Consider the following 142485-nt stretch of genomic DNA (forward strand, 5'->3'; position numbering starts at 1 on the left):
TGGAGTGGAGTGTAACGTATCTGAGTCAAGGATCGGTGCAACTTTGATGCAAGAAGGGCAACCCATAGCCTACATAAGCAAGGCCCACTCGCGAAGGTCGCGCCAATTGTCGACATACAAGCAAGAGATGTTAGCCATGGTCCACACTATTAGCAAGTGGCACCCATACCTGATCGGAAGGCCATTCATAGTGCGCACCGATCAAAGAAGTCTACCCTACTTACTCAGGCAAAGGACCCACACTCCAGCACAACAAAAGTGGCTCTCCAAGTTGCATTGGTATGACCATGACTTGGTTTACAAAAAGGGTTCGAAGAACAGCACAGCACAGCCGATGCACTCTCGCGCCAACCTGATGCCGCCAAGCTAGACCTTATTGATTCCAACCCTCCATGTTGGACCGGATCAGGGATGCGACCTTGAAGGACCCAAGCCTAGTGGAACTTGCAGCTCAGGTGACTCAAGACCCATCAAGTCAGATTGAGTACAGCACGAGAGACGGGCTAGTGCTTAAGGGGCACCGGATACTAATCCCAACTAATGCATACTTGTGAACCTCCTTTGATTAGCCACTTCTAGGACTCACCCTTCGCGGGCCATGAGGGCATCTTTTGGACCCACAAGAGATTATGCCTCAATTGTTGGTGGACCGGCATGAAGAAATATATGTGCAACTACATTCGCACATGTGAAGTCTGCCAACGAGCCAAAGCAGATTTGACTCAACCAACTGACCTTCTCTAACCCCTTCCCGTGCCCGAGCAAATCTGGAAGATATTTCTATGGACTTCATTGAAGGCCAGCTGACTGTCCAAGGGCGATAGGTTATCATGGTGATGGTCGACTGCCTCTCTAAGTATGCGCACTTCTCAGCGCTTGCTGACCCCTACACCGCACAGAAGGCGAGAATACTTTCTCAATGCTTGAATGCTTAACAAAGAAGCCCAACCCCTCTATATATAGTGGTCGGTTACAACAAGTCCCACTAAGACTAGCCCTAAATGCTGACACGACTCCAATTAGGATTTGCCTTAAAGTCTTACATGACTTAATTGGACTTACCTTAAATGCGTAAAACTTAACTAGACTTGTCTTAAAGACTGTCATAACTTATTTGGACTTGCCTTAATAGCTCACATGACTAGACTTGACCTTGAGGGTCATTCAAACCAAATGTCCCCGTGAATTGATGCGATTAGACCCGGATCACATCAGCCATACCAAGTGATTGAACGAGCAGGCGAGGTGGCTTATCGATTTGATCTTCCAGATGACTTGTGGGTGCACCCATTGTTCCATGTTTCAGCTTTGTGAGCCTGAGTTGCAGCGGAGATAATTGTTGCGACCAACATACCCGATCCAGGCACACATGACCGCGAGCCCATTCCACTTTGGTTCTAGCCAAGAGAAGGGTTCAGGTAGATGGAAGATTGATCACACAAGTACAAGTGGAGTGGTCCAACGGATCAACAGGAGATCCGACTTAGAAGTCTGAGTTCGACTTGAACAACGCTTCCCAGACTTCTCACCTTAAGGACAAGGTGGTCGAAAGTGTGGTGGAGCGATATGATCAATTCACAGGGATATTGGGCTCGATTGATCAAGTCCATTTATCCTTTAGTTATTTCACGATGTAAGCCTTTTAGGCAGGTCTAGTTTAGTCATGTAAGCCATTAAGGCAAGTCCAAATAAGTCATGACAGGCCTTAACTAATGTAACCGACCTCTATATAACAGAGGTTAGGCTCCTTTGTTAAACATCCAAGCATTGAAAAAGTATTCTAGCCTTGAGTTTATCTTAGGAGTAAGAGTAAGATAACCTAGGAGTAAAAGTAAATTAATCCCCCTTCATCACTGCTATCGGCCCATCATCTTCCTCACCATCACCACTGCCATCATCCCTCCTTCCACCCTCTTCCATCTACCATCATTCACCCTGATCAAAGCCTACACTCCCTTCTTGTGGATCATCTCTAGTGGTTCGTACCTTGACCTGCTCCTCCTTCATGGTCGGCGTAGAAAAGGCCTCCAACAATGTCCTAGGCATCATGGCATTGATCTCCGCTTGTATGTCAGACTTGACCGTCCACTAATGAAGGTGCTATGGAGGGGCTAAGTCTGACCAACCCGGTACATGATTACAAATTCCCTCAAACTCTATTTGATAAACTTGGACCGTGGTTCATTTTAGTCAAGATTGCTTGGAAGTCTAGAAAAGGAATATTCCGTTTGATACGCCAAGTTAACTTAGACAGTACTAGAAAAGGAACATCCTGTTATAATATACAAAATAATTGATAAATACCTAAATTACCCCCTATCTTCTTCATCCTCTCTTTTTCTTCCGAGAGAAGAAGGAGGAGGAGGAGGAGGAGGAGGAGGAGGAGGAGGAGGAGGGGGGAAGATGAGGAAAGGCAACAATAACAATGAGTACGACAACGGGGATGGTGGAGGAGATAGGTGGGGAAGATGGTAGAGATATATAGAAAATAAGAGAGAATGGCAAGAGTATTTTAGTAACTTGGTCGACGTTAATTAATCAAAATAATGTTAGGATGTTAAATGTGAATTATAAGAAAAAAGAGGGGTTGGGTTGTAAAATCCTCAAAGAAAGAGTGTGAATCACCAAATAGGTAAAATGTAGGGTGTGATTTGTAAAAAATCTCTAGAAATATTAATCAAAATGTGGTGCCTCCTTTATATTAAGCTCGAAATTGTATGATCTTGTATACTTCTTAAGCAAAACATCAAGTTGACACCAACTTTAACTTATAAACTTACTTTTTGGGGTTAAATTTATGAAATCAGCAGTAACAACATGCACCAAGATAGAATGGAAGTGAAGTAATGTGGAAAAAAGAATAAAAGAAGGAAAGAAAAATAAAAAAAAATAAAAATGTACTCATCCCAAAAACAAACAAACATGCAATATGAAGATAAATACGTAGAAAGTGATAGTTGTTACCTTGATGCGAAGAAAGCACTACAAAATTCTAAGTACCTATAAAATAAGTTAGTAACTACAAAAAAAAAAAGGAAACATATATACATTTGTACAATTTTGTTTTCTTAATCAATCATGGTTTATAGGCTCAGCCAAATCATGCTCCTCCTCAACTTCAACCTCTGACATATTCTCAAAAAATGGTTTGAGGCGCTGCCCATTCACTTTAAAGACAGAACCATAGATTTGTGAGTTCTACTGTACTGTGAAGGAAAACCGTTTTAACAATATATGGGTTAGTCCACTGAGTTCTCAAACTTACTTGGAAATAGATGCAATCCAGAATTATATAAAAGGACATTTTTAGAAGGGTGCAAATGTTCCTCTAATAATGTATTTATCATAGAAAATTTTCATATGATCCTTAGCACAAGAAGTATCATAGACATTATTCCTCAGTTCATCCAATACATTAAGCTGAAGCTTACGGTGTGAGCCAGCTTTATCAAGATCAATATTGAAGTCTTCAATAGCCTAACAAACTTTGTGCTCTAACTCGATAAGTGGCAAGGTTTACCATAAACAAGCCGAAAAGGTGACATTCCAATGGATGGTTTGAATGCAGTGTGATATGCCCATAGAGCATCATTGAGATGCAAAGACCAGTCCTTGTGATTTAGATAATTGTCTTCTGTAAAATATTTTTAATTTTCCTATTTGCTATCCTAGCTTGGCCATCTGTTTGAGGATGATAGGGGGTTGCAACCTTATGCCCACTTTTACTTGTGAAATAAGATTAAACTTATACTAGAATAAGCTTCCTTATTTTGATATAGCAACTTTTATTACACATCACCTCAGCCTATCATCATGCCGCCACCAAGCCCTAGACCAGCAGGATCAGTCCATCTAAATCGGCCGTAGGTTGGACTACAGCAAAGAGGTCATCTAACGGGGAACCTCTAGCCGGTTTCGACCACTGGCGTGATGAAGATGACGTTCCACCGCTGGCCGGAGATGACCACCGTTGGAGGGACTATCAACCAATCTTGGTGCACCCTCCTCCACTCCAACATGGTGGTGGACATGATCCAGATTGAGATAATAGGGTTTGAGCAAGGATCTTGCACTAATAGACTGTCCACGTTCAAGGGTGGGGATCCGATCGATTGGATCTACCAAGTGGATCAGCTTTACCTTTACCAAGGAACTCCGAGAGAATAAAAGGTGTTGTTAGTAAGTGTAATGCCCCTGCCCGGCATAGGCATGTACATGTCCACGCACACACACGACACGCGCGACGCACGCGACAAGTTGGGCGGAGCCCGTCATGCACAGATACACTCCTATGCACATATAATTATGACATCATCAAATAAAACTTGCTAACATATCCATACTCACATAATGTATCACCAAATAAATCATATTATTAACGAAATAAACCTGTTAACATATGAATATCCAAGTCCATAATAATATACACTAGACCACTACATAATATGGTAGGACTCACATAGACCACGATAAACCATCAAGATACAACTAAAACAACTAATACAAGAGTACACTATGATTCGACCTGTATTATACAAATCATCAAACGTTAACTCATCGATAAGGTCCATGGGGTTCTAGATAAAGGGGGTTTGGGATCTGAAAATATTTAAGTAGCATGAAATTTGTCGTTTATCTAATTAGAATTAATTCAAGTAAAATATAAAGGTTTATTAGGTCTAGAATCACTTCTTTTTATTTTTGATTACATAACTAGATCTATATTATAGATACGATTCAAATACTATAATTATACTATTATTATAAAATACTAATTATAATATAAGGAGAAGAGGTCTGTTTCTTTTTATATAAGAATATTTCTGAATATATAATTATAAAATAAAATAAAAGGCTAAATAACTGTAAGTATAGACAAGGTCTATTTGTAATTAATTTTATAATTCATATGCTATCTTGATTAATTAGGGACTATGTAGTCATGTAGTCTATACTCAATAAAATAATAAAATAATACATAAATAACTAAATAAGTCTAGTATTTTATTTGTTGCAGAATAATAATATATAATAAAATAATAGAATTACTTAAAATGTATATCATAACAATATTAGTATATAAATCTAATAATTTTAATTTACAAATCTATCTATTAATCTAATAGACATATAAGTAAATAAATAAATATAAGTATTACCCATATTTATGTGTAATAGTTTATAACCTAATTAATCATTAATTAATTATAATTAATAATAATCATATTGATGAATATATATTATTATTAAAATAATTCATGTCTAAATCTATTTGTATTTATTAAGAAAAAAATACCTAAATAAATAAATAATAAAAAAATAAGGAGTACTAGCACTACTGCTGGGCTTGGCCTAGCACTGGCTTGCTATAGTGGTAGGCCGAGCCCAACATTGTTGTAGAAAAAACAAAGAGGAGAAGCAGTTGAGGAAGAAGAAGAAAGAAGAAAGAAGAAAGAAGAAAGAAGAAGAAGAAGAAGAAGAAGAAGAAGAAGAAGAGAAGAGAAGAGAAGAAGAAAGAGGAGGGGAGGAAGGGGAGGGGACCGAGCCGAGCCCCTCCCCGCCGGCTTTGTTCCAACGAACCTGAGAGAGAGAGAGAGAGAGAGAGAGAGAGAGAGAGAGAGAGAGAGAGAGAGTGGTCTATGGTTGTACAATATGGCTCACCACTCTAACACTAAAATGAGCCCCCTCAAGGTGGTCTATGGTTGTATCCCGCCAATGTTACAAGTCTATAACTTGGTGTGACGATGGACCAAACCTAGAAGATCGATCTAATGTTGTTAGACCAGGATGAGATATTAAGGAGGCTTAAGACTTATCTTTCCATAGCCTAAAACCGCATGAAGCAACCCCATGATAGAGGGCGCAAGTTCAAGGTGAGTCAATGGTATTCATACGAGCTCAACCATATCAATAGTCCTCATTGAGGTAGATATGAACCAAAAGCTAGGCTACAAATACTTTGGGCCTTTCGAGTTGAGCAACAAGTCAGTCCAATAGCCTACTAATTAACCTTGCCAAAAGACACTCATATCCATCCCGTGTTTTATGTGTTCATGCTCAAGACATAAATATGACCAAATCAAATAGCCAGATCTACCTTACCCGAGCCTATTGAGGAGAGCAATTAAATTGAACTAGTTAGAGTATTGGGATGACGTAGAAGATGCCATGGGACTAGATGGAGACCGAGGTTTTGATCGAGTGGTTGAGTAAACCGACGTATGTGCCCATTTGGGAGCATGAGTTTGACATACTTGACTGCTTCCCCAACTTTTCACCTTGAAGATAAGGTGATGGAAATATGATAGATTAATACGGATTAGACCTACCAACCCGCCTCGAACTGAAGCATTATTGTTTTTTGGAAAAAATGAGGTTCTCCAGCTTGAGTGTTTGAACGCCAAGAATGCCCGTTTGAACGTCCTGTTTGAATGCTTGCACCCATTTGCACATATAGAGCAATATTTTTATTTGTTCGAACGGCCTCGTGCTCGTTCGAATGTCCTATGACGAGGACGGATTGTATTAGGATTATTTCTTGTTTATTTTAGTTGGTAAGTTAACATATAAATATGTGGAAGATTACATCATTGAATCTATCGAAGATTATTGATGTTTTTCTTCTATCTCTTTATTCTCTCTTTCTCCTCCTAATATCTCATTTCCTCGACTGTAGTAATTATTGGGCATCGTCTTCTTCCTCCCTCAATCTAACCGCGCCCCTTGCTTATAAAGGATTAGTCTACCCTCATCTCCATTGTCTAGCCTTTTGTTCATCCCCATTAGTGCTATTACCTTCTAAAACTCTAACCCTAGATATTATTCCACTATCCACCATCCACATCCATCCCGTCACCTTTTGACCTTTGATAAGTATTTCTACCATAATTTTTGATCTACACCTCCTATCATTGTGATTTTAATTACGTTGGAATCCTAACTTCCATCATAAAAACAACCTACTAGAGTTGTAGGTCTTTTGGATGGTTAGATTGGTCCACATTGCCCTCCGAAACTCCAGTTCCAAATCTGTCCCGAGCACCAATCATAGTAGCAAAGTGATTGCATCACCTTCACCAAGCCACAAGCTTCAGTATTGCCATCACAAGCACCACCACCAGTCCTAACCATGATAGTGGATGATATGAATGTAAGGTGTAGGTAGTAGAGAAAGGGATATATAGAAGGATCAGCCATCTCTTAGAGTTGAGAGGTGACAGCCGAATGAGGAGGTAGGCAACAATGATTTGTCCTCGGTGGTGCTAGGTCGACTACGACATGGAGGTCATTGAATAAGGAGGAAGAAGTTGATCCCAAAATTATCTCATTAATCCAAGATAATCTTTATTAAGGGCGCACCATATCTCTTATAGTGGTTCCCTAATCAACTTGATCAACCTAGCTACTCATAGCTTAGGTCTAATCGATTTAATCCAGCATCCTAATACATCAAATTTAAAGATTAGATGCACATCACAAGTGAATTTGGTGGCTATCTAATTTGACTCAGCTAGTCGACTCGAACAGGCTTGAGTTCGACTTGTACAAGTAAGCAAAACGGGCTAAATAACAATTGCACCTAACATATGGGTCTAATAACAAAAGCAAATAAAAAACAAATGCAATCATAAAATTATTAGCCCTCCTCATGTGCAAATCCAAGTTAGTGATTAACTGATTAGAACCCATCTTGACTGATATTCATAACATTAAATTTAATATATTGAGTGTGTGTCTTAGTAATATTTTATGGTGTGTTGGCTTGTTAGGATTAAAAATGCTAACAAGATTGGTGACTTAACCCTATAAGAAAAACGCTAAATTCATCAACAATTTATCTTTTATATAACACGCTATTCAATTTAGTGTTCTATTGACATGGACGTGCAAAACAAGACCTTTTTTCTTATATTAAATTTGAAATGGGTCTATTTCGGTATATGAAACTTCGAGGAGGCTAGTTTGGTGAAAAACTCCCTTACTAGGTGCCAGACCCCGGACGCAAACCCAAAAAAATCGGGCTAAATCTCTTTTTCAAGTTATCCGTTCTATGCATCCAACCTGGACTCCGGTATCCTTGCCGGATCCAAACTCGAGAAACGATCGGATATTCTGATGCAACGTATTATCGCTATTGATTGACTTGATCGTGAATACGTGATACCGCAGTAAGACGATTCTGTCGCGGCGAAAGAGGCTAAAATATCAGATCTTGCCTTGGTGGGAGGAGAGAGTAATGGGGGCGACGCAATCCTCCCCTGCTGAGACTTCCATCCATCAATTCGCCGTCAAAGTAAAGCAATTCTTCCCCGGATTTTTTCCAGATTCATATGGGTCTCTTTTAGGTCTTCTCCTTTTGTTTTTGAGATTTTACTATTGCTTTTGGTGTCCTGTGGCAGGATACAAGCGGTAAGGAAGTTGATCTGGGAATATACAAGGGAAAGGTTCTTCTGGTTGTTAATGTTGCTTCTAAATGGTATTATTCCTTCTGTCTTGCTATTGTCTTTTCCTCCCTTTATAGATTTACCTTATACTATTGTAAATTGTCTAATATCGTCTGCGATGATTATTGTCTTTTGGTTTCCTGCTTAATTTCCTATAGATTCCTTCGAGTTCTTTGCGTTTAAATTTACGTAATTGGCAGTAAAAACTTTCGACTATCGTAAAAAATATGTTTAGGGACCTAGATTAGATGTCAGTGAAGAGATGAAGAATAACATTTATCATCTTTCCTCTTAGAAACTCAGTTGGTCTATCAAGATATGCCACACAGAAACTACAATTTGACGACCTAACAAATGACAATATATCTTGTGGAACTAACGTGAAGACTAGCTAAATAATAAGGTGACATTTTGTTTTTTTTTCTCTGACAATCTTGACTGCCTAATATTATAAGAGACAATTATGAACAATACAAGCCAGATGTGGTGTTTAGTGTCTTTTCAGTTGCACCTTAGATAAGTTTGCCAAGGATAAATGATATTCAAAAGATTGTAGTGTTAATGTTACTTGATATTCTGAAACTCTATGAAAGGCAGAAATTTAAGTATCTCTTCTTTCCTAACATTTCTTTTTCTTCTTCTGTGGAATTTTGTAACAGTGGGTTTACAGATAGAAACTACACTGAACTGACAGAACTCTACAACAAGTACAAGGGCAAAGGTTAGCAATATGTTGTTCTCTGGCTTTCTCTATGATACCAATATGTGGATATGCCAATGTCGTTTGTGTTTACTGTTTGATAGTTTCTTTCTAAATATGGTAACTATTTGAGATGCACATAGCATTATCACAATGACATAGAGGTACAGTAAGCATGATGCAGTGTCAGATTGTTATCAACTTATCACCAAGTTTTCACAAGAGCAACAGAACAATAACTTGTCTCCTTTTTCAATCTGTGAAATTACATAAATGCGGCATATCTTCATAAATGGGGATATCCACCTTATTTCTAAATATGACGCAATATACTACTTGCTATTGAATTACTTAACATTAAATAAGAAATTGCCAACTGATTCTTTCACTCTTCCCTTATCTTGGTCTATCAAAGAAGATGCTTGCAATGCCTACTTATGTTGGAAGAAAACGAGGATAAATGATTAGGAGATTGTCAGATTGAACATTTTCGTAGCATGTGATTAATGACTCAAATTAGTGTGTAAGATTATTTTTTCAAGGTATAATACCAATCATCTTAGGCATGAATAATTGGCTGACTTTTAAAGAAGCACCTTCCTTTTTGCTTGTGTTTATCAAGTGATTCTTCCATAAGGGTCACTTACAATGATATACAACTTGTAACGGTAAATAAGAGGAATCCCCTAGAAAGAATCTGTGTTATATCTAGGGAAAGGGATAATGATTTAAGCTATGATTACAAACCATACATCCAAGATTTAAAGGTAAAATACTTATTTATTGATTGAGTTCTATGAAGCACCGACACCTTTGTTTAGGTGAGCTGTCCGTGTTAGACATGTGATGGACACTGACATGTCGGCGACATGGCTCCAAAACTTATTGGACACATTGCGAAGTATCCATTGTCAAAAAAATAAAATAAAATCTATTTTAGACACATTGGGACATGCCGATAAGACATGCCACTTCATTTTTTTTTAAATTTTAAAATACCTGATCCAATAGCTTGTTAAAATAAAACCTAAAAACCCTACCTATGTATTCTCCTCTTCCGAGTTCTTGCCTTCAATGACTCAATGACGCAGTGTGATTGGCAATGGAGAGCTACTCTAGCCGATGACGCATGATTGGAGATGAGCCGATGACGTGTGATCTCCCCCTTACGAGTACCTCTATATGTGTGTGTAGAAGATGATGAGTCTTCTCTGTTGGCCTATGAATTGAATGATCCTTCAACCTTCATTTGATGGAGATGGCCACTTAGTTTTGTCGGAAAGGGAATGCTTCTTTCCCTCTACTTTGCGGGTGCTAAGACACAGGCCTTGTATGTGGCTAATGGTTTTTTTCCCCCTATATTGCGTGGGTGCTAAGACAGGTCCCACTGTGAGTTCTTTTTTTTCCGTTTTCTTCCCCAATTTCTTCTATCATTTTCTTTTACTATTGACAGGTGGCCAATGGTTTTTTTCTTTTGTCTTGATGAATGGATTTTGGTCTTCTACCACTAGTATTAAGACACTTGTTTAAAACAGTGATAGGAATTTCAAAAATAGTGACACTTGTTAGTTTAAACCAGTGAAAGAAATATAAAAAATTGACACTTATTAGTATAAAACAATGACATTTGTTAATTGATATATGTGTATTTTACACCATTAGATTGCAAAATTTTGTTTTAGATCTATCAATAATTATATTTATATAGTTTTACTTATTTATTTGTTTTAGAGATTATTCTCTTTTCACCTCCTGAACTATCACCTCCTGAATTATCACTCATTTTCACAATGACCCCTTGAACTTGTTTTTGGTACACACTGACCCTCTAAACTTTAAAAAATATCTCAGCCCCCTAATATCGTTGATAGAATTAATAAATTGACCAAATTACCACTCCACTTATAATAATGAAATAATTAAGTGGCTTAACTAATATTAAATATTTTACTTTTTTTAAATTTCTTCATTGCCTTCTGCCTTTTATCCCATTTCTAAACACATTCCTCTCCTCTCTAAGTACATCCATCCCGTCAACGACCCACGGTAGCAAGGCGTGAAGCACGACAGGGGGCAGCCAGCAGCGGCCTGTTGGTGAAGGGGGTCCCTGTGGGGGATGAGGTCGAGCTTGGTGCTGTGGGCCTCACCGTGCATGAACTCAAAGTGGACATAGATGCGGCCTCGATGTCGGGTAGAGGTGGAGGTGATTTGGGGGCCGACGGTGGAGGTTAGGAGAAGGTGACAAGGAGACCCTTGGCCTTCTCCTTGTTTTCTCAGCGAAAGGTGTATCATCACCATCGCTCATGTTCTTCTCTTCACTGCCTTCTCATGCGGGAGCCGATGAGGTTGGTGGAGATGGGACGTGGAGGTTGATGGCGACAAGGAGGCCTTGCCTTTTTAGTCACTACATTGACAGCCCAAGGGAGCAAGGCATAACGAACTACACGGGGTGGCCTGCCTCAGCTTGGTGGCTGATGAGGTCAGTGAAGGCTGAGGGCCTGCGGCTAACGAGGTCGAGCTTGTTGAGGAGGATAAGGGGCCCTAGGGTGGTGATATTGGCCTTCATGGTTTCACCTATGATAGCTATCGAGTCTTAGAGAAGTGGGCGGATCTATCTCACCTTAATCGGCCGATGGTGGCAGCGGAGCTGTGGCAATCCAATATCCAACTCTAGTGAGGTTCTTGATGGAGTTGAAGTTGAAGTGGATGCATATTTTGCTCATGATCTTGGAGCTATGGAAGATGAGCACGGTGGATCCAAGCTTGAGCACGTCGCTCCCAATCGACGGTGGTCAATGTCGTGAAGGCGGTAGCTTTGGCAGTGGACTGTGGAGGAGGCGACGATGGCGTTGGGCTAGGCTGGTGGGCTAGGTAAGAATAAGTGATAGCAGCTATAGAGGGAGAGGATGAGGAGGGGTATTTTCGTCCACCTAAAATTTTCTCATGACTTACGTGTGACTTGCACATGTATGAGGGGTAAAATTGTCATGTGATTACCACATGACATCTTTTGGACAGAAATGGGTAAAGGAAGGGTTAAAAAAGATATTTTTAATAATTTAGGGGAGTCATTATGATGCAGAACAACGTCTTGATTGTAGAGTTGAGAAGAAAAAGTAGCGAGAAATAATCAAACCCGAAGAATCCACCAATCGGGGTGTCGGAATCTACCGACATTGGAATCCACCAACAAACACTTAATAGGCAAAAGCTCTCAAAATATTCATTAACCCATAAAAGATGATTACAAGCCTTTATATAGGCTAAATAAAGTAAAAGACAAAAGACGAAAGTAGCCCTAGAAGGTGATTAAAAGACAAAAGACGAAAAATAGTCCTAGAAGGTGACTAGTCACAACCCTCGTGAAGCCAAAGGGTCACGGGTGTAGCCCTTTTGTGCTTACGAGAATAAACGTGACGAAAAGTGGTGTCCCCATCAACTCTCCCAGGGTGGAAGAAACTCGACCTAGTCGAGTGGATCTGATAGTACTCCAAAATGTCAGGGTCAAGCTGCTGTAACTCCTCGCGAGTGATCTACGTACAATCAGACTCTGGTCGCCCGTGCCATCGAACAAGAAAATGGTGAACCCCTCCTTCTGCAGTAGATGTTATTTGATCATCTAAAATAGCATCTATCTTTTCTTGTGATGTGGATGGGAAAGGAGAAGTGGTAGGTGGCACAGCAGGGATGTCTGGAAGGGTAGTAGAGATGTAGCATAGGGTTTGGTGGGGATGTGCATAGGTGGATGGTAGGCTGCTAGATCCTCAATATTAAAAGTACAACTAATGCCATAATCAGGGGGAATATCAATAACATAAGCATTAGCACCGACACGTTTCATAACTTGGAAAGGACCTGCACTACGGGCATGCAACTTCCGAACAGCTCTCGAAGGGAATCGTTCGGGTCTGAGACGAATCATAACATGATCTCCAACATCGAACTCCTTGGCACGTTTGTGCAAGTCGGCATGTATTTTATATTGGTGATTACTCGCCTCAATTCGCTTAGTGATCTCTTGATGCAAAGAATGAACATGATGTGCAAATGTTTCGGCAGACTCAGAGACTCTAGAATGAGATGACATAGGCAACAGATCTAGATGTTTGCGTGCTTTAAAACCATGAACAACTTCAAATGGGCTCATGCCAATAGACCTATTAATGGAGTTATTATATGTAAATTGGGCTATAGGAAGAATGGCATCTCAGTTTTTGTTATGATTACCCACGAGACAGCATAAAAGATTTCCAAGACTACGATTAACAACCTCGGTTTGACCATCGGTTTGAGGATGATAGGCAGTAGAAAATTTTAATTTTGTGCCAACTATGTGTCATAAGGTTTTCCAAAAATAGCTCATAAAGTGAACATCCCGGTCGGAAACAATAGTTTTTGGAAGACCATATAACTTGACGATATGGGCAAAGTACAATTTGGCCACTTGTGACGTATCAGAGGTCTTAGCACAAGGAATAAAATGGGCCATCTTAGAGAAGCGATCCACAACCAAGAGGATTGAATCATGTTTTCTAAATGTGCGAGGCAAGTCCAGGACAAAATCTATACTAACGTCCTACCACGGGTGATTAGGCACAGGTAATGGAGTGTAAAGTCCAGTGTTTTGTTTTCTGTGCTTTGCTAATTGACAAGTCCTACATTGACCAACTAATTTTGTGACATCACGTTTGAGACTTGGCCAGTAGAATTCGTGCTCCACTTCCTCAATGGTCTTATCACGTCCAAAATGACCCGATAGGCCATCAGCATGGATCTCCCAAACAAGAAAGTCACGCACGGATGTACGGGGAACACAAAGCTTGTTAATCTTAAATAGGTAACCGTCTTGGAGGGAATAACTGTCCAAAGCTAAGTTCGGATCAGTCAGCAAAGTGAGAATGATTTCGCCAAAGTCCGGACAAGTTGTATAATCTTCCTTCATTTTGTCAAACCCAGTGACTTTGATGCTAATGGCAGACAGAAGGTTAACCCTTCGGCTAAGTGCATCAGCCGCCTTGTTCTTAACCCCAGCTCTATGTTTGAGTACAAAAGTATACTCCTGTAAGAACTCGATCCAATGAGCATGTCTCGAATTTAGTTTCTTCTGAGAATTTAAGAATCAAAGAGCTTCGTGGTCGGAATAAAGCACGAATTCATGCGGAAGTAAATAATGGCGCCAATAGCGTAAAGCTTGAATAACCGTATAAAATTCCTTATCTTAAGTGGAGTACTTTTGCTTTCATTTAATTTTTCACTGAAATAGGCAACAGGATAGCGTTCCTAGCTAAGGACACCGCCGATCCCGATGCCTGAGGCATCACATTCCACCTCGAAAGCTTTAGAAAAGTCAGGAAGACGCATTACAGACGCTATTGTCATTTTCTTCTTAATCTCTTCAAAAGCCTTATTTGTTGCGTTACTCCAATGAAAATCTCCTTTCTTCAAGCAGGCAGTGATCGGCGACATGATAGTACTAAACCCTCGAATGAAGCGGCGATAAAAAGTAGCAAGGCCATGAAAGCTACGCACATCATGAATATTTCGTGGTTCCGGCCAATCAACAATTGCCTTGACCTTCTCACGGTCAGCGCGGACTCCTCCTAAAGTAACCACAAATCCTAAGAAGATGACTTGATCAACAAGAAAAGAACACTTCTTCCTATTGCCATAGAGTTGAGTAGCACGAAGCGCTAGACAGACTTGACGCAAATGGTCCAAATGAAGCTCTTTTGAACGACTATAAATCAAAATGTCATCAAAATACACCATAAGAAATTTGCCCATGAATGGGCGAAGCACTTGTGTCATAACACGCATGAAAGTGCTTGGGGCATTTGATAAACCGAAAGGCATTACCAACCATTTATACAACCCATCTTTTGTCTTAAAAGCAGTTTTCCATTCATTGCATGGGCGAATTCGGATTTGGTGATAACCACTTTTAAGATCGATCTTAGAGAAAATTGAAGCTCCCGCCATCATATTAAGCATGTCATCAAGTCGTGGAATGGGAAAATGATATTTGATTGTTATTCTATTGATAGCTCGACTATTGACACACATACACCAGGACCCATCCTTCTTTGGCGTGAGCAAGGCAGGCACAGCACAAAGACTTAGGCTCTTGCGGATGAAACCCTTCATAAGAAGTTCATTTACCTGATGTTGCAGTTCAGCATATTCTTTGGGGCTTATTCGATAGTGTGGCAAGTTTGGGAGGGACGCTCTAGGGATAAAATCAATTGCATGTTGGATATCGCGTAAAGGAGGCAATTGGTCCGGCAGATCATCCGGAAACACATCTTGAAACTCATTAGTATAGGAGCAGATTCGTCGGATGGAGTGAGGGTATTGCTCCCAACTTCACGAGCCACCAAGGCAAACACAATAGAGCTTTGGTTTGCTTCCTTTTCAAATTCTTTAGAATTTATTATGTGCAAACCATTTTTACTTGGAGCATTTTTCTTGTTATCTTTGTTAATTATTTTAGGGCGCATAGGATTTATCTTAATCTTTTTGCCTTCAAAATTGAAAGAGCATGAGTTAGAACGCCCAAAAATAGTTGCATCATGATCAAATAACCAGGGCGACCTAAAATGATATGCCCTACATCCATCAGTACTATGTCACACCACATATTTTCTTTATAAGAAAGGAAAGTGATAGGAACGAGGCATCTCTCATTTATAACAATGGAAGAATCATTTACCCAAGACACCTTATAAGGATTCGGATGAGGTGTGGACTTTAACGCTAGGCGAGATATAACGTTAGAAGAGACGGCGTTAATACAACTCCCACTATTGATGATGACTTTGCAATCTTTAGTCCCACATTTAATGTAAGTGTGGAATATTGCATTCCTTTGCCAATCATCGATCTCTCGGGGTTGCGTCAAAGCACAACGAACAACACCAACAGTATAGTCTCCATAATCACGATCTTCGTCACTATCTTGGACATCATTAGGGTCAGGTTCATAAACTTGTTCATCGAGCTCATTTTTCCCGATAATGTCATCCTGTTCCCTAAGATAAAGGGTCTTTTGAGGACAGTTTGAGGCTACATGACCAACTTGTCTGTATTTGTAACATCGACGGGGGTCATGGATAGGTGCAGTTTCATGGAGGGGCCCCTTCCCTTTGTCAGGTTGGGCAGGTGTGGTAGTTTGGATAGTTCTGGTAGGTACCGATGGTGGTGGAGCTTTTACGCCAGTAGATGCGTAACTGGGAGGGTCGCGTCCAATTGGTCACCTAGGCAATTGTTGCCTATTAATTATCTCGTAGTTCAACGCAAGAGTGTAAGCTTGGTCCAAGGAGGTAACCTCCCGAAAAACTAACTCTCTTTAAATGTCATCGTTAAGGCCACGCCTAAAACGACTCAGTGTCATCCTCTCATCCTCCACAACATTACATCTCAGCATATATTCCTCAAAGTGGGAGACATAATCGCTCACAGGCCTATTTCCTTGTTTAAAATTATTCCATTGATCTAAAAGGTCACCAAGATAAGAATGTGGCAAATATTTTTTTTTTAATTTTTCTTTCATTTCATGCCAATGAATTATGGGACGTTGGTTTCGTCGCACTAATAATTGTTCTATACTTTGCCAAAATAGTTTGGCTCGGCCGACTAGTTTCATTTGGGCAAATCTAACGCGTCGGTTTTCTGGTAGATCATACCACTCAAAGAAATGGTCCATCTCACGGAGCCAGTTAGTAAATACAGTAGGATCTAAGCGACCGACAAAAGTTGGGGCATCCACCATAATATTTTTTATAATTTGATTGTCATGGTTTTCAGATTCTCTAAAGGCGACATTGCCTCTAAACCCCCTGATATTTTGAAAATCAAATGTATTTTCACAATAATTTTGCCTATGAGGTTCTCTCTCAGGACCTCTCCATGGTGAGGGTAGTATGAAGCCTGTTGATTGATCTCGACATTAGGAGCAGCACGCGTGGCACCCGTGTTGGACGCACCGACGTCACTCCTAGTCTCATGTTGGTCACGACCCATCTCAATAGCCTCGAGATGAGCATTGAAGTCGTCTAATCTGATAGTAATGGTTTCAATGGACTCTTGTAAAAATCGACGAAAATCTTCCATGGTATTGGGTTCCATAACAGACTGGGATAAAGGGTGAGAGACTCTCCTACCACTATGAAGGTTCATATAAAGTGTCTCTACTACTAAAAAAAATAAATGCAATAAATGAATGATGATATGCAAGCTAAGAGATCACAGCGAACAATAAGGGAGTAATAACCAGAATAACCTACAGCCACTTATGAAGTTTTCAGTAAGAGCCAGTCAGACTCAGCAGAAAAATTGCAAACCAATAGTACAAGCTCCGGAGATCGAGACGGGGACTGCAGATATGTCAAGACTTTCCCTCTAACCTAGCTAGTTCTACGGTTAATATTAAATGTTTTTTTTTTGTAACAAACAAAAAGAAGTAGATAGGCAAATATCAGGCTCAAGCGCTTGTTGAAATAAAACAAATGAATTAAGCAATGTAAATAGATAGGCAATAGTAGGCAATAACAGGCTCAATATGGCTATGATCCACACCAACAGAAAGACATTTGCTATTTTAAGACTAACAAATAACAGTAAAGAAAGGACGGATGTTACCGAATGTCGCACATCCACTGTAGATGGTGGTCGTGATAACGATGGCTGGAATCCGACAACAGCGACGGTGGTGACGGCTACTGTGGTAGGGACAGCGGCGGTAGTTGCAGTGGCAAGGAGCTGCAAAAATGGTAGTGACGACTATGACGAAGCAGTGGCAGGCCCGCGCAGGGGTTGCAGCGACGGCAATAGTAGAGCGGCGACGGCAATAGTAGAGCGGCGACGGCGGTGAAGATGGGCTGTGGCAGGGGCGGTGGAAGTGGCAGCAGTGGTCGTAGTAGCAAAGATGGCTACGGATGGGTGGCTGCGGTTGGAAACTATGGCAGCGGGTGGCTGCGGTAGCGGCGGTCGCGGTAAGGGCTGTAGGGGTAGCGGTGGTGGTGAAGATGGTGGCACGGTAGAGCAAGGGCCGTGGAAATCGATGGTGGTGTCGTTCGTGGAGGTCGGCGGCAACGTCGGCGAACAAAGAAAGAAGGGATGATGGATGTGAGTGGCGGGTGGGGCTAAAGAGGAGTAAGATGACGATGGGTTTGGAATGGGTTGTGGGTAAACAGGTCGATTTTTGGGTAGGTTTCTATTGATTCACTAAGGCTAAAAGATGGGCTAGGTTAGGCTGGTGGGCTTAGTTGGTTAGTGGTCTTTGGGTTTTGGAATGAAGAGAGGTTTAGCCGTTTAGGCTAGTGGGTTAATGGGTTTAGGTTTTGGGTTGGTTGAGATTAAGTTAGGGAAGTAGATAAGATAGGTATTTATCCTAAAATGAGGAAACTAATTTTCAAAAATTATGGAAACTAATCCCTAAAATTAAGGAAAGGTAAATAAGAAAAGGAAGAAAAAAATATCTTCTAAAATTAATTTTGAAATTTTCGAAATTCAAAATTAAAGATAAAGATAAAACAAATAAATTGAATTTCGGATTTTTTTTCTCTCTGTTCTTTTTTTTTTTTGAGAGCTCTTTCTTTCTTTTTTTAATCTAAAACGGGGAAAGAAAATCTATTGAATAAAGTTTACTTGTGATTATCTCCTTGTGATGGTAATGGTTTATTGTTTTCCTCCTTGAGGGTAATCTCCTCGCGTAACTCGGATCCGGATCCTAATGTTATCGGGCGACGGGTTCGTAGAGCGATTGATCTGACGAAGAAAATATGAGGCGCTGCGTAGAATCCAGGCGGTAGAGCGTCCATAAACTAGGAAACGATTTGCTCTGATACCAAGGCTGATGTAGAACGTCTTGATTGTAGAGTTGAGAAGAAAAAGTAGGGAGAAATAATCAAACCCGAGGAATCCACCAATCGGGGTGTCGGAATCCACCGACGTTGGAATCCACCAACAAACACTCAATAGGCAAAAGCTCTCAAAATATTCATTAACCCATAAAAGATGATTACAAGCTTTTATATAGGCCAAATAAAGTAAAAGACAAAAGACGAAAATAGCCCTAGAAGGTGATTAAAAGACAAAAAACGAAAAATAGCCCTAGAAGGTGACTAGTCACTACCCTCGTGAAGCCAAAGGGCCACGGGTGCAGCCCTTTTATGCTTACGAGAATAAACATGACGAAAAGTGGTGTCCCCACCACATTATGTACCAAAAAAATATTTAGAAGGTCATTGTATAAGTGTGATAGTTCAGAGCATGAAGGAAATTATCCCTTTATTCTATCATGTTCTATGTCGTGTTTATGCCCTATTTTTTTAAAATTTGCCGTGTTATCGTGTCTATATCGTGTCATATTTGTGTCTGTGCTTCACCGATTGAGTTGCATCTTAACTAGTCTTTGAAAGACCACAAAAACAAAAGAATGACTTTGCCATGAATCGGACTCAGGTAGCAGCATTATCAGAGCTACTAAAATTTGAACTGCTTATGCAAACAATATCTAAAAACACTCTATGGGCAAGAATGTCACCTTGGCTCTATATATAGTAAGTTTTTGACTAATTAAAGAAATGTGCCTATTGTTGCGATTGCTAACACTTTGCCTAGATGTGGTCAAACAGTGGGACCATTTATGGAAAGATTCTTTAGAATCAAATGTCAATCAAACATTCAATATACTATACAACCAATCCTAGAAAAATATACATGAAATTAGAACACTTAACAAAAAAGACTAGGGTGAAACATAGCTAAAACAAGACATACTCTTTATTAGCGAGACAAATGAAATGGCTTTTCTAAGTGTTGGGAAATGGTTCTCCTCTCATATAAGTAGTAGATTGTGTGATAGAATGTTATGTGCATGAAAGTTATTGGCAAGAACTGAACGATCACATGGTAATTATTGACCACTTCCGACAATTTGGTACTCATTACTCCGTAACAATGTTCACCATTGCAAGATAAAGTCCATTTCTCCATTAAGATCTTGTCAAGCCATCTCACCAATTCTGATGCAACATCCTGTGACATCTGAAAGTCAAAACCTTTAAACGTGATTTCCAAATCATAAAGTAAACAAAATTTTTAAAAGTAGTATTGCCAAAGTTCATTTTGAAGTTACTAACATATAGTGCACACAATGCGGTGACACAACCATTGGCTTCTTCTAAACAATCCTTTCGTCATTGATAGTTGCTATGATCTTGTTATGGCAATTTATCATACCAAAACCTTTTCTTTCACACGATAAAAATTTGCAAACTTGCAAAGTTCCATTATATTGCTTTTATTCTTTTCATCATCCGTGGCAATAATTAAAGTCCCCTAATATTTACCTTATAGGTGTATGCTATCCATACTTATTATAGCCTTATAGGTCTATTGTGTTCGATGCCATGAATTGATGCTCCCAATGATGAAAGAATATGCTTGAACTACTTTATACCTATGACAGTTATTTGAGTTTTTGTTCTTCACTTCCATTAGAATTGATGGCAATAGTTATTGGTGCAACCACCAAATAGCTCTGCAATTGTTTCTTGTTTTGTCTCTTGTCTTTTGGAATGCTAGCTAAAACTGCTACAAGTTGGTAATCCGCTCTTGCAAAGTAATTTTTATGGTTGGATTTGTTTCCATTGTCTCCTTTATATCGATAATAATATCCAATTGACTATCCGATACTTTTCATACTCTCACCATTTCAATATCAGATGCTGTATCGAATAGGATATATTAACATCAAATACTTTGGGATACATATTGGATACTTCCTTAAAGTGTCTATCATTTTAAATATAAAATTACTGTTTGGATACTTCTCACATATTTAATAGATACTTATTGGATGCTTTTGAGATTATATCAGTATGACTTTCTTGCTACTGTGTTGCTAGCAACCATGATTAGCAAGATCAGCCTATCCCGAGCTCAATCCAAACTCTCTCTTTCATTTTTTCTTTTTGCTCTCTTTCTCTCTTTTGCTTTTTCTTTATCTTTTTCTCTCTTTGCCATATAGCCATTGTTTCTCTTACGGAAAGATCTGGCCCTGGTGAACTCCGACGACATAGATCTAACTCTGATGAACTCTGGTATATAATTTTTTAATTTATTTTTTTGATTCTCTTTTAGTTTTTTTTAAAAATTTTTTCCACTCTTTTTTTTTCTTCTCCTTCACTATACTAAGGTTTTTCTTTCTTTTGTTTGGTTTTCTTCCACTTGCTCTCTCTCTCTCTCTCTAATATCTTCTTTTCTGTTTTCACTACACCATACTTTTTCTTTCTTTATTTTCTTATTTTTTGTCATTTCTTTCTAAATCTTTAGAAATTTTCTATATTTTTAGATAATATTTAGAATCTACATAATTAAAAAATGTCTGATCTGATCTAGACGATCGATATGGCCAATTCGGTTGATAGTAACATTTTTTTTAAATGCCTATTCCGATCCTGATTTCATTTTTTGAACCTTGTTAGCAACAACACAAGTGACTAATGCATGTTACACCACTATGGTACATCATCAGTATTGTCGTCGTCTTGATCAGCCTCTAGTTGCTTGTTTGATATCCCTATTGTGACGAATGGAAGAACACACTTGTAGCGATTTGGTGAAGAAATCTGCTATTTGCTCCATAGATGATATGTGGAAGACTAATAGTGCCAGCTAAAAACTGATGTCGAACAAAGTGACAATCTACCTCAATATGTTTTGTTCTCTCATGAAATACAGGATTGCTTGCAATTTGTATAGCACTCCTGTTATCACAATAAAGAGCAGTGGGTGTAGGAGTTGCTATGCCAATATCTCCCAATAGACGGCGAAGGTGAATGATTTCCTTAGAAGTAGTGGACATGGCTCTATATTCTGTCTCAGTGCTAGAGAGAGAGATAATATCTTGCTTCTTGCTCCGCCACGATATAAGAGAGTCACCAAGGAATACATAGAATCCAGTAGTAGAACGACGAGTGGTAGGATCACTAGCCCAATCAGCATCGGAATAAGCACGAAGAACAAGAGATGAACGAACAGACATCAATAGAGAGCGAGTAACAGTCCCCCGCACATATCTGAGAATCCGGAGTAGTGCTGCACAATGAGTAGATCGAGGAGCCGCCACAAACTGACTAACTATACTCACAGCATGAGAAATATCTGGCCTAGTGATGCATAAATACACAAGTTGTCCAACAAGCTGTCTGTATCTAGTTGGATATGTCAATGGCACTCCATCTGTAGGACGAAGCTTCACATGAAGCTCAAGTGGTGTATCAACTGTCCGATCATCAGATATAGCTGCCCTGCTAATCAAATCAGAAACATACTTTTGTTGAGATACAAGTATACCTCTCTCACTATGAGCAATCTCAAGACCAAGAAAATAACGCAGGTGACCCAAGTTCTTCATCTGAAAGTGCTGAGACAAATGTTTCTGTAGAGACTTGATAGTAGCTGAATCATCACCTGTAATAATCATGTCATCTACATAGAGTAGTAGAATAACACGTCCCTGCGGAGAAATACGCGTAAACAGAGTGATCATGATCACTCTCAACAAAACCAACCTCTGTCATTGCTCGACGAAACCGCTCAAACTAAGCACGGGGTGCTTGCTTGAGACCATAGATGGCACGCCGAAGTCGACAAACATGGGACAAAGGAACAGATAATCCCGGTGGAGGCTGCATATAAACTGTTTCTGCCAAATCACCATGAAGAATAGCATTCTTTACATCCATTTGATACAAAGGCTAGCGACGAATGGCAGCTACCTCAAGAAGAGTACGAACAGTAGTCATCTGAGCCACAGGGGCAAATGTCTCCTCATAATCAATGCCATACTCTTGGGTGAAACCTCTAGCAACAAGACGAGCTTTATATCTTTCAATAGATCCATCAGGTCGTCTCTTGATTTTGTAAACCCATTTACAACTAATAGGTTCAATGCCACTTGGTAGAGGAACAACATCCCATGCCTGAGTATGTGCAAAAGCCTGAAACTCCTAATTCATAGCATGTTGCCACTCAGGATGGACAATAGCCTCCTGATAAGAATTAGGCTCATGATCTGCGTGAAGAGCTGTTAGAAAGGTGTGGAACTCAGAAGAATAACATGCAACATCAATAAATCCATATCTCTGAGGAGAACGATGCTCATGTTGAGATCGGCGAGGACCCACAGTACCAGCTGGAGAAGGTGTAGGAGGTGGAGCCGAAAATGAAATAGGAGGAACATGAGGAGGAGAAGATGAAGGAGGTACATGAATAACTCGTCGAGAGTAAACCTGAGTGATAGGACGACAAGGGAGAGAATCACTAGGACATCCAACAAGAGGCTCCTCAAGAGAATTTGAAGTGGGCACTATCTCAAGAGGAGACTGAGGAATAGATGTCGAAGCTGGAGGCTCAAGAAAAGTGAGGTCCTCAGACTCATGAGAGTAATAAGGAATATTCTCTAAAAAGGAGACATGACGAGCAATCCGCATTCGACGAGTCAAAGAGTCATAGCATCTATAACCTTTGTGTTCAGAACTATATCCAAGAAGAACACATTCCACAGATCGAGCGGACAACTTGTCATACTCATGAGCAGGTAGCAAAACAAAGCAAGTACATCCAAAGACACGAAGAATACTATAATCTGGTTTAACAGATAAAAGAACCTCATGAGGAGAGCGATCTTATAGGAGAGGAGAAGGCATGAAGTTAATAAGGTTAACAGAGGTCAAGAGAGCTTCTGCCTAGAAAGAACGAGGGACAGATGAACTAAGAATAAGAGCACGCGTAGTCTCTAAAATATGATGATGTTTTCGTTTTGCTACACCATTTTGTTCATGAGTGTAGGGACAAGACTGTTGAAAAATGGTGCCATGAGAATGGAGAATGGAACGCATACTCTCGAGCACAGTCAGACCTGAAAACCTTAATGTGTTTGTGAAACTGGGTGTGAATCATAGATGTAAAAATTTGATAAATTTGGGGAATCTCAGAGCGATGACGAATGAGATAAACCCAAGTATATCTAGAAAAGTCATCAATAAAACTCACATAATACAAATATCCACACCTGGAAGATAAAGGTGCAGGGCCCCATATATCAGAATGAACAAGATCAAAAGATGAACTGCTTTTACTATTACTTGAAGAAAAAGGAAGAGCTGATAGTTTGGCTAACTTACAACTCACACAATCTGACATAGAACTAAAACCAAAAGAATCACGTCCTAAGGCTCCAGAATGGAAAATACCTTTAAGACAAGATTTGGACATGTGACCTAACCTACAGTGCCACAAATCAACAGGAGAGAGAGTAGCACCAACAAAATGGGAAATATGTGAGACAGGTAGATGAAGAGAAGAGATGTGGTAAAGGCCACCAGCTCTACGACCAACTCCAATCTCCTGGCCGGTAAGTGGATCCTGCACAACACAAGAAGTCGCAGTAAATAAGACATGATAGCCAGAATCACAAATACTGCTAACTGAGAGAAGATTCATGCTCAGATCAGGAACATGTAAGACATGCGGTAAAGTGAGACGACCGGAATGCTCTGAGGTAGTGGTAATAGATCCAGACTGACAAATAGGAAGAAGAGATCCATTTGCAGTTTGAAGAGGTGACAAATATGACATGGGTGAGCAAATAGTAAGTATAGAAGAATCTGGAGTCATATGCTGAGTAGCACCAGAGTCCACAATCCGAGTGTCATGAGTAATACCAGATGGAGTAGACATGGCTGAGTGATCTGTTGGAGAAGCAGATGTAGTGGCCACCGGATTATGTAAAAGACGACTGAGGAGCTGACTCTGTTGTGCCAGTGTTTGCTCAATCTGCTGAAGACGATCTGATGGAGCAGTATGCAAGACAGGAATGGTGGAAGGCATCTCAGAAGAAACAATAGTAGCCATAGATGCCGTTGGACGTAGACGACTCTTTTGTTTGTGGTTCTTGCGTTTCTCAGGATACAATTCCCAACATGTCTCAATCAGATGTCCCGGCTTATGACAATGAGAACACTGAGGACGAGAGCAAGAATAGTTTGAGCGAGAGTAATTAGCAGAAGCAACAGCAAGAACCTGTTCCACCCCGGTCGAAGGGAAAGCCACTGGTGGAGCATATCGAGACTGAACAGTATGTAGTCGAGTCCATGCTCTTTGGAGTCATCGGAAGGTATAATACTAGATTTGTCAAGATGAATTGAGAGGTCACGTCCATCAAGTGCACTCTCTACTGTAGCACACCAATATGGCCAATCAGCAGCGGTTACAAGCATAAAATCAGCGTAAGGAAGATAATCACGGACTGTATCAGAATTAGCCATTGAAAAATAGTAGCAACAGATTCAAGTTGCAAGTTTAATCAATTAATCCTTTGCTGGCTCAGACTTCAAGCATGACCAAATTGAGATGAATTGATCTAATCAATTATTTCTTAGATAGGATTGAGATGAATTGAATCAAGTAGCAAGTTTAATCAATTAACCCTTTGCTAGATCAGACTTCGAGCAAGAACAAATTGAGATGAATTGATCTAATCAATTATTTCTCAGATAGGGATTGATTCACCTTGCGTTGAGTCCTAAAGGCGCCCAACCTGTAACGATCGCCGTCGTCGGAGTTGGAGGAAGCGCCGGAGTTGGCAAGCCTCTCCGATCAGAAGCTTCCAACCTGAAGAAAGAGTCGGCGGCGTTGATAGAGATCTAGAAAAGGGGTGGAATCGACGGAAAGGGGCCGGAGTCGACGGATTCGCCGGCGGTGTCGATGGAGACCTTGGAGCTGCCACTCGAGCTCGCGACAATTGATGGCAGCGAGGCGTCGAAGGAAATGAAGCTCACAATAGTCGAGGGCGGCGAGGCGTCGAAGGCCAGGAGACGTCGCTCCTCCTCTGCGGAATCGACGGAAAGGGGCCGGAGTCGACGGATTCGCCGGCAGCGTCGATGGAGACCTAGGAGCTGCCACTCGAGCTCGCAACGATCAATGGCAGCGAAGCATCGAAGGAAATGAGTGTGATCCGTCGACCGGAGAGATTGATCAGCTACGAGTTCACGAAGAAGGTTAGAGATGGTAACCTAGTGTGGGCTCTGATACCATGTGACAAATGGAAGAACACACTTGTATTCACATTGAGAATGAGTATAAATACATGGTTGAGGTATATTGTCCCTCAGGTACATGATAAGAGTATATACATTAACACCTATCAAACATGGAAACCTACTCGTAAAGTTCTCTTATAGCATGTATTAGATTCTTGTTCTTGCTTTTTTACTAGTGCATATCATCTCTATCAAAATGATTATCTCCTTTTCCTTATATCATCCAAAACATCTTTCTCGTGATGAAGATCTAAAAGAAGACTTAACACTTTATCTTTCAATGAGGTTTTAATTGTTAGCAGTTCTAGGACTATAATATATATGAGGAGGCAACAATGCTAGATAGAATAGTGTTGTGACAAATTAAGTAACACTCACAAATGCACAAATCTATGAAGTATATTGGCAAGCAAGGTATCGATCCCACGAGGACCTGTTTGAAAACTTGAAGTGTTTGAAAATTTTAAATATAATTTTAACCTAGTTGGAAAATGGGTTTAGGAGATTTATGGAAACAGAAAATTTGTTGTAGCTTTTTTTAATTAAGTGTTGGAGAAATAAGGTCTTGAAATCTACTTGTAGATAATATATTTCTATAGATAACATAAATCTCTTCTTTTTCTACAATTAACCAAGAAATCAATCACCGGTGGATGAAAAGATTATTTTTGAATAAACAATTTAATTTTCATAAAAATAAAGTTATTTTATTTTTAGAAAATATGGAGTAAGAATTTTAGATCATTAGATGTATTCTTTTTGAAAAAAACAATTAATATCTAAATTCTAAACGACAAATTTAAAGTAGAAGAAAGAAAAACCTATTTAGCAATTAAGAACATATAAGAGATTTAAAATAAAAAAAATGTTCTCAATAAGCTTTATCCTCAACATTAAGAAAATTAGAAATTCATTTTAGTAGTTGATAACACAATTTGAATAAAAATAAACATGAGATTTAGCATTAGAGAGTTTTAGAATATTTTTTTCAAAAACCATCAAAATCCAAATCCAAAAATAAGAAAGTCAGAATAGGAATTTTGTTGACTTATAAAGATTAAAATTTCTTTTAATGTAAGCGCTTTATTGGTACCAATTGAATTGAAACAGTTGTAAGTTTAAATGTTAAAATTTAAACTATAACTCCTCAAAAGAAAAACTTAACAGAAAGTACACTAGAAAAGATATTTATAGACTTCTTGGAGCATGAAAATCTGCTCTTAATTTGCTGAAAGTCCACTGTGATTATGCTTGAAATCTGCTGAAAATGTGCATGAAATTTGGTGAAAATCTGTATGAAATATATTAGAAATCTGCTGCATTAGGTGGGTAATTTGTTTAGCTAAAATTGTTGTTCAAATAGGAATTTAAAATTTATTTACTGTTGCAATTATTATTGAAGTTTTTGCTGAATTGGAAGTAAAATTTTGTTGCATTAGGTGAAGATTCCTTGCTAAAATTATGCAATTTGATAGAGATTTGATTGCTGAAAATCTGTTGCTCGATGAAAAAAAGAAGGAATTTTGACTTATTTTGATTTAGATAAGGAAGAAAGTAATTAGTAGATCTTGGTTTGACTTAAGCATGACTTGAAAGTTGACCATTTTTAATAATTAAATGAGATTCAATTGATTAAAGGTCTACATATAACTAAAATAAATTTATTAGTTAAAATAAAATATTAACATTTAATAATTTGGGCATAACAAATATGACAATTATGAATTTAACAAATACCCCCAAACCTAGATTTTTGCTAGTCTCGAGCAAAACAGAAGAATGAAGAATTTGGGAAGAAAAAAAATATTCTAACTCACTTTTGTAGGCATCGCGATTGCATTTAGCATATGCAACAAGCCTTTAAACCCCTAGCTTCCACTAGTAGACAAGTTGTGTCTCGTGAAGGTTTGTAGTGAATTTACCCACAAAATTTATTGAGTCAATTAAACAAAACAAAAGAAATAAAATACAAGACTCAAGTAATAAAAAAATATTTGAAAAGAAAATAACAAAATCACCTAAAATTTGCTCCTTATTGATTATGTAACAACATTTAGTAAAACCAACCCAAAAATACTGACAATTACATCCACTCAGATTAGCAAATCTCAAACTTTGCAGTTGCCTTCAAGACCTCATACTAAGAATATACACAAATAAATATTAGTAAATTTTCACAAAGCCGACATAGCTAAAGTCAATCAATCTAAAAAATGTAGGCAAGGTATTCAATTATCTTCTCATTTAGCATTAGTATACACTCTAACCTTATTGAAACTATTCATTCTTCGAAAGTCATAATAGAAAAGCATGTTGCAATTAAACACAAGGAGATAAATCCAGATCTAAATCACATCGGAACACTAGGGTGTATATGTATAATATGCTTTATTACGATCTTAATTTTCTCATTAACATAAGTTGGAATTTTATGGTTAAGCAATGCTAGTGTTATCTTGCTTTTTAGATAGTTCTTGTAGCGAGGATTCTGTCGGTGGATGTAGTCACTAGGTGACGAGGCACCCTTCGAGTATCACACCTAGAACCAAAAAGGCGGTATACAACTAGCAGCCATAAATTAAAGATGGTAACTCTGTCTTTTGGTGCCAAAATTTCCTTAGTTGCTATGCAAAGGCCCGATTACTCAGTAGAAAGACTCTTGCTCTAGCATCAATTATACTTTTTTGCATTTCAATCAACTTAATATATTTATTAGTAGCATATTATACATTCAACCTATATTTGATCTGAAAATTTCTCCTGAATAATTAGCATGAAACTCTATGATTACAGATTGAGAATTACTAAGAATACTAGATATTTTATATTGATCCTCGCATTTATTTCAGAAATATAATGGTAGGTAACAAGACTACATTCTGAGGATTGCATCACTAAAACACATATCCCATTAGTTTTTTTTTTTAAATAAGTGTCTAAAAATAGAATGAAGAAAATAGAACTTATGCTTCGCTTAATCAAAACATCACTTTGTATTTGATCCCCGCTGTCTTACCAAATTGACTCTGCTAAATATCACTACATATTCTAAGGAGCAAAAACACAAAAAAGAATAGCGAAAAATAAAACATAACTATAAGTAACTGAAAATTAAAGACCAAAAAATAAAAATAAATAAATAAATAAAATTCCACCACCAATCTAATTCTCATTGTCCTCAATGTAAGAATATAAAGCATAAAGAAAAAGGTAGAATTTACTTGAGAAGGATAATTTATAATATAAGCTTCCTCTTGTCAAATGCTATACATATAATAATAAAAAGTCAAATAACAATGTACAAAAACAATCTCTAGTAGATATAGAGATTAACCTTGATAATTAGGGTCTTCTAGAAGTACTTCTTCTACTTCTAGGTTGCATAATTCTAAAAATGGTTTAAGCCTTTGATTATTCACTTTAAATACCTTATCGATTTTAGGGTTTTCAATCTCTACAGCTCCATAAGGATAGACAGTGCGTATAGTAAAAGAGCCCGTCCACTTCTCAATTGCTCAGGAAAAAGATCGACTTATAAAGTAGGACTTTCTAACCAAGACTAAATGATTTTCTCAAAATGTGTTTTATCATGATATTGTTTCATTTTATCCTTATAGCTTTTAGCACAGTCATTAGCATCATTTCTAATTTCCTCTAGTTCATTCAATGGTAATTTCCTATGAGCACCTGCTTTATCAAGATCAAAATTGAGTTGCTTAATCGCCCAATAAGCTCAATGTTCTAACTTTACAGGAAGGTGACAAGCCTTACCAAACACAATTCGATATGGGGACATCCTAATAAGTGTTTTAAATGCAGTCCGATATGCCCACAGTGCATCACTGAGCCTTAACGAACAATCTTTTCTAGTGGGGTTAATCGTTTTCTCCAAAATTCTTTTGATCTCTTTATTGGATATCTAGACCTGGCCGCTAGTTTGTGGGTGGTAAGGTGTGGCAACCTTATGCAAGACAGAATATTTAAGCATAAGTCTTTTAAAAACTTGATTGCAAAAATGTTTCCACCCATCGCTTATAATGGCACGTGGCATACCAAAACAAGCAAAAACATTGTCTTTAAAAAACTTGATTACAACTTTGTGATCATTCGTCCTATAAGCTATGACTTTAACCTATTTTGAAACATTATCTGCAGCAACAAGGATGTACTCACAACTAAAAGAATTTGGAAAGTCCTATGAAATCCATACCTCAGACATCAAAAATTTTAACAATTAAAACCGGATTGAGCGGCATCATGTTTCTCTTTGAAATACTTCCTAGCTTTTGACATCTCTTACAAACTTTGCAATACTCATGTACATCACGAAAGATGGAGGGCCAATGAAACTCACATTGCAAAATTTTTGCAGTAGTCTTTTTGATACAATTCGAGTTTCACCGATGTCGTTTCGAGCATGTATACCTTTAGGGATGTCTCTGTTTCTTGTTTTAAGTGTTTAATTCTTAAAAAAATAAGTTTTCTGTATGTCACATTCGAACGCAGGCAGAGTGCGTTCGAACGTGCTTGTGAACGTCTGCATCAGGTTTGCACATCCAGAGAGTGCAAAATATACGTTCAAACATTGCGTTCGAACGTGCGTTCGAATGCCTGCATCGCGTTCGCACATCCACAAAGCGCGAAAATATGTGCGTTCGAACGCGATCGGTTGCGTTCGAACACGGTAGGCGAAATTGTACTGTTTTAGGGTTAAAATTTGCCATTTTTGAATTGTTTGGTTAGCCTCTAAAGGTGTGGATAGCAACCATAGAATCATTATTGATGAATTGAGTTTTTGCCTTATCTCCTTCGTCTACTTCTCTTCTGTTCTCTTGATCCCCGACGACGCCGCTTCTAACCTCCCTTGTCCGGCCAATCACCCTAGTTCCTTAGGGGCGGCCCACTCTATCTTCTTCCAATCTATCCAACATTTGCCCTAATCCTTCCATCAACCATAACCCTTCCACCACCACTTATTCACCGATGCCACCCCATTAACGCTGGTCCACCACCAACCACTATCATCTAGGATCTCGTACCTCTATCCACGGATCCTAAGACAGACTTTCAGACGTTCGTCCACTAGTCGGACGATATCTTGAGATCCCAATATCCGATTCGCCTGAAACTTGATTTGTTGAAAAGCTCTTTTCCTGGGCTACAACATATCAAAATCTCACGTCGATCCGATGGTGGCATCTTTTGGGATATATTTTCAAAGTTCCGTATCAGATCTTGCCCAGATCTGAAAATCAGAATAGATCGAGTCTTGGCCAAAAGGGGAGATCGTATCAAGTTGGTATCAGAGCCACCGTTCCTCGGACACGCGCTTCCAATGACGACAATCAAAACCATGGCTGCATGGCGAAATGAGGAAGAAGAGATTCTCCCAATAGAGGAGGGGGAAACGGTTGCGGGGACTTCCACCCGCGGAACCGCCCGATCAAATCGGAATACGGAAGAACCTAGTGTTCAAGCTGTGTTGGGGTCTCTTTCCGAATAAATGGCCATCAACAACCAGATGATGATGGAGATGATGCGGGAATTACGGGTGACAAGGGAAGCCATGGCAAACGGGAATGCACCATTGACCCCACGACGTGAGTCCACTCCTATGAACCTGCTGCCACCGGTTCAGAATTTGCAACCACCCTATTGGCAGGTGAACCCATCCGACGAGCGAATCACTATGGAAATCACCTTGGAGATCTAAATTTGTGGGCAGGGCAATACAAACTGGAACCGTGGCGAGTTAATCAAAATCGAAGGAGGGATCATCAACTATTCATGGTGCATCCTCCTCCGGTTAGACAAGGACTTGGACATGATCCGAATCGAGACAATGGTATCCGTGGGCAAATCGTATGTCTTGAATTCCCCAAGTTCAAAGGTGACGATCCGATCGATTGGTTGTATAGGGCGGAGCAATTCTTTGCATACTAGAGTACGACGAAAGAATATAAGGTGACGCTTGCGAACTTCCACCTTGAAGATGCGGCGCTTCATTGGTTTCAAACAGCTAATGCCAATGAGGCTATCGAAATTTGGGCTAACTTTTGCGTCGATATCACGCAGCAATTTGGAGCGTCGGGGTATGAAGACTTCGATGCTCTCATCTCAAAGATGGTGCAAAAGACCATGGTTGGGGCATACCAAGAAGAATTTGAGAAAATAAATAGCCGATGCCAACCTCCATGGACGGATTAGCAACTTCGCAGCACCTTCATCTCCGGGTTGCGAGGAGACATACAAGCCGTTGTGAGGGCTTTAAGGCCTAGAACCTTAAATGAGGCCTTCGAAGATGCGGTGCTCATGGAAGACAAATATCGAGCCATAAAGTTACATCTAATACAGAACTAGACGAGCCAAGGAAACCGTAATTAAGCTGAACAAACCATAGCGGCAGAAAATGTTATCGGCGTACCAAGGATCGCTGCTGCAATGGTGCCTCCTCGAGCATCCCTAAGCCATCCCAAGATGTGAAGTACGCATCTAGAGGTCCGGGACGAGCACTTACACCTACTCAAATGAAGGAACGAAGAGCCAAAAGCTTATGCTTTTGTTGTGACAAGAAGTTTGTACTCGGACATCGCTGCGCTAAACCGATGGGATCGGTGATGCTAATAGCTGAAGATGAAGGTGTGACTAGACATCAAGGAGAATTAGCTAAGGAGCAACCCGTAGAGGACATGATAGCCGAAATCTCCCTCCATGTGTATTCAGGTACAGCCGCGCCAAAAACTTTGCGGGTGAACGCTGTAGTCAAGAAAACCACAGTGAGAGTTTTGATCGACACTGGGTCCACCCACAACTTAATTGACAAGAGGCTTCTTAGGAAGATTGGGCTCGAGTCGGAACCCACGGAAGGGTTCGATGTGACAATTGGAGATGGCATCACATTGCGGACAAATTTTATTTCTGGAGGTGTGGAACTAAAAGTGCAAGGCCAAACTTTCAAATTGGATCTTTATCCGTTGGCCTTATGAGATGCCGACATTATCTTGGAGATCCAATGGTTTCAAAGTTTAGGACCCGTAACATTTGATTTTTTAAACCTCACACTTACATTTCGGAGGAATGGTCGAAGAGTGCTGCTAGATGGAAATCAACCACGGTAAGGGCCGACGTTGCAACCACTTTTGGGACTTGTGTACGGGATCGAGCTCTACTATTGTAAATGGCTATTGTTGAACAAGAACATCTACTATCAAAGGAAATAGCCATTGACATGTAAGAGCTGCTGTAAAAATTTAAGGATCTCTTCGAGGAACCCTGAGGACTACTGCCAACCCGCCGGCACGACCATCGCTTTCAGATCATTACAGGGGCTAAACCAGTAAATGTTCGGCCCTATCGGTACTCGCATGTCCAGAAGGAAGAGATCAACAAATTGGTGGTAGAGATGCTAGAGCAAGGGATTATTCAATCGGGTAGAAGTGCCTACTCATCGCCGGTGCTGCTGGTTTGGAAGAAAGACGGGAATTGGTGATTTTGCGTCGACTAGCGAGTCTTGAATGTGATCACCGTCAAAGACCGGTATCCAATATCGGTGATCAAATAATTGCTGGATGAACTTACAGGGTCGGCTTACTTTAGCAAACTTGACTTAAGAGCGGGGTACCATCAAATCCGCGTTGACCCGGAAGATGTGCACAAAACGGCATTTTGAACTCACGATGGCTATTATGAGTTTCGAGTCATGCCGTTTGGGCTCACCAATGCACCGGCTACCTTCCAAGGGCCGATGAATGATCTTTCTCGGCCGCTCTTACGTCGGTATGTGCTCGTCTTCTTTGACGATATTCTAGTGTATAGTAGGAATTGGAGCGAGCACTTGCGAAAATATCGGTGAGGTGTTGAATATCTTGCGACAAAATCAATTAAAAGTCAAGATGAGCAAGTGCCTTTGAGGAGAGCTACGAGTGGAGTACTTAGGACATATAAACTCAACGAGAGGAGTGGAAGCTGATCCAAGCAAGATCAAGAATATGATGGACTGGTCGATTCCCACTAATCTGTAGGAATTGAGGGGATTCCTTGGGTTGACGGGGTACTGCCGGCGATTCATTGCCAACTACGGCAAGATTGTTGCCCCGCTAACCTCCTTACTCAGAATAGGAGGGTTTCAATGGACGGGCAAGGCGGCAGAGGCCTTCGAAGCATTGAAGACAGCCATGTCTACCGCACCGGTTCTAGCACTACCAAATTTCAGCAAACCCTTTGTGGTGGAATACGACACTTCGGGTGAGGGTATTGGAGCTGTTTTGATGCAAGAGGGCAGGCTCGTGGCATACATGAGCAAGGCATTGTCAAACCGGTCACGACAGCTATCCACCTGCAAGCACAAAATGTTAGCAATTCTACATGCTGTCACCAAATGGCGACCTTACTTGATTGGCCAACGGTTTACTATCCGCATGGACCAGCGTAGCTTACCCTACTTCATGGAGCAACGTGTGCATATACCAGCACAACGGTGGGTCACGAAATTCCTTGGGTATGACTACGAACTAGTTTACAAAAAGGGGATTGAGAACCAAGTGGCCGATGCCTTTTCGCACCAACCGGACACAAGTGAGCTCACCTCCTTTTCAGCACCAACCCTTCCTCTATTTTCAGATATGTGGGGTACTAATGCAGAGGATCAAATCATGGAGGAGCTTGAGTTAGAGTTCAAAGATCGCTTTCCTAATTTCAAACTTTCAGGACAAGGTTGCGGAAGCGTGGTGGATTGATATGATTCGGGCTTCATTGATGTTGTCTCAAGTATGGATATACTTTAGGGATGTCTCTGTTTCTTGTTTTAAGTGTTTAATTCTTAAAAAAAGAAGTTTTCTGTATGTCGCGTTCAAACGAGGGTGGAGTACGTTCGAACGTGAATGCCTGCATCAGGTTCGCACATCCAGAGAGTGCGAAATGTGACATTTTCCCCAATTAAGCACTAGGCTTTTCTCTTTGCACCTTTCTAAGACTAGAGACAGGTGGTGCAAGCATTCATCAATTGATAATCCAAAGATAGAAAAGTCATCCATAAAAAATTTCCAAGAATCATTCTACCATATTTGAGAATATGTTAATCATGTACCTTTGAAAGGTAGTAGAAGCATTGCATAACCCAAAAGACATGCGAGGATGGGCAAATGTTTTAAAAGGGCAAGTAAAGGTAGTCTTCTCTTAATCCTCAAGTGCTATAGAGATTTGGTTATAGCCAAATAACCATATAAAAAACAATAATAAGCATGTCCGACTAACCTTTCAAGTATCTGATTGATAAAAGGAAGGGGAAAATGACCCTTGTTACAAGATTAAGTTTTCAGTAGTCAATGCAAGCACGCCACCCTGTTTGAACACGAGCTGGTATTACCTCAATAAAAGGAAGGGGAATATGACCCTTGTTACAAGATTAAGTTTTCAGTAGTCAATGCAAGCACGCCACCCTATTTGAACACGAACTAGTACTACCTCATCGTTCTTATTCTGCACTATCGTAATGCCAGACTTTTTAGGCACAACATGAATTGGACTCACCCATGCACTATCCAAAATTGGGTAAATGATACTTGTATCCAATAATTTTTAGCACTTTAGCTCTAACAATATCCTTCATTATAGGATTTTAACCTCCGCTACAGTTTACAAGATTTTTTTGCATTTTCCTCCAAATGATTCGATGCATAACCACATTAGGACTAATTCCTTTGTTATCAGCTATGGTCCATCCTATAGCTTTCTTGTATTATTTTAAGATATTCACAAGTTTTTCCTCCTGTTCCTTACCCAAATCAGATGCTATAATAATAAGAGGGTTTTAGAAGAGCCTAAAATTACGTATTTAAGAGTATCAGGTAGTGGTTTAAGATCTAACTTTAAATGTTCTATAATGGACGGAGGAGTTGGGGATGAAGATAGTGGAAGTTCAATCTTGGGCTGCTATTTATTAAAATTATGGATTACTGGCACGGCACTTGGCATGGGTGTGTGTTGACCGGCACACATGCCGTGTTGAGCCATGTCGGGCTGGCATGGCTGTGTGCCGTTCAGCACAGCCCCGTGCCAGTCTTTGTGCTATATGGAGCTATTTTTTAAATTTTTTTTCTATTTTCATCAGTCATTATCAAATTAACTAATCAATTGATCATTTAGAAGGCTTTTAGATAAAATTAATGATAATAAGACTAGAAATGATAATGATGATGATGGTGATAATAACGAAACTCAGTCTGGCGACAGTGATAATAGAGATGAGACATACGTTCTTGTTATACAACATTTTCAGAGAGGTATTTCTTTTACAGAGAACTTGAGTTTGTAGTTAGCAGAACATTAGGAGAGGTGCACCCATAGGATAATATGAGTTTATTATAATTACCATCATATCACACCCATCAGAGCTATAACACCATTATTATATTCTATATTTATCATCTACGATATGCTTATGATGTTTCTATGCCTGTGTTGGTGCCGTTAATTTCCGTACATGTTCAATATTCATATCATATCATATCATAAGAGAATTATAAAATTTTTATTTATATGAAGGCTATGTGAAACGCTACAATGAACAATACTATCAGTGAATGAGTTTTGAAAAATATTAGTAGTATTTAATGCAACATTCTCATGTTATTCTTATATCAACAAATGAAGTATTTGATTCTCTTCGTTATTTTATGTTCAGCTAGATATTAATTTTAATTATTAAACTATTATTGATTAATATTATGTGTTCAATTATATTATGAAATGTTCAATCATTAATATTAGTTTTAATGAATGTCTTCAATCATAGTATGTGTTGAATAATATTTATATTTAATTATTACTTTATCTTTAATAAATATGTCATTTACAAAAAAAATCTAAAGATAAAACATTATAATATAGGTTTTAAACTTTTAATATATATATTTAAACTAAAAACTAAAAATTGACATATTGAAGACCGAAAAACATCTTTAAATATCCTAAAAAGTTTATTAAAAATATTTTAAATACGTGCCGGTGGCACATAGGGGCGTGCCGCTCGGCACGCCTCGTGCCTACCGGCACGTGCGGTGCTGATGGTAGTTGATTAAAATTCATAAGAGGTGCAGAATCTAATAATGCATCGACATCCTCAAAAGAAGCTTCCCAATCAAAATCATCGTCAAAATATAAAAAGACACTTTTCTAAAGGATCATCAATATTTGCCTACTCATTTATGCTCTCTAATAGGCCTTCAATCATGCCAACCTCAAAAGCATCATCAGTTAGGAGGTTAATAGCTAACATCAAAGATGTTTAATTAAACAATCATATTGCCAAAAGATAGCTTCATAATCCTATTTTGACAGTGAATGACTGCATTAGCAATGGCTAAGAATATCTTTCCTAAGATCACAAGGATATGATTGCTCGGGTTTTGAACAGGTTCAATATCAAAGATTATGAAATCCATAGAAAAAATGAACTTATCTATCTTAATCAGAACATCTTCTATAATGCCTCGAGGATACTTGATAGAACGATCTGCCAAACACAGTCTAATTTGAGTTGGCTTTAACTCTCCAAGACCTAATTGGGTTGCTAGAGTTGGAGGTTATAGTTCCAAATGAACTATTATAATTATTTTAGGGGATATAAAATTCCTCACCCTCTTAAGATAGATTTTTCATGATTTGGCACTTTAACCTTATTGTTGACTAGTCTTCTAGACCTAAAGGTAATGACTGATTGAATTTGTTCATTGTGCACACTTGAGGTGGATATGGCGAACCTCATATTGGCCCTTGGGTTAGGAATGGGTCGACTAGGAAATTTTCCTTGTTCTCTCGCATTAACCTTAGATGCTAATTGACTCACTTGATGTTGAAGTTGAGAAATGACTTGAGAATTTTCTATATTAGTAGCTTTTATTCTTTGCAAGTTAGCACTAGTTCTAGTGATAAATTTCTCTATCATCGCTTCTAAGTTGAATGGATATTGCTGAGGTGCTACAACCGATTGATTAAGAGGACGGGCATAAGAGACAGGCTGAGTAAGAGGACGAAATTGGTTAAATCCTAGAGGTCCTCCTTGCTTTATTTGAGATTGCTGTGCCCTCCAAGAAAAATTGGGGTGATTTCTCCAATTTGGATTGTATGTTTCAGAGTAAGAACTATTGAATGGCTTTCGAAATTGATTTATGGTATTTACTTATTCATTAAACCTATCTTGGTACCCGAAGGAATAGCAAATCATTGCAGTGTGCATGGGACTGGCACAATCACTACAAATTTCAGGTTGCACTTGATTTATAAGTTTCATAGTTTGACTTAACACAAGGGTTTCAACTTTCCTAGACAAACTATCCAGTCGTGCATTCATACTCACATCCTGTTGAACTTCATACATTCCTCTCTTAGACTGTGACGTCCCTCAGCTTTCAGTATTAAAATCCCATTATTAGGAATTTTCAGCTATTCTTTCAAAATTTGGACACATTTATAGTTTAGATCTTTCCAAGTGGTGATCGAGTTACGCTCTAAATGATTCAACCAAGCTCTTGCTTGGTTTTTCAATGAAAAATGAAAGAGCCTTAGCCTAATATATTCATAAAAGAAGTTTTGAAATTTGAATGTTGAATAGATATCCAAGAATTCATCATGAGAGTATGGATTCTCATTTTCCTTACCATAAAAGGTAGGAAGCAATTGAAGGATGGCAGGTTTTAATTCAAAATGAGTTGTATTAGTGTTAGATAACATAATGTATTTTGAAGGTTGGGTTCCATTAGGGGCAAATCGCTCTTGTAAAGTTATGGTATCATCTTGAACCGTTTGATGGTTTTCAGTCATATCTTCCCTAACAAGCTGACCTAAATAATCTCGAACCTAACTAATTTCTAAGTTTAAAAAGGCTTCACAAACACAAATCTTACCAAGCAAATCATAGTCAACAGTTTTTATTTTTAAAGTATAATATGAGGGTAAGCAATTTTTTTCAATTCTAATCTTATAGAGAATCATTTCTCTCCTAATTAGAGAGCTCCTACTCTTTTTCAGAGTAAGCTAGAGGATTACCAGTTAAGGCCTATCAAAATACAACCAGGTAAGTCCTAGGAATACTGGTGGACGCTAGCCTCTTCAAAATTCCAGTTCCCTTAGATGTCTCAGTACGGCTCTCCTTTTTGACAGAACTTACCTAGACATTGTAATTTGGAAGGTGCTCACTGGGCTTACTAAAAGATAACTCTTTTCGAGAGGTTCGTATGAGCTATGTGAAATCCTTTGGCCGATGTTTACTTGATTTTAAATTTGAAAAAATAAATCCCTAGACACACGTATGCATCTAAACACTAGGCAATGATATCGCTCGTTCGCTTAAGTAAAAGTCCGAAGAAATATTAAGAACGAAAGTAGAGATGAACGCCAAGATTTTAACGTGGAAAAACCCAATCGGGAAAAAATCACGGATCCAAACTCGAATCAAAACCAATCACTATAATAGTAGCAGTTACAAGACTGACTCACAAAACACTCCGTCGATCCAAACGACTTTGTTTCTCTCAGTCTTGATCGCTAGAACACACGATTCACTGCTTCTTGTGATTGAAGTCCAATCTCAGTAGCCCTCGAGATTGATCTTTCGTCTAGATCACCCTTAAGATGAAAGATTAAATTCTTGTAGATGAGTGGAACATTGTTAGTTGAAGAATCGATGTAGCCTCAAGAAGTCTCCTTCAATAATATTTCTTCAACTCACCTTCAGATAGGGTTTCACAATCCTTATATATGATCTTCAAGGTAGAGAAATCCGAATCTTATCCGTACTCATGAACTTCAAGATAGAGCCAAATCTGAATCTTATCCGTACTCATGAAAGTCCAATATTTTTAAACTTTGTTGGTGCGTTCGAACGGGCTCGAATGCGTTCGAACGGGCTCGAGTGCGTTCGAACGCGATAGCTTGAATTCTTCAGGTTGCGTTCGAACGCGTTTGTGAACCCGTCCTTCTTATCCGTACTCATGAAAGTCCAATAGACAAGGAGGCCTTGGTGGGTTATAGTCTAACCGCAGCCCACCAAGGGCCTTAGGCTTGGTGGGTGGGGAGTTCTGCTTAACCCCCCCACATTTCCACTATCTCCTTCCAAGTAAGGGAGGAGACAGAAGAGGGCGACGCGGACCCCACGAGGCTGCGATGCCAGTGGGGTAAGGCACGGCGGTCGAGAGTGGTAAGTAAAAGGGGAAGAAAAACAATAGAGGGGAGGAGGGCTCGACGGCGGCAGGGCGCGCTCCATTGCCAGTGGCCATGGAGGTCCCTCCTCCTTTCACTAAGGGCCCGAAACCCATTTGGAGAGCTTCCCTCCTTCCATCGGAGCTGGCCGACTAGACGTGGAGTCGTTGACCATCAAGGACTCTGACGACGGCGAGAGGGGTTAATCTACTGAAATTAACGGCGGGGTAGGAGGGCTTATCGAGGGGGGTCGTACGGTAGGCTGGTAGGCTCGTCGACTTCAGCGTTGGCAATCCGAGAGAAGGTGAGGGAGGGAGAGATGGGGGGGGGGGGGGGGGGGAGAAACAGAGGAGGTTGGGATGGTGGTGTGCACGGCAAGAGAAGAGGAAGAAGGACGGGTGGTAGGGGGCTGTGATGCATGGTGCGTGCGTCGATTTTTTTTATTTTTTATTTAGGGTGTTATATTTGTTTATTGCTGCAATTATTATTGAATTAGAGCTGAAAATCTGCTACATTAGTGAAGATTCTTCACTGAAATTATGTAATTTGATAGAGATTTGATTGCTGAAAATTTATTGCTCGATAAAAAACGAAGGAATTCTGATTTAGAAAAGGAAGTGATTAGTGGATTTTGATTTAATTTAAGCATGACTTGAAAGATGAGAGGTACATTAAGTTAGTAGTGGCTAAACCTAAATCTGGTTTGAGCCTAAATTTGATCTTTTTTAAAGATTAAATGAGATTCAATTGATGAAAGGTTTACATATAATTAAAATAAAATATTAACATTTAATAATTTGGGCATAACAAATATGATAATTATGTATTTAACAAATAGAATCTATCCAAATTAAAGATATGGAAATCAACAAATCTACAATCAGTAATGAAGCTTATCTAACAATGCTTATACTAGGCAATTGATAATAGGAGCTTAACCTCCTTGAGTGCTGTTAATTTGATATCAGAGGGAAAGATCAAAAGAGAACATAACATTAAAAGTATGGTTCCATTTTATGTGTCCTATAATGGGAGCTATCTTTTGTTTCTTTGTGGCTGTAAGCACCTTCACTATGCATTAAAAGAATTACTGAAGTCCATTCTATATAGTGAACAGTTGTTTGTGGCACAAGTTATTTGAGTGTTTGACACTTCGATGCTTTCCTAATTGCTTTAATCTGAAAGAAGAATAGACTACTGAAATTTTCTCCAAAATTATTGAAGGATAAACTCATTTATTAGTATTTTTTATGCATGGGAACTATATGAAGGTAAAAGTTTGATGGTCATTCTTGTTATGCGCATTATAGAATTACACTGCAGGTTTGTTAATTGTCAATGTATTGTCGGTAAAATTATTAAACAAGAGTTTTTTGAACTTTATGATAGTATTTTTCTCTGCTAATTACTGGGAGTCTGGGATTATCTTCTTTTTTTCATTTGAAAGCTAATTAATTTACTTTCTGAAATAACCAGATTTTGAAATTCTAGCATTTCCATGCAATCAGTTCTTGCGACAAGAGCCTGGGACAGACCAGGAAATAAAAGAGTTTGCTTGCACAAGATTCAAGGCTGAGTATCCAATTTTCCAAAAGGTAAAGTCTTAGTAAATGAGGTACTATTGAAGCATGGTAGGATAAGTACCTAATTCTTTTAGGATAGCTTTGTTCAAATGGAAGTATGACATACGACATCTCCTATCTCAGTCAAAATGTTGTTCAATGAACTCTTAAAATTTAGAAGGTATTATTTTCTTGTTACTAGGGATGAAAAGGGGCCGGGTAATATCTAATCCGACCTGGATCCGCATCCAAAAATATAAGATATGGGTTACAAAATTTACATCCAACCTGGATTCTAATATATTTTGGATTTGGATTTGGATTTGGATATATGAATTTCCTTTGGATACGGATTCATATGTGGATTCGGATTCAGGTATCTGTTTATCCACAAACATATAACTTGAAGAGTTGAAGTCATTAGTATTTAATACATTTTAAAACTTTCTAGCTCTTCTTACTGTGTTTAGTTTAAATTTATTTTTCTCTTTCATCTTCCATAATTCACATTCTACTATTATATATGGAATATCAAATATTTTTCAGTAGTATATATATAATTTTAAATCCTCAAATTTCGGATATATTTAAATTCAATTATTGTTCAAATCTATTAAATCCCCATTTTACTTGTCTTTTTATTTATTTAAGGATTCGTTGTATTCAATTTGTATTGAATCTAGTTAAGATTTAGTTTGTATTTGAATTCATTTAAGCTCCGACTTGTATCCATATCTATTTAAGATCTGATCCATATATCTAATTAATATCCTTATCCATTTTATCCTGATATAGTTTTACATTTTGTTATCCATCTAATATTCATATTTAAATCCATATCTGGAGCGAAAATATGGATCCAAATGTGGGTTGACCAATATCTGATCCGTTTTCACTCTTATAATAGTGCTTTTTCTTGTAGCATGAGTAGGAGTATTATTTTTTTAAGCGGAAGGTTGATAATTGTGGGAACAAATGACTCAGGAATCTATAATAATGGTCATAGAAGTTTGTACTCCTTTTGTCTATCACTTGAGTTTGACATGATGTGAAGAAGCCATTGTATCCCTTGTCAATAAATTATTCACTTCTTACTTACCTCAGCGGCTAAATTCTCACCCATGTATATCCCTATAAAATAATTTTACTTCATTTGCATAGAACAATTTTCTCCGGGAATGAGCTTCTTCATTGCTCATATAGTGGCTCTAACGAAAAACAAACACTTTATGAAGTCCATCTATATAATTGAGGTTACTTGGAGTTAATTAGGTATAAGGGTATGTCCTAGAAATTTAGTGTTTCCTTATTATTTTGCTGTTTTTTGGGATTGCAAAGACAATTGTTTGCCAGAGAGCAAGGATTGTTGTTTTTGTGGCATCGGCTTGTTGACACACTAGCTCGTAGTTGCACGGACACATGCCTACACCTTATCATGTCGTTGACACATTAGCATGGCCTTGGGATGCCCTAAATTAGATATGTAAGTCTTTTTGGAGTTAATGGCTAAATGGAATTCCTTTATCCCTAGATATTGGTGTTCCAGACACAATTTTGTGTAGAAATAGAAAAATGAGTCATCGTGAAGGCACAAATGTTTCATGAAGCTAAAGTTACATATATATATATATATAGTTAAATCAAATTAGGGGAAAATTTTATTGAAATTTGAATTAGATTCAATAACTAGAAGGTAAATCTACGTTAAATATATGACAGCTAGAATCCAATTTGATTAGTCTCTCCAATATCTTTTTTTAGATGTGTTTTTAGGGGAACAAGTATGAGAAACCCTAGATTTGTATTTACATTTTTCCAATTGCAGTTTTAACCAAGACATTAAAATTTTTGGTTGAAAATATTCATACATCTACTCTAATAAGACTGAATTGTGTATTAAATTCCTAGGAAAACTCTAATTTTGTATTTGTAGGTAAAATTTCAATCACAAATTGCATTGGGGTTAAAATAAACCTATATGTAACAACGTTCTGAAAAAGCACACAGCAACCACCTAACAGTTAAGTGGTTTCATGGTGCTCGGCGGATTGTTTAGATCGTTTTGTTCGCAATGTCGGTCCTATTGTATTTATTACTTTTTGAGTCTATAAATGGGATGTCAACCCCATGTCTTTTGTATGTTTTTGAGTGTCTTTTGGTTTCCTTTAAGAGCTCCTTGTGAAGCAATCTTGGGATCGCAATATTAGTGTCGTCGCAACACTAGTTTAAGATTTTTTCCGCACATGCCTACAAAACTCATGGGCCAAAACCCAAATGGGGCTTATTTCTAAAACGTAACGCTCCACAAGACCTTTGATCCCCCCGGGTTGTAGAATTGGGGATACTCATACTTAGTAGTATAGGAGAACTCTCGAGAAGCATTAAGTGAGCAAGCTTTGCAACCAAAGTGCCACTGGTTCAATGGTATTCATTTTGCCCTCGATGGCTATCCTATCCCTTTAAATTTCTTATCGTTGGCATATCTTGTAGCTACTTTTCCAATCAATAGAGAATCACAATCTTTTTGCCAAACTGTGCATTTTGCTTGTCTTTTGCTTTGTCGCAATCCAAAGCAGATGCATTGCTTGTGAAATGGATGGCTGACTTAACTTTGCAACTTAAAAGTTGAGTGCCGCACAGTTTTTGTTTATCTTAAAGATTTAGTCCGTGACAAATGGTATCAAAGCGGGTCGACAAGAGCAACATCCTTATGAAATGGGGCGCCATAAGCAAGGCGGAAAGACAAGTCAAGTGGCAAATGCAGCAGATTTGGGCAAAAGACCAGCAAGTGCCAGTGCTAATTACAGAGCCACATCTGAGCGATTCTGAAAGGCACTGAAGTAACAAGGAGCGGCTTGACAACATGGAGGCACGCATCTCGCAACTAAATGCCAATGTTGCTCAAATATACACTCTTGGCGATAGGCTGGATCGCTTAGAGACGTATCAACAACACATGGACGACGAGGTCGAAACATTGCGAGACAATACCAAGGAAGCTGTCCAACATCTCAAAGAGCAGCTAGCGGACCTCTTCGCAAGGGTGACGGTACTCACACGAGCGATGAGCACCGTACAACCTGTCACACAAGCAGAGAGATTCTGGAAGGGTCAGAGTGTCGGAACTACGCTGCTACAAGGGCGCAAGGGATGCCAAAGAGTTGGAGAACTTTCTTTTCGATGTTGAGCAATACTTTCGGGTGGTGTGACCGGACTCGGAAGAAACAAAAGTCACCTTCGCAATGATGTACCTCGAGGGGGATGCCAAGCAATGGGCTAGGCTGGGGGTATTGGGTTGCCCAATAAGGCAAGAGAGGCTTTGGTGGGCTGTAGTTGGACTGCAGCCCATGAGGTTGGCTAAGGTTGGCTGGGGTCAACCACAGCCCACCAAGGTACCAATGGAGGGCCCGTGGGCTGCAGTCAGACCGTAGCCCACAAGGGCTAGGAAAAAGGGTTTAGTAGGTGGGGGTTTTGCCTAACCCCCGCCCCCCCCCCCCCCCCCCCCCCCCCCCCCCCGCCCTCCTTCCACCATCTCCCTCCAAGCAAGGGAGGAGACAGAGAAGGGGAAATGCGGACCGCGAGGCCACGGTGTCGGCGGTGCAGCACGAGGCCGAGAAGAGTAAGTAAAAGGGAAAGAAAAAGAAAGAGGGGAGGAGGGCTCGATGGCGGCGGGTGCGCTCCATGGCCGGCAGCCATAGATGTCCCTCTTCCCTTCACTAAGGTCCCGAAGCCCATAGAGAGTTTCTCTCCTTCCATCGGAGCTCTCGGTCCGGTGGCTAGACGCGGAGTCGCCGGCTGCCGCGGACTCCAACGACGGCGAGGGGGAAGGAGGTTAATCTACTGAAATTAACGGCAGGGTGGGAGGGCTTACCGAGGGGGGGTTGTACAATAGGCTCATCGGCTCCAGTGTTGGTAATCTGAAAGAATGTGAGGGAAAGAGAGGTAGCGAGGTGGACGAGATGGTGCAGTGGGGGGGGGGGGGAGAAGGGAAATAATGGAGGTGAGGATGGTGGCGTGCACGGCAAGGGAAGAGGAAGAAGGAGGATAGGGTGGCAGTGGTGCTGGGATGCACGCACGCGCTCAGCGAGCGCGTAGGTCCCTCCCTTATTTTTTTATTTTTTATTTTGGGGTGTTACAGTCGGAGTGGAATCCGTTGTCTAAGAAAGTTGGGAAGACTTCACTAGTCAATACGCACCACAAATTGCCGCCTTATAAGATATGGTCTCTATTTGGTGATGGCATGGATAACGGCTAGCATCTCTCACTCATATGTAGATATCATCTGGTTCTTCATTGACAATGCCTTGCTCATGTATGCCATTGGCCTCTATTCTTGCATGAGGACAACCCTAATTCTAGCCCCTGACGCGTCGCATTCCACTACAAAAGGTTTGGTGAAATTAGGTAGCGCCAAGACCGGCGTCGTGGTCATTGCCTTCCTCAATTTTTCAAATGCTTTTGTTGTTGCCTCGGTCCACTAGAACTTCCCCTTCTTTAGGGGAGCGGCGATCTTGCCATAGTTGGCAACAAATCGGCAATGAAAGCCCGTCAATCCAAAGAAGCCTTGCAATTCTTTCGGTGTCTTGGGATAGAGGGATCGGCTTTCACCCCCGCCGCTAATATGATGTGACCGAGATACTCGCACTCTTAGTTGGCCTCATAAAAACTTGGACTCCCTCAACTTTAGACCATTGTCTTTCAAAATTTATAACACTTCGCAGAGGTGGACAAGATGTTTCTTTCATGAGTGGCTGTACAAAAGGATGTCGTCAAAAAAGACAAGTACATACTGCCTTAATAACATCCTAAAGACATCGTTCATTAACCCTTGGATTTTCGATGGATGTCCGCATTGAGTTATTACCTAAATTGGATTAGTCAATTTAGGTAAGACCTAATCAATTAGGATCTTATTAGGAAATGAATTCTATTAGAATCTCAATTGATAGTTATGGTAAGCTTATATGTAGGGGATGTCCATATTGATTTATTACCTAAATTGGGTTAGTCAATTTAGGTAAGATGATCAATTAGAGTCTTATTAGGAAATAAGTTCTTATTAGAATTAGCTAGAATCAAAGTTGTTAACCTATTTAAGAGTTATTGCATGAGAAACAAGGGACAATTGAATAAGATTTAGTTGAAATATCTCATTTTCTCTCCTGCGGTTTTCTCTCCCTCTCTCCCTCTCTCCCTTTCTCCTACTCCATCTTAAGATTCTTCTCCAATCTCTTCTACTTTCTCTTTAAACCTTTGTCCTTCAATCTGTACTTTTTATTGGTTATCGTTGCTGTCTAGAAGATTCTAGTAGTGAAAGAGAATCTTCGAATGCCCGAACGTGAAGAGGAAGATATAGTTTCGAAGTAAAAGCATTACTATTCTATTTATTGGTAAACTTAAACTCCAAAGTCTTTCCTTACACCATATTTTAGGCCTTTCTATTGCCAATATACTTATTTGAGAGTTGAGGAAGTTATCGTCTTATTTAAGTGGTTTTCTCTCATTCCATCTAGTAGTGATCCTTTTAATTGATTAACTTATTATTAGTTATTGTTTACTATATTTTATTTTAGTTACATGTTTGGGTCAATTATTCTCCGAAACATTGCATTCATACTAGATTTGCATCAATTGGTATTAGAGCAAGTTTTCTTTTTCTTAGGTTTGCTTGCATATAGATATAGTTCAGCATCTCTTCTATTAAAAAGAAGAAGGTTCTTTATATCTGTTTAGCTTATTTTGGGAATCATGTCAAATACAAATTTTAACACAACTGATATTAGAAAAAATGTCACACAACTACAACATCAAGTTTTGCAATTACAACAAGGAATGGATCAAATTTTACAACGCTTAGGTAACATCCAAGTCAATCCATAACCAGAGAATATCCCTAGAGCACCTAGACAAGGCAACATTGTCAGAATCAAAAAAAAAAAAAAAATTTGGGTTGAGAGAGGAGGGTGCACGTGCTCTGCACGTGCAGTCCCTCCCCTCTCCCTCTCTTGCATGCGACGAGGCGCGGGGCAGAATCACGCCTAATCCGGATTGGAGTAGATTAGGATTTTTTTTATCCCTAATCTATAAATTAAAAACTCTAATCCCCCCTTCTCTCTGTTTTAACCTTCTCAGCCCCCTCCCCTTCTCTTTCTTCTTCTTCTCCTCCGTTTTCTTATCTTTTACTCACCGTCGGAGTCACGTTGTGGGTTCGGACCGCCGGAGCATCGCCGGAGGAAATTGGGACCACCATACTCCTCTCCGGTGGTGATTTTTAGTACGTGAGCTAGAGATTTGAGATTTCGATTGTCTTGCCTAGACTCAGGTGAGTGGGTTCACTCACATGTTTATTTTATTGTATTTCGTATTTTTGTCAGACCATGTAAATTTTCTGTATGCAAATTATTTATTTCACCCTTATGTGTAAAAATTAAATTGTTGCAATTTCTGTGTGCAAATCTATTTATTTCATTCGTACGTGTGAAAATTTAATTGTTTTATTTTTTGTGTGTATTTAATTATTATATTCAGTGCATCACCATACTTCGTGCAAATATTGAAATTTGTGAAAAGAAAAATGAGACTAGTATTGATACGACTTAGAGAACAGTCCCGGTATAAATCGTTTGCGATTTTTCGTGGTGATTCAAGTCTATCTGGAAGTCCAGGGGAAAGTCTTAAATTAGATCATTGCGGTGACTTTCTTAGGTGACTCTGGCGGGGTTAGGGAACAGTCCTAGGATGAATGAGAAAATTTCCTAGGTGACTAACTTCTCTTAACGATTAGAGGAAAAGACAGAGTGTGTTAATCACAAGGTGATACCCTCTGATGACCCTAACCGGATCAGCTATGAAGAAAAGTTCCGAGCGTCATCTCGAGGTGACTTCTAGTTGATGTGGATCCACAGGGTTTAGACCCATTGAGACATATGACAGTATAAATATCAAAAAATGTTAATATGTTGAAAACGTGCAAGGTTACAAGTTGTGACATCTCTCTATTGTTATCATCACTATTTTTTAGAGAGCATGCCTATTGCATATTATGATAGATATTATTGCTTTTAGTTTAATTTATTCAGCATTAATATGAATTAAAATTTATTTGGTTTTCGAGTGAATTCCACTCACTGAGCTATAATTGTTGGCTCACGGGTTCTATTGTTTTTGTATTGTTATTTATTTCAGGTAATAGTCAGCGGGCAACTGAGCGAGATGTACCCGGACTCCACCTCCACTTAGGATTCACCTATTTACCTTTACGCTCTTTTAGATTTTGTGCTTTAGATTAGAAGTTTTATTTATTTAATTTAGAGACTCAAAAACATTAACATTGTTTTTATCTTCATTGCAATTAGTTATAAAATTTGATAAAGCACATTCTCATTTTATTTATTTATTTTGTCATCGTACACGTAGAGAGTATTAATAAGGCTTCGTGCATCTCAAGCATATTGAGATGCTATGCTTGAGATGCATGGTCGGTCATGATTTCTATTTTGGGATGTGACAAACACTCTTGTCCAAGATATAGAGAGTGACGATGATAGGAAATATCCTGCACATCACGTGAGATAGGTCTGTTTATAGGTGGGATCCGGGTTAAGATTGATGTTAGCAAATTTGAAGGGCGATTATTATCTAATGAATTTTTGGATTGGATTGAATGCATGGACCAATTTTTTGAATGAAAAAAAATCCTAGAAGAAAAAAAAGTAAAATTTGTTAGCCTCAAATTGAAAGGTCATATATTAATTTGGTGGAAACAAATCTAGAATGATCGAATTAGAAAAGAAAAAGATAAAATTAATTCCTAGACCCGTATGAAAGAAAAGTTTAGGGGAAAGTTTTTACCTATTGATTATACACAAACACTTTTCCAAAAGCTTCAAAATTCGCGTCAAGGATTTAAAACTGTACAAGAATACATTTAAGAATTTTATTCTTTACTTGCACTAAATGAACTACAAGAAAGTGAAGAACAAAAGGTTGCCCGTTACACCAACGGGTTGCGACCTCAAATCCAAGATGAGTTAACCATGTGTGATGCCTTGCACCTTGACATATCCTATAGCAAAGCCACAAAGACTAAAGCTAAACTTAGAAAACATGGGTTTCGTAGAATTGATTCAGATGAAGGCACCACTAGGATGTAAGTTGTCGAGAAGGAACCACCAAAATCAACACAGTCCTTCCTCAGTCTAAATCTAATGTATTTGCTAAGAGTAAAGGTTTATTAGGACCTACACCCTTAACTTGTTTCAAATGTAGGCAACCTAGTCATCGTTATTCTGATTGTCCCCTAAGAAAGTTCACACACCAATCTAATTTGATTGAGCAAGAAGATCAGTTAACTGATGATGAAGGTCAGAATGAATATGAGAATGAATTAGAAGATGACATCTCTAAAGATGAAGTAGTAATTGGTGATACCGAGGGCCAATTACTTATCATGCATCGCATAATGCTAATGCCAAGGGCTCCACATGAGGATATGTGGCTCAGGCGAAGTCTTTTTCGCACTACTTGCAAATTGAATGAAAAATTACATTCAGTCATCGTAGACAATGGAAGCATAGTAAATTTTGTTGCTCAAGAAATAATCGATAAGCTTAATCTGAAAACTGATAAGTTGCATAAACCTTGTAAGATTGCTTGGTTTAAAGGTGAGGGTGAAGTTCTTATTACAACTAAATGCCTAGTTAAATTTTCAATTGGTAAATCATATAAGGATAAAGTTTGGTGTGACGTAGTACCTATGGATGTATGTCATGTTTTGTTAGGTCGACCTTGGCAATATGATAGGAAGATAATGCATAATGGGGAGAAAAATGCATACACTTTTATTAAAGACAATGTACAGGTAACTTTACATCCACAAAGGAACGCGCCATATCCTAGGAAACAAGAGACAAAAAGCCATGTAAGCCTTGACAATAAAACCATGATGGTTCTTGAAAAGAATAAATTTCAGCATGACATGATTGAATTACCCATAGTGTATTCTTTGATGAGTAAAGTTGATTCAGTTCTTGTAGTTGTTGACAGATTTACTAAAATGACACATTTCATTGCAGGTCAAAAGTCATCTGATGCATCTCATATAGCAAATTTGCTTTTCAAAGAAATAGCTCATCTGGATGGTTTTCTGAAATCATTTACTTTAGATAGGGATACAAAATTTTTGAGTCATTTTTGGAGAACTTCATGGTCTAAATTGGGCACTAAATTACAATATAGTAGTGCATATCATCCTCAAATAGATGGTCAAACTGAAGTAGTTAATCGATCATTGGGTAGTCTATTGAGGTGTTTAGCTAGGGAGAAACCCTCTCATTGGGATTTAGTTCTTTCTCAAACTGAATTTGCTTACAATAGTTCCATTAATAGATCCACCAAAAAATCACCCTTTGAGAGTATATATGGTCATTCTATTTCCCACTATCTTGATAGAACTTCTATATGATATAATGGAAAAAATTGTGCTAATGTTGAAACCTATGTTCAAAGAATTCACCAAGTACACCAAGAGATTCTTGAAAAGCTACAGGTATTTACAAACAAGTATAAGGAAGTAGCAAATCAACACCACAGGGAGAAAGATGTCTATTTCACCTAAGATGTCTATTTCACCGGTCTTAAATGTTGCTAATTTGTTCACATATCATGGAGGCCCAATGCAACCAATAGATGTTAGCTTACTACCTTTTGAGCAGTCAACAACTACTGACCAAATTGATGATATACTTGATGTGTGTGAGACCAAAACACGACTGGGTACACACTAATGGTTTCTGGTTTGATAGAAAGATCGCTCCATTTTTTATGCTAGCTGGATTGAGGAAGATGTATTAAGGAGACTACAAGAAGATCTATACCAGAAGTATATGAAGGCTATCCCGTCAGAGTCGAGATTTTCCCACCCACAGGGAATTGATATGGGCATCATCTTCAATTTGACCAAATTAAAGTTGCTTGAGTCCAATTTTGATCTAATTGGGCTAATTAGGCTTAACTTATTTTCACATTTAATTTGTTGAGTTGATTTTTAATTCAAATGACCAATTGAATTAGTCAATTGATAGATATGGTGAGCCCTATATGCGGGGGATGTCTGCATTGAGTTATTATTTAAATTGGATTAGTCAATTTAGATAAACGTAATCAATTAGGATCCTATTAGGAAATAAATTCTTATTAGAATCTCAATTGATAGTTATGGTAAGCTTATATGTGGGTGATGTCCACATTGATTTATTATCTAAATTAGGTTAGTCAATTTAGGTAAGATGATCAATTAGAGTCCTATTAGGAAATAAGTTCCTATTAGAATCAGCTAGAATCAAAGTTGTTAACCTATTTAAGGGTTATTGCATGAGAAACAAGAGACGATTGAATAAGATTTATTTGAAATCTCTCAGTTTTTCTCCAGCAGTCTTCTCTCTCCCTTTCTCTCCTTTTCTTTTACTCTATCTTAAGATTCTTCTCTAATCTCTTATACTTCCTCTGTGAATCTCACTTCTTCTTTAATCTTTACTTTTCATTGGTTACTGTTGCTATCTAGAAGATTCTAGTAGTGAAGGAGAATCTTTGGGTTCCCAGATGTGAAGAGAAAGATGTGGTTTTAAAGTAAAAGCACTACTATTCCATTTATTGGTAAACCTAAACTCTAGAGTCTTTCCTTACATCATAATTTAGGTCCTTCTACTGTTAACATACCTATTTGAGAGTTGAGGAAGTTATTGTCTTATTAGAGTGGTTTTTTTTGCTTTTATCTATTTCTAGTAATCCTTTTAATCGATTTACTTATTATCAGTTATTGTTTATTATATTTTATTTTAGTTACTTAATTTGGGTCGATTGTTCTCCAAAACATTGCATTCATACTAGATTTGCATTAATCGACTAAAGTTGGGCTTCGAGTCACAGTCGAATTTTGTCTAACCGCACTTGTTTGCCACTTCGCTTGAAATCTATCCACATTTCTGAATAGTCAATGTCAGCGGTCCTAAATTTTGCATTCATTGAGTCCCTGATATAATGACCCTTGTAAGGCCAATGGGTGAAGATCTAAGGTAAAGGGATTGCCTTAAATCTTCAGAAGAACCCCTCGACGTACGCCGTTCACCCAGGACGTGGTGCCGTCTCTAAGTGCTACATCGAATCCAAAGGTAGCATTTGTAGCCATTCCTATTTTCTTGACCATACGTTCATCCATGAAATTGTGGGTGCTCCAGATGTTGATAAGGATCTTTACTGTTTGATTCTTCACAGTGCTATCGACTTGAAGTGTCCTTGGTGCATTGGCGCTGGTGTAGGCATGCATGGATATCTTGGCGTGGACCTCCTCGCTTCTCTCCAAGGCCTCTTGGTCTTCCACCAAGTCCTCTAATTACACCACTTCATCTTCCTCTGCATCTTCCGCTTCGTCTAACACCGTTACCGTGGCCGTTGGTCGGGCACATTTGTGTCCGAGAGTGAATCATTCATCATAATAAAAGCACAACCCTTTAGCTCTTCTTTCTTCAATTTGGGTTGGGGTAAGTCTTTTCAAGGTAGCTCAGGGAGGTCCCCTCACCTTTGGTTGTGGCCGTGGGAGCAATCTTGCACCTGTTGTCCTTAGTGAAGCCGTCGACACATGATATGTGGCTGCAGTTTGCCGAGGCACTCCTCTAAACTCCCTTGATCTAGCAGTAGACTGTCCTTTCATGGTTGTTGTTGTCACCTTTATCTTCTCCTCTACCATGACAGCGAGTGTGAATGCTTCGTCCAACGATTGAGGCCTTAAAGTCTTGATCTCTCAAAGTCCTCTTGATATCCTCGTATGGAGATCTTTTGGGTAACGTTGGTTAGCAATGCTTGAAAATCGTTGTATTTGGTTGGATTGAAATGATAACACAATGACCGCAAAATCAGCCCAACCGATGAAAGGACAGGCGCGGTTGACCGATTGGTACCATCGTAAGGCCGTCTCCTTGAGGTGGAAAGATGATAAGAGTACCTTTTGGTCCTCACATGTTCCGAAGTAGTCAAAAAATTGCTCTACTTGATAAATCTAATCCAAATGATCCCCGCCATGATATTTGGGAAATTTTAGACAAATCATGTGTCCGCTGATTCCCACTTTGTGATGTTGACCTCTATCATGGTGATGGCATGGGGTTTAACAACTTGTTGAGGTCTGAACCTTGGCTCAGCTCTCAAGTCCAACTTGTCGTCGGACTCAAAGTCGTCTAAGGGAAGAGATGTTCCTCTTGCACTATGGCGCCCTTCGGTTTGGTCCAGATCAGGCCGAGGTCTTGGTCTGACCCTTGGCTGGTCTGGACATGCGTCCAGAGGTTTAGAAAAGAGGGGCTCCCGTGGTGGAGCCCTTCGTTCCTGCTGCTCATAATATGAGACTGGTGAGTGGGTCTTGGCTTGCTGCTGTGCATCATCGTTTGGTGTCTCAGGGTGTTGGTTAAGGAGTTGTATGAGCACCTTGATATTCCTCTGGGATGCTTCTATACTCCTCATAACCTACTTCTGGTTCTCTCTCATCTGCTCTAGAATTTGTCTCGTGGAAATGATTGTCGGTTCCGTATTCATCTGCGAGCCACAAGGTGGTGGATCTGTGGACATCGTGGCCGCCGTTCTATGATGCTTAGCTGTGGAGTAATGCATGTTGACTATTAATCTTAGCTAAGGATCTACCTGCTATGATACCAAATTGTTATGATCACTCTCAAAGAAGATGAAATTGTAACAAGGTGCAGTCCTTGATAGACTTGCACAAAACTTTCGATAGATTTGCTAATAGACCATAGGATTAATGTGAAATTTTGATATGTTGTAGATCTGGAAGAGAGTTTTCCAATGAATCTAATATTGTAAGATTTAGATTGCTAGGTCTAGAGATAACATCAAATCAATGACGAAGGTCGAAGAGACAGACCTATGGGATAATGATCCAAACTGGATCTACTTGGATCGATTTGCACGCTTGTTACCCTTAATGGCTGAATTGGTGTAGAAATTGATGTGCTCTTTGATGAAGATTAGGGAATAGAGATTAAGGAGGGAAGATGGGGTTTAGAAGCTGGTCAAGAACATTGCCAACGGAAGAAGGTGGCTCAATTGGAGGTGGGGAGAGTTATGCCAACAGCCAAGAGAAGAATAGAGGAGATAGGGAGCGACAAGTCTTAGCCAAATAATCCTTCCTTAACGATAATTAGAGCTACTCTCCACATGTATTTATAGAGCCTAACCCTTGACTAAGTTAAATTCGCACTCTTACAACGAAGGTGGCTTGGCGAGTCCAAGTTGTACTAGGACTCTTGATATGTGTCCTAACACGACTAAAACAATTAATTGACTTATCTAAATCTAATTAGCGAATTAACAAGTTGAGTCCATATTTAGTAGGTACTTGAGTTTATGGCTTAACCAAAATAGCAGGCGCTAAAAAATGTAAATGACTAAAGTAGATAACTAGACTTGACTCAAGCGAGCCCAATGTACTGACAATGGATCCGATCCAACCAAGTTCGTATCATAAAAGTATGTTTTGAGCATCTCTAAGGTCTTTTCTTCAAAATGCCTAGCTAGTCCACTTCAAAATGCCTAGCTAGTCCACTGCCATGTGCCTCCCTTACTAAGAGCTCCCGAGTTGAACCCCTTGTAATGCATAACCTTCTAGATTTAATGAGGAATTGTTCATATTTATAGAACTCCTTCACAGCCCTCTTTCCACAAGCTGCATAAATTACACCAAAGTCAGGATCCTCCAAGTATTGTCTTTTGATTATTTCTAGCTCCATCAATTTAACATTAAAATAAAATTCAAAGCATACCTCCTTGAAAGAGCATTAGCCACTATGTTTACTTCTCCTTTCTTGTACTTGATGATGTAAGGAAAAGACTCTAAGAACTCAACCCACTTAGCATGCCTCCAATTCAACTTGCTTTGCCCCTTAAAATGTTTCAAAGCTTCATGATCTATATGTATAACAAACTCTCTTGGAAGTAAGTAATATTATCAAGTCTCCAATGCTCGGATTAGTACATAAAATTCTTTATCATAAATGAATAATTCAAGTGAGCACCATTTAACTTCTCAGTGAAGTAAGCTATCGATCTCTTCTTCTGAATTAGGACATCTCCTATATTCCCACCCTTGAAGCATCACATTTGACCTCAAATGCCTTCGAAAAATATGAAGTGCTAGTACTGGTGCAATGTAGAGCTTCTTCTTGATTAGTTCAAATTCTTTTGTGCTGCTTCATTCCATGCAAATTCTCTATTCTTCTTGATACATTTAGTCAATGGAGCAAGTATAGAACTAAAATTCTCAACAAATCTCTGTTAGAAAGAAGCCAAACTATGAAAGCTCTTTATCTCCAAAATGCTAGTTGGAGTTGGCCATTCTCTTATAGAGCTCTAACCTTTTCTTTATCAGCCTCCACTCTGAGATGAGAAACAACATAGCTAAGAAACACCACTCTATCTTTGCAGAAATTGCATTTCTTTTGATTACCATACAGTTTCTTTTGCCGGAGGACCCTCAAAAACTTCATAAAGGTACTCCACATGCTCAAATATTTGGCTAAAGATTAAATGTCATCAAAATACACTAATTGATTGGCTAATGAATTTACACAGCACATGGTCCATCAACCTCATAAAAGTACTCGATACATTTGATAGACCAAATGACATTATCAACCTTTCATACATGCCATATTTTGTTCTGAAGGTAGTCTTCCATTCATCTTCCTTCATGCGGATTTGATGGTAATCACTTCTTAAATCGATCTTTTAGAAAACCTTCAAACCATGCAACTCATCAAGCATATCATCCGAATGAGGAATAGGATAGTGGTACTATAATGTGATCATGTTGATGGCTCTACTGTCCACACATATCCTCAAGCTGCCATCTTTCTTTGGTACTAGAAGGGTTGGTACTGAACAAGATCTCATTGATTCACGAACATAAACTTTCTCCAACAACCCAGTGACATGTCGTTGAATTTCTTTAGCATCCTTGGGATTGCTCTTATAGGCTGGTCGGTTTGGAAGGACAGCTCCTGAAATAAGGTCAATTTGGTGCTCAATTCCTCTAATTGGTGGTAGCCTTTTTGATAATTTTGCAGGAAACACATCAACATATCGTGACAGGAGTACTATTTCTAGGGGTAAAGTATGGCTTTCTTCAAGAGATGAGACTTCTTTGGCATATATTAGATAGATTGGTTTTGAAGAATTCAAGGCTTGCTCAACTTTTTTCTTGTCTACAAAGAAACTGTTTTTCCTTTCCTCTTTCTCCTTGATTTTTTGTACTTGCTGTGGGCTGAGGGGGGCCAAAATTATCTTCTTATCATTCAAGAAAAATGAATAAGTATTTTTGGAGCCATCATGAATCGTCTTTCGATCATATTGTCATGGCCTTCCCAAGAGAAGATGGCTTGTACTCATTGGAACAATATCACAAAGAACTTGATCCTTGTAAAACTTCCTAATAGAAGAAGGAACTAAAACTTGTTTTATAACTTTTACCTCTCCACTATTGTTCAACCATTGAAGTTTGTCTAGTTTAGGGTGTTTAGTTGTAGCTAGACCAAGTTTCTCCACCATTATGTTAGAAGCAACATTTGCACAATTGCCAGATCAATGATAACTCCACACACCTTGTTGCTAATAGTGTAATGAGTGTGAAATATGTTCTCTTGATGCTCATCTTTAGCTATAGCTTATAAATTCAAAGAATGATGAATTACAAGTAATTCATCTTTGTCCGGATATTCGATGGTGACTTCATTGGGGTCTTGGATCCGGCATGGCTGTGACCAAGGCACTTGAAATATTTGACGTCACAACTTCTTTTGGAATGTTTTGCTTTGGTCACCTTCTCTTTCTCCATCAAAGGTTCCACTAGGGGTTTACTTGGAGACCCCTTTTTAGCTGACTTGGTACTCCAGCTATTGGTATTCCATGAAAATGGTTGTTTACTTCCGGTTGGACGAGATGCAACAGTCTTGATTGGACCCTGTTTTCTTTGTCTCTCCATCTTCATGGTTAGGTTGGTGATGTCTTCAAGGAACACAAAATACTTAAGTTCAACTGTGTCTGCAATTTCTTTGTTTAATCCTTCTAAGAATGTAGCAATTGTTTGCTCGTGGTTCTTGCACTTTGCACCTTATTATCAAAGATTCAAACTTTTTAACATAGTCTTCTATGCACATTCCATCTTGTCTAAGACTGCAAACAAATATACAAGCCTTGACAATAATATTCTGGTATAAAATGCCTTTGCATTAATCTCTTAATAACTCTCCAACTTTTGACCTCATCTTCTCCATCTCTTCGTCTTTGAGCCTTTAGACTTCCCCACCACAAATTCGCATAATCAATGAACTTAAGGGCAGCAAGTTTACATTTTCGAACCTCTAAATACTCTTGGTATTCAAACATCTTTTCTACTCGTTGCACCCACTCCAAATATTCTTCAGGAGAACTAGTGCCTTTGAATGGAGGAATCATCATCTTGATGTTGTTTCCTAGATCCCTTGGCTGCCTTCGTGGTCTTGGTTGCTCCAATGTGTCATTACCCATGAGAAGCTCCTTATCTTTCTCTTGTTCAGCCGTTCTTGGTACTTGATAAGGTCAGTGCTGCACTATCAACCTCTCCACAATTTGTGCCAAACGATTCATCTGCTTCACCATCTTATCTTGTCACATGTGAAGTGCAAAGATTTGAGTTTGCTCCGAACTAGCTCCTCTCGGATTGGTAGATTGATGTTCTCCTTCCATGAGCCACAAATTTTTGATGAAAAAAAAATCATCAAAACGAACCTAAATGCTCTGATACCAAATGATGGGCCTTCATAAGGTCCAAAAAGAAGAAATAAAAAGAGAAGAATTAACAGCTTTTGTTTGATAAGTTTGGAACGTTTCAAATAAATTCTGTTAAAGTAATTCGCCACACGCAAGGAGAAAGTGAGTGATAAGAATTGATAGATTCGCCACTAAACCAAGGTTTATATAAGAATTTCATTACTCTTAAGCAAAAAAAAAAATTGAACTCATTTCGTGTTCATTCCACTTTTAAAACTAGTCTTTTCAAACGCCAAATAGATTATATTTTTCAAAAGCTAATAAATAACCACTAAACAATATTAAATGGTCAGCACACTTACTAAAGTAAAGGAACTAAAAAAAATCTAAAAGATGAATAAAAATGAAATCTTAATTCATATTCTTTTGGTTCAGAAATAGCATGAATCATGCACGAATATAACCCAAGTTAATAACTGTCACAAATGAGCAAAGTGGTTTCTTTAGGCTTGATCTCTACTTTATTCTTTGCTGAGTTTTCTATACTTTCTGTTTTCACTACAAATAGTTCAAAAGTAGTTTGAAAAACCTTAGACTTAGAATGAGTAGTTGGCCTAAAACTAGGAACCAATGACCCAATATGAGGCACATCAAACCCCTCTCGTCTCAGCCACAACTGCGCCACCCCCGTGCAGGCCAACTCCAACGAGTCGAGCCCACCACTTCACCTCCACCTCAGACCACGACATAGTCGTTTGTGTGTTTGCTATTGGACCCCTGACCTCCTTATTAGCCCTGCTACCGTCTCTTATTGGACCATCAGGCCACTATGCCTTGACTTCCCAAGGTGCGCACCTGATACAACCCTACATTAGGTATGCTCTAATGCACCATAGTTAGGCCAAGCAAGGAAGAAAAGGATGTCTCGGTCTTGGGCGTCCTGCTCTAGCTGGCTGGATTGGTTCTGGCCGGCTACAGCTTTTGGGTATCTCATGCTCTTTTGATGCTACTCTAGACATGCCACTCAACCGGAGAATGAGTCGGGGTCTTAGTAAAACTTGGCTGTATAGAGGGCTCGAGGTTTATGCCTGGATGCAAGTCAAAAGTGAGGATGTTCCAGACTGGAGGGGCTGCCCTGGGTCTAGCTGGATTGGGAGCTTTGGGCTGGTCAGGCCCTTACTGGTAGTTCTTGAGGTTGAAATTTGGTACAAATATGGGCTAGGCTCTTATGAGAGATGGGCTAGGGTTTCAGTAGGGTTTAGACTCTTATAAGCATCACCACACTTATAATGACAGTATATGTCTTAACTATATTTTAAGTGTCCAGGTTGTATCCATTTTTATATACAATGTTCATTTACAGATTAGACTCTTCATCTTAGTCCATTTGATTCCACGGCTATTATTGTACAGCTTTGGCACTATTACCTGTATAACTTGTCTTATTTGAAGGATCATCCAGGCAGTATGCATTGGCATACTGTGCATACATTTGACACTTGACTTTTACTGGACTATGTAACTCTCATGGCCTACCAAAAGTAGTATTCTTCTAAGCAAAAGCCTGATACTCCTTTAGATACTTAGACATGTCCCACTATGATAGTATACAATTAGACTAGAACTAATTCTTTGTGGAATGTAGTGAATATCACTTAGATAAAGTTGAAATAATGCATAATGATGCATGTGGTGGTGTTAGTGCTACTTCATTGTGCTTTATCTCTCTTTTAATGTCATGCTAACTATTATGATATTACACTTCAATTTCTGCTTTTCTTTAGGTTCGCGTAAATGGGCCAAACACTGCACCGGTTTATAAGTTCCTGAAGACAAGCAAACCTGGCTTCTTGGGATCTCGAATAAAGTGGAATTTTACAAAATTTCTTGTGGGCAAGGAAGGAGAAGTCATTGCCAGATATGGGACATCTACAGCCCCATTGTCTATCGAGGTCTCTCTCCTACTTGTAATTCATCTTAATTCATGCAATATTCCTTTTTCTTATTCAACTCAATTTTTTCAGAAAGACATTAAGAAAGCACTCGGGGAAGTATAGAAGTCTTCAGATCGGCATCTGCCCTTGCTTAGTGATATACAAACACCTAAGTGCCGTTTTATAGGCTTTTTTTAGCTTACATGTGCTTATGTTGCTTTTCTGTAAGTTGTGCAATATTTATGTCTTATATTTGCTTTTTTGTTTAGCATCATTGCCCACTTAATTATCTTGGTGTCTAATCATTTTTCTTCTGTGAGCATTTTGAAGTTCGAGCTTGTAAATTACCAGTTTGTATCCTGCTAAACTTGTCACGGATTGTAGCATGGAGATTCTTGTTTGATGGATAGAGAAGTGCCGTATAAAATACCTTCCACTTGCCTGTAGTCTTAAATAGTAAATTTGCTTGTTCAATGTACATATAATTATATTATTTCATGTCTCGAGCTAATTTGATTGAACTTCGAAGCATCTTTTCGCTCACCTAATGGTTCTTTTACTAATAATGCAATTATAGAGTAGCGCGCTTGCTGTACTGATGGTTTATTGGAAGTGATGCAAGATAAATAGCTCTCTCTATGGGACCATTCTCACCGAATGAAGAGTTTGTTACGTGTGTTTGCTCACATGCACAGGAGAGTTTTTATCTTAAAGAGAAGTGGAAACTTAACAGTGTCTAATTAAAATTGGTCCCGTTATGATAGGAATAATACTCACCTTTAACCGTAAGCACGATCCCATCCCGTTGGTTACAGGGAAATCATATTTAACCTGTAGTGTGTATTATATGGTGAGTTTTGCCTATTTTCCACTGAATTTTAGAAATATCATAATTGAACCTATATTTTTCTAATATTATATTGACTATTGTAGGATATCAAAAGTGCAATTGGCAAATGATAAAATAGCACATCTATCCTTACATCCGGTCAAAGAATCGCAAAGTGAGCTTTCAAAGGCCAGGTAGTTTTAGTTTAAAAAGGAATAACGACATCCTTACATTTCTTTGAAGATTGTAGTTTGTCGAGCGTGCAGTTGTCTGGGTGGATTAAATGGCACGGTGGATAGATTATGGATACCGATGGGATATCTAACACCCGAATCCTGGTCATGTGCATGCCACGATCCCATCCAGCACTTGTGGCACATATGATAACTTAGTTGCCAAAAATTGAATAAATTATGTATCGGTACTAAAATTTATTTATAATCACTAATATTCGAATAACAGTAACACGTTCTATAACGATTGTACTAGGGCCTACACAGTCTACAGCATATAGGGGTGAAAATGGATTGGGTTTAATCCACTCTGACTCACTATCTGACCTGACTTAGATTAGATGTAGATCAAAATAAGTTACTTGACCTGGATACGGATACAGATCACACTTTGTAAAAATACCCAAATCTGGGTATGGGTAGTCTTATTTGTTCAGATACAATTGCATATATCGAATATCCGATTACCTATATAATATACAAAATTAAGTAAAAATTCCACCTCGAAACCCTAAGTGACCTCACCCTTATTCTCAAATCCCTGTTCTTTCACTAGCCGCCATAAGCAAAAGCCATCCCCATTTCTCTCGCTCACTCTTTTCAATGACTCTGACAGTTAGCCCTCTGATGACTCCGATCATCCAACACCTTCAAGACACTTCAAGACGTCGAGGGTCTGACAAATTTGAGGACTCCGACATCTTCAATCTTCACCGGTTGGAGCTAGCTTTCACCCACATTGTAATCAAAGTATACAAACTTCTCCTATAACAAAATATTTTAGAAGGTCGAAATTTTTATTGGAGCGAGCAAATAAAACTGCTAGGCAAGCTATGATTCAGTTTGATCCTAAATAATAAGCAGTTTTGATTATGTAAAGTATTGATGTCCCAAATGAAAATGGAATTTGCATGATTGTTTGAATCCTTTAATCACACGTTGCAATCAATTTTTACTGTTCATATATCAAAATCTTGTATATTAATGAAATATTTTGAAAGGTCAAAATTTCATTCAAGCAAGGAAATAAAACTGCTAGACAAACTATGATTCAATTATATCCTAAATAATGAACAGTTTTGATTATTTAAAGTATTGCTGTCCCAGTGAAAATGGAACAAAAATACAAAAGATGTTTCTAACGTCAGACAGAAATATGTAAGTTTATGCATGATAGACCAAGAATTGGTGGTCACTTTAGTTCTTTTTATTGTCTCTAAGTTTAACTTTAGTACTTGAATTATTTTTTGAGTCTTGATATAATATAATTACCTACTACTATGTGAATAGAGTTTATTGAAAAGTTTCAGCATGTATCTAATATTTTAGTTTAATTCCAAGACTCCAATAGATGAAAAGTCTTCAGCATGCATCTTACAAGATCAGCATTCATTATTTGACATCATGTTCTTTATTTACCTAGGATATAGCTTTAAATTTTATTATCCATCAAATATCTATATTTGGAGCAAAATATGAATTGAGATGTGGGTCCGAGTACTATCTGATCTATATCCAAACAGATTTCACCTCTATCAATACATCATCAAGACCATAGCACACTTTTAAACATACACAAAAGTTTGTGTATACATAAAACATGTACAAAATCACCTTTTTATATAAAATAGATCTAAAATAAAGATACAACTCTAGCAGGTTCTGATACATTGTCTAACATCAACTCAACTAACATACATCTATAATATTACTCTACTCATCAATTGGCTAGTAGGGTCCCTGATGGAATATCTCGCTCGATTCCCTCACCTTGGGTTTTATAAAAGAATAACAAACAGGCCATCAGTCAATGAACAGTTCTAGCCTACTAGAACTTATACTAAATCATATAAGCTAATAAAACAAATAAGTTAAATAGATTCAATGCATGAACTCTAACATCCCATTGATGCGATTCAACTTAACCCAGTTCACATCAGTATAATATTATGAATAAGCATATAAATGTATCATTAATAAAATATAGATATATAATAACTATCATATCATTTATGGGCATTTAAATATATTTTCAACAATATACACATATCTTGTGATATAATCACGCTATAATTTTTTCAAATATGATATATATGATGTATAACAATCATGATCATGTAATAATAATTTCAAAAGTAATAATATATGATGCATGCCAATCACTCGATAATTATGTATGTTATAATTAGACATAGTCCCGTATCTCTTTATATCATAATCATCAATCTCAACTATAATTATCATTCATCATACTAAACCATAGTAACGGATCAAAACTCAATACCCAGTATTACCATCATTCCCCAGGGCACAAAGCATATTCTATCGTACACTAAGAATATCTTTGCCATAATCATACCTTGCCATATAGTAAGAGTATATATCCTGCCATATACTATGGGTATATCAATCATAGTTATATCATATCATGTCATGTGCTAAAAGTACAATCATCAATCACAACCATACTTTGTCATACGCTAATTACGTCTAGTATTAGTCCATACCGGGCACTAATCTAGCAATTACCTCACTACTATGATTTTATAATTGTGTTTTAAATGATAGATCATATGTATTTATCCAATATTATAACAAATCACACAACTCATGAATTTAAATGGTAAAGAAGTCAAAAAAATATGATGTCACACATTCTCAAATCATATTTCCATCATATACATATTAATGTTAGAGATCAATTCAACAAATAAAATATGAATAATATATTCACCTCCAATCATTTCTATATGATATGTATACACACGTTCCAAATCAATCTAACAAATTACTATTAAATAAATATATTCATATTAAAATCATCTATGTATATTTGTGTGTGTGAATATATATGTATGTGTGTGTATGTATGTTTCGGTCTAATCTAGGCCGAACTAGAGCAAGGGACACGGGAATGTTGGCTCTGAACCAAGACGACTAACAAGATTGCAATAAGGACCTTGTATTTTTATTTAATTAGTTTTTGGTTGATAAATTATTAATTATGTTGTATCTTAAATTAGACCCGAGTTTAATCTTTTATTTCAGCATCGAGTCATTCTAGGAATTTAGTCGGACTCGAGCTCAACAATTGAGGGTCGATCGAGTCAAGTCAAGTTAAGTCATTTTAACCAATTAGGATAGTCACCAATAAAAAGGGTGTGGCATGCATCCATAAGAATCAATCAAGATTAGTATCTATTTTCTTGTTAAGGAGTCATAACTTAGATGTGGCCCAACCATTTCCATTCTGCCCACCACAACCATCGAGCACCACCATTACCACCGAACACCACTACCCTCTAGTGTGTCCATCCTTCTCAACCTACTCAAGAGTGACACCATACTAGCATTTGACGGTCACAACTCAAGGGGGATATTACAATTTGGTATCAAAGCCTATGTTTCTTGACATTATGGCCTATACACATATCATGTCTACTCGTGCACCCAGAGAGCTTTCATCGGTGAGGAAGTCTTCTATCAATAGCACGCCTCCCACTAGTTAAGACTCCACACACTAGAGGAGGGTACCCCAACACTTGAGGTCAAAGTTCCCAGTATCGAGATCGGGATCGGTATCGACCGTCTAGAAAAACGATACGTATCGGTCAGTCGTATCAGATCAGACTATTTTTTAATTACATTAAATTTTAAATATTATTTAAAATGCAGAAAAATTTAGAAAAAATGACAAAAAATAAGAAAACAAAAATTACTCACATATAAAGTCTAAAAACTTAAAAAAATGTATTAGCTTACTTAAAATTTAAAACTTTGATAAATACCGAGCTGGTTCTCGTAAATTTATATAGTCTTCTTCATCATAATCACCATAAGTTTGTAAATATTGATATCTGGGACCTTATGCTTCAAAAAGTGATTTCATCATACTAATCATATTATATGGATCTTGTTGTGTGACTTACGTTTGAGGAGGATAATAATCAGCATTTAGATCTTGTGCTGAGAATACTGAGGCTACTGAGGATAATAACTAGCATATGGATCTTGTGATGGCTCCAAATAATAAATACTAAATGTACCATAATCATAAGAACCAAAATACATCTCATGACGACGTTGCTGATATATATATATATATATCCTCAATTTCTCTGTCTTCACTCCTTATGCCTCCTTGATTTTTCTCAATAAATGTAGATGGAACAATCTCACCACCATATGTATCATCAGGAGTATGACTAGTACTAGTAGGTATACTATTTTTCGCTGCTGAATGACTCATACCAGCCTCTGCCTTCATCGTGATCTCTCCCAATATTTCATCTAACCATGGGTTATCTCTGTCATCTAATAACATGTCCTCTATTTCTCTGATCCATAGTCAAGGGGACTTCTTCATCAAAAACATGATTTAAATCAATCAATCGTTCATTTTCTATCTTTCTTCTTAAATTTCTCTCTCAATCTCATATTATAATGACAAAAAACTAACTTCTCCAATCTTTCCATTGTCAATCGGTTGCGTGTTTTTGTGTGGATTAAGGAGAAAGTAGTCTAATTTCTTTCACACTGTGATGAAGACACAGTTTGACTTAAAATCTTCTTTGCTATTGGCGTCAAATTTGGTGCCTCCTCCCATTCATAAATAGACCACCATTTAGCTAAAATGTTATAAGATATAGCTGCAGCAACTTTAGCAGTACTGAATTGCCTAACTCTCAATCTATATCTCTCCATTTGAAATCAGAAATATATTATTAGCTTATTGATTATATTGAAAGTTAAAACTTGAAATAAATAATAATAAAATTATTTAATTGAATCATAACTCACTTCTTTATCGCACAGGATTTGTTTATGAATATCGAGCTCAAGCTTGCTGATTACCTTTCTAACCCCCAATAAGACTTTACTATCATTATTGACATTTTTAGAGAATTTAAATCTTGGATTAAGAAAATACCTCTGTAGAAATTTAAAATTTGTAAGCATTCAAATTTTTAAATATTCATAAATAAAAGTAAATTAAAACTTAAAACTTAAAAGCATGCCTACCAACAGCATGTATATCTCTATGTAGTTGTTTGTTCCATCTAGAATCAATCATCTTCCACTACTTTCTATAACTTTGGCCCACATTTTTTTTATTGATTATTTAGCTATGTCCATTACATCATATAAGAAACCCATCTCAAACTTGTTATCACTGTCTACAAGTCTTAATACTTTGACAAGAGGCTCAAATACTACAGTGGCAATTATAATATAATCCCAAAATATATTTCCAAGAGCTATATTTTTCAAAGTTTCACTTAAAGATTTATCTTTAGGTTTCATATTCTTAATTTTTATAGACCACTCTTGTGATATAAACATCCGCATAATATCATCCTTGTAGCGCATAATGCTCTCTAAGGCTAAAAAGTGAGTGGCAAATCTAGTGATACCAGGTCTGATGATCTCCCTACCATCAGTCATCTGCCTGAGTAAATTAAGAATCTAACCATGGTTATAGATAAAATTTGTTAACCTCTGACCTTCACATATGACTATGTCAATTTCAGGCTCTTTTGCAATATCCTTTAATATCATATCAATACAATGTGCAGCACATGGCGTCCAATATAAATGAAGTCTTTTAATTATCAATAAATTTCCAACAGCTTTATAATTTGCCCTATTATCAGTAACCACTTGGACTACTCTTTTTTCACCGATTTCTTGTACCATCTCATCCATCAACTAACAAATATAATCTGCATTTTTGAAATGAGCAGTAGCATCCACAGACTTCAAAAATATTATCCCCATACCAGAGTATATTAAGAAATTAATTATATTTTTCTGTTTTGTGTACTCCACTCATCACACATTAGTGTATAACCAAATTCATCCCAATACCGTTTAAATGTCTCAATATAAGTATGAAGTTCATCTATCTCTGAGTCAAGATATTTAGTAGCAATATCATTTGAACTAGGCGGGAGAACACCAGGCCCTACTGATTGTATAGCATCCACCATAATTTGATAGTAAGGGCTATCAACTACATTGAAAGGAATATGGTTGTAGAAGAAAAATTTAGAGATAGCTCTACCAATGTGTTTCTTTGCATTTTTAATTCCTTTGAAAGCTGTCTTGATTGAAGTCTATGTACAATCCATTTTTTTCTAAAGATATGTATCTAATGGTCCAATATTTTCAAACTCTTCTATAACACCAGGAGTCCTATGGGTAGAACTACTGCCCCCATATTCTCTCTCTCTTCGTATATTAACTGATCTTAGATTTCTAAAAGTTACCACTAGTGCTTTTTCTCATCTTTTCCTCTTCTCTATGCATATTTTTGCTCTCTTTCATTGCTCTCCTTATCTGTCTCTCCTTATCATCCTCCTCACTTTGCTCACTGTTATCATTATCAATGTGTACAAGATTATGTATTAATTCTTCACGAATCATTGACTATCTTTGTTGTGCAGATTGTTTATCCTTTTTTTTTGCTAATTAAATGAGCCAATATCTACTTTCTAACTTTCAAAGACACTTGAGTGCAAGCTGCTACATTTCCTTGTCTTCCAGCTAGATGTATTTTCAAACGGCTGACACCACTACTCATTTCCTTTCCACACCAGTTGCATTTAACGCGTCTTTTATCATGCCCAATAGTGCTGCAATGTTGCCACCCAATGTTGATATCATATGACTTCTCTTTCGGAGCTATTGATATTTTAGCTCTGCAACTAAAAAACATAAACAAAAATCAAAATAAAATATAAAATAATTTAAAATTTATGAGGCATAACTGCATAAGTAGCACCAGGTGCTGCTGCTGTGCTAAGAAGCAGCAGCAGCAGCAGCTGCTGCAACAATTGGTGGTGTGCAGCAGCACCTGCTGCAGGTGCAGCTGCTGCACAATGAAAAAAAAAACTTACCCAAGGTCGCCGAAGATCGAGGTCATCTTCGTCGGAGAACATCGCCAGAGGTCACCGGAGAGGCGAAGATCTACTTACTACTCAGTCGCCGGTGAGAAAGAGAGTAAGAGATTCGGGAGAAAGAGAGAAAGAATTAAAAGAGAGAGGAAAAAAGAAAAAAGAGAGAGAGAGAAAAGGGAGAGAGGCAAGTGGGGGTGGGGACATCAATTATTGATGTCCCCCAGGTCGGATTCGACCCGTTCCAACCCGTTTTGGCTGAAACTGCCGAACCAGCAAACCTACTGGTTTCGGCTAGGATCGGGATCGGTTAAGGCCAATCCCAATCCATTTCGGCTGGGATCGAGATTGGCTAGCCAAAACTGGGAACCTTGATTGAGGTGCACCAACCGCCGGTTTGGAATAATTTCGTGATGGAGGATAGGAGGAGAGAAGTCTTGGAGCAAATCATGGAGAAGATGAAGGCCCTAATCATAGAGAGTATAGGGAGGGAATGGTAGCTTCCACACTAGCCAATCGTGTCACCGCAAGGAGTGTTCTAGTCATGGCCACCACACCTCAAGAGGAGCACGCGCCCCTAGCGTAGGACCCAAGCCACCTCTAGGGCATGAGGCCTAAAGATCCACGCCAACTCGGTCCTAACTTATCCAACAAATCAAAAGCAGCCACTAAAACCCTAGCACTAGCATGACTTAGGTTCACACCAAACTGACTAGGCTAACCGATGGCGCCCTAAGCCACACGTGAACCAGTCGAATTGAAAATGGATGGTATGCGAATTAGTAGACTCAAGCTGTGACCCTAGACTGATCTAGTCAAACCTTGGGGTGCAACCCTCTAATTTTAACTAGTGGGGGACCTGACCACTAATGGGGATGTGGGGGCATCAAGCACACGAACCACGTGAACTACACTAGAACTAGGCATTGAGGTATTCAGATGGACTAGTCCAAGGGATTCAAACCCAAACTTTATGACTCGAGTTTTCCAAGTATTCAAGGGGAGACCCATTAGACTAGTTGCACAAGGTAGAGTAGTTCTTTAGTTACCATGGGACTCCACCTCATTAGCACGCCCAACTAGCCTCCTTCTATCTTCAACAAGAGGGGAATCATTAGTTTCCAACTATGAGTTAGGCTTGGCCATTTTGCTAGATGGGTTGACTTTGTTGTAGCCATGCGTACTCAATACGATCCCGTCGAGTACGAGGACTTTTAAGAGGCCCAGTCACAAGTCTACTAGAGGACCAAGATTTGAGCCTATCAGCTCAAGTTCAAATACATCTCGAATTAGACTCAAGGCTGGACTGACTCGTAACTCTGTAGCATATTCATCGGTTAAGGCTGACATTCGTGCAGAAGTGATGGCCATACAAATGCATTTCCTCCTCAAAGCTTTCTTGTGTGTCGTCATCATGGAGAGAAGCTCAAGTAGCTTCAAGGTCCTTACCAAGGCTCAAGTTCGACTTCAGAAGGGAGGGCGACCCACATAGGAGCCTAGCCGAGGTACTGATCCACTAGCCAAGCCTTAGGGTCAGACCTATCACTAGGCTACCCCCTCACCCAAGTTGAGCCTGCATGCATACTTGGGCTCGCATGCTCCTCACACCCTAAGGGTGGAGGGCATAGTAAAGAGGGCTCAAGTTGGCATCCTAATTGACTTGGGTAGCACACAATTCTATGGAGACAAAATCGACGCGATGACTTGGGTTAACCATGAGTCTAATGGTTGGGTGGGTTCAATATGGTGATTGGGGATGGGACACTCCTATGAGTGGATGAGAAATACGAAGTTGTCAAGATCCAAATCTAAGGCTATGAGTTTGAGCTTGACCTAAATGCACTTGCACTCAAGAGGGCGAACCTAGTACCTAGGGTCAAGTGGATGCAAGGACTCAGCCCATCACTTTTGACTTTGGGGCACTTTGGATGGAGTTTGAGTCCAAAGGCAAGGTGGTTCAACTCGAAAGCATGGACTAGTAGACTTAAGACACCTACCAAGCTCTAAACGAGCTACCACAAGTCGACTGTCCGAGGACTCAGATGCACTTGGGTGAAAACCCTATATAACCTGATCAAGACTAGACCAAACTCACCCTACTGCATCCAACCGAGGAGGACCAACTTGATTGCAAGGAGGAGCTAAACCACATAGGACCATAGGATGATTCAGCCAAGCCACTCCAAACCCGATCATGATTGGACTGATCACACCTTACCACGCATGCCAAGGAGGCTACAATACAAACTAAAGTGCCGTAGGTCAGACTTGAACCAAATCTAGAAGGAAAGTGGACGGGCAAAACCAAGACAGGAAGAATAAGGGGTAGACTCGGGTTAGACACATGGGCGATCCAATCAAGGCATAGCAAGTGGAGAGGTGCACAGGGCAATAATGCTTGGAGAAGAGCAAGAGACCATGACTTGAGAGGGAATAAACCCAATTATAAAAGGGGGGACAATTTGCTCTTGGGACGGTGGAGGGTTAGTGATGTCGACGCTAGAGATCAAGCATTTTTCGGAACTCGAGTTACTGACTTGTTACTTGAAAGTAAGTGACTCTAGTTGGGCTAAAAATCTAGTCACTAGCAAGAAGACCGTATTGGCTAACAACTTCTAAGGGCACCCACTCATTGAAGAGGGTAGGGAAGGTTCATGTGCTTGGGACAGATAGTTTGTCCTAACATGAATTACCAATTACCACCGAGCACGACCATTAATTACCAACCATTTCTATTCCACCCACCACTTCTATTCCACCCACCACTACCACCAAGCACGACCATTACTGCTGAACACCACCACCCTCCAACATGTCCATCCCTCTCGACCTACCCGAGAGCCACACCACACTAGCATCTTTGTCACAGTCACAACTCAAGCAATCCGTTCTAATATATATTATATGTTTATATAATCATGCTGAAAGTTAAAGTAGAATATATATGTATAAATATATAATATATCTTAATTTGAAAAAGCCATATAATGGATAAAACTATTCACCGTATAACTACAGGTACCAAGCAATTACCTCTTGCATTTGATACTCCAACAACAAGTCCTCATTAGAAGGGTCCATGTGATATTGAACAAGCGATTGAGATTTGAATATATTTATAAGGTACAATATTAGTCATTTTCTCTAATTATAATTAATTTGAATAAAAAAAAATTTCTCATTGTAATCACATTTATTAAAAGCCAGACTGGGGAATCGGCGGATGAGGGATAAGACCGTTCCGACAAGAGAGATGACAATGGTTAACAAAGATGGAGGAGAGAGATTGAGGCCGCCGACTGAGTTCAGAGAGGTATCATAGGGGACGGACAAGAGCAAAAGCCAATTAATTTTTCATGTATGCTTAAGATATAAGCCATAAGGCCCTAGTTATAGAGAATAAAACATATAAGAGTTCTAAACAAACTAATAAACTAAACTAATTAGTATTCTTTGTCCTTCTCGAATTACTTCTTCCTTCTACCGCAAATAGAGTCCGAATTTGTGAAAACTCTGAGGATGAAAGTTCTAGATCACAACGTCAACAATTTCTTTAATTTTTAAAATTTTATGATATTTGTCTTAAAATTTCTATTAGTTACAGATTTTTTAATTTTCTTCCTTTAAAAAGTACCAAAATATACCAAAAAAATTGAAAAGGAAACTCCGATTCTAAACAGACCAAAACTATGTGAGCCATTTTGTTTTCTCTGCGGATGAAAATCAAAACCATAACTTTGAACTATGGTAGAACTATATGAATTTGTAATAGAATATGTGGACATGTATCTTTCTACATATATTTATGACTTAATGATTATTGATGGCTTGCATAGCTTCCCCTCCATACCAATTGTTGAGATTTTCTTTTCTAATTCCTATCATATATCGTCATCATGCCCTTAATGATAGGTTTTGAAAAGTATTTTCCTGTCATTCTTCCATCAATCCACTTGGTTTGAATATTAAGACAAATACGCATCATATGTTAATATGTATGGACGATGAGCATTCATATCATTACGAAAAATAATAACATTAAACCATTTTGAAACTAGCATTTTCTTAGTCCAAGTTCCAAGATCCAAATTTTGCTGGTTTCTAACATGTTTTTATCAGATGTTACGTATATCTCGAATGCCAAAACTATGGTCTTAGATGATTCAAATTCACTATCCGTTTCTTCTTTAGAAGAAAAAGAGTCATATCTATGTTTCTTTAGAAGGAAAAGAGTCTACACCATGTCGCCTCCCACCTCCGGCTTCCAACATGCTTTCGATCGCTGTGGATGACCTTGGCCACCCTAGTCAGTTAGTTTTCCCTACCGGCCATGGAGTGCCCTTCTTCTCGTTGTCAACCACCTCGACCGACAATTTAATCTCTTGAGAACTTCTCACTTCTTAGAGTGTTATAGTATAGTTTATAGACCCTTTCCACCTTGGATTTACAAGTTTCTTCCTCCCCTCGTCAACAAGCTCGACCTTCTTCTTTCCTTGATGTTTTTCTTTCCTTATTCGTCCAACTACACATACAATTAATCATGACATCCTTGCGACTTTGAGAGGAGAGTTAGCTCAGTTGCCGACGACGGTGATCGTCAGCAGTAGCACCCTCCTTCTCCCCTTTTTTCTTCTCTACAAAGAAGATAGTGAGAGGGGTGAAGATTGGACCAACAGCAGATTGGGCTCTTGAGCCCAATCCACCCCTATTGTTTTAAAGGCTTTGGGTAGCAACCCAACCGTGGATCATGGGTTAGCCCAATAACATTTTTTTTTATTTTTGTTTTGTTTTACCAATCTTTCCAGAAATAATTTCCTATTATTTTATTATTAAAATTTTAGGACAATACAAAATTTAATTTTAGAAAGTTTAGACATAATTTTTATAATTTCTGGTAATGATGCTGTTGACATGTGTGACTAGGTATAATTCGAATTGTACCCTCGATAACCCATCTGATCAGTATCAAGTAATATTGTAACTAGGAAAGAATAAATGTAAATACTAAGTCAAACCTATCTGGACCTAGAGAGTCAAATATAATTTATATAATAAAGTAGCTAGTTCTATACGTTTGTCATCTTTCTTATGTATTTTTTCATTTTCATAATTTATTAGACCAATTATCGTGTGAAGAGTATCCTCAAGATATAGGAGGAATTTGAAAGTTGAGGAGAGCTAGTCGTATTCTAGATATATTTCATGCGAGTTAAATCTTATATTAGTTTATGGATAGTATAAATATTCGATGATATGCTTTCTATGTCTTTATTACAATATATTACTTGTACGTGATTTTTACTGCTTATAAATTGTTAAAATTTTTACTTATCTTCTATATGAAATACTCATATGCATCCATTTGTAATATATGTATAAACCTTGATGATTATAACATATATTGTATAGTAGAAGACATTTAATTACGTACGTATCATTAGTTAGTCAAGTCTCAACTAGGTAGTGCCCTCCACTCACTAGCCCAAAGTTAAAGGTAGAATATATTATATAGTATTTATCTTATTAGCGATCTATACGTAAGGTCATTAGCTTGCATGTCATTTAAGTGATCATACTGCCTTGTTAGGAAACTAGACTATGATGATAGTAGAAAAATATTAATGAGGTAGGGTTATAGTTCTAGTGCTACTCGATGACGCAGAATTATGTCATCTATTGAGCTATGTGCTAATGTTTCAATGTATGCAATGAATTTGCTATGCATGATGATTTTGCTATAATTAATGATTCTGCTATGTGCCATGATTTACTAAAGTAATAATGATGGAGATGGGGATACAGACTCTCAACTGGGATCTATAGTATGATAGCCACAAACAATTAATCATATGTAGTGTCGCTAGACATGTACGACCTATATTACTATGAGATGACTATCTATCCTCATTTTTATGTTTACTATATGAACTATGATTTTATATAAGTATATTAAAATATTGTTATTTATAACTCTATATAAGCTTATCTTAATAAAATGAGTCAATTGAAGTTATGATATTATTACACCTAGGGCTAGTGCCTCAAACTCTAGAGCGCATGAAGATGAAAATGGTGGCAAGGAGTCCCTAGGTATAAGGGGCTAGCTGATTACCCTAGAGGAATAAGCAAGCCATCTGACGAGGGAAGCAAGGAGCATTGCCTTTAAGTTCCTAACCTCAACCAAACTCCTGAGTCTCAAGGGACTAAGAAGAGCTGGGCCTCAAGTGGTTACTAGTGCTACCAATAGCATGAAAAAGAAAGGTTTGGGCATCATCCCGAATTGATTCGATCCAAAATGGTTCTAGACTAGATCGAAGACGTGACTTTCAAAGAAAGCTGCGGATAATCTAACCGTTAGATCTTCCTAAATTTTGGATATGTTATCGCCCTTGAAAAGCGCTTTCCAACGAATCTAAGATCATAGGATTTGGATGGCTAGATCTTGAGATATCGACTGAAGCGTGACCAAAGGTTAGATAAATCCTAGCATAATAGTCATTCAATGGTTAGATAGGTGCTAAGTTAATTTCTTAGTGTAAAGGGGAAGAAGTTGTTGTAGAAGAGGGGGATTAGAAGTTAAAGGAAGCCAACCAAATACTTAGGCGGTGAAAGAAAGTAGGTGGGAAAAGGCGTAAATGGCTAGAGCAAGTAGAGAAAGAGATAAAGACACAATGACATTTTCAATATCAAATAAACTCCAATTAAGATTTCCTATACATATTTATAGAGGCACCTAAGGGACCAATCAACTAAGTTAAAAAACCCTGACAAACCAACAATTTTTGCCGTTGTGCGTTTGAACGTGCCCAATCGCATTCGAACATAGAATTACAGTTCTGTCGTTATGAACGTATGTAGGCGTTCGAAAGGCCCGAGTCCATTCGAATGCACAATTTGCGTTCTCCGTTTTTGTGTGCATGGCCCATTCGAACGCAGTCCCAGCGTTCAAACGAGCCTCGACAAAAATGACAAAAATCCCTTTATTTCTTCAAACAAAAATCAACTAGATAAATAGGCTCATCCCAATGAACAAAAATATTATGAATGGAGCCAATATGGACCGTGTCGTATCAATAATAACATCAAAAATATAATATTAATTAAACTAATATTTTATCATAAATCATAGATAAATAATACATTTACTATATTAACCTAATTGAATTTTTTTAAATAATAAAATAAGAAATTTTGGAAAAAATATAATTTATTAGTAATTTCATGTTTTAAGCTAAAATAAAAAATATGAAAGTGTAAATAGTTTAATATAATTAATAATTTCATTTTGAAATGATTATTAGAAATATATGTTCCATGTAAAATAAAATTTTAGTATTTTTCAACTACGAAATATGGTAATATTTAAAATATTATAAAATATAATAAGATTTAAAATATTATAAAATATAATAATATATAAATATGATAAATATTTACAATAATAAAATATTAATTTATACTATGTAGGGTTAAATGTAAAAAAGGATAAATATTAATAAACTAATATTTTACAAAATTAAAATATAGTCAAATTGTATTCAAGCATTGCATATTATCTCCTTAGCATTGCAATGCATTATATATTCTCTCTAGCATTATATTTAAGCATTACATTCAAGCATTGCATACCTATTTCCCTAGCATTGCATTGCATATCTATTTCTCTAATGCATACCTATTTCTCTAGCATTGTATTGCATATCTATTTCTTTAGTATTGCATTCAACTAAATTTAATCTTTCTTTCTTTAAAATGATAACATAAGAGATTTTGAAAAAAAATAATATAATATTATTAGTAATCTCATGTTTTTAAGCTAAAATAAAATATATGAAAGTGTAAATATTTTAACATTATTAATAATCTCATTTTGGAAAGATTATTAAAAATAGGGTTAATTACGCTGATACTCCCTAAATTATACCCGATTTTCACGGAGACCAAAACTTTTTTAGATTACAATGTCACCCCTAAACTTTGAGGCAAAGTGAAACAGGTAACGACGAGGACGAAAAATGCGTAATGACCATCTATACCCCTAATAAGTTAACGAGGTCATCAATTTGGCTTGCAAAAATAAATTAATTTATGAAAGTATCTAAATACCCTTAATTAACTTATACAAGTTTTTCAAATAAATTACTCCACTACCATTCCTCATCTCAAACCCTTCCCTTCCCTCACCGATAGCCATTAGCATTGTGCATCAGGATCACGATGGCGGCGATATAGTCAACGACAATGATGACTCCAGCAATGACTTCAACGGCCAATGGGATCGGTGCCGCCAAGGACACCGAGGGCCACAACCACAGCCGAGGAGGGCGAGGGCCACGACCACGGTAGAGAAGGGCAAGGGCCACGACCTCAGCGGTGCCGCCCCGGATCTCATGCTCCGACGTTGAGGAGGTTGACAGTGAAGTTAAGGTGCGCGGAGAGGGTAGGGCAGGAGGGAGGGAGATCCTATCTCGGTGGAGACCTCACCGTGTACCTCACTGGCGGGCAAGCCATGGGTAGTAGCAATCATTGTCGGGGAGGGAGAGTAGAAGAAAAAAGGGAACGGGGAGGGAAGATGAGGGTATATTCATCATCATAGTTGGACCAAAATAAAACTAAGTTGTCTTCTCTCCAAAAAGGGCATTTAGTTTATTTTACATATGAAATGACTACCACATAAACTAATTCCCCCGATTTATCTAACGGTACACTAACAGAAGGATGACATTAAAATTTTTCTAAAATTTAGGGGTGACATTGTAACCTAAAAAAGTTTAGAAAGTTTCTACGAAAACTGAGTATACTTCAGGGGAGGAAAGTTTTCGTAACATTGCATTACATTACATATCTATTTTTTTAGCATTGTATTGAATTGCATATTTATTTCTCTAGCATTGCACTGTATATTAATACTATTACTAAATATTATTTTAATTTTATATACTTAAATATTAAATATAAATATTATAAATATTAATAATATAGTATTTTGATGATATAATAATTCTTTTTTCTAAATTATATTATTGTTAAAATAATTTTTATATGTACTAATAACATTAAAAATATAATATTAATAAACTACTATTTAATCAAATTAAATATTAACTCAGATAAAATAATATATTTACTAATTAAACTATGTATTAATCGAATTAAATCTTTTTTAAATAATAAAATCATAAATTAATTAATATAATATTATTAATAATCTCATTTTGCATAGATTATTAATAAATATATGTTCCATGTAAAATAAAATTTTATTTTGACTATAAAATATAATAATATTTAAAATATGTAAGATTAAATGTAAAAAATATATAAATATCAATAAAGTAATATTTTATAAAACTAAAATATATTTAATTACGTTACATTGCATATTTATCTCCCAATCAATTATTGCATATCTTATCTCTCTAACATTGTATTACAGATCTATCTTCTTAGATGTGCATAACTTAGCCTAGCAGCATATGTAACGCATTACCGTAGCATTACATGCATAATTCCAAGCATTACATATATAAAATATATTCATTTATTTACTATCTATTTTATTAATCCATTTTAAATCAAATCGAATGGCATTTTAATAATTTTTCTTTCTTTATCTTCATTTTATATCACATCAAATATACTAATTACACCCATATTCCAAACTACAAGTAAATATAGAAATAACTATTTCTAGAATAAAACCATTATTTTAGGAATAATAGATTTAAGTTTTGCTATTCCTATTCCTCCCTATTCTAGATGTGAATAAGGCCTTTGGTAATAACAATTTCTATTTGTTATTCCTATTCTATCTCTATTCCGAATATGAACGAGGCCTTAATGATATTATTATTATTTTGTTATTATGCACAATAAGTATGGCCCTCTGGACACTTGGGCTGAGAGGGTTAGGAAGGGCTCCTCGTTGGCTTGGAGAACCATCTAGGCTGTAGCCAAGAAGATGATGAAGGGTATTAAACACCACATTGGCGGTGAGTTTTCGGTTAATGTTCTTAATGTTCTTAATGACCATCTATGGGGTGATCAAGACAAGTTCAAAGCCATCGTAGCCTCATAGCCACCACAAGCTAGATGATATAGGCAAGAAATAGTGTTATGATTCGACCACATAGATTAAGTCAAGTCAAATTAGTTAATTAGTTTTATCTTATTATTTTAAATTTCAAATAAATTAAATATTTCGCATAGAGATCCGATGCGTTAGGGATTTTTACACCTATAAATAGGGATAGTCATGTGTTGATTAGGAGGAGTCGTGGAATGAAGATTAAGTTAAATTATTTTATTATCTCGTCTTTATTTTTTACCATAGTCGTTAGATCATCCTTATCTTTCTGCCTCCACTAGTAGTCACCCTACCTCACGGCCGTCCACCACCACCCTTGATCGTCCGCCACCTTCCAACAATAGCCACAACATTAATTAATTACCGTTCAGCCCTATTTGGCCTTACTCTATTATTTTATTAATATCTTTCATCTAGACGTTGGATTTTTATAAAATTAGATCCATCAGAACCCTAACTTCCAATACTACCTCTATATAAATTTTTATAATTTTCTTATATCTATATCGATCCAAATCTAATTCGTAACAAACATAAACTTTATGGAGTCAAGAATAAGGACTATTAAGCATGGGGTGCCATCCAAATAGCTACAGAGTACTTTGATAGGAGAAGCTACTAGATTATTAGTCAAGGAAGGTACTCAGTGTATGATCTAGGCAAAATGGAATCCTCCACTGGTGGAAAGGATCGAGTTGAATTTTGATGGGGCCTTTGGCTCGGTCAAGAGGAAAGCTGGTATTGGAATGCTAGCAAGAAATAATAGAGGTCAACCAACTCGCTTGGAAACTAGACCAGTGTCTTACTCACCTCTTGAAGCCGAGGCCCTAGCTATATGGCCTACATAATGTTGTCTTACAAGACGATGATTAGCCCTTGTCCATAAGGGTGTTCATCCATCAATCTATATCTCTTTTTTCTTTTTTCAATTCTCTTTTACTCACTTTCTAGAGAATGTAATCGTGCAGGTGACAGGGCTGCATGGAAGGGAAAGGATAGTGTGTTCACACACACACACAAAATTTTGTGCTATCCTGGCTTTTGATTCCTCTAGAGATCGCACTCATTAAGGGGTAAATAATACTTACCTGAAGTATCAACTTCTTTTTATCAAAAAAAAAAAAAAACAACAATTGAAATGCACAATCATTATGTGTCAGGTTCTTGACAAAGCCTGAAACTACTAATCCGTAGCCCTCTTCATTTCAAAAATAACAAAAGTCCTTATTCTATAATACAACCACTTATTTCAGAATAAGTGTTAAACACTATAATAGAAATATTCTAGAATATAAATATTATTTATTAAAATTATATTTTATACCACATACTAATCCAATACCAATTTACCCTTTATTTGACTATAACCTCTCTTAAATATCTTAGTATAATTTATCACCCATATCTTATTTTTTTTAAATATCTTACCGTAATTTATTACTCGTCTCTTATCTCTCTCAAATATCTTTTCAACACCTTACCATAATTTATCACTCTTTTCTACTCTCTTTCTATCTCTTATAATATTCCTTTAATTTTATACTAAATAAATGAGATTTAATTTAAACAGCATAAAATATCAATAATTTAATATTTCATAAACTTAAGCACGTTTTAAAAGGTATTATTATTATCAAATATTATTTTCCTTTTATATACTTAAATGTAAATATAAATATTATAAAATTCTTAATATAGTATAATTGATATAATAATTTTTTATAAATTATCTTATTATTAGAATAATTTTTCTATGTAACATCAAAAATATAATATTAATTAAACTAATATTTTATTGAATTAAATGTTAAATCATAGATAAATAATATAAACTAATATTTTATAAAATTAAAATATATTCAAATTATGTTGCATTGCATATTTATCTTTATAACATTGCAGCATATCTATCTCCCTAAGTGGAGGTGGAGTCCGGGTACATCTCGCTCAGTCGCCCCGCTGATTATTACCGAAGATAGATAAATAAATACAAAAAAAGAGAATCCATGAGCCAACAACTATAACTCAGTAAGTGGAATCCACTCGAAAACCTAACAAATTCTAAATTATATTAATGCTGAATAAAATTAAACTAAAAGCAACAATATCCATAACAATTTGCAATAAACATACTCTTTAAATAATAACAATAATAACAACAAAGAGTCACAACTTGTAACATTGCACAATTTCAACGTATTAACATCTTTTCAACATTTATACTGTCATATGTCTCAATGGGTCTAAGCCCTTTGGATCCACATCAACTAGAAGTCACCTCGAGACGACGCTCGTGACTTTTTTCATAACTAATCTGGTGAAGGTCATCAGATGGTATCATTATGTGATCAACACATTCTGTCTTTTCCACTAATCGTTGAGAGAAGTTAGAGTCACCTAGGAATTTCTCATTTATCCTACGACTGTTCCCTAACTCCGCTAGAGTCACCTAAAAAAATCACCGTAGTGATCTGATTTAGAATTTTTCCCTGAACTACCAGATAGACTTGAGTCACCACGGAAAATCGCAAGCGATTTATACCGGGATTGTTCTTTAAGTCGTACCAATACTAGTCTCGTTTTTCTTTTCACTAATTTCAACATTTGCACAAAGTATGGTGATGCACTGAGTATAATGATTAAATGTACACAGAATATATAACAATTAAATTTTTGCACATACGGATGAAATAAATAGATTTGCACACAGAAAATACATAGACTAACAAAGGTACAAAATATAATAAAATAAATATGTGAGTGAACCCACTCACCTGAGTCTAGGTAAGACAACCGAAATCTCAAATCTCTAGCTCACGTACACCACCTTTAATAATAAAATTTTTAATTTGAATAATATCAATATTTTTAAAATTTAAAAACTAAAAAGAACTAAGATGGGTTAAATTACTCATTGGATTGGGCTGGGCTACTACTGGCCTGGCCCATTCCAAAAATGAAACTAATTGGGTTGGGCCAAGGCCCAACCAAAATAATGGATTGGACTACGGGCCAACCCACAGCCCATCCAAAATAACTGGTTCGGGTCGGGTCTGTGGATCCGAAATCCAAACTCGAACTTAAACGAAAAAAGGGTTGGCTCGGGTTAAACCCGAGCCCAACCAACTTCTCTCCTTTCTCGACCGACGAGAAAGAGAAGAATCGAGGGAGAGAGAGATCGCCGCCGGTGGCGGTTCACGACCACCCTCAACCTCTCCTCTCTCTGTCTCTCTCTCTCTCTTCGTTGTCCTCATGAGGTGGAGGAGAACCCACCACTGACGGCTGACTCTGAAGCCAACGACGACTGGAGCCACGAGGGCTCTTCCAGTAGGCAATCATGGCGCAAGGCCAACGGCTTGAAGCTCTCGAGCATGAGCAACAACAGCCCTAAGCCGCCGGTCGGCAAGAGTTGCTGGCGAAGCCGAAATCCCCCAAATTAGGTATTTCTAATTTACTTTATTAAACTGAAATTAAACTAGAGGGATGAGAGAGGGCTTACTAGGGAGGAGTGTGATGGTCCCAATTTCTTCCCACGATGCTCCGACGGGCCGAACCCACGTCGCGATTCTGACGGTTAGGAAGAAGGAAATGAAGGAGAACCCACATCATAAAAAGTTCATTTACCTAATGTTGCAATTCTTTGGGGCTCATTTGATAGTATGGCAAGTATCGGAGAGAAGCTTTAGAGACAAAATCAATTGCATATGGAATATCACGCAAAGAAGGCAATTGGTCCGGCAGATCATCCAGGAACACATCTTGAAACTCATTTAGTATAGGAGCAGATTCATCGGATGATAGAGTGAGGTTAGTGCTCCCAACTTCACAAGCCACCAAGGCAAAAACAATAGAGCCTTGATTTGCGTCCTTCTCAAATTCTTTAGTATTTATTATGTGCAAACCCTTTTTACTTGGAGCTTTTTTCTTGTTATCTTTATTAATTATTTTAGGGCGCATAGGATTTATTTTAATTTTTTTACCTTCAAAAGTGAACGAGCACGAATTGGAACGCCCAAAAATAGTTACATCATGATCAAACAACCAAGGGTGGCCTAAAATGATATGCCCTACATCCATCGGCACAATGTCACACCACACATCCTCCTTATAAGAAAAGAATGTGATAAGAACGAGACATCTTTCATTTATAACAATGGAAGAATCATTTACCCAAGATATTTTATAAGGATTCGGATGAGGTATAGATTTTAACGCCAAGCGAGATACAACGCTAAAAGAGACGGCATTAATACAACTCCCACTATCTGCATTTGAGACTACATGACTAACTTATTTGCATTTGTAACATCGACGGAGGTCATTAACAGGTGCAGTTTCTTGGAGGGGCAAGTGCGGTAGTTTGGATTGTTTTGGTAGGTACCGATGGTGGTGGAGCTTTTACGCCAGCAGGTGCGTAACTAGGACGGGTGCGCCCAATTGGTCGCCTAGGCAATTGTTGCTCATTAACCATCTCATAGTTCAACGCAAGAGTGTAAGCCTGATCCAAGGTGGTAACCTCCCGAAAAACTCTCTCCTAATGTCATCGTTAAGGCCACGCCTAAAACGACTCAGTGTCATCCTCTCATCCTCCACAATATTACACCTTAACATGTATTCTTCAAATTAGGAGACATAATCGCTCACAGGCCTATTTCTTTATTTAAAATTATTCCATTGATCCAAAAGGTCACCAAGATAAGAATATGGCAAATATTTTTCTTTTAATTTTTCTTTTATTTGAAGCCAATGAATTATAAGAGGTTGGTTTCGTCGCACTAAAAATTGTTCTATACTTTGCCAAAACAATTTGGCTCGACCGACTAGTTTCATTTGTGTGACACCCAACTCTAAACACGTGCATGACACGAGCCCACACGGCACATGCGTAGCACCTGACCATTTGGTTAGATACTAACAATCAAATAAATCTATAGCAACATCATAATTTTATCCACAACCTCTGAATTAAGAATAACTCAAGTCTAACAGTCAATAGCATACAAATAACCCTACATGGGGCCCTACACAGGCCACAACACATCATCAAGAGTTTTTCATAACTATATATACACAACAGTAGTATATACATAATTATACAAGTACAATGTCACCTGCTAAAATATAAGACAAGGATACAAATACACTCTGGAGGATGTCCACTAGTACATTGGATAAGATAACTCATCTGGCATATAACACTAACCCCACTCTACTCCACACTCACCAGCAAGACCTCTAAGGGAGTATCCTGCTCCTCTCGTTCACCTGGGTTTTTGGAAAGGAGAAAATAAGAGAGTCATGAACTAAAGGCTTAGTGAATAGACCTTACCCCGAATCAGTGATGCCAAACAGAGAGTAAATCAAGTACTGGATAATATAAATCAGAAAGAATATCATGTCATGAATGAGTAAATGAATGTGTTCTCAATAATACATAAATAAAATATAGATTACATGTCATAACTGATAAGAATACATAATCCTCGACAATGAATAAATAGGTCACCACATCATATGATCATCATAACTCTCTCTCAAACATGATATATGATGCATACCAACCATGACAATACTTATAATATCAAATGCAATCATATATGATGTATATTGACCACTCAATAATCAGGTATGTCAAATAATAATGAAATCATATGCATTTCTCAACATCACGATCATCACCGACATCTCGATATAATATCATCACACTAGACCACTGTGCACAGTCAACACCCGGTACCCGGTCTCAACATCATGACCGAAGGCTCCGAGCATACTCTGTCATCCGTAAGGAGTATCTCAAATATAACCATACCCTGCCATCCGCTAAGGGTATCAACATCCATCCAAACCGGACACCCCTAGGGGTGAAAACGGGTCGGATTAACTCCGACCCGACCCGCTATCCGACCCGACTCGGATCGGATTATGATAAAAAAAAATTTATCCGACTCGGATCGGATTATGATAAAAAAATTTTATCCGACTCGGATTTGGATTCGGATACGGATAGAATTTTTGAAAAAAATTCGGATACGGATTCGGATACGGGTCAGATAAATTTTTCGAATTCGGATACGGATATCGGATATCCGTTTACCCGCATATTTTTAAATGATTTACAGTTTTTAGTTTGCTTATTTAAATAGTAAGTATTAATATCATTACTAATAATACATTATATATTATTTCTAGAGATTAATTTCTCTAATTTTATATATTTGACATACAAAAAAAATTATTTGTTGTAAAACTCTTAATAATTTTGTGTTAATTATATTTAAATAAAATATTGTAATTATTTTAAATTTAATCAATATCCATTTAAGATCCGATCCTTTATCTAAAATTTATCCGTATCCGTTTAGTAAGGATATGGTTTTAAATTTTGCTATCCATCCAATACCCGTATCCGAATCCGTATCCGAACTAAAAATACGGATCCGGATATGGATTGAGTACTATCCGATCCGTATCCGATCCGTTTTCACCCCTAGGCACTCCACATAGTTGATAGAAACCTCGTGAGGATAACTCGCCACATATGCCCTGGTGAACGGCATGTGTCCGATTGCCTGTGCGCACAGACTCAACTGACCTCAGACATAGGCCACGAGATATCGCATATCAGCGACCATAATCATCACTCCAGGCACCCTAACCTTGGCGCCTACTCGGGTATCCCCACGCTTTCTATCAACTATCCAGTACGATAACAAGTCAATGCATAATAGGAATTTACGTGGAATAGGAATCAAGAGAAAAATAATACAATATAGTCTCCAACTATATAGTCAACACATGCGTACTCCTGCTAGTCTATCACATGCACACTCATGCTAGAGATTATCTCGTTATAAAATCAGAACAGTATAATCATCTCCAATCATCTCTATATATCACTAATATATTCATATCCCAGATCAGCCTAATCAAATGCATGATAAAGTATGCTCGACTGAAATCATCTCTAAATAAAGTCATATAATCATGTTGGAGGCCAAAACATGCATGTACATAATATATAATATGATCTAATTTGAGAAAGGGATCTAGGGGATAAGACTACTCACCACCACTACAAATACTAAACAACCACTCGTTCACGCTGCTACGATAACAATCACGCCTCGATAGCTAAATCTGCGGGATCTTAAACAGGGGGGTCGGGATCTGAAATTATTTATAACAAATATGTCAGTCTTTCTATTAATTAAAATTAACCCGACAAAAGGATAGTTTCTTGTTGTAATTATGTACTCTTCATTTCTATATTTGTTTTTGTTATTTATTAATCATAATTATATTATTTAATAGTGTATTTAAAATATATTTTATCTGTCTATTATTCTCTTTGATAATTAAGAAAATAAGAATTAAGTTACTACAAATAATTACGTAAGAATATACGTACATAACCCTAATAATTACTATTACTTACTTAGGATTAAAATAATAATTTATATTGTATGTATTTTGCTAAACATGATATAATTAGAATTATATACTAACTATGATATAATTATATTTAATTTGTATAACCTAAATATATTAAATTAACTAAGCTAAACTAATTGTGCATATATATATATATATATATATATATATATATATATATGTAGGGTGCAGTCAAAGGAGAGAAGGGAAGAAGGAGGAGGAAAGGAAGAAGAGGGTTGGGCCATTGGGGAGGGGTGCGGCCGCTGGTGGCCACTGAGCGACCGGCCTCTCGCCGACAGCTCAATCCTTCGGTGGTTCCGAGAGGAAGCCGACAAGGAGAAAAAGAGAAATAGAGAGAGAGAGGTAGAGAGAGAGAGGGAGAGAGAGAGGGAGGGAGGCTCACCGGAGCTAGAGGAGGTGGCGACAATGGGTAGAGAGAGAGAGTGTTTGAGAGAGAGAGAAAGAGAGAAAGGTCTGAGAGAGCTCGAAAGAGAAAAAGAGAGAGAGAGAGAGGAAGAAAAGGGAGAGAGAGGCGGTGGGGAGGAAGGCTACGGCGGCGGCGGCCCACCGCGCTAGCTTTTTTTTTTTTTTTTAACCTTGGGTTATTACAATTTGGGCAAATTTAACGCGTCAGTTTTTCGGTAGATCATACCACTCAAAGAAGTGGTCCATCTCACGGAGCCAGTCAGTAAATACAGTAGGATCTAAGCGACCATAAAAAAATAGGGCATCCACCTTAATATTTTTTATAATTTGATCGTCATGGTTTTGAGATTCTCTAAAGGCAACATTGCCTTTAAACCCCTTGTTATTGTGAAAATTAAATATATCTTCACGATAATTTTGCTTATGGGGTTCTCTCTCAGGACCTCTCATGGTGAGGGTAGTATGGGGCCTGTCGATGAGTCTCGACATTAGGAGCAACATGTGTGGCACCCGTGTTGGACGCACCGACGTTACTCCTGGTCTCATGTTGGTCACGGGACATCTCAATAGCCTCAAGATGAGCATTGAAGTCATCCAATCTGGTCGTAATGGTTTCAATGAACTCTTGTAAAAATTGACAAAAATCTTCCATAGTATTGAGTTCCATAACAGACTGGGATGAAAGGTGAGAGACTCCTACCACTACGAAGGTTCATATAATGTGTCTCTATATAATGTGTCTCTAACACTAAAGAAATAAATGCAATAAATAAATGATGATATGCAAGCTAAGAGATCACAACGAATAATAAGGGAGGAATAACCAGAATAACCTATAACTACTTATGAAGTTTTCAGTAAGAGCCAATTAGACTCAGTAGAAAAATTGCAAACTAGTAGTACAAGCTCCCGAGATCGAGACGGGGACTGCAAATATGTCAAGACTTTCCCTCTAACCTAATTAATATTAATTATTTTATTTTATTTTATTTTGAACAAGCAAAAAATAGGTAGACAATAGCAGGCTCAAGTGCTTGTCGAAATGAAATAAATGAATTAAGCAATGTAAGTAGGTAGGCAACAGCAGGCAATAACAGGCTCAATATAGTTATGATCCACACCAACAGAAAAACAGTTGCTATTTTAAGACTAACAAATAACAATAAAGAAAGGACGGATGTTACTGAATGTCGCACGTCCACGAAAGATGGTGGTCATGACAACGGTGGCGATCATGACAACGGTTGCCGGAATCCGACAACAGCGGCAGTGGCGGCGGCTGCAGTGGCAGGGACAGCGATGACGATAGGGGGCTGTAAGAATGGCGACAACAACAAAGGGCTGCAAGAATGGCAGTGGCGGACGCAGCGATGGCTGCAATGATGCAGTGGCAGGACCGCGCAGGGGCTGCAGCGATAACAACAATAGAGCGACGGTGACGGCGGTGGAGATGGGCTGCGGTAGGGGCGGTGGAAGCGACAGCAATGGTCACAGCAACAGAGATGGATGCAAATGGGCGGCTGCGATAGGAAGCTAGTGGCCGCGATAGGGATTACAGTGCCAGGTGGCTACAACAGGGGCTGCAATGGCTTGGGGGGGGGGGGGGGGGGGGGGGGTTGCAGCAGCAACGATAGACAGCGGCGGTGGCGAAGATGGTGGCATAGCAAAGCAAGGGCTATGGAAATCAACGACGGCGGTGTCCGTGGAGGTCTGCGGCAACGTCAGCGAATAGAGGCAAATGGGATCACGGATGTGAGTGACAACTAAGGCTAAAGAGAAGGAAGATGACGATGGGTTTAGATCGGGTTGGTTCGGTCGGAAGAGATTGGGTTTAGTTAGGTAGGTGTGGGTTGTGGATAAATAGGTCGAGTTTGGGTAGGTTTCTACCGATTCACTAAGGCTAAAAGATGGGCTAGGTTAAGCAAGTGGGCTTAGTTAGTTAGCGGTCTTTGGGTTTTGGAATAATGAGAGGTTTAGGTTAGTAGGTTAATGGGTTTAGATTTTGGGTCGGTTAGGATTAAGTCAGAAAGTTAGATAAGATAGGTATTAATCCTAAAATTATGGAAACTACTCCCTAAAATTGTGGAAACTAATTCCCAAAATTACAAAAACTACTCTCTAAAATTGTGAAAAATAATCCCCAAAATAATGAAAATTAATCCCAAAATTATGGAAACTAATTTTCCAAAATTAAGGAAAGATAAATAAGGAAAAATTAAAGATAAAAATGAAACAAATAAACTGAATTTTAAAATTTGATTTTTTTCAGAGATGCTCTTTCTTTTTCTTTTTTTTTCTTTTTTTTGATCTAAAATGGAGAAAAAAAATCTATTGAATAAACCTTACTTGTGATGATCTCCTTGTGAGATTTGTGATGGTAATGATTTATTGTTTTCCTCATTAAGGGTGATCTCCTTGCATAACTCAAATTCGAATTCTAATGTTATCGAGCAACGGATCTTGTAGCGATCTTGTGTTCGTGGAGCGATTGATCTAACGAAGAAAAGATAATGGGCAGCGTAGAATCCAAGCGGTGGAGCGTCTATAAACTAGGAAACGATCTGTTTTGATACCAAAGCTGATGCAGGACAATGTCTCGATTGTAGAGTTGAGAAGAAGAAGTAGAGAAAAATAATTAAACCCGGGAAATCCACCAATCGAAGTGTCGGAATCCACCGACATTGGAATCCACTAACAAAAACTCAATATACAAAACCTCTCAAAATATTCATTAACTCATAAAAGATAATTACAAACATTTATATAAGCAAAATAAAGTAAAAGACAAAAGATAAAAATAGCCCTAAAAGGTGACTAGTCACAATCCTCATTAAGCCAAAGGGCCACGGGTGCAGCCCTTTTATGCTTACGAGAATAAACATGACGAAAAATGGTGTCCCCATCAGGTGGCAATAAGTTAGCTTCAGAAAAGAAGGTTAATGTTTAGAACTTCATATCTCATCAAGCATATTATTTAATGCTTAGTATGTTAATACTGAATCATGACCACTGTCTTCACATTAAAGAATCAAAACGCCTATGAGATCCTCTATAGAAGTGTTTCAGCAGCAATAGAAGAAAGCGACAGGGATAAGGGGAAAATACATAGTAGCAACAGCAAAACAGTAGTGAAAGAGTAGCTAGTAGCAGAAGCAGGAAAGAGGAGAAATACAGTGGAAAAGTGTGGGGAACATATGAAATATCGCAAAAAGATAAGGAAGAATTGTCCAATTATTGAGGAATATGGATTGAAGAAAGTGACACAAATACAAAAAAATAAAATAAAATACTTCAACTAAAAGCTTCTGCAGGCAAAACTTTTCATTCCTCAACGACCACATAGGATCTGTTTTATAGGTTTTAATCCGTAGAAATTAGTACTTCAAATTGGAAAAAAGGAATTACCACTCAAGTAGGAAGCTACAAAGCATTGATACAAATATGAGGTATGGCTTGGCAAATCTTGAAAAGTACGAATAAGTATGTTTACAATATGTAGCTTATATATATACACATATATTTGTGAACTTGTGTTCTTGCATTTTCTTAATTGAAGAATTATATATTATTGTTGCACAAGATAGTCTATATTAGGGGACCTCCAATATATATATTAAAAGAAATACCATTCATAACATAGCTACAGTCTATTACTAAATAAGATGTAAAATAAACAAGCAAATTCAATCTATTAATAAGAAATTGACCATTATAATTTTATAACATGATTTCCTAATATTAATCATAAAATAAACAAGCGAACTCAATCTTATCATAAAGAGAAAGAAACCTTCTAGAGTTGATAAGAAATGAAAGGTTATAGTGTTCTTCAATTTGACTCATATTGATAGGAATATCAAAAGTACCCACAATATTAATTCTATTTTTAAAATTGAATATTTTAATAAAGTATCTGATATGTATTCGAAAGTACAAGAGGAGTATCATATCCGATACAGATACGACAAGAGTGTGGAAGTACCCGTGTTTCTTAGTTACGAAGCAAATAAGAACTCAATTAGGGAAACACATGAATTCTTAGAACACCTCAGAAATTGGGACATCTCATCCCATGGGCCAGCAGCGCTATTTGGACACACTCATTAGTGTGTCTTGTCTTGATATCATGGAATCTTTCCCAAGTTAAATTCTAATCAAACCCTAACAAAAGGGCTAATCAAAAGGTTTAAATGGATTTATGTAGAGACCCTCCACATCTAGGCTAACTCAAAGTAAAAAATATTTAAATCAAGAAAAAGTATCAAAATGTTTAATTAAGCAAGATGCCTTGATCATCATTTCAGACTCATAACAGATCTCAATCTATAGCTGATCTAAGTAGAACAAGGCAGTTTTAGTACTAAAATCAAAAGTATCCTGAAGAGTTCATGTCCTTAAGAACACGACTCATGCTGCAATTTTCTTACTATAATCACATAAGGCATCAGATCCACAAAAATCCGTAGTGTACAAGCATTATCTTTTATCAAAATTAATATCTGCAGTATTATCTACTGCGTCAAGTTAAGTTATATCCATTGCGACTAGATAAATACAGGTACTTCCAGTTCTGTCATCTAAGATTTCCAACTAAACAGCATCCGTCAAAATTAATTTAGTTCAGCATTAAGATCCTCCCACTATGCACAACTACAGATTCACAATAGGCCGACTTCCTCACTACTCTCTGCATCCAAATACAATTCATTCTAATGTCATAATGGTCATAAAAAGGCCACAGTTGATTGGTGGAGTCCATAATATTACTGAATCTCAATTCCCAACACCAAGTGCCACAACTGCTAAATTTTTTCCTTACCTAATCAAAACTCTGAATTTAGAAATTATCAAATAGAAGTTACCACATGAGCAGTAGTTAAGTAATTTGAGTAAAACACTAGTCAATCTTCAGACCATAACCAACCCATTCTTAAATCTACTGCAAGGTCCATTATTGTTCGTTATATCTAGAATCACGTAGTCTTGATTCTAAGTTTCAGAGTATTATCCCAAACTTTCCGCATAATCAAAACACCCAATTTCATAAAAGTACATGTTTTACCTAGATACACGACTATATTTATTGATAAATTAAGACGACGGGCAATTTACAGATATACATTGCAACCCTTATTTGAAATATAGTCCTTCAAAAGAAATAAGGAAGTAAAGAAGGAAAGCTCACTTCTTGCGGCGGCGGCCACGCTTGGGCCCCCAGGCCTCAAGCTTGGTGATTGGGCACCCGCATCGCGCACGGAACAGCAACACGGCGCGCCCATTCGGTGGCGCCAGCTTGCTGAGCTCAGCACGAACGCACTCATAGTCCGGATTCTTCCCCCCGCCCCCCCCCCCGACCACCCTTCCACGGCAGCTCGTCAATCTCCTTCCAAGCAGCCGCGGCTGCGGGATTGCCACCGTCGCAAGCACGGATGCATTCCTCGGTCTGGAGCTGGACGTCGAACTCGAGGGCCTTCTTGAGTCCAATGCATTGGGGGTTAGGGCAAGGGCAGAGGCGACGGCGTCGGCAGCGGCAGGAGAGGGCTATGGCGGCAGTGGCGAGGAGGAGGAGGATCAGAGGAACGACGAGGTGGTAGTGAGGGGCAGCGATGGCCGCGAGAAGGAAAAAGAAGGGGGAGAGCGATCGGGCGATGTGGGCAAGGGAGGAGGCGAAGAGGAAAGCGAGGGAGGAGAGGACGAAGAGGAGGAGGATGAGATCGAGAGTGGCAGAGGAGGAGTGGTTGCAGGTGGAGCTAGTGTTAGGGTTAGGGTTCTGGAGGCGATTTTAGGGGAGAAGACAGGACGCGAAGGGAGACATGGCGGTGATGGACGAGACGCTGAGGCGGAGCATGACGAATTGACGATGATGGAGGTGAGGAACGCGACTGAACCCGTGGCAATCGCGTACGTTGATTGAATTAATTAAGGGTTATATGCATCCAAAACCCTATTTGTTTTCAATTTGGCAAGGCAAGAGTTATTTTCGATTTCTAAGAGTTTTTTGTTTTACTTTTCTTCAAACTTTGTCATTTCTATCGTTTAATACCTCTTAAATATTAATAATATATTATAAGAGAGAAAAATAATCCGTACTTTATCTTCTTCTTCATTTTCTTCATATTCTTCTTCATCTTCTTCATCTTCTTCTTCATCTTCTTCTAATTATTCTTCTTCATCATCTTCTTCTATTTAATTCTTTCTTCTTTTATACTAGTCTCTAATTACTCTTTAATTAATAAAATAACAGACTAATTAGATATAGTTTAAACTATGAATTTTTGCCAAAATTTTATACTTAAGCTACGAATTTCATACTTAAATTATAAATTCTTCATTCTGCTATAGATATGTTTTTAATATGAAGAAACTCCAAATAAAAAAGTTTTACATCATGATATCATAGATTTTATCTAATAGGTTTCATAATTTTTGGACTTTAAATTATTATTTTGTGAATATTTTTTAAAAATCAACTAAAATTTTGTAGTTTAACAAAAAAATTTATACTTAAACTATGAAATTCGAGTTCTACGTAATTGTAGCAAAATATTCAGAACATATGCATCTGACATCCAAAAAATATGAAATTAATTAGATATAATTCATGATATCATGATCTAGAACTTTTGTATTTTGAGTTTCTTCATATTTAAAATTTTTCTACAGTGAAACGAAGAATTTGACAAAAATTTGTAGTTTAAATATGAAATTCGTAGTTTAAAATTTGTAATATAGATTAACTTATCTTTGAAATATTGATTTAAAATTCGTGACATTATGATCTACGATGTCATACCATCATTATGACTCTCTCTCAAATATAACATATGACGCATGCTAACTATGACCATGCTATGATATCAAATGCAACCACATTGATATGATCGCCTCTTGGGCTAAGGTTTGATTTATCCTATTTTCAGATCTAGACAAAATCTAACATGAAACTTTGGAAGAGGATTCCAAAAGTTATAACCGTTAGATCAACGTGAAATTTTGATATGTTGTAGCGCTGAAAAAATTATTTCCAACAAATCTAATTTCAAAGAAATCGGACGGCAAGATCTGAAAATATCGTCAAATAAGTAGACAAACATCAGGGAGTCTGTCTATAGATCCTTGGATGGAGGCACGAGATCCTAGGTGGATTATGGAGGTAGTAAGCCAGCGGTAATAGGGTGACATTAGTGAATAAGGTGGTGGTAGAAAGATTATGGTTGATGAAAAGGGTTAGGGCGAGGGTAGAGAGATTTGAAGATGGGGGAGGAGTGGGCACGACCTAAAGGACTAGAGTGAGTAACCGATCGAGAGAGGCTAATAGCGACGGAGCCAAGGAATGAAGGAACAAGAGAGAAGGAGAAGAAGAAGATTAGGGCACAACTCAATTCATTCAATAATGCCTCTTTGGTTGCCATCCACACCTTAAGAGGCTAACCAAACAATTCAAAAGTCATAATTATTAACCCTAGAAACAGTGGATATCCGTCGACCACGTTCGAACGCATAAAAATCGTTCTCTGTCGATGCGAACCTGATGTAGGCATTCAAATGCACATTTCGCGTTCTCTGTTTTTGCGAACCTGATTCAGGCGTTCGCAAGCACGTTCAAACAAACTCACTCGCGTTCGAACACGACCTACAGAAAAATTATTTTTCTTTGAAATAAAGTACTAAAACAAGAATAAAAGACACCCATAAAGTGTATCCATGCTCAAGACAACATCGGTGAAGTCCGAATTGTATCACATATGATATATATTGACCACTCTATAATTAGATAATTAGATGATAATAAAATCATATTCATTTCTCAACATCTTAGTCATTAATGTCATCTCTGAATATCATCATTATATTAGACCATTGTGCACAGTCAACACTCTATACCCGATCTCAACATTATTCTTGAGGGCTTAGAGCATACTCTATCAGCTGCAAAGAGTATTTCAATCATAACCATACTTTGCCATCTGCTAAAGGTATTAACATCCATCTAGATCATGCACCCTTCTAACTAATGTGAGGATAACTCGCCATATATGCTCTAGCGAATGACATGTGTCAAAATGTCTACTGTGCACACAGACTAACGACCTCAGATGTAAGGCTACAAGATTGCAACAATGTCAAGAGATTAATCATCCACCAAGCACGTCCTAACCTTTGTGCCCACTCAGGTATCTTCACGCTTTTTATCAACTATTCTATTAATCATATTTCATATTTTTTCCTTTTTAAATGACAAATCATATGCATTTTATTCAGTACTATAACAAGTCATGCATATTAGGAATTTAGGTGAAAAAGGAGTCAAAAGAAATATATAATGGATGAAATCTCTAATGGTACATATATCACATGCATACTCATGCTAATCTATCACATATATATTCATGCTACAGATCAACTAGATATAAAATTATAATAGTACAATCATCTCTAATCATCTCTATATATCATCATCATACTCAAACCCAAAATCAACCTAATTACATGTATGATAAAATATGCTCGACTGTAATCATCTCTAGATAAAGTTATATAATCATACTATAGGCCAAAACATGTATGTACATAATATATAATATAACCTAATTTAAGAAAGACGTCTAGGGAATAAGATTACTCACATTTTATCAGAAGATCTAACACACGTATCCCTCACATCCATCGATCAATCGCCACTCGTCACTAATAAGGTCCACGGGTTCTCAAATAAGGGGTTCAAGATCTGAAGATGTTAATATGAAATTAGCCGTTTATCTAATTAAAATCTGTTCATGTAAAATATAATGATTTATTAGGTTTTAGGATTTCTACTTATATTTATAACTAGTTAAGTTTATAATTATATAAAAATATAATATAGATAAAAACCTAATTATAATTAAGTTGTGGTTCTCACTCTATCTTGAGTAAATAGAGACTATGTGGTCTTTTCTTTATAAAATAATAAAATAAATAAATAAATAAGCCTAGTATTTCATTTGTTACAAAATAATAATATATAATAATTTCTTAGAATTACTTAAGATGTATATCATAAGAATTATAGTATAAAAATCTAATAATTATAATTTACAAATCTATCTATTAATCTAATAGAAATATAAATAGATAAATAAATATAATTATTACCTATATCTATGAGTAATAGTTTATAACCTAATTAATCATTAATTATACTAATTATAATAAATAATAATCATATTGAAGAATATATATTATTATTAAAATAATTAATATCTAAATAATCTATTTACATTAATTAACAAAAGAAATATACATAAATAAATAATAAAAAAATGCAATAAGACCATTGCAATAGTGCGGGGTCGAGCCTAGCACTATTGCAACAAGGGAAAAAGAAAAAAAGGAAAACAGTAGAGGAAGAAGAAGAGGAAGAAGAAGAAGGGAAGGGAAGGGAGAGGAGGGGACCGGGCTGGCGAGGAGGGGGTTCGATTGCTGTTGGCCAGCCAACGACTCGGTTCCGGCAAACCCGAGAGTGAAAGAGGGAGTGAATGAGAGAGAGAGAGAGGGAGGAGGAAGAGAGAGAGGCTCACCTTGGTGGTGGTAGGCCAGCGGCAGCTTAGCGGTGGCATGAGGGAAAAAGAGAAAGAGAGTTTGAGAGAGAGAGAGAGATCGAAAGAGAGAGAGAGGGGGGGAGAGAAGAAGAAAAAAACTAAGAGAGGTAGTGAGGGGCTGATGGCGGCGGCTGTGGGCCTCGCACCTAGCTGGCCTGGTTCGAGTTGGCCGACCCGGTGGCTGGGTGCGCGTGGCGTGCCCAAAGCTAGCCACGATAGGTGAGAAAACTTCTCACATGCTGGGCTTAGCTTGGGCACGAGGCCGGCCACAATGTGGTCAGTCGCATCGTGCCCAAATAGATTTGTTTTTCTTTTTAGGGATGAGTTGTTACAGGAATTGACATAGAAATAAATAATAATCATGCCGAGTTATGTTTTTAGTTATTTAACTAATTATAATAGTATCATAATTATCTCTCATTAATATCTTATTTTATTAATTAAAGAGTGATTAGAGACTTCTATAGAAAAAAGAAAGGATTAAGAGATAAAAAAAAAGGAGTAGTAAAAGAAGAAGATGATGATGAAGAAGAAAAATTAACATCATCATATGAAGTAGAAAATGAAGAAGATGAAAAAGATGAATACAGGTCATTTATCTCTCTCTTATAGTGGCCTGTCAACATTTAATTAGGCACTAAATGACGAAAAAAAAGTTGGAAGAAAAGTAAGAAAAAAATGTCAAATGTAAAAAAAAACCGAAAATAACTCTGCCTCACCAAATTGAAAACCAAGTGGATTTTTTGTGCAAATAACCCTTTTTGGGGGGGAAGTTTGCAATTTGCACTAAAAAGCCCATCAATTATTAAATTGGCAGCAATAAGCCCCTTAGTTAGACATGATCATCGGGCGGGCCGGGCCGGATTCGGGCCGGGCTTTTCGGGCCAACCGGGCTTAAGCATTTGTTCACGGACCGACCCACCAATAACTCGGGCCGGGCCGGCCCAACCCACCAATCACTCGGCCCAATCCATATTTTAGCTATTTTTAGAATTTTTTTAACTGTTAGCTTATTTTTTAAAAAAATATTTATATTCTTCCATCTAAAATAAATTAAAATTTTTTAAAGGTGTGCTTAAAATAATGCAAAACAGTATAATACCAAAAAAATTTACTGTAGCAGTAGTAAATTACTGTAGCAGAACGCAAGGTACTGTAGCAAATGGCCAGGCTACTGTAGCATAACGGGCGGGCTTAGTTGCGGGCCAAACGGGCGGGCTTTCGGGTCGGGTCGGGCGAGCAAAGGGCTGGCCCGTGCCACCCATGGGTAGTTCGGGCTCGGGCCGGGCCGGGCCGGGCCTAAACCGGGTCCGGGCCGGGTCGGGCCGGGCACGGGCGGGCTGGGCCATTTGATTATGTCTACCCTTAGTTATCCAATTGCAATTTTGAGCCCTTTTTACCAATTCAGACTAATTTACACTTTCTCTAACCCAACCCAACGTTTAATCTAATCTATCTAATTAATTAAATCTTTAAGTGCTCAAACACCTTGATTAATATGAATGCACACATTTTGTAGATAATCCTAAAAGTAGTACAATCCATAGAAAATTTAAGCGAGCAATATAAAATCTTGAGCAACATAAAAGTCTAGAAATTTTGGCAGGTGTGAGTAAGAAGTAAAAATTAGAAGATTAGCAAATTAAATACACGGTATATTTATATTCTAGATGCAACACTCGTGCCGTCATAGAAGATACACAAAAATTTGTGAGGAAACCACATAATAATATCCTAATGAATACACCATTTGCAAGATTGATAGAATTTCCTCACATTGATGCCAACATGCCGTTGGTGCAAGAGTTAGTCTCTTGTTGGCTACACCATTTTGTTCGCTTTTCTATACTCTTCATATTCAATGGCATATTTTTCCAAAGAAGTAACTACACATGCCCATCAGGCCTTACACATTATTTGAAAGATATTGAAAGCCTTTCAAAGTATTCATGGACATCTGTTGTTTATGAGTTCTTTGAAACGCCCCCTCCCGGCACGGCACATGCATGCCCACACGGCACGTGCGGCTCACGCACAGATACACTCCTGTGCACATATAATCATAACATCATCAAATAAATACCTGCTAACATATCTATGCTCACATAATCACATAATCCAACACCAAATAAATCATATTATCAACTAAATAAACATGTTAACACATGAATATCCAAGTTAACACATGAATATCCAAATCCATAATAATATATACTAAATCACTACATAATCTGGCAAGACCCACACAAGCCACAAAAAACCATCAAGATACAACTAAACAACTGATATACGAGTACACTATAATTTGACATGTACTATATAAATCATTGCTTGATACAATGAAGTACAAATATAACAAACAATGATACAATTCAATTTCTATACAAACTATCATCTATACCGTCTCGCACCTATAGCTCACCTCATCAATTTAAGAATATCTTCTCGAGATATCTCAAGTCTCCATCACGTACCACATATTTGAGAGGGTTAAAAAAGAAATAAAGAGAGTCCTGAGCAAAAGGCTCAGTGAATAGACCTTACTCCGAATTAGTGATGCCAAACAGAGAGTAAATCATGTACTAGAGAATATGAATAAAAAAAACATCATATTATGAATGAGTATATGAATATATTCTCAATAATATATAAATAAAAAGTAGATAACATGTCATAACTAATAAAAATATATAATCTTCGACAATGAATAAACAAATTTTCATATCATATTATCATCATAACTCTCTCTCAAATATGGCACATGATGCTTGCCGACCATGACCATGCTATCAAATGCAATCATATATGATATATATTGACCACTCGATAATCAGGTAATCAGATAATAATGAAATCATATGTATTTTTCAATATCTCAATCATCAGCATTATCTTTGTATGTCATCATACTAGATTACTATGCACAGCCAACACTTGGTACCTGGTCTCAACATCATGTCCGAAGGCTCAAAGCATAATCTGTCACTCACAAAGAGTATCTCAAATATAACCATACCTCGCCACCTGCTAATGTATCAACATCCATCTAGATCGGGCACCTTCCTAGCTGATAGAAACCTCGCGAGGATAACTCGCCACATATGCCCTAGCGAACAGCATGTGTCTGAATGTCTGCTGTGTACACAGACTAGCGACCTTAGACGTAAGGCCAACAGAATCGCGGCTATGTCGAACGATCAATCATCTCCAGGCACGCTTTAACCCTCGCGCCTACTCGAGTATCCTCACACTTTCTATCAACTATCATATTAATCACATTTCATGCTTTTTTTTTCTAAATGACAAATCATATGTATATATTCAGTACGATAACAAGTCGATGCATAATAGGAATTTAGGTGAAATAGGAATCAAGAGAAAGATAATGCAATATAGTCTCGAACCATATAGTCAACACATGCATACCCATGCTAAAAATCATCTCGATATAAAATTATAACAGTATAATCATCTCTATATATCACTGATGTATTCATATCCTAGATCAGCCTAATCAAATGCATGATAAAATATGTTTGACTGAAATCATCTCTAGATAAAGTCATATAATTATGTTGGAGGTCAAAACATGCATGTACATAATATATAATATATCATAATTTGATAAAGGCATCTGGGAGATAAGACTACTCATATCTGATTAGAAAGACTCGAGCCACGTATTTAACACCCTTGCCCAGCACGAGCACGTGCACGCCCACGCCCCAACACGGCACGTGCGACTCACATGACAGGACGAGCAGGGCCCGTCACTACATAATCTGGCAGGACTCATGATACGATTCAGACTTCACCGATGTCATCTCGAGCACGGATACACTTTAGGGGTGTCTTTGTTTCTTGTTTTAATGTTTAATTCCTAAGAAAATAAGTTTTCTGTATGTCGCATTTGAACGCGGGTGGAGTGCGTTTAAATGCGGTTGTAAATGCCTGCATCACATTTGCACATCCAGAGAGTGTGAATTGTGCGTTCAAATGTCGCGTTTGAACGCGCTGTGAACGCCTGCATCGTGTTCACAAATCCATAGAAGTGGGAAATAGGTGCGTTCGGACACGCGTTCGAACGCCTACATCGCGTTCGCAAATCCAGATAAGAGTGAATTAGGTGCGTTCAACGCGATCAGGCACGTTCGAATGCGATCGACGAAAATGTACTGTTTAGGATTATTTTTGAATTATTTGGTTAGCCTCTAAAGGATGTGGATGGCAACCATAGAGTGATTATTGATGAATTAAGTTTTTGCCTTGCCTTCTTCGTCTTCTTCACTCTTGTTCTCTCGATCCCCGGCAATGCCACTTCTAACCTCCCTCGACCGGCCAATCACCCTAGTCCCTTAGGGGTGGCTCTCTCCTCCCCCTTCTTCCAATCTATCCAACATTTGTCCAAACCCTTCCATCAACCATAACCCTTCCACCACCGCTTTTCACCGGTGCCACCCCATTAATGTTGATCCACCACCAACCACCATCATCTAGGATTTCGTGCCTCCATCCACAGATCCTGATTAGACCCCCTAACGTTTGTTTACTAATCGGACGATATCTCGAGATCCCTATATCCATTCGCTTAAAACTTGAGTTTTTGGAAAGTTCTTTTCCAGGCACAACATATCAAAATTTTACATCGATCGGACAGCGACATCTTTCGAGATCTATTTACAAAGTTCCGTGCCAGAATTAGTCCAAATCTGAGAATTGGAAGAGATCGAACCTTAGCTTGAGGGAAGATCGTATCAACCCATACAGACCATGACAAACTATCAAGATACAACTAAAACAACTAATATAAGAGTGCACTATGATTCAACCTGTATTATACAAATCATTGTCTAATACAAAGGAGTACAAATATCAAATACTAGTACAACTTAATTTCTATATAAATTATTATTGATACTGTCTCGCATCTATAGCTCACCTCATCATCGCTCTAAAATATCTTCTCAAAATATCTCAAGTTGCTATCACGTACCACATATATGAAGGGGTTAGAAAAGAAATGAAGAGAGTCATGATCAAAAAGCTTAGTGAATAAATCTTACCCCAAATCAATGATGTCAAATAGAGAGTAAATCATGTACTGGATAATATGAATCTGAAAGAAGCATGATGCTATGTATAAGCATGCATATATGTATTCTTGATGACATATATATAAATGAAATAAATAAGCATATTATATCCTTAACCAAAAATATATCTCATAATGAAATTATAATATAGCATCACCGAATATAACAACATATGATGTATAACGATCATGATCGAGAGATACTAGTCACATTAATGATAATGCATGATGCATGCCAACCACTAGATAATCATATATGTCAAAGCCAGATATAATCCCCATATCTCTCACTATCACAAACATCGTCTCAACCCTTAATATCATCCACCATGCTGGACTACGGTATCTGATCCCAAACTCGATACTCAACATGCCACAAGCTTACAGCATACCTTATCATACTCTAAGAGTATCTTTGGAGATAAATCATACCCTGCTATACGCTAAGGGTATCTCAGAAGAAAATAATCATACCCTGCCATATGCTAATGATATATCAATGATAATTATACCCTATCATACGCTAAGATTACAACCATCAGCCATCACTATACTCTAACATACGCTAAGAGTATGTTTAGTACCAGTCCGGACCAGATATCGTTCCAACCATCACATCACATACACAAGTGTTTTCATGATTTTCTATACATGATAAATCATATGCATATATTCAGTACTGCAATAGATCATGCAACTTAGAAATTTAGATGGTAAAGAAGCTAAGAGAAAAATGATGTAATGTAGACTCCAATCATGTATCTAACACATGCATACTCCTACTAATCTATCATATGCACACTCATGCTAGAGATTATCTCGGTATAAAATCATAACAATATAATCATCTTCAATCATCTCTATATATCACCAATGTACTCATATATTAGATCAGCCTAATCAAATGCATGATAAAATATGCTTGACTGAAATCATCTCTAGCTAAAGTCATATAATCATGCTGGAGGCTAAAACATGCATGTATATAATATATAATATATCATAATTTGAGAAAGGCGTCCAGGGGATAAGACTACTCACCGTCTGATTAGAAGACCCAATACACATATCTCTCACGTTCATCGATCAACCATCACAGATCACTAGCAAGGTCCACGCAGTCTCAAATAAGGGGTTTGGGACCTGAAAATGTTTAAGTAATATAAAGTTAGTTATTTATTCAATTAGGATCTGTTTGTGTAAATATGATGATTTATTAGGTTTAGAATTTCTTCTTTTATTTTTATTAAATAATTTGATTTATATCATATATTTAATTATAATAATATTAATATGTTATTATTCTAATTGTAGATTTATTTATAAAACCATAGTTTGCTAATTATATATTAAGTATATAATAGTCAATCTCTTTTGAAAAAAAATGTAAAAGAGCTACATGTACAATAATATAATTTAAAATACAAGTACATATATTATATAATTATACTTTAATTATTTTGTCACTATTACTCTTACTAAACAAATTAAGAGTTGCATATAAAATAATCTTTACTTAATCATGTAATATAAACATTAAATAAGCCTACTATTTTATTACATGCATAATAATGTATAATAAGTTGTATATATATATATACACCTAATTATAAAGACATGTATTAATCTAATAAAATGCATGAAGTTATAAGTATATTTATGTACAAATATCTATAAATATAATTAATTGAAATTACACCGATTACACTTATCTAATAACCATGTTACTAAATATATATTCTTAAAAATTTAAATATCTAAAAATCTAATTTAGATTAACTAAATAACATAAGTAATTTAGACATGTGTGTTATTGTGAGAGATGGTAAAACGAAGAGGGAAAGAAGAAGAAGAAGAGGAGAAGGGAAGGGAAGGGAGGCTCACCTAGGCTGCGGCGGTGGTGATGGCGACGACGATAGCGGCAGGCCGGCGTCGATAAGAGAAGGAGAGAAAGAGAGAGCTCGAGAGAGAGAGGTGGTTGAGAGAGAGAGAAGGGTAAAAGAGAGTGAGAGAGAGAGCACGAGAGTCTTAGAGAGAAAGAGCACAAGAGTCTTAGAGAGAGAGAGAGCTATAGAGAGAGAGGTGGTGAGGGGGGTGCGGCGGCGGCGCTAGTAGTGATGGCAATAGCAGCAGGCTGGTGTCGGTAAGAGAAGGGAAAGAGAGCTAGAGAGAGAGAGAGGTGATTGAGAGAGAGGAGGGTAAGAGAGAGAGAGAGAGAACGAGAGAGCGCTAAAGAGAGAGAAGGCAGTGAGAGGTGCAGCGGCGACGATGGCGATGGCGAGAAGCTGTCAACGAGAAGGAGAGAAAGAGAGAGGTGATTAAGAGAGAGAGAGAGAGGAGGGTAAGAGAGAGAGAACAAGAGAGTTAGAGAGAGAGCGCTAAAGAGAGAGAAGGCGGTGAGAGGTGCAGTGGCGACGATGGCGATGGCGAGAAGGAGAGAAAGAGAGAGGTGATAGAGAGAGAGAGAAGGGTAAGAGAGAGAGTGAGAGAGAGAATGAGTGAGTGAGAGAGAGAATGAGCTAGTTAGAGAGAATGAGCTAGTTAGAGAGAGAGAGAGCTATAGAGAGAGAAAGAGAGACGGTGAAGGGGGTAAGGCGGCAGCTGTGGCGGTGCTGGGCCTATCGCAGCTAGCTGGCCCGACTCGGTTGGCTGGGCAAGCAGTTATGGGCGCACGTGGCGCCCACAGTGTGCACCCAAAACTTGCATGGCACGAGCTTGTGCCATGCAACTAGACGTGATCATTGGGCGGGCTGGGTTGGGTTTAGGCCGGGCTTTTCGGGCTAATCGGGCTTAAGCATTTGTCTACGACCCGACCCACCAATCACTCGGGCAGGGCCGGGTTCGGGCTGGGCTAGAATAGTCTATCCTGTTACCGCCCATCGGCCCGTGAGATATCGGGCTGGCCAAGCCGGGCTCTGCCAATTAAGATTTTCAGCGACCCCGACCCGTGAGATATTGGACAAGAGTGAGGACGCTAGCTTTGGCGACGGCACCAGGGCGGAGGGGGTGAGATCTCGTGGCCGAACGGTGAGGGCAGCAGCTGAGCTCCAGATCTCCTACCTCCAACTCTGGAGCCGTATTGTCCTGATGAAGCCATGGACGCCGAGAACGAAGTAGAATTGCAACGGTCGGCGACGCTCCACCGTAGATCTCAGGCGGATCTCACGCTGCTCGAGTAATGCCTCCTATGAGGTGTCGCCGAAAGAGCCGCCATTGTGGTATATCGACCGGAAGAGACGACGCCGATGAGTGCTCTAAGGGACAAACGGGCCGATCTGGAATCGACCGCCGAGAGATCCAGGAGTTCTTCGCTACGGCTGAGCGCGCCGAGCGGTAGTGGTTCGCTAACGACAAGAATGGATCCGAGTGTGACAAACACAAGGGTCCAAGGTACTAAGGTAGGTAGGTAGCTTGGGCAGATGGAGAGTTGTGGACTTGTGGTCTTGTCATCTTATGGAGTTGTGCCATTGTGGGTGGTGACCAGCTGTTGCCAGTTGGCCACTACCCATTTGGTCATTTTTTTTAACTCGGGCTGTCAGCCACTTGGTGGGATTTTTTAAGAGTTTTATATAAAATACTTCATATTATTATTCACCCAAATTTACACAGTACTGCGTTCACACCGCGTTCGAACGCACTCTTAAGACTTCACACATATAGAAAATGCATTCAGGATGTTCGAACGGGAAAAATAGGGGTTCGCACATACAGAGAACGTGTTGTAAATAAAGTAAATGAAAAATTAGAATTAAAATAAATAAAAATAAATGAGCAGATGTAAAAAAGTAAATAGTTAAACAAATGAGTAAATAGAAATACTTTTATAATTAAACAAATAGTTACACCAAAATTAGGAGGATTTTTTTTTTACATCACTATAGAATGAGCACATCTTAACTAGGTTTGGCTCCTACCCACCTATCTATCATTTGCATAATCCATCCATTATTTGTAAAAAGTAAAATTAAATTACATTAGTTATTGAGATTTAAAAACTCAAATTCTATATTTTCTATTGCAAAATAGTCGTCCATTTGCGATCTAGATTCGATAGCATAACAATCTTGTAGGCACATCAACACTTCAATCGTTTCTTTTCCCAAACATGATCTACGTTGATCAATCAATTGCCCACTTGTATTGAAAGCATATTCTGAAGGTATAGTAGACATAGGAATGGTCAATATATCACGGGCCATGGCAACAACAATTGGAAATCTCATCTTATTTATCTTCCACCATACTAAAGTATCTATTTCATCCTCATTTACAAAATGATTGTAATATGCTTGAAGTTCAGTGATTCCCCCCGACGTTGATGAAGTTCTCCTCATTTTAAGTCGGGCAAGCAATGACTTCTTAGTACTACCACTTTAAGGAGGAATAACAGAAGATGAAGGCGTAGAGGAAGAAGAACCATATATTATAGAATAATCATTAAAAAGCCTTTCACATAACCTTTAATAGTTACCGCACGAGAAACATAGTTATCTTGTTTATCTTCATATAAACCATTAAAAATATCGAAAAGGTCGGTCTCTTTAAGTTGAGGTTCTAATAAAATGTCAAAACCAATAAGTAATGGAAAATGTTCAAAATATTTAGCATATTTAGTTTCCATTATTTGTAAAATATTATGTAAAGTCCCATCATTTTTAAAAGCAATAAAAAGTTGAACAATATTAACAAGTTGCATATCAGCAATTGTAATTGTTGGAGAATAAGAGCTTGATAACATATTAGTAGCATCAAAAAATATTTTTAAAAAATCTTTTATTTTTTCTGCATTTTCCCATTCTAAATTAGGACATTCTTGTTTGTTATTAATATCTAAAGAAACATAAGAAATTATAGCTTTTTGATATTCAAGTATTAATTCTAACATTTCATAAGTAGAGTTCCATCTATGTTGTACATCCAATTGAAGTTTTCTAGCTTTTAATCTACTCATTTTACACATATTTACAAATGTTCTAGCTCTTTTATCATTAAAAATAATATGATGTATAATTTTTCTAATTTTATGAATTAGCTCAGCAATTTCTTTTAGACCACTTTGTACAATTAAATTTATAATATGACACATGCATCTATTATGTAATAATTCACCATTACAAAGTAAAGAAAGAAAACATCGAAGATTAGAAATTGTGGAATCATTATTAGATGCATTATCAAGAGTGAGAGAAAAAAACCTTATTTTGGATATTATAACTTTTTAACTCTTGAATAATAGTACGGAAAAGATATTCACTAATATGACTCTCATCAAGCTTTCGAAAAGAAATTATTCGTTTTTGTATTTTCTAATTATCATCAATAAAATGTGCAGTTATACACATAAAAGACCAACGTTGGCATGAAGTCCAAATATCACTAGTAAAAGAAATTCTAGATTTTAATTTTTCAAAATCTAAAATTAATTTTTCTTTTTATTCAGCAAAATATTTTAAAACATCTCTTCTAATTGTATGACGAGAAATTCTTTTAAAAGCCGGATTAAAACCTCTTTGAAATAACCTTCAAGTTCCGGATCATCATCCATAGCAAAAGGTTTATTTCTACGAATAATATATTTAACTATTTCTTTACGAGCATTTTCATAATTCCATTGAAAATTAGAAATATTTTCGGAAGCACCTTGATTAAGCAACATTTGACCAATATCAAGTTGACCTTTTTTATGCTTATCTTTAATATGCCTTATTAGGTGAGTAGTGTCATTCTTAGTTAATGCAGAAAAATCATGATTACATTGAAGACATTTAGTTCTACAATTTATAACATTACCTTGACCATCTTTCATTTCAATCCTTTTGAAATACTTCCAAACTTCGGACTTTAATTTCTTAGAACTGCTTGATGATGAAGCCAAAGCCAGAGTTTTTAGATCAGGTTGAGGTTGAGATGCGGGTGTAGGATTTATTGAATCTCCGCCCTCCAATTACAATCCTATATGATCATCAAAGGAATCCATATTAGAGAGAATTTGCTAATTTGAAGACTAAAAATCTTGAAACCTTTAATTTGGAAAGAACTTGAGAGATTAGAGAATTTGAGAATGTGTGATGAATTTAGAAAATTTATCATCTATTTATAAGCATGAGAAAGTTTAAAATTACCAAAATACCCCTATAAAGTTGTTTATTTCTGTTAAAAGGGTAAAAAAAAAGTAGAGGTTCTATTTTGCTAATTTTCAGAATTTTTTTAGCTATTTTTAGAATATTTTTTACCGTTACATATATTTTTTTTAAATATTTCTGTTCTTCTCTATTTAAAGAAAAAGTATATTAAAAAGAATTAAATAGTACATGGGCTGATATGTGATGGGAGGTGGCTAAAAAATTTAAACAATACTTATACTTGGGTTGAATTGTGATGGGAGAGATGGGCTAAAAAAATTTATAAAACGGTACAGTGTACAAAATTTCCCATTATTTTTTATTGTAGCAGCGGGCTGAATAGGCGAGCCAAACGGGCTTTCGGGCCGAACGGGCGGACTTTCGGGTCGGGCCAGGCAGGCAAAGGGTTGGCTTATGCCACCCGTTGGTAGTTCGGGCCTGGGCCCGGGTCGGGTCGAGCACGGGCGGGCTGGGCCCGATGATCAGGTCTACATGCAACACTAAATTTTTTTTCTTTTTATATCTTTTAAAAAAAATTTAATTTATATATTATTGTTATTATTATTGTTATTAATATTAATATTTTATTTATTTATTTATTTTATCTGGGTTATTACAATGTCTCCCTCACATCGTTAATCAAACGTCAACTCATCGCTAGGGTCCACGGAGTCTCAAATAAGGGGGTTTGGGATATGAAAATATTTAAGTAGCATGAAGTTAGTCATTTATCTAATTAGAATTAATTCAAGTAAAATATAAAGGTTTATTAGGTTTAGAATCACTTCTTTTTATTTTTGATTACATAACTAGATCTACATTATAGATACAACTCAAATACTGTAATCATACTATTATCATAAAATGCTAATTATAGTATAAGAAAAGGTATGTTTTCTTTTATATAAGAATATTTCTAAATATATAATTATAAAATAAAATTAAAGGCTAAATAACTATAAGTATAGACAAGGTCTAATTATAATTAATTTTATAATTCATACTCTATCTTGATTAATTAGGAGCTACGCTGTCTTTACTTGATAAAATAATAAATAAATAACTAAATAAGCCAAATATTTTATTTGTTGCAGAATAATAATATATAATAAATTAATAGAATTACTTAAAATGTATATCATAAGAATATTAGAATATAAATCTAATAATTATAATTTATAAATCTATTTATTAATCTAATAGACATATAAGTAAATAAATAAATAAATATAAGTATTACCTATTTTTATGTGTAATAGTTTAGAAAAAAGAAGAAAGAAGAAAGAAGAAAGAAGAAGAAGAAGAAGAAGAAGAGAAGAGAAGAAGAGAAGAAAGAGAGGAGGGGAGGGAAGGGAGGGGACCAGGCCGGCGGTGAGGGGCTCAGCCGCTGCTGGCCAGCCACGGGCCGGCCTCTCGTTGGCAGCTCTGTTCCGACGAACCCGAGAGAGAGAGAGAGAGAGAGAGAGAGAGAGAGAGAGAGAGAGAGAGAGAGAGAGAGAGAGAGAGAGAGAGAGGAGGAAAGAGGCTCACCGGCATTAGTGGAGGTGGTGGTGGCTGCGACGGTAGTAGAGAGAGACAGAGAGAAAGAGTGTTTGAGAGAGAGAGAGAGAGAGAGAGAGAGAAGTAAAAGAGAGAGAGGCGGTGGGGAGAGAGGCCGTGGAGGTGGCGGGCCCCATCGCGCCAGCTGGCCAGGCCAGCGGCTGGGGCATGTTGCGCCCTCCCCTCCTGCCACTGCATGGCACGAGGCCGGTCACGTTGTGCCATGTAATAAATTAAGGTTTTTTCTTAAAAGGTTGGGTTGTTACATTCTTAATATGGTCTATAGTTGAAACACATAAGAGAGTTAAAGAGATGAAGAAGAACAAGGAAGAAAAAGTATGTTATTTAAATGGTGTCATTGCCTCGCTTACTTGTTGGTTTTTATGAGCATGTTGACTTTGTGAAACTGTCAAATCCAAACGTTTTCCTTGGCTGTGCAAGTGGGTAAAAAATAAGGTGTTGCATCGATCCATAGTAAAGAAGAACCTATAGAGAATAAGGCCAAGCTTGGTAATATTTAATATTTATCTTTCTCAATTTTATATAGATATTTTCAACCTTGACTAATCTTAATTTCTTTTCATAAATTCTTTCCCATAGGTTAAGGAGACATTGATATATGCACAAGAAAAGATGCATTTACTTGTGGATGAGCATGGTGCATCGAATGAAATGGAGAAACTAGTGGGTAGTGATTATTCCGAATGGTGATCGGGAGACATGGAAGGCGTAGAGATGGCTTCAGAAGGGAGTGAAGAGAAAGAGCAGAAGAAGAGTGTGGAAAAAGGAATGGTATATAACAAGTGTGATTTTATTAAAAATACATTTCTTATTATATGCTAACAAATATTTTATCTATTTTGAAATGTAGGATAAGTCAAAAAAAGGTAGGGGAGTCCTTAAATACTTATATCCAGCTATTAATTAAAGATGTGGAGGAACTTATAGCTGGGCGAGCTGAATTGACATGACGTGTAATTCATATTGAGGCTACTATGAAGATGCTAAAAGAGAAGATAGATACTTTGTCAATGCCTTACTCAACAACTAAAGAGCACACACAAGACATAAACTTCACCAGTTGTAATACTAGAAAAATAACTAGTGAAATTTTGCAAATTAGCCATTGAAAAGAATACATAAGTTTTTCATGTTGTATTTAATGTGTTGGCAGCGGCTGACTTATCCGTTGGCAAGGTGGCGGATGACTTATTAGCTGAGAAAGATAGCATTCCCAAACATGTGAAATTTTCTGAGCTAATAGTTGCAAATAAATATTATTACTTTGCATCGAAGTCCATATGAATTTAGAGCAAGGCAATTATAGAATACAATAATATGCAAGTACCAGAGAAGTAGAAGTAAAAAAAAGAGCAAAAAAGGGCTCCTTCTAAAATGGAAAAAAATTTGGAGAAGGGAAAAACTTTGAAAAAGGAAACAAATTTGAGACATATTTCAATAAGCTTTACTGAAATATCCCCTCTTAAGAAATAAGTGACTAAGGTTTTGGAATACCCTTGGAGAAAGTTTATCACTAATGATGAGCACAACAACATTCGAAGGATGCTAGAGATACAAAATGAGTACGTAACTTATAAATCTTATTCACATTTTGGTGCACTATACTCTTTTAATGTTTTTAAATCTTATCAATCTTTTTCCTTGCAGTGTAGCGATCATATAGTGCAATGATTATACTACTATCAATAGAGGACAATTAGTTAGTCTTCTCACTCATCATATGATTGGAGAAGATGTCATATGTGTTCATCAATAAATGCTATACAATAGGTGGTTGGCGGATCTGGCTACATATGCCCCTTGTTTATTTATGAGTACTGAAGTTCATGTAAGTAATTTTCATATTTAATAATTATATTTATGATTTATGATATATTTACAACGAATATTATTTTTTTGTAGAGGGCAGCAAAGGCTAAAAATTTTAAAGTACTTGCAACTTTTATACAGCCAGTTTATGAAGATCAAACTCTTGATGAAAAGGATTACTGCTTCTTTCCACTATACACAGATATGCATTGGCACCTTCTCCTTGTTGATTAGAGAGAAGCAAAAATAGTTCATTATATTTCTCTACCTAGCGATAGTATACAAAAGAGGCCAACGACATGGTAACCTACAAAATAACCTGAGTAAAATTATTTATGATTGTTAGAATATGATAAGTACATTTATTTGCATAGGCATATATTATAAAGAATTATCTTTCTAATTGGCAGAAAGATATATTTAACCAATGTGAAATTGATAAAAAAAATAATTAGAATATGATTTCTGCTGAAAATATCCCACAACAATGAGGAATGTATGTGTTCTATTTGTTTTTATTCTTATTCGAAATTCTTATTATTTTTTACTATGAACTAATTAATAATATCATCTTACATGAATAGGCAATATAGTGACGTATTTGTCTTACAATATGAAGATTGCGTACAACAACGTTCGTAATGTGATTTTCATTAGTGAGATATTATAAAAATTAGGGCAAAGCTAGTTGTTGAGATTGTCTATCATGGGTTGGTATGTAGAGGAGGCAGTAGCTAGAAGTTATAAAATTATACCATATAATTGAAAATTATCATATTTATGATGTAATATTTATGATGTAACATACTTAGTGATGATTGATTATTATTACAGTTAGTTTGTATGGTTGTGTTGTTGAGTTACTATTTTATATTATTGATGATTTTAGTAATGATTTATGGTATAACATACTCAATGATGGTTAAAATATTTTGTTCTGAAAATTGATACAAATTCTAGTGATAATTCATTGTTATTCCAATGATAATTTATTATTATTATAGTGTTATGATTTATGGTGTAACATACCCGGTGATAATTTTAGTTTTCTGCTCTGAATATTTTTTTTTTACTTTCTAGAAGATGAATGCATTCAGTTTGTTAAACAGATACAAACTTTTAATTTGGGTCATGATATTGTGTTGTTCTTAAATTTTTTGTTACTAAGGGAATGGATGCAGATTTCTACAATCTAATTTGTCCAATCTCAGTGCATTATATTTTTAAAAGATAAGTGCATTATATTTTAATCTTCTGTTAGTTACTTTTTAATTTCTATAAGATGAGTGCATTTAGTTTGTTAAATAGATGTAGACTTTTAATTTGGGACATGATATTGTGTCGTTATTAAATATTTTGTTGCTAAGAGAATGGATATAAATTTTTGCAATCTATTTTGTCCAATCTCAGTGCATTAATTTTTGAAAGATGACTACATTATATTAACATGATTTGGGTCTGATAGGATAAATACACGGGGATATTGGGCTCGATTGATCGAGTTTATTTATTTTTTAGTTATTAAATGATGTAAGCCTTTTAGGCAAGTCTAGATTAGTCATGTGAGCCATTAAGACAAGTCTAAATAAGTTATGATAGCCCTTAAGGCAAGTCTAGTTAAGTCAAGTAAGCCTGTAAGACAAGTCTAATTAAGTCATATAAACCTTTAAGGCAAATTCTAATTTGAGTCATGTCAGCCTTTAGGGCTAGTCCTAGTGGGACTCATTGTAACATACCTCTATGTATAGAGGGGCTGGGTTTTAGGCATCCAAGAATCCATGTATCTAAGTATCCAAGCATTGAGAATTAGTTGAGTTTAGTTATTTTCTTATTATCGTATTTATCGTTTTAGCATAGCCGTTAGTATCTTTCTAGGAGTAAATCATACCCCTAAAACCTCCCAAGCTTCCAAACCTTATCCACCACCTTCCTCCAGCTGCCACCTATCCTACAGCTGTCCACCATCTCCCTTGGCCGTTTGCCACCCTCCGATGACTGCTGCAACGTCGGATATTTACTGTTCTGCCCTATTCTGACCTACCTCCAATGTTTTATTTTTAATTATTTTATCTCGACCTCCGATTTAGGTGAAACTAGAGTCATTAGAACCCTAACTCATGAGTCTACCAACCTAAATTTTCATAATTTTCTTACGTTTGGATCGATCTAGATTTGGTTCATAACATCGATATTAGAGCTAACGTTCCTCGGACAATGGTGAACACCTGATCCAAAGCTATCCCAAGGGGCCATGGAGGATCAAGAACTTGTCTCCATCCCTATGGAGGGTTCCTCGGCACAACCATCAATAGTCAACAACGAGCCTCCTGCATGGGCAAAGGCAATTTATAAAGTGTTTTCTAACGATGTCGTTAGATCTGTCGAGAAGAGCTCCGAAAGGATCGAGAAGGCTCTCCAAGCCTTAACGGCAGCTATCCAGGCTTGTTACCAACGCCCTGCATCACCACTATCGTCGGCCATTGTAGAACATGCACCACCTCCACATTCAAATACTAATAATGGTGAAACCGTGAATACCATCCAAATTGCACCAACCATCGCTTCTTTGGTTGTGGTGGAGCACCCTCGATCCTTGTAGATTGAGCCCTCCATCGTAGTAACACCAGAGCAGCCCCCAACAACGATCATGATGCTGTCTTCCCCACCTATGGTGGAAGCTATGGCCAAAAACTCTAACTTTCCATCAGTGGTGATCCCGACACTTTTAGTCCGAGCCACTACCGTCAGCACCTTCCTTGGACTAGCTGCACCTGAGCCATGGCCTAAACTGCATGTGCTAAGACCTTAGCTCAAGCCATCCGCAGCTAGGACGGACTATGACTCAAAATGGCAGGCCCTAGAGCATAACCCACCATGGGCCCCTCCTCCTTGTGGTAGACGAGACCCACACGAAAATTGAGGACATAAAGTTCAAGAGCGAATGAAGGTTTAGAAACCACCACGGACACCTTGAAGACAAGGTGGTCGGAGGCGTGATGGATTGATACGATCCGGGTCTGATCGGGTCAATTCACAAGGACATTAGGCTCGATTGATTGAGCCTATTTATCTATTAATTATTTCATGATGTAAGTTTTTTAGGCAAGTCTAGTTTAGTCATATGAGCCATTATGATAAGTCCAAATAAGTTATGATTGCCTTAAGACTAGTCTAGTTAAGTCGAGTAAGCCTTTAAGGCAAGTCTAATTAATTCATGTAAGCTTTTAAGGCAAATCCTAATTCGAGTCGTGTTAGTTTTTAGGACTAGTCCTAATGGGACTCGTTGTAACCTACCTCTATATATAGATGGGTTGGGCTTTAAGCATCCAAGTATTGAAGCATCCAAGTATTGAAGAATCCAAGCATTGAGAATTAATTAAGTTTAGTTATTTTCTTATTACCATATTTACCGTTTTATCGTAGCTGTTAGATCGTCTTTACCTTTCTAGGAGTAGATCATATATGTAGAACTTCCAAAACTTTCAAAATCTAGCCACCACCTTCTTCCAGCAGTCACCCTACCCTACGGCCTTCTACTACCACCCTTGGTCATCCGCCACCCTTCGATGACCACTACAACGTCGGATATTTACCGTTCTGCCCTATTCTTACCTATCTCTACTCTTTATTTTTAACTTTTCATCCTGACCTTCGATTTAGGTGAAACTAGAGCTATTAGACTCTAACTCATGAGGCTACCAATATCTAAATTTTCATAATTTTCTTATCTCCGAATCGGTCTAAATTTGGTTTGTAATATATATTTTGGTCTTCTGTTAGTTATTCTTTTTTTAATTTCTGTAAGATGAGTGTATTTAGTTTGTTAAACAGATGCAAATTTTTTAATTTGTCTAGATATGTGTTGGATGGATAGTATAGTGATAATTTTGTTTTCTTTTAAGTCTCGATGCGTACTTTATTAAAAATTATAGTGTACATTTTAAATATCCAATACGTATAAATTACATATGCGATACGTATAATTTATTATGAAATCTCGATGCGTATCTTGTTTGAAATTAGAGCGTATAAATTATATAGGCGATGCATACAAATTACATAAGTGATGCGTGACATTTTATTTTTTAAATCTCAATGCGTATATTGTTTAAAATTAGAATGTACTTATTGTATAATCGATACGTATAAATTATATAAGTGAAGCATGACAGTTTTTTAATATTTATGCATACCTTCTTATACATTAGAGCATACATTTGACATAGATGAGGTGTACAAATAACATAGATAATGCGTGGCGTTTTTTAAAATCTTGATACGTACCTTCTTAAAAATTAGAGCGGATATTTTATATAGAGGATGCGTATAAATAACATAGGTGATGTGTGATATTTTTTTGAAAATCTCGATGCATATATTTATTAAAATTAGAGCGTACATTTTGCATAGGCGATGCATACAAATAACATAAGCGATGCCCAAGTTTTGTATACTCTTTGGGAGTACTTTACATAGGTGATGTGCATGATTTTGTAATAGATTTAGATGCATATCTAGTTAATATGATGGTGTTAGATCATAAAATATATGTAGTATTCCATTATCACCTTATTTCTTGGTGTCTGGTGAAGAAGCTTAGGATGATATTTTTATCTTAAATTTTATTTTCTTAACATTTGGCCATTATTTATAGCTATATATTTTAGTACCTAAATTTTTTTTTTGTTAGTTTACATATGTGATGGGCAAGACTTTTTTCATCATGATAAATGCGTACCTTACCTAATTACAAAGCATGATGCGCATAAATTACATAGGTGATGCGTGACCTATTTTTTTAAAAATCCCAATACATACATTGTTTGTTTAAAACTAGAGAGTACTTATTATATAGGCAATGCATATAAATAACATAAGTGATGCGTGGCATGTTTTTAGATCATGATGCGTACTTTCTTAAAACTTGGAGAGTACATTGTGCATAGGCAATGCGTACAATTATATAAGTAATGTGTGTCATTTTTTTAAGTCTCGATACTTACCTTTTTTTTTAAATTGAAGCATACATTTTGTATAGGTAATGCGTACAAATTATGTAAGTGATGTGTGACAATTTTTTAAAGTCTCGACATTTACCTTCTTTAAAATTGGAATGTATATTTTGCATAGTTAATGCATATAAATTATATAAGTGATGGGTGACATTTTTTAAAGTCTCAATGCTTATCTTCTTTAAAATTGGAAAGTATATTTTACATAGGTGATGCGTACAAATTATATAAGTGATGCGTAAAAATTACATAAGTAATGCGTGGTATTTTATTTTTAAAGTCTTGATGCTTACATTCTTTAAAATTAGAGCTTACATTCTTTAAAATTGAAGCGCACATTTTGCATAAGCGATGTGTACAAATTACATAGGTGATGTGTGACGTTTTTTTAATCTCGATACATACCTTATTGAAATTAGAGCATACATTTTAAATTGGCAATACGTACAAATTACATAATTAATGCATGCATTTGTTTATTTAGATTTTGATGTTTACCTTAGCTAAAAATTACATAGATATTCACCAATTTCAATTAAAGACACCTTTGCAAAATTAGAAGAAAATATTAACAAAATAATATGCCAACGTTGACAACATTTATATGGAAGATACTTCAAATATTTTTTCTTTATAAAATATTGACAAAATATTAAAGTGTGACTATGTTAATCCTTGAACAAAATCTTTTATTAGGTCCATTTCCATGACAAATTGAACATTGTTTCTATTTTTTCTTATTGCTATTAGTCTGAGTCTTGCCAACTGATGGTCGCCTCTTTTTCTGTCTACGTCCAATCTTCACCTTTACTATAGGGGGGCGGAACTGAACAATCAAGAGTATCATCTTTAGGCAAAAATTCTTTTGATGTGGTAACTGGCACTTAATTTGAATAAGTGCTTCTAAATAAATATGTAGTGAACTATTTATTACAATAATCATATTATGAAAGTGACTAGAATTCGGTAGCAGCAAAGGCATGCTCGCATGGAAAACCAAGTACCTTCCATGCATTACATATGCATTCCCTCTTTTCTAGATTAACTACATGAGCCTTTTCAACATTTGTCACCGGAAATTCAAACATATTGGATGGCTCTACTATATGTTGTCTTCTTCTTTCTCTTGCATTCATGGTTATCTTTTCTACCTATGTTGTCGGCATAGTGTTCATCTTTGTTGTAATATTATGATGCTTCCAAAAATATGCTGCTACTTTCTTTCTAGTTTTCTTGACCATATATTGTATAAGGAAATATTTTACTTCTTTGAAAGATCCATTATAGCTCTCTGCAACATTAGTTGAAATGATGTTATATCTACGTCTAAGAAAACAATGATTTGCCCACCTTTCCTTTGGAATTCTTTCAATATATTTATAATACTCCAAGTAAAACTCCTTTAACATATACAAAAACTATGTACTGCATCTAGAAAGATTTTTTGTACTGCATTGGTCAACCCCTTTCATCGGTACTACATAGTTGTAAGTTCTGGAATTAATGAAATGCAATCACGAAGGTGTGTAAGAAATCAAGTCCAAGAGTTTTCATTCTCTCTCTCTCTCTCTCTCGGCTACAGCAAAACCAATAGGAAGCATGCGATTATCGCCATCCACTGCAGTTGCAATTAACAATAACCTTGTATATTTATCTGTGAGAAATGTGCCATTAATAGCAAAAAATGGACGCATGTTACCCTTGAATGCCCTTAAACAAGCTCCAAAGCCCAAATAGAATCTATGAAAGTAACCCTCTAACTCATATTTTAGTGCACTTATGTTCATTGGGTTTCTCAATGTTAACTTCCTCATGCATGGAATTAGTAAATTATACGACTCGTCAAAGTTTCCATAAACTTCCTCAATTGCCTTTACCCATTAACGGTATGCTTTCCAATAGGATATACACATGCCATACTTTGTTTGTATAAATGTTTGAATTGACTTCGGTCTAAATTCTTCATTTCTAACAACTTGCTCTCAAACTTCATTCAAAATGAAATCTGTTGTCACCTGTCTTGACCAACAATCAGTTTATTACATATGTGCTTATCAATAAATTTTTTTATCTCAAAAGTTGCAACTCCATTTAATTTTCCTGCCATTATCATCCATGGGCAGTCTAGGGAGCTACATTGAGCCTTTACTTTAAAGTGCTTACAATTTATAAGTTGAAATTCAAATCGATGAGTGATTGCATAGACTTTGAGAGCATGCTTCAAATCAGCTATCCCACGAAAGCGTCATCCAATGTGTAATTCTAAGACAGGCATATAAGTATCAATCTCTACTTTAGGAGTATTAAAGTTAATAATAATGTAACACCCCCGCTCGACACGAGTACGTGCCCACACGGCACGTGCGACTCACGTGACAAGACGGGCGGGGCCCGTCACGCATAGATACACTCCTGCGCACATATGATCATGAAATCATCAAATAATACCTGCTAATATATCCATGCTCACATAATCCAACACCAAATAAATCATATTATCAACCAAATAAACCTGTTAACATATAAATATCCAAGTCCACAATAATATACACTAGACCACTACCTAATCTAGTAGGACCCACACAAGCCACAACAAACCATCAAGATACAACTAAACAACTGATACACGAGTGCACTATAATCTGACATGTACTATACAAATCATTGTCTAAGATAATAAAGTACAAATATAACAAACAATGATATAACTCAATTTCTATACAAACTATCATATATACCGCCTCACACCTATAGCTCCCCTTATCAATTTAAAATATCTTCTCGGAATATCTCAAGTCGCTATCACGTATCACATATATGAGAGGATTAGAAAAATAATAAAGAGAGTCATGTGCAAAAGACTCAGTGAATAGATCTTAACCTAAATCAATGATGCCAAATATAGAGTAAATCATGTACTAGATAATATGAATTAGAAGGAGCATCATGTCATGAATGAGTATATAAATGTGTCCTTAATAATACATAAATGAAAAGTAAATAATATGTCATAACTGATAAAAATATATAATCCTCGACAATGAATAAATAAATCTCTATGTCATACTATCATCATAACTCTCTCTCAAATATGATGTATATTAACCACTTGATAATCAGATAATCAAATGAAAATAAAATCATATGTATTTCTCAACATCTCAGTCATCAATGTCATCTCTATATATCATCATACTAGACCACTGTGCATAGTCAACACTCGGTACCCGGTCTCAACATCATGTCCAAAGGCTTAGAGCATACTCCGCCACCCACAAAGAGTATCTCAAATATAACCATACCTTGCCACCCACTAAGGTATCAACATCCATTCAGACCGGGCACCCTCCTAATTAATAGAAACCTCGTGAGGATAACTCGTCATATATACCCTAGTGAACGGCCTCGGACATAAGGCCAACAGGATCGCGACTATGTCGAACGATCAATCATCTCTAGGCACGCCCTAACCCTCGTGCCTACTCGGGTATTCTCACATTTTCTATCAACTATCTTATCAATCACATTTCATGCTTTCCTTATAAATGACAGATCATATGCATATATCTAGTACTGCAACAGATCATGCAACTCAGGAATTTAGATGGTAAAGAAGCTAAGAAAAAATTATGTAATGTAGACTCCAACCATGTAGTCAACAAATACATTCTCATGCATACTCATGCTACAGATCAACTGGACAAAAAATAATAACAGTATAATCATCATTGTTCATGAGCTCTATTTATCATCATCATACTCATATACAAGATCAGCCTAATTATATGCATGATAAAAATATGCTCGACTACAATCATCTCTAGATAAAGTCATATAATTATGCTGGATGTTAAAATATGCACGTAGATAATATATAATATAACCTAATTTGAGAAAGGCGTCTAGGGGATAAGACTACTCACAATTGATCAGAAGACACAAACCATGTATCTCTCACATCCACTAATCAAACGTCAACACATCGACAAGGTCCATGAGGTCTCACATAAGGGGGTTCAGAATTTAAAAATATTTAAGTAGCAAGCAGTTAGCCGTTCATCTAATTAAAATCAGTTCATATAAAATATGATGATTTATTAGATTTTAGAATTTCTACTTATCTTTATAACTAACTAGATTTTTAATTATAAATAAAAATATAAATATAGATAAAAACCTAATTATAATTAAATTGTTGTTCTCACTCTATCTTGATTCATTAGGGACCATGTAGTCAATAATTTATAAAATAATAAATAAATAAGCCTAGTATTTTATTTGTTAAAAAAATATATATATAATAAATTATTAGAATTACGTAAAATGTATCTCATAAGAATATTAGTATATAAATCTGATAATTATAATTTACAAATCTATCTATTAATCTAATAGAGATATAAAAAAATAATAAATATAAGTATTACCTATATTTATACCTAATTAATCATTAATTATACAATTATAATTAATAATAAATATATTGAAGAATGTATATTACTATTAAAATAATTAATGTCTAAATAATCTATTTGCATTAATTAAGAAAGAAATACCTAAATAACATAAATAAAATAAATAAATAAATAAAACACTGGTGGTGCCACTAGTGCTGGGCTCGACCTAGCATTGCCTGCTATAGTGCTGGGTCGAGCCTAGCACTATGCAGAAAGAGAAGGAGAAGAAGTTGACAGGGAGGGCGCCGGCCACTACTGGCCTCTCGTTGGTGGCTCGGCTTCAGTGAACCTAATCTAAGGAGGAAGAAAGAGAGAGAGAGAGAGAGAGAAGAAGAAGAAGAGAGAAGAAGAGAGAGAAGGAGAGAGAGCTCACCGGCATCGGTGGTTCCAAGGGAGGTGGTGGTGGCGGTGGCAAGCCGATGGAGTGGCGGTGGTAGTATAGAGACAGAGAGAGAAAGAGAGAGAAAGAGCGTTTAAGAGAGAGAGAGAGAGAGAGAGAGAGAGAGAGAGAGAGAGAGAGAGAGAGAGGAGTGAGAGAGAGACCAAAAGAGAGAGAGAGAGAGGATAGAAATAAAAGAGAGAGGCGGTGGGGAGGGAGGTCATGATGGCAGGGCCCACCGTGCCAGCTGGGGCACGTGGTGCCCTCCCTTCCTACCACTGCATGGCACGAGGCCAGCCACATCAATTTTTTTAAAGATTGGGTTGTTATATTTTTATTCCCCCCGTATAAAAATTTTAACCCCGAAATTTAAATCACGCTAGTATTGTAAGAAAATCCACATATCTAGTTCCACTCTACCTTCTTTCTAATCAAATTGACAATTGTGCAATCTCACCTTTTCAGATCCATAACTTATACTTCGTTTACTAGTTTACTCATTAACTCCTAACATTACACAACCACAAGTAATTCCATTAAAAAAATAAAATTCCTGGATCTAGGTCAGTCAGGTAATTATACCATGTCTATAGACATCATGTTATGAACCGGCCTAATCCGATCTGTAATGGTTCTGGAGTTGATGTAGCACGTAACTTCTAAGGGAATCTACGAATAATCTAATCAATGGATCCTCTTGAATTTTGGATATGTTGTTTCCCTTGAAAAGAGCTTTCCAACGAATCTAAGATCACAAGATTTGGATGGTTAGATCTCAAGATATCGACTAAATAGTAGTCAAAGGTCAATTAGATCCTAGCTTGATAGCCCTCCAATGGCTAGATGGATGCTAGGTTTAGTTCTTGGTGTGAATGGGGATAATATATTGTGGAAGAGGGTGGTTAGAGGCTGGAAGAGGCCGACAAAAGACTTAGGCGGTAGAAGAAGGGAGGTGGGAGAGGCGCTAATGGCTAGAGTCAACTAGAGAAGGAGATAAGGCTAAAATCAATTCCAATAACATTATAAGACCTCAATTAGAGTTTTCTCCATATATATATAGAGGCTCACCCTAAGAACTCCTCACTAAGTTAATCAACTCCAAATAACCCTAGCAATCTCTAACAAAACCCACACTTTCACCGCAGTGCGTTCAAACGCCGAATTTTCGTTCTTTGTCGATGCGAACATGATTTAGGCATTTGAATGGCTGCGTTCGAACACGCCATTTCTGTTCTCTATCGATGCAAACGTGATGCAGGCGTTCGAACCACCCCGTTCAAATGCGGTCTTTGCGTTCGAACGCACCCTAACATAAATTGATTTTATTGCTTCTACATACTCAACTAGATAAATAGGCTCATTTTTATGAACCCAATGTCACGCATGGAGCCAATTTAGATCAAATCGTATCACTCCACCATGCTTCCGTGCACCTTGCCTTTAAGGTGTCAGCTCGGGGTATCGGTCCATGAAGTCTACTTCAGGAATCCACGTCAGTTCATCCATTAGGCATCCTTGCCACTCCACCAAAATCTCAGTCATCCACTCGTCCTAAACTCAAGTGCATCGACGAGCTAGGATCCAAACTGGAGTAAGGGTACTTGGTTCGGATATAGACTCCTCGGCTTCCGTCATCGTTGGTTCGGGTGGAACACCCCCGATGGGCTTAGTAGGAGGAACTTGAGCCTTGAGATTTGAGACGTGAAATACTGGGTGTATCCGCACCTCCTCTGATAAGTCTAGGCAATATGCTATAGGCCCAATTCTCTCGATCACCTAGTATGGTTCATGAAATTTTGGAGCTAACTTTTGATTGGGAATAGGTCTAACCGAGCTTTGTTGGTATGATTGGAGTTTGATGAAGACCCAATCCCCAATCGAAAAGGACCTTTCTTGGTGCCTTTGGTCGTAGACTTGCTTCATCTTATTTTGGGTAGCCGTTAAGTATATTTTGAATCTCCTCAACACCTCATCATGATCTCGCAAAACTGCTTCCACCTCGGTTTGCTCAGTTCGAACTGATGGCAAGTATGTCTGCAAGGTAGGAGGTGGTGTCCATAGACGGCCTCAAACAGAGTCATGCCAATGGCCGAATGAAAAGCCGTATTGTATGACCATTTCGCCATGGCAAATAAGATATCCACTATTGTGGTCGCTCGCCCACAAAACACCTCAAGTACTACTCTAAGCAATGGTTCAACATCTCAGATTGTCCATTTGTTTGAGGATGATATGCTGAACTCATCCGGAAGGTACTCCCTTGGAGCGCAAAGAATTCCTGCCAAAATTGACTCACAAATATAGGATCATGATCTAAAACAATCGATTTTGACATATCATGCATCTTAGCCACGTCGTGCACATAAACCTCTGCAACCTTTTTTGCCGTGTAAGGATGCGTTAAAGCTGAAAAATGCACATACTTGCTGAGGCGATCTACCACCACCAATATAACAGAATGTCCCTTAGCCTTGGGTAGACCATCAATGAAATCCATGGTGACATTCTCCCAAACCTTCATCGGAATTGGAAGCGGTTGAAGCAATCCAGTAGGTTTTGCCGACTCCGTCTTTGCCTTTTAGCACACTTTACAAGCCTTGACATCGGTTTGTATATCCTTCTTCATCCCAGCCCATATGCAACTCAGACTCAACCTTTTGTAGGTGCGTAACACCCCTTCATGTCCAACCATGGGAGAGTCATGGAAGTGGCGTATCAACTCCAGGAGCAATTGACGGTCAGTTAGAACAATGATCTTACCCTTGTCTATCAAGAGTCCGTCTCTTATCAACACCCCTTGTCTACAGTTGGGATCTACAGCAAGGTCGTCCATCATCTTCATGGTATTTGGATCATTTTTGTAGGCCTCCCGTAGCTGCTAGAAAAAGGGAAAAATCGGTACTGAAATTGCTGCCAACTCAGCTAGATTCGAGCATCTGGATAAGTCACCGACGGTGCTGTTTTCAGTCCTCTTTTTATACACGATCTCGTAGTCATATCCGAGTAGCTTAGACACCCACCTCTATTGGGCTGGTGTGTGAATGCGCCACCCAACAAAGTATGGTAAACTCCTTTGATCAGTGCAGATTGTGAAGCGTTGCCCGATAAGATAAGGCCTCCACTTGGTAATAGCATGGATGATGGCGAGCATCTCTCTTTCATAGGTAGATAGTAGTTGTGATCGCTCGGAAAGAGCCTTGCTCATATAGGCCATAGGCCTTCCCTCTTGCATTAAAACTGCCGTCACACCGACTCCGGATGCATCACACTCAATGGTGAACAGTTTGGTAAAATCTGCTAAGGCAAGGACCAGGGCTGAGATTATTGCCTTCTTCAAGGCTTCAAATGCTTCCCTTGCTTTGTCCATCCATGAGAATCCACTATTTCATAGCAAGATCGTGAGGGAAGCCACCACCTTGCCATAATTTGCTACAAATCGGCGATAGTAGCCGGTTAAATTGAGGAAACCACGCAGCTCCTTGGTAGTCTTTGGCAGCGGCCAATCCACTATGCTTTGGATCTTCTTAGGGTCTGCTACCACGCCATCTTTTGATATGATATGACCTAGGTAGTCGACCCTTTGCTGCCCCCATGAACACTTGGAGTCCTTTGCTTTTAGCTCGTGTTGCCGAAGTAGGCAAGTAATGTCCGAAGATGTCCCAAATGTTCCTCCCATGTTCGGCTATATACCAATATATCATTAAAGAATATCAGCACATATTGCCTTAAATGAGGCCTAAAGATATCATTCATTAAGCTTTGAAAAATGGTTAGGGCATTAGTAAGACTAAAAGGCATAACCAGGAACTCATAGTGTCCATCATGAGTTTTAAACGTCGTCTTATGTACATCGGATGGTTCGACTTTGATATGATGGTTGGTATCCAGCTCTCAAATCCAGCTTTGAAAAATAACATGCACCAGCCAGTTTATCTAGCAACTCCTCAATCACTGGGATGGGGTACCGATCTTTGACGGTGATGGAATTGAGAGCTCGATAATCTATACAAAACCGCCACGACCCATCCTTCTTTCGCACGAGTAAGACCGGTGAAGAATAGGAGCTTCTACTTGGCCTTATCACCTCGATGGACAACATCTCTTGGACCATCTTTGATATAGCCTCATTTTGGATGAATGGATATCGGTATGGCCTCACATTGGCTGGACCAGCCCCTGGCATGATCGCGATGCGATGGTTATGCGCTCTAGGTGGTGGCAGTTCATGAGGCTACTGGAACACATCTTCAAATTCCTCCAAAATAGCCTTTAAATCAGCGGGTAAGGGTGCTGGATCATCTATGTTTTGGGTCCCCTCGATGAGTTGCATCTGGAACTCGCGACACTTAGGTTTCGGCAACCCTTCTAGGGAGTGCAGCACTCCAAAGGTTTCCATGTTTGATGCAACCGTTAATTGGATTGGTTTGCCTTCGTGTATGAACTCTATCGCCATGGTGGTGAAGTTGAAGGTGATCAGTCCAAGATTCCAAAGCCATTACACCCCAAGCACCATGTCGGCCCCTTGAAGAGCCAACGGGTAAATGTCAATTTGGAAGGCATGGCCTTGAATTTGCAGTTGGACCTTGTGGCATATGCCCTCAGTTCTCAACACGGTGCCATCTCCGATGATCACATCAAAGTCGTTAGAAGGCTCTAACTCTAATCCTAACCGCCTCACTATCCGTAAATCCACAAAATTATGGGTGCTTCCTGAATCAATAAGAATTAGCACCTTTTTCTTCTTAATCATACCTTCGACCCGAAGGGTTTTCGGAGTCGATTCGCCGACAAGCGAATGAAAGGAGAGTTCAGCTTGAACTTCCAGCTGGTTGTCATCTTCGGTGTGGCTCGTTTCTTCCACTTGCTGCCCTTAAAGATCTTCAATAGGATTTTCCTCAATCATCTCTTCCATGAGCATGATGGCTACGAGTTGTTTGGCACATTTGTGGTCCAATATGAAGTGCTTGTCGCAAATCAGGGTCTGTTCGTGGTGGGTTTGGCCGAACCCACTCCGAACATGCCACTCCCGAGATCGATGGTCTGGGGTTAACACGCGGGTTTGTAACGCTCCAATTGGGTCATTGAGTAGCCTTCAATTTCCTTATCTTTTCTTCCATCATTTGAGCCGCTGAGAAGGCCTCTAGCAAGGTTGTAGGATGAGTAGCCTTGACTTCCGCTTGGATATCACGACGAAGCTTGGAGATGAAAGTACTTTTGAGGGCTGAGTCCGACTACCCATGGACTTTATTGTTGATTTTTTTGAACTCCTCTTGATAGGCTCTTACAGAAGTCTTTTGGGTTAGTTTCGTCAAGGTGGCTTGGAAGTCTTCATAGCCTGAAGGTCCGAAACGCACACAAAACGCATCGGTGAACTCCTCCCAAGCTCGTCTAGAAGCTCCTTTATAATCAGAATGGGATACCGGTCCTTAACGATAATAGCGTTTAATGCCCAATAGTTGACATAAAAATGCTATGTCCCATCTTTTTTTTCGCACCAATAGCACAGGTGATGAATATGAGCTATGACTTAGTTGAATGAGGCCTTGCTCTAATATCTCGGCTACCATCTTGGAGATAACTTCTTTTTTCACATGTGGATACCAATATCACCTCACATTCACCGGTGTAGCCCCTAGCACAATCTCTATGCAATGGTTCGTCGTTCTCCTTGGTGACAACTCCTTTGGTTCCTCAAACAATCCAGCAAATTTGTCTAATAAATTAGACAACTCTATGGTAGTGTCTAGACTCATTTGAGGCTCGTCTTCTGCTGGTCCTAACTGAAAAAGATAGGCCAAGTCACTCACACATGGCAGCCCCACCATAGGCTATATCGCAGGAATCGACAAAGATCGAATGCCATAAAGCCACACATCTTTGTTTCCTTGCTTGAATTTCATCTACATGCTTTGGAAATCAAAAGTGCTGGGCCCAAGCTTTGTAACCATTGTGTGCCTAGGACAATATTCGCTCCTCGCAGCGCCAACGGATATAAGTCCACAATGATGTCGTGTCCTTGAACCCGAATATCGACCCGGTGACACAAGCTCTTCGCCTTAAGCTTCGTGTCGTCTCCAATAGCAACGTCAAACCCCGTGGTCGGTTCAGCATCTAAACCCAATCTCCTCACTAACCTCTCGTTTAGAAAGTTGTCTGTACTCCCGGAATTGATGATGATGTGCACACAATGCTTTCTAACGAGTTCATCTATCCGTAATGTCCTCGGCGCAAAAGTACCCAAATATGTATACATTGATATTTCAGCTTTGATATCTTCCTCTACGCCCTCCTCAACGGCCTTCTCATAGACCTCCTCTGGACACTCTCCATCATCAACAACCTCATCGTCTTCCTTGAGACCGTTGATGAGCATCACACTCTCGATCGGTTTAGAACACCGGTGACCAAGGGTGAAACGTTCATCGCATAGAAAGCAAAGGCCCTACGCTCTTCACTCCTCCACCTAGGCAGGTGTGAGAGTTCGAACGGGGGGTCTTGTGCTTCGTCTAACATCGGAAGAAAGTCTCAAAGGTTGTCATGGTCTATTACTAGTAGCCGCTGTCTTTAAACCCGCACAATTTTCAGTCGGCGTTCTAGGTACAAACCACCCATCTAAGTTGCCCCAACTTATTTTCGTTACTATCTTGAGAGCCTTATGCTTTTGCTCTATCCTCATGGCCTTCTCAAAGGCCTCCTCAAGAGTGGTAGGACAAAAAGCATGAACATCCACTTGTATCTCCTCTCGTAGTCTTGAAATAAATGTGCTCATCAATGTCGGTTTGGGCCAAGGTGGCTCACAACAACTACTAACTCTTTCAAATTCAGCTTTGTACTCCAATATGGTCGTCCTCTTAACCATCTTGCTTAATGTGGCAGCAAATTCTTCATATACTACTGTCCCAAATTTGCATGTAATCCTCTTACAAAAGTCGGTCCAATAGTAAATCCTCCACCACAAATAACCGATGTATACTAATATAATGCTGTTCCTTGGAGGTGAAAGCTTGCCATCTAGACCTTTGCATCCTTCGCTGTTCCTTGACAATCAAAGTATTGTTCAACTTGAAACACCCAATATGTTGGATCACCGCCTTAGAATTTTGGAAAGTCTAAGCGTGCGGTTCTCCCCCGAATAGCATTATTGGGTTCGCGAAAGATCCTTGGTTCAGGTCTGAACCTTTATGCATGTTGATCTCCTTCTCTAAATCCTTGAACACGTCCATCACCATCTCCGAAGGGATCAACCTCATTCTCAAAGTGCCAATCCTCCTCATCGACGAAACGCACCGGTGCCGCACGCCTCTCGGGTTCCACCACTGTCGGTCTTGAGCTTTGAAACGGAGGTGGGGGATAATGTGTAGGCATAGGTAAAAGAGGATCATAGACACTAACATGTCGCACCTGGACCTGTGGGGTATCGGTTCAGTGTGGTCCCACCGCTGGTCCTTCTTGAAGCACCGATCATTCTTGAGGAGATGTTGATGTCGATTGGTTCATGACATACTCCTTTAAATCATTATGATCCTTTTGCATTGCGTCAACTTTATGCAGCAATGTTTGGAACATGCCTCTAAGTTCATCCGCGAAGCCCATATTCACATCTATGGACTTTGGTTGATTTGGTCCTACCGTGGTCGCTCCAAAGAAATTGGCCTCATGGTTAGGGTTATCGTGGATTGAGTTTTCTCTTGTCGGTGTGCTTTCCATTGGTCTCTTTGTTAATGTCATCTTCTTTGTTTCCACCATTAATGGAGGTCTAAGGTTCACCTAGCTCTGATACCAAATTGATTGGTTATGGTACTAAAAGATAGGCTACGGAATAATTCCTTTAAGATCTAGATGTATTATAAGAATCAGTCCGCACAATTGTGAGAAAATATTTATCAAATATTTTTTGGTAGTTAGATAATTACGAAACTAAGTGGATTAAATTCGTAACTCTCTGATCTATAATTTTTGTATTGACACTCTTCGTAGATTCGAACTGCAACTGGAATGAAAATATGAAAGAAGGCAGGTGATGATGGTGGTGACGGGTGGAGTGGATGTTAGGGTTATGGATGGGTATGGAGATGAATGTGGATGGTGGATATGGTTAAGGGATATAGACGAAGGGAAAGAAGTGGTCAAGATCCCAAAGAAGTGGGAGGACTCGATAGACGAGGGAGATTAGAAACTAGAAGAGACCTTACCAACGGTTGAGATGGAAGGTTGGTGAAGAGAGAGGAGAGGGAGAGAATAGAGAAAAGATAGGAGGTAAGAAATTAATAATCCAATAACATTCTGAATTTGGCTGCCATCCATACCTTTATAGATGCTAACCAACAAGCCCTAATAATAATAACTAACCCTAATCCTAGTGCAATCCCGCCGATCATATTCGAATGTATAAAAGACATTCTCTGTATGTGTAAATGCTATGCAAGCGTTCGAACACACCCGACCGCGTTCGAACATGCTTTTCACGTCCTCTGTATTTGCGAACCTGATGCAGGCGTTCGCAAGGGCGTTCAAACGCAATCTCTCCTGCGTTTGAACGTGACCTACAGAAATTTTATTTTAATGAAAATAAATAACTAATAGAATAAAAAAAGACTCTAACAAGATGTATCAAAGGGCGCTCCTTGGAAAGCATGTTCTTAACAGCCGTGCGACAACGTGGGTCAGGGCGTCGTCAGTTCGGTTTGAACGGCAACCTTGTCTAGTGAATGTGAATTGTTTCTCGAGTAGCACCCGAGTCGATACTCTTATGGTGAATGGGACGTGGGACGTGGGACGTGGGACGTTTGATAAGTTGCATGCTGCCTTCATTCAATAGAGATATTGCCTTTGATGTGACTACGTTGGAATTAGGGGGTGCTCAAGTTAAAGATATGTGGGCATGGGCCCCATTGGTCAATGGAGAGGCGACAACAAAAACCATCTATAAGTTCCTAAGGAGGAGTGAGAGCCAAAAATGGACCGGTTGGGCCAAGCTTTGGAAGGTGCCGTGTCGGGCTTTTGTGTGGAAGCTCCTGTGGAACTGAGTCCCAATAAGAGCCTACCTCTATGGGTTAAACTATGGGCCTAATGTACTCTGTACAATGTGTGGGCTCTTTCCGGAATCAACCACGCACCTATTCTACACCTGCAGATTCGCATTGGAAGTGTGGGCTTGCTATGCAGAGCTGGTTAAGCCTGAAAATGGGCAAAGTCTATCGGTTGAACCAAAACTAGTTGGATCGGATGTGGGAGCCAGATCAGTAGTCAGACATAAGGATGAAGTCAATTATGGTGGCAACGATTTGGGGAATTTGGAAGGAATGCAACCAAAGAATTTTTTAAGAGAAGAGCTCAACGGCGCGGGTAGTAGCTATCAACTACGTTAGCTTAGGATTATTTGAAGGATAGCGAAATTCTAGCGAGATCGAAGAATGTCACTATTAATGTTCGGTGGGAATGTCCTCCGAAGGGGTGGGTTAAAATCAACATTAACGGATCTTGGAAAGCAGGAGAGTATCATGGTGGAGCCGGGTTTATCATTCGGGATGAGAATGGTACCCTTCTGAAGACGGCAGTGGAACCATCTATAGCGGATTCGGCTAGCTATAGTGAAGTCTGGGCGCTGTAGGCAAAGTTGAAAGAAGCCAATAAGAGATGAGAGCAAGTGATTGTAGAAACTGATGCACTATCAGTAGTCAAAATTGTCAAAGGTGAGGACAACAGTCCGTGGTGCCTAAGGGGGGCAATTCATAACTACTTCAGTATGTTGTCTTCCTTCAAAAGGATAAGGTTCCTTCTTACATATAGGAAAGGGAACAGGGCATTGGCTAGCCCAATTAGGTAGGCAATCAGCTTTAGGGAGAGTTTGGAGTAATTAAGATTTGATCCCTATAGAGCTGGAAACCATTTTGTATTCTAATAGAATGGGCTATGAAAAGGCTCGTGAGGTAAACCTTAGCTAAGTTTTTAGCTCTTCCAATAAAAAAATATATAAAAAAAAACTAGCGTTGCTAGAGATGACTCTCCCCTATTTAGGTTAGTTTCTATTTAAATTTTTAATCTTATAATTCTGAAATGCTTATATAATTTTAAATGTTTATTTATTCTATCTCATGATTTATATATTTTGATAATTAGGGAATTAATATTTATATAATTATGTCTGGATAAGTTAGTCTCTACTTAGTAATTTGATCATTTGCTGTGTTGTTGCCTCCGAGTACATAATTGACTTCAGACTAGGCTAAATAGAATTACCTACATGCTTAGTAAGTGATAATAAAACTAATAAAATAGCTTTAGATTTTCTTCCATATTATAATGCTAAATCATCCGATTTGAAGGTTCGGGATGTGAAACCTCCAAATTGTGTCATAAAAATTAAATTTAGAAATAGATAAAATCTAAATAACCTGAGAGCTCCGATGCCTAGCCACACTCTCTCTTTCCAATTTATCTTACTTGCTTGTTTTTTTTTTTACTTTTTAAAATAAAAGTAATCTAATTGGTACTTTTTTGTATCCGTTCAACATATTTTTTTGCCACTATCTCCTTGTGGATTTGACAACCTTATTATGTATTACAAATGACTGTTGTACTTATAGGTATTTTTTAGCATAGTCAATCGCACGCTTAGACTTTTTGAAGTTCCACTGAGAAGACTAGGCGGATTGAATATTTTAGGTGGAGCAGTATTTTGACTTCACGGGACAGTGGAAGAAGACAAGGTGAAGATGGCAAGCTTCCACCTCTAAGGGATGACACTTTATTGCTACCAATCGCAAACTTTGTAGCCAAGCGCTACAATGGCAGAATACCAAAAGGAGTTTGAAAGAGTGAATAACCGATGCGTATTGCCTTTGCCAAACTTAACGATTGAAAAGTACTTTCATTTCAAGGTTGTGAGAAGAGGTCAAGGTGTGCGCGCGAGCTCTCAACCCTCTTAAACTTGAAAGACCTTTGATAAGGATTTGAGAATGAAGTAGAAGCACTAGGCCTTGAAAAAAGCAACGAGGGCAAGCTGGACCAGTCGAGATAGCCGTTACTTGCCCCGAGCTATGATACGACTCAGACAAATTGGATCCATTCGTGGCACATTGGGTTCATAGGGATGAGCCTATTTATCTAGTTTAATTACTTGCATTTCTTTTTAGCAGTTGCCTCATTAATTGAGCCATGAACTCCAATACCTACTAAATATGGACTCAACTTGTTAATTGGCTAAATGAGTCTAATCAAGTTAATTAATTATTTTAGTCAAGTTATGAGATGTCTGGTGACTCGAGTTCGACTCGGGCTAGTCGAGTTGTAATAGCTGATCGAATCTCAATTATTGTTGGTCTTGGGTGAACCTCTATAAATATGTGGAGGAAACCATAATTTGATCTTTATCTGATATTGCATGGCTTTGCCGCCTCTACCTCCCTCCTTTCTAACCCTAGTCATTGGCACCCATCTCCTACCTCCTTTCTTCCATTGCAACAACTTTTTGGTCAGCTTTCTCTAACTCCTAAACCCTCTCTTCTATAATAACTTCTCCCCTTTCACTCTAAAAGAAGACTTTACTTGGCACCTATCTAACCATTGAGGTTTGACAAGGTGCGACCTAGCCTAGATATGATCTAATAAATTAGGTTATAACAACTTGGTATCAGAGCCATTATTCTTCGGACCTTCATGACTACCACTAGATCGAGAACGGCAAAACAAGCGGAGCAAACATCACAAGCGGCGGATCAAACCCTGTAGAGGGAGCACACAATGCCACCAAGGTTGCCATCTCCATCGTGTCCATGAGATCCTATGGAGTACCTAGCTGATCTACCTCAAGCCATAGCTTCCACGGTGTAGGTGATAAGGGAGATGAAAGCAACCCTTGCAGATATGAATCAATAATGTCCAAGGCATACATCATACCCTACCACCCGTGGGATAGATGGACAAGATGGCACCCCGCTTAGAACCAACCCAGCCACCAATTCAAATCCACCCACTTCCGTGAAAGAACCGACAAGGCAAAACTCAATTATTCAATAATCAATAATGACCTCTGGTTGCCATCCACATCCTTTTAAAGGCTAACCAACAACTCAAAATTAACCCTAAACAATACAATTTCATCGACTGCGTTCGAACACGCCCGACCGCGTTTGAACGCATCGAGTTCGCTCTTCTCTGAATTTGTGAATGCGATGCAGGCATTCGAACGCGCGATTGAACGCGCTTGTTTCCCACTTCTCTGGATTGGATCCACGGAAGTTTGAAATAAGATCTCGAAAGATACCGCCGTTGGATCGATGTGCAATTTTGATACGTTGTAGCCCCAGAAATAAACGTTCCAACAAATCTAGTTTTAGGCGAATCAGATGTGAGGATCTTGAGATATAGTTCGATTAGTGGATAAAAGTCAGGGTGGACTGTTTAGGATCCGTGGATGGAGGCACGAGATCCTAGGTGATGGTGGTTGGTGGAGGACCGGCCTTAATGGGGTGGCACTGGTGAAAAGTGGTGAAGGAAGGGTTATGGTCGATGTAAGGGTTAAGGCAAGTGTTGGATAGATTGGAAGAAGGGGGAGGAGAGGGTCGCCCCTAAGGGTCTAGGGTGATTGGCCGGTCCAGGGGGGTTAGAACCAGCGTCGCCGGGGATTGAGGGAACGAGAGCGAAGAAGACGAAGGAGGCAAGGCAAAACTCAATTCTTCAATAATTAATAATGACCTTTGGTTTCCATTCACAACCTTTTAGAGGCTAACCAACAACTCAAAATTAACCCTAAACAACATGATTTCACCGACTACGTTCGAACGCGCCTGACCGCGTTCGAACGCACTGAGTTCGCTCTTCTCTAGATTTGCGAACATGATGCAGGCATTCGAACGCGTGATTGACTGCACCTGTTTCCCACTTCTCTGGATTTACGAATGCATTGCAGGCATTCACAGTGCGTTCGAACGCACAATGCACACTCTTCACCCACATTCACAACCCCGTTCACAACCGCGTTCGAACTCGCTCCACCTGCGTTCGAATACAACTTACAAAAAACTTATTTTCATGGAAATTAAACACTAAAACAAGAAACAAAGACACTCATAAAGTGAATCCATGCTCAAGATGACATCGGTGAAGTCCGAATCGTATCAATCCACCACGCTTCCGCAACCTTGTCCTCAAGGTTTGAAATTTGGGAAGCGATCTTTGAACTCTGATTCAATCTCCTCCATGGTATGATCTTCTGCATTGGTTCCCCACATATCTAAAAATAGAGGAAATGTTGGTGCTGAAAAAGAGGCAAGCTCACTTGTGTCCGATTGGCGCGAAAGGGCATCGACCACTTGATTCTCAATCCCCTTTTTGTAGACTAATTCGTAGTCATACCCAAGGAGTTTCATGACCCACCGTTGTTGGGCTGGGGTGTGCACACGTTGCTCCATGAATAGGGTAAGCTACGCTAGTCTATGCGGATAGTAAACCGTTGGCTAATCAAGTAGGGTCACCATTTGGTGACGGCGTGTAGAATCGCTAGCATTTCGCGCTCGTATGTGGATAGCTATCGTGACTGATTTGACAATGCTTTACTCATATATGCCACGGGTCTGCCATCTTGCATCAAAACTGCTCCAATGCCCTCACCCGAATCGTCGCATTCCACCACAAAGGGCTTGCCAAAATCTAGTATGCTAGAACCGGAGCGGTAGACATAGCTGTCTTCAAGGCTTCGAAGGCCTCCGTCGCTTTGCCCGTCCATTGGAACCCACCTTTTCTGAGTAAGGAGGTCAGCGGGGCAGTAATTTTGCCGTAGTTGGCAACGAATTGCCGATAGTACCCCGTCAACCCAGGGAATCCCCTCAATTCCCGCTAATACTAAATCGACCAGTCCACCATATTCTTGATCTTGCTTGGATCGGCTTCCACTCTTTTTGCTGAGATTATATGCCCCAAGTACTCCACTCGTGGCTCTCCCAAAGACACTTGCTCATCTTGACTTTTAACTGGTTTTGTCGCAAGATATTTAATACCTCCTGCACATGCTACAAGTGCTCACTCCAATTCCTGCTATACACTAGAATATCGTCAAAGAAGACGAGCACGTATCGACTCAAGAGTGGGCGGAAAAGGTCATTTATCAGCCCTTGGAAGATGGCCGATGCATTGGTGAGCCCAAACGGCATGACTCGGAACTCATAGCGGCCATTGTGAGTTCGGAACGCCGTTTTGTGCACATCTTCGGGGTCGACTCGGATTTGATGGTACCTCGCTCTTAAGTCAAGTTTGCTAAAGTAGGCCGACCCTGTGAGCTCATCCTACAACTCCTCGATCACCGATATTGGATACCGGTCCTTGACGGTTATTACATTCAAGGCTCGGTAGTCGACGTAAAACCGCCAACTCCTGACTTTCTTTCGAACCAACAGCACCGACGACGAGTAGGCACTTCTACTAGGTTGAATAATCCCTTGCTCGAGCATTTCCACCACCAATTTACTGATCTCTTCCTTTTGGACATGCGAGTACCGATAGGCCGGACATTTGCTAGTTCAGCCCCTGGAATGATCTGGATGCGATGGTCATGCCGACGGGTCAATGGCAGTCCTCGGGGTTCCTCGAAGAGATCCTGGAACTCCCGCAGCTCTTGCATGTCAGAGACTATTTCCCTTGGTGGTGTATGTTCTGGTTCAGCAACAGCCATTTGCAATAGTAGAGCTCGGTCCCCTACACAAGGAAAACCCACAAGTGGTTGCAATGTCGGCCCTTGCCGTGGTTGATTTCCATCCAGCAGCACCCTTCGTCCATTCCTCCGAAATATCAGTGTGAGGTTTAAGAAATCAAATGTTACGGGCCCCAAGCTTTGAAGCCATTGAGTCCCCAAAATAATATCGGCTCCTCGCAAGGCCAACGGATAAAGATCTAATGTGAAAGTTTGGCCTTGCACCTTCAATTCCACACCTCCACAAATAAAATCTGCTCACAAGGTGGTGCCATCTCTAATCGTCACGTCGAACCCTTCCGTGGGTTCCAACTCAAGCCCAATCTTTCTAAGGAGCCTTTTGTCAATGAAGTTGTGGGTGGACCCGGTGTCAATCAAGATTCTCACTGTGGTTTTCTTGACTACACCGTTCACCCGCAAGGTCTTTGGCGCAGCTGTCCCCGAATAGGCATGGAGGGAGATTTCGACTATCATGTCCTTCACGGGTTGCTCCTCCGCTTTTTCTCCTTGATGTCTAGCCACACCTGCATTTTCAGTTGCAAACTCATCCTCAGCCTCCTCCAATCCATCGATTAGCATCACCGATCCCATTGGTTTAGGGCAGCAATGCCCAGGCACAAACTTCTCATCACAACGAAAGCATAGGCCCTTGGCCCTTCATTCCTCCACTTGAGCAAGTGTGACTACTCGTCTCGGACCTCTAGGTGCGTACTTCACATCTTGGGATGGCTTCAAGGGTGCTCGAGGAGGCACCATCGCAGCAACGGTTCTCGGTACTCCAGTAATATTTTCCGCTGCTATTGTTGGTTGAGCTTGATTGTGGCTCCCTTGGCTCGTCCAACTCTGTTTCTAGTGTAGTTTCATGGCCCTATGTTTATCTTCCATAAGCACCGCATCTTCAAAGGCCTCATTTAAGGTTCTAGGCCTTAAAACCCTCACATCGGCTTGTATGTCACCCCGCAACCCGGAGATAAAGGTGCTACGAAGTTGCTGATCTATCCATGCTAGATGACATCGACTGCTTATCCTCTTAAATTCTTCTTGGTATGCCCCAACCGTGGTCTTTTGCACCGTTTTTGAGAGGAGAGCATCAAAGTCTTCATACCCCGACGCTCCAAATCGCCATGTGATATCGATGCAAAAGTTAGTCCAAGTTTCGATAGCCTCAATGGCATTATTGCTCGAAACCAATGAAGCGCCGCATCCTCAAGGTGGAAGCTCGCAAGCGTCACCTTGTATTCTTCCATCGTACCTTGGTATGCGAAGAATTGCTCCGCCCAGTACAACCAATCGATCGGGTTACCACCTTTGAACTCAGGAAATTCGAGGCGCACGACTTGTCCATGGATGCCGTTGTCTTGTTCCGGATCATGTCCAAGTCCTTATCTAACCGGGGGAGGATGCACCATGGAGGGTTGATGATCCCTCCTTCAGTTTTGATTAACTCACCGTGGTTCCAGATCGTATTGACCCGCCCACGGATCTTAATCTCCTAGATGGTCTCCATAGTGGTTTGCTCGTCGGATGGGTTCACCTGCAACTAAACCTAGTGTAACCATCCTTGCTTGCCTCTGCCCATAGGGTGGCGGTAGCAATGGCTCTTGTGGTTGCAAATTCTGAACCAGCGGCGGTGGGTTCATGGAAGTAGACTCACGTTGTGGGGTCAATGGTGCGTTCCTGTTCGCCATTGCTTCCCTTGTTGCTCGTAATTCCCGCATCATCTCCATCATCATCTGGTTGTTGATGGCCATTTGTTCGGAAAGAGACCCCAACATGGCTTGAACACTTGGTTCTTCCGTATTCCGATTATATTAGGTGGTTCCGCGGTTGGAAGTTCCTACAACCGTTTCCCCCTCATCTATTGGGAGAATCTCTTCTTCATCATCTCGCCGTGCAGCCATGGCTCTAGTGGTCGTCATAGGAAGTGCGTGTCTAAGGAACGGTGGCTTTGATACCAAGGTTGTTACGATCTCCCCTTAGGTTAAGGTTCGATCTCTTCCAATTCTCTGATCTGGATTGGATCTGGCACAGAACTTTGAAATACAATCTCGAAAGATGCTACCGTTGGATTGAAGTGAAATATTGATATGTTGTAGCCCCAGAAAAGAGCTTTCCAACAAATCAAGCTTCAGATGAATCGGATGTGGGGATCTCGAGATATCGTCCGATTAGTGGACGAAGATCAGGGTGGATTGTTTAGGATCCGTGGATGGAGGCACGAGATCCTAGGTGATGGTGGTTGGTGGAGGACCGGCGTTAGTGGGGTGGCACCGATGAAAAGTGGTGGAGGAAGGGTTATGGTCGATGGAAGGGTTAGGGCAAGTATTAGATAGATTGGTAGACGGGGGAAGAGAGGGCCTAAGGGTCTAGGGTGATTGGCCGGTCGAGGGGGGGTTAGAAGCGGCGTCGCCGGGGATTGAGGGAACGAGAGCGAAGAAGACAAAGGAGGTAAGGCAAAACTCAATTCTTCAATAATCAATAATGACATCTGGTTGCCATCCACATCCTTTTAGAGGCTAACCAACAACTCAAAATTAACCCTAAACAATACAATTTCGTCGACTGCGTTTGAACGCATCGAGTTCACTCTTCTCTGAATTTGTGAATGCGATGCAGGGATTCGAACGCGCGATTGAACGCGCTTGTTTCCCACTTCTCTGGATTTGCGAATGCGATGTAGGCGTTCATAGTGTATTTGAACGGGGCGTTCAAACGCACAACGCACACTCTTCACCCACGTTCACAATCTCGTTCACAACCGTGTTTGAACTTGCTCCACCTGCGTTCGAACGCGACTTACAAAAAACTTATTTTCATTGAAATTAAATACTAAAACAAGAAACAAAAACACTCCTATAGTGAATCCATGGTCGAGACGACATCGGTGAAGTCCGAATCGTATCAGGAAGGAGTGGGAGTAGCACCCATATCAACCAAGAGTCTAGCTAATGAGTTGCTACACTGAGGATGTGAGAACGGATGTGATCAAATGCCACAACCATAGACTGTTTGAGTCAATTTTCCTAAATTTAGCAAAAGAGATTCGTTAAATTGGATCTATCGAGCAGAGCAATTCTTTACCTATCAAGGGATACTTGATTACCAAAAGGTGCTACCGGCCTCTTTCCATCTTGAACACGTAGCAGTGAGGTGGTTCCAAGCTACATTTCATGTACGCCTTCACTAATTGGGAGGAGTTTCTCGATGTGTTTTGTGTGCATTTTAGGTCCTCCAACTATGAAGATTTCTAAGCCACCTTAACAAAGCTAACTCAAAACACCTCTATGAGAGCCTATCAATAGAAGTTTGAAAGGATTAGCAATTGAGTCCATGGGTGGTCGAACTCGGCTCTCAAGAGCACCTTCGTCTCTAGGCTTCGTTGTGATATTCAAGCAAAAGTCAAGGCGTCTCGCCCTACTACATTGTTGGAAGCCTTCTCGGTAGCTCAAATAATGGAGAAGATACGTGAGTTGAAGGCAACTCACTAACTGACTTGGACAGCAACTGACCCTTGTACCAACCCTAGATTGCTGGTCTCGGGCGTGGCACACTTAGGGTGGGTTCGATCAAACCCTAATTGGCCACCCCTTTCTCAAACAACTCTAACCCTAGGGGACAGCCACGGATGATGGGTTGACGCTAGGGGTGAAAACAGATCGGATACGGATCGGATAGTGCTCAACCTATATCCGGATCCGTATTTTTAGTTCAGATACTGATTCGGATACGGATATTGGACGGATAGCAAAATGTAAAACCATATCCTAACTAAACGGATACGGATAATTTTCGGATAAAGGATCGGATCTTAAATGGATATTAATTAAATTTAAAATAATTATAATATTTTATTTAAATATAATTAACACAAAATTATTAAGAGTTTTACAATAAATAATTTTTTTGTATGTCAAATATATAAAATTAGAGAAATTAATCTCTATAAATAATATATAATGTATTATTAGTAATAATATTAATACTTACTATTTGAATAAGTAAACTAAAAACTGTAAATCATTTAAAAAAATATGCGGATAAACGGATATCCGATATCCGTATCCGAATCCGAAAAATTTATCCGACCCGTATCCGAATCCGTATCCGAATTTTTTTCAAAAATTCTATCCGTATCCGAATCCGAATCCGAGTCGGATAGAAATTTTTTATCCGAATCCAATCCGAGTCGAGTCGGATAGCGGGTCGGGTCGGAGTTAATCTGACCCGTTTTCACCCCTAGTTGAAGCCTTACATCAGCGAAGATCAAAGATCGACTCTCAAAGGGCTTATGCGTTTATTTCGATAAACACTTTGTAGGATGATTTTGTGGAAGATCTATAGGTCTAACAAGAAGAGGAGTTCAGCCAAGTTGAGGAGAACAGCCCATTAGACATCCAAGCGAGTTTTTCTTTCATATACTCACTGGCGAAACGACTCTGAAAACTCTTTGGATTGTAGGTATAATTAGAAGAATAAAGTTCTAATCCTTATTAATTTAGGAAGTATCCACAACTTTGTGAATTCTCTAATGGTGAGGCAATTAGGATTAGAGTCAAAGCCTTCAAACGGCTTTGATGTGGCTATTGGGGATGGTACTGTGTTGAGAATGGAGGGCATTTGTTGCAAGGTCCATCTTCATATTCAGGACCATGCCTTTCGAATTAATCTTTATCCATTGGCTCTATGAGAGGCCAACTTGGTGCTAGGGGTATAATGGCTTCATGGACTCGAATCAATCACTTTTGACTTCATAACCATGGCCATGGAGTTCAGCCATGAAGACCAACCATTCCAGCTTTTAGCCACACCAAGCAAGGAGGACGGGGTCTCCTTGCGATCTCTTGAATGGTTGTCGAAAACCGTGTGCCGATACCTCATACAACTCATTGAAGGGGCCAAAGATGAGGATGATCCACTACTTTTACCCGCTGTTCTATAGGAATTTGAGGATATATTCTAATAGCCACATGGTTTGCCTTCACCTAGGATGCAAGGCTATCACATCAAAATCATGCCCATGGCGGGTCCAGCAAATGTTCGACCATACAGATATAATCTTTCATCTAAAAGTAGGCTATAGTGAAGATGGTCCAAGAGATTTTGTTAAGCGGAGTGATAAGACCAAGTTGAAGTGCTTATTCTTTGCTAGTCTTGCTAGTGTAGACAGTTGGTTCACGAAGGTTTTATGTGGACTACCGAGTTCTCAATTCCATCACCGTCAAAGACCGGTATCTCATACCAGTGATCGAGGAGTTGCTGGATGAATTGGCAAGTGCATGCTGTTTCTCAAAGTTTGACTTAAGGGTTAAGAGTAGGATCGTCCGATATGCACAAAGCAATGTTTTGAACCCACAATGGGCACTATGAGTTTCTCATTATGCTCTTCGGTCTTACCAATGCTTCTGCCACCTTTCAATGCATAATGAATGATATTTTTAGGCAATATGTGTTGATGTTCTTTAATGACATCTTGGTTTACCTACTAGACCTACTCAGGAAGGCGCGTATCAATTCGGTTTTCCATGTCTCGAGCTTTAAGGCTCGAGTTTCTCTATCAGAGCCGATTGGAGCTGTTCCACCAAAGCTAGTAGGGGTTGATCTAGAGGAATCTGAAGTCAAGTTGAGTACCCCTATTCCCGCTCGGACCCTAACCATGGGACGCATTCGAGTCCAAAGCAGGTTGGTGACTAAAGTTTTGGTGGAGTGGTGTGGACGCACCGTGGATGAGACTACTTGGATGTCCAAATTCGACTTCATGGACCGCTATCCAAATTTGACTCCTTGAGGCCAAGGTAAACGAAAGCGTGATGGAATGATACGACTCAGTCAAATTAGATCCATTTGCGACACATTGGGTTCATAGGGATGAACCTATTTATGTACTTTAATTACTTACATTTCTTTTTGGTATTTGCCCTTGTTAGTTGAGCCATGAACTCCAATACCTGCTAAATACAAACTCAACTTGTTAATTGGTTAATGAATGAGTATAGTCAAGTCAATTAATCATTTTAGTAGAATCATAAGAGTTCGCCTCGGGCTAGTTGAATTGTAGTAGCTCATTGAGTCCTAATCATTGTTGGTATAGGGCGAGCCTCTATATGTAGAGGACACTCTAATTTGATCTTTATTTGATTATTGCATTAGCTTTGCCGCCCCGCCCCTACCTCCCTCCTCTCTAACCCTAGCCATCAACACCCATCTCCCACCTCCTTCCCTTCACTGCACTAACTCTTTGGTCGACTTCCTCTAACTCCTAAACCCCCTCTTCTACAACTTCTCCCGCCTTTACTCTAAAAGAAGAGTTTATTCAGCACCTATCTAACCATTGAGGGTTGACATGCAACCCATCCCAAGTTACAATCTAATAAATCTGGTCGTAACAAGCTACGACTGGACCTATAGTAGGTCCAAGGAAAGTAGCATTTGTACCTAGATCGAGACCACCTTTAAGACCATTTTTGAACGTTAATACGATTGCCCATATAAACTCTCACACCTACCCAAGTGGAGGAGCCAAGGGAGAAGAGGTCATATTTGCATTGCGAAGAACATTTCATGCCCGACCAGTAATATTCTAAACCGATTAGAAGTGTAATACTTATTGACAATCTCGAAGAGGCCGAGAACAATATCAAAGATTGAGAGTATGCAGAGTTACGCCTAGGAGGAGATCGTGGAGGAGAGAACGAAGGAAACCCAAAGAAGAAAAATCAGTAGCCTCATAAGAAGAAAAAATAGTAGCAAAATGAAAGAGAAACCGAGAATAAGCAAAAGTGCATAATGACAAACTTAGAAGAAAGAAAAACCGAAGCTAGGTTTGACTCATAAACTAAGATGGCCTAAGTGTCAATTTTAAATCAAGTGTATTCTTCACGAAATTCACCCTAAAGAAAATAAAATGAAGGTTTTCCTCTACTGCCACAGGAAAATAGTTGCAAACCAACCTAGCTTTTTTTCCCATTGGCGCCAGTGGGCTGTATGGCATCATTAGGACGTTTCAAGGAGAAAACTAAGAACAAGCACTGATTAGATTCATATTGCTTGTTCCTGAGAGAGCAATGCAACTAGGGCTGTCAAAAATAGTAAAGCAGTCTCAAGAAGGGCTCAGAAGCTCAGCTCGTATTTA

General features: G+C 38.3%; 1 protein-coding gene and 1 pseudogene across 1 annotated transcript; one reads left to right on the top strand and one right to left on the bottom strand.

The window, feature by feature from the left end:
* Nucleotides 1–7995: 7995 nt before the first annotated feature.
* On the top strand, nucleotides 7996–61199 carry LOC140775950 (probable glutathione peroxidase 5). Its single transcript, XM_073119452.1, has 6 exons — nucleotides 7996–8293; nucleotides 8400–8476; nucleotides 9104–9165; nucleotides 41925–42043; nucleotides 60604–60771; nucleotides 60844–61199. The coding sequence occupies exons 1-6, from the start codon at nucleotides 8237–8239 to the stop codon at nucleotides 60874–60876; spliced, it is 516 nt and encodes a 171-aa protein (XP_072975553.1). The 5' UTR covers nucleotides 7996–8236; the 3' UTR covers nucleotides 60877–61199.
* Nucleotides 61200–83777: 22578 nt separating this feature from the next.
* Nucleotides 83778–92440, bottom strand: LOC140775689 (uncharacterized protein At5g19025-like; annotated as a pseudogene).
* Nucleotides 92441–142485: the final 50045 nt, after the last annotated feature.

The sequence above is a fragment of the Typha angustifolia genome, chromosome 14 (genome assembly GCF_048772165.1).
Source record: "Typha angustifolia cultivar Huaian chromosome 14, ASM4877216v1, whole genome shotgun sequence".
Lineage (NCBI taxonomy): Eukaryota > Viridiplantae > Streptophyta > Magnoliopsida > Poales > Typhaceae > Typha > Typha angustifolia.

Excerpts from the sequence above, each read along its gene's own strand:
- LOC140775950 (XM_073119452.1), top strand. The coding sequence starts at position 8,237 with ATGGGGGCGACGCAATCCTCCCCTGCTGAGACTTCCATCCATCAATTC. Across the intron at positions 8,294-8,399 it reads TCCATCAATTCGCCGTCAAA|GATACAAGCGGTAAGGAAGT; the intron begins GTAAAGCAATTC and ends GTCCTGTGGCAG. Across the intron at positions 60,772-60,843 it reads CAGCCCCATTGTCTATCGAG|AAAGACATTAAGAAAGCACT; the intron begins GTCTCTCTCCTA and ends CAATTTTTTCAG.